At 45.3% G+C, this 143,885-nt stretch overlaps 3 protein-coding genes across 5 annotated transcripts; 2 read left to right on the forward strand and 1 right to left on the reverse strand.

Annotated features, from left to right (window-relative positions):
* Nucleotides 1-2,581: 2,581 nt before the first annotated feature.
* FAM47E (family with sequence similarity 47 member E) lies at nt 2,582-19,373 on the forward strand. Its single transcript, XM_048847573.2, has 8 exons — nt 2,582-2,706; nt 4,080-4,449; nt 5,585-5,742; nt 7,322-7,475; nt 12,454-12,633; nt 14,804-14,956; nt 16,233-16,310; nt 19,223-19,373. Exons 1-8 carry the CDS (start codon nt 2,690-2,692, stop codon nt 19,334-19,336), a joined length of 1,224 nt encoding a protein of 407 aa, XP_048703530.1. The 5' UTR covers nt 2,582-2,689; the 3' UTR covers nt 19,337-19,373.
* Nucleotides 19,374-25,628: 6,255 nt separating this feature from the next.
* On the forward strand, nt 25,629-28,778 carry STBD1 (starch binding domain 1). The gene is made up of 2 exons (XM_048846904.2): nt 25,629-26,010; nt 27,416-28,778. Exons 1-2 carry the CDS (start codon nt 25,740-25,742, stop codon nt 28,276-28,278), a joined length of 1,134 nt encoding a protein of 377 aa, XP_048702861.2. The 5' UTR covers nt 25,629-25,739; the 3' UTR covers nt 28,279-28,778.
* Nucleotides 28,779-43,597: 14,819 nt separating this feature from the next.
* CCDC158 (coiled-coil domain containing 158) lies at nt 43,598-106,421 on the reverse strand. Of its 3 annotated transcripts, XM_048847222.2 has the most exons (27): nt 106,160-106,421; nt 105,955-106,019; nt 99,367-99,403; nt 96,926-97,056; nt 94,948-95,192; nt 94,498-94,607; nt 93,838-94,165; nt 92,190-92,266; nt 91,110-91,220; nt 89,289-89,403; nt 82,244-82,363; nt 78,982-79,179; nt 75,833-76,315; nt 73,222-73,411; nt 71,461-71,613; nt 70,878-70,990; nt 69,259-69,417; nt 66,782-66,874; nt 64,995-65,120; nt 60,044-60,207; nt 58,263-58,322; nt 54,036-54,095; nt 50,928-50,995; nt 49,792-49,998; nt 48,701-48,724; nt 45,100-45,201; nt 43,598-43,763 (listed from the first exon to the last, which is right to left on the reverse strand). In XM_048847222.2, the coding sequence occupies exons 3-27, from the start codon at nt 99,390-99,392 to the stop codon at nt 43,687-43,689; spliced, it is 3,540 nt and encodes a 1,179-aa protein (XP_048703179.1). In that variant the 5' UTR covers nt 99,393-99,403; nt 105,955-106,019; nt 106,160-106,421; the 3' UTR covers nt 43,598-43,686. The 3 variants fall into 3 exon arrangements, with proteins under 3 accessions (XP_048703179.1, XP_048703178.1, XP_048703177.2); XM_048847221.2 differs by lacking the exon at nt 105,955-106,019; XM_048847220.2 differs by lacking the exons at nt 99,367-99,403; nt 105,955-106,019 and having other exon boundaries at nt 106,160-106,352.
* Nucleotides 106,422-143,885: the final 37,464 nt, after the last annotated feature.

Genomic DNA, 143,885 nt, shown 5'->3' on the forward strand with positions numbered 1-143,885 from the left:
AGGACTAGCTTCTCCAGACACCCCGCCTCTGGGGACTGGGGTTCAGTGTGTTTCCCAGTAGTCCCTGTGTCTCTCTCCCTTGTATCCCAGGGGCTCAGTGACCATTTTTATCCATTCCCAAGCTCTTTGTTTTAGTTTTCTACCTGGATTCCTCCCTCCTATGTACCAAACAAGAGCTGTTGAACTCAAAGGGATTGACACCTGTATTATTCTTTTCAGTATTGGTGAATGATGCTGTCTGAGCTTATGGTCTCCCTTCCTCTATACGTGCAAGACAACTCCTGTTAAAATGAACCCCTTTGTAATCATCTAGCAAACTGCACAACTACAATCAAAACCTCAGACGGAACATGTAATAGTCATAAAATATTACAGCATCTTCTGAGTCCTTCACAGGCCAGTCTCCCAATGACTTAACAAATCCACCATCGCAAAGTGCTCTAACTGGCTTCCTTGCTGGAAGTCTCAAGTCCCGTGGCCAAGGTCTGAATGGGCCACAGAGAATACAAACATACAGACCTATGAACTATCCTCCCAGTCCAAGAGGTGGCATCTCCAGATAAAGGTCAAGGCATATTGGTGCAACTCTGTGGGGATGTTTTCAGGAGTGTTATTCCGGCACGTTTCATGAGTATGAAATGTACTCCAAATCATTAGTAAACTTGAATATATAAAATGAGTATAAGTTAAAAAAAAGTCAACATTTGTCTGATCCTGCAAACACTGATATTTTATACCATCTTTGTACAAGTATTTGCACTGGTATTTTATACCTTCTTTGCACAAGTATCAATGACTGCACAAGTCTGGAAGGTTAAACAGCTTCTAGGAAGCAAGTTTCACTTTAATATTTTTATTCTCATTTATTATCCACATACACTACAAATTAGCAGCTGGCATATAGGAAAGGAACTCACTGTAATACTACAGAATAGTAGATAAACCAACTATTCTTGAAAGAATTAAAGTTAACATGCATGTGAATAGATGCTAAGCTGTATTCTACATATGGAATAACAGTTCCCCTCTTGGCTGAGCTACAAGTTATGGAGGCATCAGTAGTAGCGAGGCCGTAGTTAAGGCTGAGTTATGGTTTGCATTTAGAACAGGGCTAAAATTGCTCTGTTTCATATCCTAATGACTGAATTTAACCTCCACGTTTCACACAATAACTTTTCAAGGGACAATGGAATTTTCTATGTATCTTTTTGGTGAAATCTTTACTAACTTATGCAGGGGAAACATTTAACAATTCTCTCTTGTGAAATTTGCTACACACACACACATTCTAACAACTGGGACATAGGTCACATTAGAAACTTTAAAATTAAACACAGAGCATTTCGATTGCTCATCACATCTAATTGAGTGATGCCAAGATTAGCCAACACAACCACGTACATCCACCAGCTACTTCCGTTTTCATTTGCTGCCTCCCTGACTCACCAACTGCCTCTGTACATAGTTCAGTGAGCCTGGGCAGTGGGTTGGGCAGCGTGGGATATGAGGGTTCAGCAGGAATGCAGAAAAAGCAGATGGATTTAGCAGGGATGGATGGAGACTGGGGGAAAGCGATGTTGTGTGTGCATGTGTGTGCAAGCGACTTGGGGGAGAGCGTGGAAGGTGGAGTGGTAGGGGGAAGATCTCATTGTCTCCGAACCAACTCATCAGCCCTTGAATCATTCCCTTGGTGCTGCCGCTTCAGCTCCCCAGTGTACCCGGCAGTGCTGTAGGAAGCTGACTGTCTCTGTACCAAGACATCGGTGCATCAAAGACTCTTCAGAGCAGTGCCACCCCAAATGCAGGCGCACCAAGATATGAAAAGCTTCACCAACTTAAACCAGTTTAATGTTGCTCGACTGCACATCCCCGCCACTGGAGACAACAAGCAAGGAAATAAACAGTGAAGCCGCTCAATACCCTAGCTACACTCCATTCATCAGGTCCCATTCTCAACTTGATTTCCCTGTGGGGGTAGTTTCTACTCTTGAGAGGGCACCTGTGTAAGAACCCAGGCAGACAGAACCACCTCAGCCCATGGCTCTTCACCCTCAACCTGAACAACCACAGCGTGGCCTTAACTCTCCCCGTGTTTCCTGGTTACGTGGCTGAGCTACTTCTGTGGTTACGTCAGGGCGGGTGTGGCATTCGGCAGTGACACTGTGTGTAGTGGGTGCCCAAGGGGGAGTGAGGATGCTGGCCCTGTGGGTGCAGTGTGTGAGGGGGAGTGAACAGGCCTGACTGAGCACCACCCATTGGAGGTGCTGTGCCCAGGTGGGAGGCAGGCCGTGAAGACACAAGAAGTGGCAGGCCCTGTGGCCACACTGCTCTTGGGGGAGGGCCAGGCCTGGCAGCCACGGTGTGGAGAGGAAGCCTGGCCAACAGTTGTGGTGCACTGGATAGACGTGATGGGAGTGGGTAAGAGAGAGAGAGTGTGGGGGGCAGATACACTAGGAGAGGGGTCAATCAAAGCCTATGTGACCGTTACTCTGCTCAATAGCCTCTCCCGCTCTTGCATGAACACCATGGCCACCATCTCCTAGCAACCAGTGTTCTCAGCCTGGGTGGTTGGAGCCGGTGCTTGGAACAAAGACAGCCCTAATGTTCTGCCTTGTGGCGGGGAGCAGGAGAGGAGCACCTTGTCCCTCCAACGGTCCGCAGCAGCAGCAGCTGCCTCCTACCTGCAGGGATGGGCTCAGCCCGGTGGTGAGTGGGGTTGGTGGGGAGGCTGTACGTCATTGGCTATTTGTGCCCATCCTTCTGGCAAATTCACATTGGGTGTGTAGCGTGCAGCCCACCTTCCAGAAGCTCACCCTCATGGCCCCAGGCAGACAGCAGAGTGCACCATCCTGATTTGAGTGCATAACAAACAACGGGGCTGACATGTCAAACCCTGGGCCGCGTGCTGTTAGCAACACTCATCCCATTCCCTCTTGCTTGGTAAAGGGTCTTGTCCATGTGGCATGCCGTGTTTTCAGCACAGGACTGAAATAATCCTCTGCCTACTCTTACGTCATTACAGAGGGGCCATGGTAGGATCATGCATGGAATATGCAAGACTGTCCTCAACTAGGCATGAGCCTTGCATGAGTCTTGCACTTTTGTTGGAATGGGCTTATTCAATACGTAAATCTGCTTTTAAATTTATAAATAGGGAAGAGTTTTTCTCTTTTCTTTAAAATATTTTGTGACCACTTAAGAAGGCAGGGGTTGAGCACATCTAACCAGCTATTAACATATATGAAGTGCATGAGTTTCAGTCACTATGTATGTAATGAGTGACTTTTGTGGTAGGAAACGTACCAGACTGAGAGACCTATAGGATTGACATGCTCTTTGGATCCATCTATCAGCCATAATAACCCAGGCAGTGGCAGTGGAAGTCTCCTCGGTTGTTCAGTGTTTGGCCTCTCTGATGAAAATGCCCATACGGATGCCAAATTAATGTCCATTGAGATGTGGACACTTGGATCGAAACCAGTAACTCAAATCCCACAGGCCACTCAAAATATGGGGAGGACATGAGATCACTGCATTCTTTGGCCTGTTTTTTTTTTATCAATGCTAAAACAATTACACATGTGCTTGTTGTTTAATGATACAACATGAACCAAATTCACAGCTGGCCTAAGTGGCTGTGGCTCCAGGGACTTTAGTGGAATCACACCCATTCATACCCACGGTGACTTTGGTTCAAAGTCTTCATTTTTTTTAAATCAGAGGTTTTAATGAATGAATATTTGGGCTTGATTTTCGGAGCTGTTGAACAGCTGCAGCTCTCCTGGTCTTCAGCTGGAGTCCTGGCTGCCCATCGTCTCTGAAAATCAGGCCAACTTTATTGACAATGCCAGGTCTGCATTTTAGGACAGACCATTTGAACACAAGCACCTGGCTCTGATCTGGGATTATAAAGAGACTGCACCACCCAGTGTATTTTGCAGAGTTTCAGTCTGGCAAGGGAATGGAATGGAAGGGTGAGTTCATATTTGAGCTGGACAGGTGGTGGCAGAGACATTACTGTGCTTTGTTAAAACTCATCCCCCTGACTTTAAGCACTGACCAGCAGCATTTGGTCTCAGGTACAAGGAGAAATTGCCTTCTAAGAGCTTTCGAGAGCACAGCAACAAAGCGAGGTTCTCAGATTCTCTTAACAGCCAGCGCTGGAGATTCTTGAAAAGTGGCCTGGATGATTTCAGAAGTGGTGTCCCTGCTCCATCTGACAACATCATCATTCGTGGCACAAAGGGGCTTTTACCTATTGTGCTACCTAATAATGCATCTGATGCTTCCTGCCGGGCCCAGCAGAAGGTGGGGAAAACGTTTACAAGACAGTCCAGGCTCAGTCCTTTGCAGAAAGCCAGGCAGGATCACATTGCACAGACAGAACACTGCCTAAACCAACACCCCCTTGCACTCTACCCTCATCTGGAAGAAAGCATCCCTCCAGAGGTAAAGACCCCAGGGTTGCTGCTGTTCTTCCTCAAGACTGCGCATCCTTTTAGCATGTTTTAAATATAAAAGTAATCCAAAACCCAGCTTTTCTCACTGGGTGTTTTAAAACCATATTATTTCCTACAGATTGAACGTCTACTAAATCTGACTTGTCATGGGAAGGTGACTCTAAAGACAGGCAGAGATTTGAACTGATAGCAGTCACTGGCAGGCTTCTGAGACACCCTGCTAATATTCTGAGATTTGTCACACTATTTGTGTTCAGTCAGTGAGCCTGCTCCCACTCACCCATCAACATGGGCCACTATACAAAAATGGGCTCATTTAATAATCATTTAATTCCATATCTGGTAGATTATACAGCGATCAGTTGGTTTACATTGCTGTATCACGGAGCACACCTCCAGATATAACTGGCTGTTCCAGGGCAATGAATGGATTATCTCTCTATTGTATTAAAATTGAAAGATACCCTGGAGTCTTGGCCAAAGTGTGGGTCCTGACGTGATCTGGACCCTGGCCTGACTCTAGAATAATTATTTCTCCCCCAGAATACTTCCTCTGCTGTGGGGTCCCTCCCAACCTCTCTTCTGTTGGGAAATAACAGGGCCTAGTCAGTGCACACCTGCGCTTATGATTTGGGGCAGGTGGGTTGACACTGAAGGACTCCGTGCAAGCAAGCTGGGGGCAGGGAGTAAAAGTGGGTGGGAAGCATTAGGCTTTCCACTCTCAGGTGGAATAGGGGAAGGTTATGATGGTCTTTTGGAGAGAGAGGGGCCAGCAGCAGGGAGATGGCAGGCCTTGTACTGGGGGCCACAGCGAACTCAGGGTGAATATATTATTCCTCAGTGGTACAGTGCAGAATGCTGAGGAGGATCACACTGCTCAAAGGTTAAGAAGCAGTAAGACAATGAAGGTGATTGTATTCATTGTGCCATGAGAGCCCTTTGAATTTGAGGATAAATAAGGAGTCTTGGCTCCGGTTCGTGGTGAGATCAGGTCACAAAATGATTCATCACATGCTGATGGGGGAGCTAAGGTAGGGTGCATGATCTGTAATGGGGTCTCCTATGCAGTCTCCATGGGTGTGAGGTGTTTTTGGACATGTGCTCTGTTCTTGTTTGGCTCTCAGCTTTTCGAAGAGGTTGTGGCCATCCTGGACCCGGAGTTGTGCTTGCATAGTAAAGCTGGATACAAGGATCGTGACCAGGCAAGCCATACCCCTCAGCAAGAGCTGTTTCAGCTGGAGGATGGGAAAAGTAAAGAAATAAGCCCCAGGCCATCAGCACTGTGAGTACTGGACAGGACAGAGCGAGCAGCACCCAGGGCTGCCTGAATCCACCTTCTGCTGCTGGGCCTGGGTTCAGTTCAGTCTCTCTCCTCTGAAATGAAATGTATTGAAAGAGAGGAGCTGAATGTTTCTGCGGGTGGATGTTTTCCATATCCCACCCCAGTTCAGCTTTTAGTACCGTTATACAAGGCACTGGTGAGACCTCACCTGGAATACTGTGTGCAGTTCTGGTCTCCCATGTTTAAGAAGGATGAATTCAAACTGGAACAGGTACAGAGAAGGGCTACTAGGATGATCCGAGGAATGGAAAACTTGTCTTATGAAAGGAGACTCAAGGGGCTTGGCTTGTTTAGCCTAACTAAAAGAAGGTTGAGGGGAGATATGATTGCTATCTATAAATATATCAGAGGGATAAATACCGGAGAGGGAGAGGAATTATTTAAGCTCAGTACCAATGTGGACACAAGAACAAATGGATATAAACTGGCCACCAGGAAGTTTAGACTAGAAATTAGACGAAGGTTTCTAACCATCAGAGGAGTGAAGTTCTGGAACAGCCTTCCAAGGGAAGCAGTGGGGGCAAAAGATCTATCTGGCTTTAAGATTAAACTCGATAAGTTTATGGAGGAGATGGTATGATGGGATCACATGGTTTTGGTAATTAAATATTCATGGTAAATAGGCCCAATGGCCTGTGATGGGATATTAGATGGGGTGGGATTTGAGTTACCCAGGAAAGAATTTTCTGTAGTATCTGGCTGATGAATCTTGCCCATATGCTCAGGGTTTAGCTGATCGCCATATTTGAGGTCGGGAAGGAATTTTCCTCCAGGGCAGATTGGAAGAGGCCTGGAGGTTTTTCACCTTCCTCTGTAGCATGGGGCACGGGTCACTTGCTGGAGGATTCTCTGCTCCTTGGAGTCTTTAAACCACGATTTGAGGACTTCAATAGCACAGACATTAAGTGAGAGGTTTTTTGCAGGAGTGGTGGGTGAAATTCTGTGGCCTGCGTTGTGCAGGAGGTCAGACTAGATGATCATAATGATCCCTTCTGACCTAAATATCTATGAATCTAGAAGGCCTTGGGGACACCCTTTCTAGTAACTGGGCTCTGGCTAAACGGGAGAGCCAGCTCAGTCGATATTGAAGTCTTCTGTCTGGTTCCTCTGATTAGACACACCCAGGAGGCTTCCCAGGGCTGGCTGGCTTAGATGGGCTTCAGCACATAAGCCTTTATGGGCCTGATCCAAAGCCATTGACGCCCATGGAAAGATTCCCGTAGACTCCAGTGGGCTTTGTCTCAGAACCTAGCCGCTGGTCTCCCTGCAGACCGTAAAGATCTGCACATAAATCTCTGTGTGCTGTAGGCCTGGTGAGGACAGCCAGCTCTATAACAAGGGGACTCTGCAGAAGAAGCAGCAGCAAGGAAAGTATGAAGGAAGTATGAATTGCAAGCTGGAAGCAGCAGGCACAGAGATAATTATTCAAACCCTACTGATCTGAAACCACAGGAACGCATTTGTGCTGATGAGAGGCACTTACAGACTGCTCATGACTGTATCATATCCATCTCTTCAGCCTCAAGCAGTCTAAAAGCAAGAGTCCATACACATTGTTTTCCAAGAAAGAGGTAGCAGCAAGGGAAAAGGCAGCCAGACGGAGCTACATTCCTCCCCTGGATGAGAATGTAAAGCGAGTGACTAAGGAGTTTTGTGACTGGGTTGCTTCTTGGGTAAGTTGAAAACCAAAACCCTCCTATCTCAGCAGTCCAGTAATGACTTGGGCCAATGTTTTCCGACTTGGGTACCCGAAGGGCATCTACATCCTAAGTGCATCCCTCAGCTAACATGCCCTGAGCACTACTGCTTCCACAGACGGCAATGGGAGATAGGGATGCTCAGCACCTCTTGAAAGATATAGGCCACTTATGCCCAATGTCTATTGACATTCACTGGGAGTTTGGAGCCTCCATCCCTTCGTCACTTTTGAAAATCCCAGCCTAAATATGGCTGTAGGTGCCTAACCTGAGGCACCCAAGTCTGACAATGTTAACCCTTACAATTCTGCTTGTACAGAAGTTTAATTACATAGCCCAAATGCAAAGCAAACCGCAAATCAGTTCATTCTGTAAACTTGCCAAGTCCATCGGCTTACTCAAGCATTTGCCTGAGAGAGGTGTGGAGGGGGAGTTATTGGTTAGATTTAACTGCTTCATTTTGGAGTCAGAGCCAATTTTTTTGATTGACAGTGACTCAGCAATTCAGGCATTGATTTTAGTGAACACAGAATGATGGATGCAGTTTAAAAATGTGCAAATAAGTAGTGGCACATTCCCTTTCTCTAGGAGCCAAATTCTAACTTGAGTGATACTGCAGCACCACAAATGTCAGTGGGATTAGGTGGGCTAAAGACAGGGCAGAGTTTGGGGAGTGCATCGGACATGTATTATACATGCCATGCCTGGGATTTTAAATAGCACTCTGCATTGGCCTAACTCGGCTTCCACTGAAGTCAATGGTAAAGATTCCATTGACTGCCACGGGAACAGAGTTAGGACAATGGTGAGTGCTTTTGAAAATCCCATCCCAAGCGCTTTCAGTCCTGGGGGTACTTGGTTATGCTTTCACTGAAGTCAGAGGACAAAGTCCCATGGACTTCAATGGGAGCAAGAGCAGGCCCCTGGATCCTGAATATTTACATAGCAGTGCTCAGACATACTCTTATAGTGTGCCACTTAGTACAGAGAGGTCTTGGATAACCAGGGATTTCACAGCATCTTCTCACTGTGGCTATCTATATCTGTGGATCTAAGTCAGACTATAGTCTCCAGACCAGACCAGTGCCTGCTTTATCTCAAGAGTCCATCTTCTGTCAAAGACCAAACTCTCTCCTTTGAGTCTGACATATGTCATGGGAATTGAAGGCTTTAAGTAGAGTCATTTGCTAGCCTAGTTTATGTTATCGTTTGCTCAGTCATTCAAATAGCTCAATAGAAATACATTTGTTTTGCAGAAAACAATGTCAGTGGTGTTTCTCTGGATTCACGCTCGTAGCTTTAATATGTACAAATAGTAAAATACCAGCTTCAATCCTTGACTGCACTGAGCGAGACAAAGGTGGCTCAAAGCTCTCCTGATTCTGGGGCTGGCGGCCTCTGGCTCAAAAATAGAGCAGGCTAAGAGTTGTTCGAATATGGGCCAGTTTGAAATGGCTCCTGAGAAGCCATTTTGCTGGGGAGGATTGGCGGGAGCACAGCATGTTACAGTCCTGCCCCTCCTACCCTTGACACAACCCTCTACACCAGGCAGGAGGCTGGGAATTCCCCGGTGCCAGGTAAAGGTATCTGTCTGTTTTATGATGGCCGAGGGACCGAAGATCTGACCCACTGTGTCAACAAATCCTTAGAAAATCATGTATGTCAATAGCCTTGTGAAGGGTCTCAGCACAGAGACCGCAAAGGGAAATACGGTTACCTTATGAGGCCCACTGGACCTACTGTAAGATAACAAACAATCTGGTGGGGTGTGTCTTCCCTTCAATTCCAAATGCTGATTATGTTTAAAGGCCCTCATGGTGAGTCTGAAAAAGGAATTCCCTAGAAATGAGACTGTAAGGACTGAATTCCCACTGCATTGCAGCAGCCATTAGCTAAAAATACCTTTGCTTTTCTGCAATGGAGCTCATGTCTACCTGCTTATATAATGAGGCTCTGTTTGCAAAATAACCCTCGACTCCTATCACCGGAGGTTAGCAAAGCTTGAGAAGGGGACAAAAGGCCACCGTGTTGGCACCTGCTGCACTGGAAACACAGCAAAATCTCTATGTGAGCAGTGCTGGAGGAAGACACGGCCACTGGAGACAGACGGACCCTTTGTTTTCGGGCTGCTAAGTGGTGGATTACAAACAAGGGAGGGTAAAATACAAGGTTGCAAGGAGTGGGCCCTGTTCCCCAGTCCTGCCTCATGGAAAGCACTGAGCTACTGAGTGCCCACAGATCCTGTTATTATTATTTACTTGTATTATTGTAGCGCTAAGGAGCTCCAGTCATGGACTAGGCCAAACACAGATTTCACTGGGAGCTGTGAGTGCTCAATGCCTCTGAAAATCAGGTCATGGGTGTTTTGTCATTGACTTCAAAGGGAGCAGGAGCAGGCCCAAAGCCTGGAGCAGAACATGCCCCTGAAATGTGTGCATGAAGGGCTGTCCGTACCCAGATTCATCCTGCTCTGCTTGAAAGGGGGGCAGAGGAATGGGATAAGCCATCTCTTCAGCACTGTCCCCACCCTCCTTATGGGATCCTCAAAGGGCTCCCCATGGGGTTATGAGTGGGTCCTCATGGGGACACATTTGGGAGTTTGAGCTGGGGGTGGGGCTAGGGAAGCTGGTTTGTGATTACAGCAGTGCAGATTACTAGGAAGAGGTAATGCAGCTCCATCTTGTATTACTGTTAACAGAGAGCCCCTCTTTGCTGGAGGACCCCTTTAAGGAGGATCGTTGGGGCAGCTGTGTCCAGGGGAGGTCTTGGGAGTATAGACCCATTTGGGGCTCCAGGAACCCCTGAGATCTCGAGTCAGCCCTGGCCTCCTGTGGATCTTGGGATCTGCTGAGTGCTGGGTGCAGATCCATCCCTGTGTCCTGTGGAGCCCAGCCCAGTCATGGAATCATCAGTCTTACTAGGTGCCCCATTAGTGCCACATCTGAACAGGAATTAAGATTTCCTCATGATGCCCCTGTGATTTTGGGAGCCTCCCCAAGGGGATCATAGCCAAGTTTTCCCTCCCTGAGGCCTATGTGCGCAGGTCTTTCCATGGAATGGGAAGCTCTGGCCCCCCCAAGCACCTGCATTTCCCAGTGATTTCAACTCAGCACTTCCCAGGATTTAGCCCAGTATGGAAACCAGATGTTCCAGTAGCTGTTCAGAAGGACAGATGTCCAGGATCCCTGTAACTGTGCGGCTGCTTATCCCAGCAACGGTATCTTCAGTTATCCGTATTGGCTCTTTGCTCCAGCTCCTCTAAGAAGCAGCGTAAGAGTGTGATAAAGCGATGCAGTCACTTTCCTAGAACACTGAGCTATTGTTTCTTGTGACAGAGACTCTCACATGATCTGATGTTTTCTGTGTTCATTGTGGCCAAGTGCTATTGCTTTAAAATTGGGACTGAAATGGACAGGATAGCATTAGGGAGCAGGATTGGGAAATGCTATATGAGAAATGTGGGCTGCATTGCCATTCTACCTCTGTCCTCACCCCTGACATTGGAGTGTGCCAAGGAGTGCTCAGAGGCTAGCCATTCTCTGCCTTCCCCACTGTGCCCGGTCCCTGGACTTTAAGAGAACGCCACGGTAGGTGCTAGACCTGTCAATCTCAGGGGACTGTATGCCTAGCACCGCCCTCGTATCCCCCTCAGAGCACAAATGGCCTTCAGTGACCTGTTTAAAAATAAAAACCAGACCAGGAGTAACAGAATCTCTGACCCCTGTGCTGCACTGTGTCATGTGCTCATGTCTTGTTTTACTTTATAGCTAATCTGACTGGGCGGAAAAAGACTTTATGCTTTTTCTGATCAGAGCAGCACATGGTAAAGGGACCTTTGAAATGGTTCTTCTTAGTTCCTCTTTGCTTCCCTGGTGTAGGAATTCAAGAAGTATGTCAAAGAGGGGCATGGTGACTTAGCATCAGCAAGAAGTTGTGTACCAAGGTGTGTGGTGCAAGACTTGGTTTCAGTCTCTGTAAGCCCCTGCTCTTCTAGTCTCGTGTGGATCTGTCTCCAGGAAACAGCATTAGTTCTTGGGGGGAAAAAATCACTTTCTGCCTCTTTGCTGGCTGTTTAGGAATCTAGGCTGTGATTTTCACAAGCACGTAAGGGAGTTTGGCACCCAGATCACACGGAATGGCAGTGGGAGTTGGGCACCTCTAAGGAGACCTGGTTCTTAGTCACCTGCTCCCTCATCAAATGACCCACCTGCTCTGAAATAAACCAGTCATAGGTGAGGCTGACCCCAGACTCCCTTTAAGTCAGTGGTTTTCAGCACGTAGACATACCCCTGAGGGTACTTGGAGGTCTTCCAGGGGGTACATCAGCTCATCTAGCTATTTGCCTAGCTTTACAACAGGCTCTATAAAAGCACTAGCGATGTCAGTACAAACTAAAATTTCATACAGACAATGACTTGCTTATACTGCTCTGTATACCATACACTGAAATGTAAGTACAAGATTCATATTCGAATTGATTTACTTTATAATTGTATGAAATGAGAAAGTCAGCCATTTTTCAGTGACAGTGTGCTGTGACACTTTTGCATTTTGATGTCTGATTTTGTAAGCAAGTCGTTTTTAGATAAAGTGAAGCTTGGGGGTACCCAAGACACATCAGCCTCCTGAAAGGGGCACAGAGGTCTGGAAAGGTTGAGGGCCACTGCCTTAAAGGGCCAGCTCACAACATGTAACAGGATTCAACCCTACTGAGCAGGGCAGATAGGAGATTTGTAATGATCTGCATAAATAAATAACAGCGGTTGGTAACCACTGTCCTGGGCTAGGCTGGAACTGGTGCTGGGAAATGGTGCCTATCCCCAATCTGGTGAACATCTAGCTCTCTACCAGTATGTTGTAAATATTCCCCCCACCCCGCAAGTGTGGTGTGTTTGACAATGTCAGAAACTGCCTCCTGCTACCTCCTAACGGTGCACTTGGCTTATTATTGCAGGGAGGAGAAAATTATAACATCAGTGAAGATACCATCATGAGGCTGTTTGATACCGGTTATGAAACCAAGCCCACACCGGCTATGCCTGTCGAAGTTGTGGAGATAAACAATGTGCCACCAGAGCTGAGAAAGCGTCTGGGGGTTTCATCCTCCCTGAAAGCTGTAAAGAGTCTTCCTAAGGTAAGCAGGCCAGGGAAAACTAAACAAGCTGCACCTGCAGCTCCTATTAACTTCCATGGGAGTTCAAGATGCTCAGCACCTCTCAGGATCTGGCCCTATAACTGTGTTACGTTATCTTAGTCTTAGCGGTTTATACTGCCACCCATTACCATAGTATCTGAGCGCCTTCCACATAAAATCAATGGCAAAGTCCATAATTCTATACTCTGTCTATTATCAGCAATAAAATCTGTGTAACAATATATTACTTCTAGTATGTATTAGCTAGTATTTCGTTCCACTTCTCTGCTATATGCTATCACAGTTGGGACTGCATTCTACTGCATGCAAAACTACCATTGTCCTCAGTGGAACAAAACTGGGTTTGGGACCACTCTCATTATGTCTCTAAAACAAGTGGCAAGAGATGACCCATAAAATGATATTTACTGTTGTGCCTAGGAAGAGAAATATCTGAGTCAGCAGAAACTGCAGGGCGCATAGATTAGATTTGATCGCTCTTATTTTGAGCTGTTTCTACTGGGCTTCAACAGGGAATTATCACTGTCATAATAAATTACTTTTATCTTGCAGTGTCTCATATTCCTCCTTTCAAGCCTCCTAGGTCCCCAGTCATTGAAAGGAAGCCCACTAGCCCTGTGGAAGGGCATGGCTTGTGCTTTACTTACCCCTTCATCAGAGTCACCTTGAGAAACAACTCAGCTTTCCAGCGGTTGCCTCCCAGCTTTTAAGGGCAGAAAACGTAAAGAATATATAGCCCCCAGGAGATAATTCCGAGAGCTTGTGCTGATCACAGTGCTCTGACACTAGTGCCAGATTTGCAAGTTTTGTTTCCATGTGTTCCTCTCCTTTGCATTGGGTCATCATTAGAAATTCTCTCCTTGGACCAGAATTGGGGTCAGAGGGAAGGGAGACTACTGATCCTCAAAAGCCCATTTTGCAAAAACCAAAGGAAATATTCTCTCCACTTTTCAGAGTAACAGCCGTGTTAGTCTGTATTCGCAAAAAGAAAAGGAGTACCTGTGGCACCTTAGAGACTAACCAATTTATTTGAGCATGAGCTTTCGTGAGCTACAGCTCACTTCACCGGGTGGGGAGCTTTTTATTCAGAATAATGCTCTTGAAATGCCACCTGCTGGCCATTCTGTAATATTGCATACAACGAAGGATGACATCTGTACTCACATTCATAATCCTTGAAAACAGTCTGATTTTTAAAGTAGTACAATAAGGAAATATGTTAATTCTGCAAGGTGATGCTTTGTCAGCCTACTATAGCGTGTATAAGGGTGTCCCCATCCTGCCCTTGCTATGTCATTAAATGGGCAGCAGGTCCTGGTATGAAAAGGTTGCAAACCACAGCTTTAATCAGTGGTCAGACAACCTCAGGGCGCAGACAATGTTAATTCCCAATGGCTCTATCAGGATCTGAGTGCAAGTGTTTTGCACAGGCTGACTAGTGTTTGAGATAAAGAGTTTTGCTGTTAGGCGTTGGGGTATTTCGTGTTACTCCATTTTTGGCTGCACCTTTGGGCAGCCCTTCTGCTCAGTGTAGATGAGTACAGGAGAGTGAATGGAAGAGGATAACTTTCTTCCTTGCTAATTCATTTCAGCTGAAGCCTCTCCCACAGCTCTGTGCTCTTCTTCCTTTCCACTCTATTCCCCCACCTAGATTTTGCCCCTCTGTTTCACTTTCTATTTTATTAGTGAGGAGTATTTCCAAGGGAAACTAACAGCTTCTAGTTAAACCCAAATTCCTGTCTATTTCCTTGTCTATGAGAAAGAACAACTCACTAGTATAGAGATGTAAGTAGGAGAATGTGGAGACAATGATTTCTACTATCTGAAGTCTAATGAATAGTAGAAGAATCAATGGTGATGAAAATTAGTCCTTTTTATTGTACTGCTATTGCTAGGGGTAGTTAGTGAAACACCTCACACTTATGTAGCATTAATAGGACTTACACCTGCTATAGGCACCAGAAAGAGACACAATTGACTCCATCTTGCACTCACCACTATGGTATCTAAGCATCTGATCACATCCATTGACCAGGGCGGACACTCCCTCTTGTAGAGGGCAGTAGTTCGCCTACACATTGTGGGAGGTGAGTCAGACCTACCAACATGATTAGAGGATGTTCCTAATTATTATGAATTTATTGTGCAGGGTCTCTACCAGCCCAAATGGGAGAAGATCAGGTATGGAGCCTGGTACCTGGACCCAAAAATGTGGATAAAACAAAAAGTAAATGAGCCTTTAGAGGATCCAAAAGAAGCAGCTGATACCATTCAGAATTTAAGGAAGCGGTTTAGTGAAAAGGTACTGTAAGCATCTCTGGGATCTTTGTGGTGAAATTCTCATTGTAGTTCAAGGCCACGGAGCATACGTTGTTGCTGGAACATGCCTGCACACCATCTGCTATCTGACTCAGTTACAGTGGAGGGGAATGGTTCATATTACCCATCCTACTGACTTTAATTATTATTACTGATTATTTGTATTCTGTGACAGTTGGAGACCCCAGTTGTGGATCACGGCCTCACGGCTCAGCACCTTAGAAGCGCAACAAAAAGACAATTGTACGAACGTCCTAACTCCCATGACCTTTTACAGCTCATCCCAGGTGGTGGCACAACAGCGCCTTGTCTAGGGGCTGAGTTCAAAAGAAGACCTAAAAGCCAGTCACAATATTTACTTCAAAGGGTTTGAGTTTCATGTCCATTTAACGCTGATGAAAAATAGTTTTCTCTCTGCTTCCATGCATCTCAAGACCAGATTAACCGCCTTTCAAATTTGGCAGTAAAAATTCACTCCCAGTCTGAGACTAAGCATGCACAATTCCAGCTCAGAAGGAATTATTGTTGGTCATGGTCTCGACCCCTGTAAACAAAGGATCAGGTTCATCACTGTTGTAAGAAGGCCCAAGTCTGTGGCCTTGTTGACACTAGAGAATCGTATAGTTGCAGGATCTGGCTGTAAGACTTATCCACTTGTAGTCTTAACTATCCCAGGAAGACCATACATGTTAACCTGCTGTCTGGTCAAATTCCATCTACCAGCTCTAACCCAGCAGTCTGAAAAGGTTTAAGTATCTGGCAGGGGCAGGAGAGCTTGTGGGGGGAAAGCCCAAGGAACAACAGAGTTCAGAAGAAAGCTTTGTCTTTTTGTTATTATTTCAGTTAACAATAAATGTAGGAGTAATTTTGGGCCGTGTCTCATGTGTGTATGTTGTGATAAGAGCTGGGTGGGAATTCCAGCTGGTTAGAACAGCTTTACAAAATAATCCCTAGTAATTAGTGACTTGCTACAACACTCACTGAAAAATGACATACTGTCTCATCGCAATTCAGTGCTTATGAAACACCTGGATTGCCATAAAAATAGCAAATCAGAAATTATCTCTTGAATGAACTACAATGCATGAGATTAATTAGATATGGAATTTACCATATTTGTGAGACTTTCACAGAAATAACTTTCCTTGTCCCTTTCTTGCTTTGTTCACTATTGTATGAATGAGGGCATGAAAAAAACAAATAAATCTGTGAGATTTATTCTTGAGTGTTCCCTTAATTTGGATTGGAAATTCTCCTAGGAGACAGAGGTCATGCAGCTCCATGGAACACACGCTTTTAAGGAATTCCTCGAAAGGAAGGGCTACAGGAAGCCTGAGGTAAGGCAGTGAGAGTGTAACAAGTCCGTTGATGTGATCAGTAGCAACGACAGACCAGGATGCCTCTGGCCCTATGCACTCTGGGAAAAGAGATGTGCTTAAGGCAGCTTGGTTTAAGCATCATTGTTTCTAGCACTGTGTAACTGACCAGGGTCGACAAGGATGGGCAGTCTTAGCACCCTGTGAGAACCATGTTATAAAACCATGCTGTACACAACCTAGCGAGGAGCCCAATCTGCACTACAGTCCTTGCCATGTCAGGGTACCATGCTACAGCTGTTACTGAACTGTGCTCTTAGCCCTGGGGCCAAATTCAGACCTGATTATGGCAAGGGATGGAAGTTCACCAAAGCCAAACACCAGCCCTGCTGGGCCTGAATTTGGCCTCAAAGCTGTAAAATAGCTTCGGGTCGACCAGTTCTTGTTCAAAGCAACTCACACTGGTCAGGGAAACGAGGCTTGAACCCTGCTGGCAACGACGGCATTGAAACATGGTAGCAGCTAGCACAGTTTGGACAGGGCTGGTGAAGGTTGCACAAGCCACCTCAGCAGGACGAGCAGCAAGATATTGTTTCGTCATGGCCACGAAACTCAACCCAACAAGGAGCCCTCCTCTTAGGCCATTCATTCAGAGCTCAACACGGAAGGCCAGTCCTTAGAATGCCCCTTGGCTCATTGCATCTAATGCTGCACCCATCGCTTGCCAGGGTGATCACATGTCGTGCAGCCTATTCTAGGTCTTTTGACCTATTAAGAAGGAACCATTGTCTTTTCCACTTAACCCTTTGGCTGCAGCATCCTCCACAGTTTCCACACTGTGGCTGAAAGCAGAATCATTCCTAAATGCTGGATTTCCACTGGAGGACATCGGTTCACAGGGATGGGCCTGGTACATGGGTGAGGCAGTACTGGAAGTGTTTTGCTCAGTAGAAACTGGTGACGTCAGGCAGTCAGTAGGCAAAGATGGCACATCCCCTTTACAGGTGTCTGGGACTCTCCAGGACACGTTGGGATTTTGGATGTCATCTGGTGCCAGGGACTCATTTTGACCATATTATACACATTTATATATGTTAGGTTAGGTCTGGCCCCTGGGCCAAACAGTGTGACAGGCTGGGACTGAATGTCTCCAAATCAGTCACCTTCAAAGAAAAATGGAGAGATGGAGACAAAAAGAAGTGCGTGACAGACCAGACAGGAAGAAGCAAAGCTAGAAAAGTTGCAGGTGGAAATGGAAAGAAGGCTGCAGAACAGAGATGGTCCCTCCCCTATATCTGTCAATAAAAACCCTTCTTATCACCTACACAAATAAATGATATTCACAGCGTCCTGGATTCAGATAGTTTGGCTTGCACATTTTTGCCCCCACCGCAATTCTGGGCAGTGTTCCTCTGGTCTCCCCTCTCTGTGTTGTGTTCCTCTTCTTGGCCTTACCATCTGTTCACTCATCCTCTTTCTGCTCACCTTCCCATTCTGAGTCAGCTCCTTTCTTCCCGGGTCTTGTCTCCCCTAGCCTAGGCTCTCTGCTTCCGGATGAGTTTCTCTTCACCCTCAGTCTGAAGTCAGTCTCCCTATTCCCCCTTCATCCTCTAAACCCAAGGCAGAGTTTCCCTTTCACCCCTTCCTGCACCACAGTAGGTTCCATTAGCTACCTCATGCAGAAAATCCACGTCTTCATGCCCCCTCATTCCAATCAGCCCCAGAGTCCCTCCCTACACCCAATCAGCTAGAACTGGGTGTTGTGCTTCTTGTTCCCGGTGGACTGGGGAAGTGAAGACCCAGGAGGCTTTGTGGTGCTGGCAGACGGGAAGAGGGAGATGCGAGCAGCTAGGTGTGGGGATGGGAAGACAGCACAAAGTGACAGGAGAAGGTGGGCTGAAGTTAGGGCAGTAAGATGGCAGGTGGGGTTCTCATTAGACTCAGCAGATCAGGCATGGCTGCACTGCCACACTGCTTTGTGGGTTCAGCAGGAGGAGAGCCAGATTATGTTGACTAAGCCACCAAGAGCAAGGCCGGAGAAAGGGAAAAGCAAGAGGAGAAAGGGGACCACAAACACCAGAGAAAACAGCATGATTCCTGAGAAATCAGACTGTGACCTGGTGGTGGGTCCTTTTCTCCTTAATTCTTGTGCTCTTTCACCTCTCCCTTTGCTCTCAGTGGTTGTGTCTCATTGAACCAAAACAGGGCAAACAACATGGTGTCCTTTGCCTGCCCTGGACCAGCAGCCATTGGCTTTGTTCCATCTGCCAGGTAAGTAAGGCAGCATTTCAGCAGTTAAGCCATGCTGTCTCCTCCTCCCACAGCTCCTACCCCTCCCCAAAGATGCAATGACCTCTGAGGAAACTCTGTGTGTGTGTGTGTGTTTTGCTAGGACACTGTCATGGACAGAGAGATCTGAGGCACTGACTCCCTGTAAAAAGCAGCAGGAAGTAAGGCTGGATCTGGGCCAAAGGCTATTGGAGCTGCATATTCTCAGCCCAGTGCCCAATGGTCCACATCACAGAAGCCACCCCCACAGCTGCACTAATTGGCTTCCCCATTCAGGGGATCTCAGTGGAGAGAGCAAAGAGTGGATGAGCTATGGGAACTGAGCTGTGCTCTCACCTATCAAGATGCTCTGGCTCGGTCAGGATGGGGTTGGTGCATGACTGCATAGGAAGCTTCCATCACCATTGCCAATGTGTTACCTATGGAGACAAAGAAGTTTGCTAGCCCCAGAGACTGCATTCATGCACCTTCCAACAGTTCTGTGTCTCATGCCATTAAAAAAAAAGTTCTGTATTAAAGCACTAAGCTTTAAGCTTTAAGGTATCTTGATCCTCTGTGACTTGTTCTTTTATATCTTATAGTCAGTAGCTGGCCATTTAAATGCGTTCCTAATAACTGTGCTTTATGGCTATGTTTTCTTTTAGTTTCTTCTGCAGATGCTGGCTGCGAAGGATGGCAAAGGAGCAAAAGAGGAGACGTGGAAGGGCCTTAAAGAGACACAAGAAGCCCAGGGCAGGTTTTCCCTCCACACTCGTTAATTAATGCAGAGCTCTGACTTTGTTAACTCACTTTTGTTTCCACTAAATAAACCATTCTGAAGGCTCCCGTGATGGTCATTTCTAAGCCGTGTTGATCTGGTTTCTTTTCCCCTTCCTTCCTCAGAAATTGCTCATCAAATAGATTTGAAACAGAAAACACTTGGGGTAGTGGGTCCGAGACGCAGGGTAGCTGGCCCAGCTGCACTGTCCCTACGAGTTGGCTCGGAGGCACTGTTACGTTCTAAAGATTTCAGCTCATCTCTGCTGCGCGGCAATGACTAGGAGTGTTAACCAGCATGCCGCGGTTATGTATAATGTGTATGAAAGGAGTGCTGCAAGGCTCCAGTCAAGACTGAGGGGTCCGATTGTGCTAGGGTAGGTGCTATACAAATGTGGAATAAGAGACATTCTCTGCCCCCAAGGAGCTCACTGTCACCTCGACAAGGGAAGTATTATCCCTCTCTCACTGATGGGAGAACCCGACTCTGTGTATGGGCTGCTGACTTCATCATCCAACTGCGCTAGGTTTGCTCTGACCTAGCCCCACTGAATACCCCAGGAGGGACACTAAGGCACCTTGGCTGGGACTCTGTGCTGTGTTTTCCAGGAGGTGCAGCACAGAGGCTGCAGCCAAGGGGAGAAGGGGCAAAGGTGTCTCTAAGATGGATTTTCTGTGTGCCCCGCAGTGTAAATTAGAGCAACCAAGAGCTGCTCTGTTTTAAGCTTCCACCTCAAGGGTGCCTACATGCAGCTCCACAGCAACTTGTAGCATGTAGACTGTGGGGACTCCCTCCCCACCCTGGGGTCAGGTTTTCAAGGAAGCCCGCGTAGGCGACTGCCTGTGGGAGCGCTGTGCAGTAAGAACTCTGCTGGCTGGCTGCAGGGCTTTTACAGAGCGGTGTGCGGAGGCAGTAGCAGGAGTCAGACTCCCACCAGTGAAATCAGTGGAGTTTCACTGGCTTAAAATGTAATGCAGGGGTGAACCAGTCCCTTGGCTTCAGGCCCAGCACTAGCACGGGTCAGAGGTTGCAGGAATAAATATGTTGAAGAGTGCTTCCCAGAACACAGAGAGCTAATCCTGGAGCAGTTCCTGAAGTCATCCCCAGCTGTGAAGGAGACTTTATCTGCAGGATCTCACTCAGGGGCAGGCTGCGATTTCAGGAGAGAGCAGGAGACTCAACCTTACAGTGATGAATAGGTGGTTGTGTCATTTAAAGTCTTGTTTAAAAGAAAAACGAATGGCGATGGAGTACATTCTCATGCAGACACAGGGCACTTACGAATCTGAAGCACTTATTAGTAACGGTACCTGCAAGCTAAAGAGCTGCTTTAAACCAAAGGTTTCTGTTAAAGTATCAACAAACTATTCTCCCTCAATAACACCAGTGTTGCGTCCACCATTTCAGCTGCACTGATGTTAGCAAGGGGGAGAAATTATTGAGAACTGTCCCTAGTGTAGACCAAGTCTACAAGACAAACCTGAAAGAATCAGCTTTCCCACTGGAGTCAGGGAGTTTGAAAGATGTTACATGATAAGCTCAATTATTTAAACACAAATAAACAAGCAAAAACAACAATGCGTAGTGTGTAGTTTAACAACTGCTTTAATAAACTATATATATTTATGTTAGCATTGACCTTATAATAACTCGGACACACGATTTCTAATGTTTTGTTAATTTCTAATGTTTTTTTCCCCCCCAGTCTTACTTTTCACCAGCAAAATGTCTAGATGGCTGCTTTCTGTGCAGAGCTATTCAGAAAAGTGATTCTGTAAACCCAGCATTATGGGTTTCCATGTTTATTGCTTCTCAGTGACACCAGAGCAGATTTGCTCAGTGTACAAAGAAAGTATTTTTTTCCTTCCAGTTGCTCGCCCACCAAACTAAGCCTGAGTCAGCCTAGTTCTTTTCAACTTATCCTCAATAGCAGCCTTGCCACTTCGACAACTGCACATAAAGTATACCAGTAATATACTTTATGGTATATTAAATTTATGGTATTTATGGTATAGCTCCATTTGACCCATTCGTTTTTCCTTTTTCCTTCATATTCTTTTTCCCCCACAAGGTATTAAATATACATTATTCAGCAGTGAAAGGCCCCTGACTATGCGATGTTTCCATAACTATCAGGGATAGACGATGGCAGAACAATGCTCTCTTTTAATTCACTTACTTTATTTTAACAAAAGGACTTGCACCCTCCAGATTCGGTTCCAAGAAAAACTACAAGGATAATGGAAATATTAAAAGAAGTCTAAAAGGGAAGTGGCAACCAACTACAGGAAAGGATTAATTGCACATACTTTATATACGGGGCCATGGCAAGTTAACAGAGCTCCTCATATTGCAATTTGGAGGAACATGTTTTAAATAGCAAGGCAAAGCTGCATATACACATCTCTCCTCTGAGCACACACAGTGATAACAAAGACAATGTACAAAAGGAAAATCTTGGAGAGGATGTCCAGTTGGCCCCAGGCTCCGCTGCTCTTCTCATCCAGGGCCTAATTCAGCATGTGTTTAACTTTAAGCATGTGCTTAAGTTCACCCCATTCAGCAAAGCACTTACGTACATGCTTAAAATTAGGCATGTGCATACGTGCTTTGCTGGACTAGATTCTCAGTGAAGTTGTCCAAGGTAGTAAGCACAGATCATATGTATAGAAGGGAAACTTGTTTTAGATTATGAACTCACTGTATTTATGCAACCATCCAAGGAACTTCAGCCATTGTGAAGACTGTATACTTGTGCGTCTATAAATTTAAATGACATTTTATGTCCTCTTAAGCTGACACAGCGTTGCTCTCAATGACGCTAAAAGATTAAGAATGCCACATACTGGAAATAGATTCTCTCCAACATCCAATTAGCCATTCTCTTTTCTAACAAGATAGCTGATAATAAGATCTCATTAATGGATTTTAGAATTCAAATCACAGCAATTAGGTAAGGATAAAAAGAATGGATTCCCAAGACTGAATGGAGATATCTTTCCAAATTCTTTGTCTGGTGCTAATCCAAGGGTGCGTGAACTTTTTGGCCCGAGGGCCACATCTGGGTACAGAAATTGTATGGCGGGCCATGAATGCTCATGACATTGGGGTTGAGGTGTGGGAAGGGGTGAGGGCTCTGGCTGGGGGTGCGGGCTCCGGGGTGGGAACAGAAATGAAGAGTTTAGGGTGGGGGAGTGGGCTCCGGGCTGGGGCGGGTGGGTGGGGTGAGGGGGGTAAGGGCTCTGGCTGGGGGTGCATGCTCTGGGGTGGGGCTGAGGATGAGGAGTTTGGGGTGCAGGCAGGTGCTCCCAGATGGGACTGAGGGATTCGGAGGGTGGGAGGGGGATCTGGGCTGGGGCAGGGGGTTGAGGTGTGTGGGGGTGCCTCGGGGTGCAGGCTTTGGGTGGCGCTTACCTCAAGCAGCTCCTGGAAGCAGCGGCATGGCCGCGGTTCCCAGCCAATGGGAGCTACTGGGGTGGTGCTTGGGGCGGGGGCAGTGTGCAAAGAGGACCCCCTGGCTGCCCCTATGCATAGGAGCCGGAGGAGGGACATGTTGCTGCTTCTGGGAGCTGCGCGGTGTGGCCCCCGACTGTGTTCCCCAGCTGGAGTGCCGGAGCGGGGCAAGCCCCGGACCCCACTCCCTAGCGGGAGCTCGAGGGCCAAATTAAAATGGCTGGCAGGCCAGATGCAGCCCATGGGCCATAGTTTGCCCACCCCTGCGCTAATCAATAGGCTAAGCCATATAGTGTTATTACCAGTTTTTAATGACTGCCGAACTAGGATCAAGGATCTACAATATAAAGCCACAACTCTTAGACTGAGTTACCTGAGTTGCTAGTTTAATCTTTACCAGTATAATCCTTTAATCCAGCATTAAAATCTATCCTCGCCACTTTAAGAGGCCCTAAACTGGGTAATAAAATTAAATTAAATCAAAATAATTGTCAAATCTAACCTGTGCTAATGGGATCTGAAATCCCTACCAAGCCAAAAAAAGCCTCCAAAGCAGAACTCAAAAGAAGGAAGGGCAGTACAATGTTAAGAAATCCAATTGTAAGCATTAGCATACAATGCGGAAGTTCCAAAAGGAGTAATACATTTATCTGACTTCTAAAAGAAGAAACAAGAAAACAAAACTAACCAGTATTCAACAGTACTAGCAAGTAGAAAAACAAACTCATCTGCCTTAACTCTGCCCTGCTAAGAAGTATCTATATAAATCATACTGCTCCAGGAGTTACTGCAAATAACCTTCAGGAAATATGGTGCTGACCATCAATCGTAAGAGTGTATGATCCTTCACTGCAGAAACAATTCAAGTCCTCAGCATATAGTTCTGACATGGCATAGCTCTCCATGTTAGAATTATCCCCTGTATTAAAAACCACCTTGTAACCTGCCACTGGTGACGTCTCTAGCTACTGCCTTATTGCGCAGAACGGAACATTTGGTACCAGCCTTCACCTGACCGTGACAAGAAAATAAACGGTGAGAAGAAAAAACAGGAAAGGAAAAAATGATAGGAAGAGGAAAAGGAAGGGAGCGAGAAAGTCTTAAACTGAGCTAGACTTTTGCATTTCTATTTTAAACCTTTTTTGTTTACATTCCAAGGGCCCACTTCAGCCCTGGTGTAAGTAGGTGGAGGCTGCACTTACTGACTCCAGGGCCGAAGGCACAAACCCTATAGCACTATTCAGATAACTGAAGTGTGGGGGATTTAGAGAAGCAAGGGAGCAGCACTGTATTTGGGAAATTCCTAGAGACAATTCTGAGTGCCACATAAAGATCCTGAAGCTGCAAACTGAAGGCTGACGGAGTGCCACAACACATATTCAGGAATATGAGAATGCAGGATCAGAACTAAGTACAGAGGAGCTGATGTAAAATGCGTTCCCAAGCTGGATAGTTATTGTGTGTTTAGAACCAGGGAAAAGGTAATCGAATGTGGTAGGGCTGAAAATAGAGGTGGGGTCCATTCCCTGGCTTTCCATACTAATACATCTTGGAGTGGGGCAGGAGAAAGCAACATCAACAAACAGTGTAGAGATGGGCTCATGTTGCAAAGGCTGGATCTACATCTGGATCCAAATTTCTTCCGAGACTGAGGAGAGTAGCATCTGGTGCTCCAGTTCAAATTCCTCCTGCAGAGGAATGCCCAAACAGAGAAATGCTAAACTGGATCTGAGCTTCCCAAAGATTTGAGGGTTTCTGATTCAGGGTGCAACCTGGACCTACCTCTAGTTTAACAATATAAAACACTTCCCTCGTTTCTTATTTTTCTACATCCCTGCTCTAACCCTTCTGGATGATAAAACAATCCCTGACACGGGAATCAGAGTTGGGGCCCAAGCTGCAAAATTCTGGATCCAAATCCAGCTCTGATCTTTCCCAAAGTTCAAGAGGGGAGGTGATTTGAGATGCTGGGGTTCTGGTTCACCCAGTGCAGAGGCAGTAGCTAGTCATCAAACATGGATCCAGAGTGGACTTGGGCAGTGCGGCCAAACCAGCAGCCAGAAGGAGACGATCGGTCTTGGGAGCTTCACCAGTGCTAACAGGACGTTAACTGGTCATGCCTGAGGGTAGCCTGCAGCAGAAGCTGCTTTGTGCTGAGTGACTGAATCTGTGGTGAAAATCAGGATGTCTCCATTTCACCACACAGACCTGGCTGTGGAACATCACGGTTCACCCCACTCCATCACTGTTTAACAGGAAAGCTCCATCATCATTCCCCCAAGTCCTTACCCCCTCTAGTTCTAGACACATCAGCCCTGACTGGACAAATCTTAGGCTCCTAGATTCACATTTGGGCATCTAATCAAGCAGTCTGATTGTCAAACTGTGGAGACCCAGCAGCTCCTACGGAAGACAGCCACTTCCAAGAGCTTGGCCTTGACCTCTTTCCCCCCAGGGGCTGTCCCCCTCCAGCTGGCCTGGCCTGGGAAGGGCGTCACCCTCTGAGCCACCCTCACAGCGGCCCCAGCCCTGGGATCCGACCTCCCCGGCAGGACTCCGGAGTGTTTTAGGGGCAGCCTTTCGGTGGGGAGCCGGCTGCAAAGGGAATAATGTGCTTGGCCCAAACTTGGCTCAAGAAGAAGTCAAAACTAAAAGCAAGGGCCCGATCCCGCCCATCCCAGCCCAGAGGCTTTCCTGGGACCAGCTGAACATGTATAAAAGCCAGCCACGCTGGCAGGGGCTCAGAGGAGGGCAGGAGCTGCCCGGCCATCGAGCTCCGGCCGGCCGGGGGTGCTCTGCCCCCGCTGGCGGGCGGCTCCGAGCGATCGGGTCGGGGCGGCTCCGCCCCGCGGCCCGGGCGGGGCAGGCGAGCCCCAGGCGGGATCCGAGCGAGCCCCGGGAGCAGATATAAGGCGGCTCGAGGGGCAGCTGGGCTTCCGCATCCCCCAGCCATGGCGCAAGGCGACTCCCCGCTGCCCCAGCAGCCTTCCCCGCGGCTGGAGGCGGCCTCCCCGGCGCAGCCGGCGGGCGAGCCGCTGGTGGGGCTGTGGCCGGCGCTGCTGGTGGGGCTGGTGGCCGCGCTCCTCGCCTGGCTCTGGTACGGCCGGGGCGGGGAGGAGCCGCCCGCGGCCCCCGAGCGGCGGGGCAGCAGCAGCAGCGCGGCCGCCTGCCCGGAGCCGCCCGCGGGCGCCGAGCAATGCGGAGCTGCGCCACAAGCAACAGGTACCGGCCCGGGGCCAGCCGGGGCTCCCCCTCCCCGGGGGGCGCTGCAGCGCGCGGGGTGGAGGCCGCGGGCGCCGCCCCATGGGCCGGGCAGGCAAAGCGGCGGCGCTGGCTCCCCGGGCCAGGGTCCCTGTCCCCCGTGCCCGGCGCTGCGGGCACCTTCCCCGGCGGCGGCGGCGGCTGCTGCAGTGCGGCGCGGGGAGCCGTGGTGCAGAGCGCGGCCCCGCCCCGCCGGGAGCTCCGGGGATCTTGCGGGGGTGTGACACCGCTTCCCCCTGCCCTTCCCCGCTCTGGTCCGGGGGAGTACCGGGGGCGGCAGAGCCCCGCCGGCTGCCCCGGCGCCCGGCCGGAGAGCTCCGAGAGACCGCGGGGGGTGAGGTCCTGTCTCGCTGCCAGCGTTGGACTGCTGGCCCCCTGGCTGCGCGCAGCCTCCCGCGGAAAGGCCGGGCCGCCGCGAACTTTGCCGTCTCCCCCCCACCCCGCAGAGCTGGTGCGGGAGGCAGGCACGTGGGCTGGGAATTGTTTTCGTCTCCTGGTTACAAATGCGCCCCCCCCCTTCCCAAAGCAGCAGTAGAGCTGCTGTAACCCAGAGGATCACTGGGCCCCCTAGTGTTGGGGTGAATAAAATAGTAGCTTGCCTCAGGCCTCAGCCAAATAGAGCCGCTCCACCTTGGAGGTGGGAAACGTAGCTCACCAACTTAACTGTGGGCCTCAAAATCCTCTAGAAGGCTTGTAGCTTGCAGCTAAGCAGCCCCAAAACCCATCTGAAGCTACTGGAAACCGGAGGTGCCTGGCATTAATAGCTAGAGACTATTTCAGGGACAATCTATGTGGCTAGAAAACTGAAAGCATAGCGGGGTGGGAAGAGGACAAACTATGCTACTTCTAACTCCCGCATGTGGAAGGAGAATGTTCTAGGGTTTTGTAAAGTGAATATAAATATCCAGCACTTCTGGAGCTGCATGTCAAACAAGAGTTGAGTTGTCTAACTCGTTGTGAATACATGATCCTTGAAAGTCAAAAAAAGGAGGGGGGACTCCCACAGGTATAGTGGATGCTTTGAATGTTCTGAAGTTAGGACTGTCTAGTAAATATACAGATTTGTAGAGATAGGGTTTATGAGGTCTTGGCATGGAGTACTGATCAGTAATCAAGCCTTAAAGAGCAAGGACAAACTTTGAGCATGTCTTGTAAGAATCTTTGCCTAATGTAACTGTAGTACAGGGGTATATAATTTGCTTCCATTATTTAAAAAAACAAAAAACTTGCCTAGTAAATTGTAACTGCAATGTCTAGAAAGTAACTTTAGTCTGGTGAGTTATGAACACTTTCAGTTGTCTAATGCTGAAACCAAGAGGCTGTCAGTTTCTGGTTAACTAAGTATTTTAATATTGTGTTTAATTAGAGCCTCTCCTGGAAAACCGTGAGTGTACCCTGTTGGAAACCACTGCCAGTGTCCTGTCCAGCCCTCCAGAGCCTGGCAACTACCTAGCAACAGAGAGTCTGGTAACTACCCCAAGAGAAGATGTCCCAGCTCTAAGTGATGATGGTGTTCCTGGAGAATCTCCTGAAATGGAGTCACTGGTCGAAGAACCTGCCACCCCGCTAATGAATTACCATGAATACTTAAGCAATGAAACCCTTGGTTCCCCTACAGCAGAATCAGAACTATTAAAGGGACAGGAGAGTGAGGCACAGTGTGGGGACACTTTGGCAGAAGCATCTCCTTCTAGTGATGTGCATGAGAACAAAACTGAAGAACAGTCAGGTCAGACGCTTGAGTATCAGGACTTGGTTGATCATGAGGAATGGGAAGTTGTTCCTGAACACTCAGCCTGGGGAGATGCTAGTAAAAACAGTAGTGCAGATGACTCCGACGCCAATTTGGGCCAAGGCAACAAGGAATTGGAACAGGTAGACTTCCTTGAGGCTGATTCAAAAGCAAAGAGGGTTGCAGCTGTGCCCCCAATGCCTCAGAATATCCATGTGAACTTCCGTGTGCACTACATCACTCACACTGATGCTCAGCTGATTGCTGTCACTGGTGACCATGAGTGTCTTGGTCAGTGGCACAACTATGTACCACTCAAGTGTGACAAGGATGGTTTCTGGTCTGATGCTGTTCTCTTACCAGCAGATTCCAAAATAGAGTGGAAGTTCATATTGGTGGAGAATGGAAAGGTCACACGCTGGGAAGAATGTAACAACAGAATCTTAATGACGGAACATGAAGATAGAATGGCCCATCAGTGGTGGGGATATCATTGAATAGGATCTCAGTGGAAGCTACTGACGCAGCAAAGAAAATGGTTAGACTAAGCATGGGGGCCTCTAATTTTATTCCGGTTTCCGTCAGAACCTTCTCTGGATAGTAGACCTTAATGTATATCATATACCAATCCCTGCTAGAACTGTCTGATCCACCAATTTCTCCTCTGCTAGAGTTAGCTATGGCTCTAGGAAGAGATCCTCCATGTGAGGAGACTCCTCAGTTGAAGTCAAACCAAAATCTGCCTAATGATATCAAGACAGATAGGAAAGCAAGAGCAGCACTTGAGACAGCCCTCGTGGGAAGTTAAAACTTGATGCTAAATTTGACTTTGTATGAGTGGGGCAGTGGATGAATTTTTTGTACGACTGGCTTAAGGTTTAATAGCGGACTGAATGCAAGAGGAGGTGTAGCTAACTACACAGCACTTGTGGCTTGCTATACAATGTTTTTAATTTATTGTACTGTACAATTAAGCAATAAACGTAATATATTTTCAGATTGATAGTCCTTCATGTTTGACCCTTAGACATAACCTAAATTGTCTTAAAAGGTTAATTCAGAGTAACTGGACCTGCTTCCTTTGAGGTGCCAGGTGTTCCCTGACAGTTGCTCTGCACCTTTATGGAGGAAAGAGGGCCTGATCCCCAAAGTCTCCCCCTTCTTCCTCAGTCCCACTCTGCTACCTGAAAAGGGAATAGTTGGCCAGCCTGAAAGCTCAGATTAGCAGGGTGGCCTCCAGAAGGCTGAAGTTCAGGAGTGACCACCTGACATGTTTAATATGTGACTTTCCTCTCACTGGGAACAGGTTGGGGTTTCCAAATGAACTTTGTAATTGTTACCTTGGGTAGTGGGAGGGGAAAATCAATCTGCAGTGTTTGCACTTGAAACAAGAGAGGGAGTACTCTGCTGCTCTAGAAGCTAACCAGTGCAGGGATTTCACTCCTAAACACCAGTGTCATTTAGTTATACTTGGGTTAAAAAGATTTTTCTTATCTTGTAAATGAGCTTTCTGCATGGAAGGGACCATCTGGGCTTCTCATGAGAAGCCCAGCTACTGCTAATGTTTTGGCACTTCAACTCCTCTGTGCAGTTGGCATGTGTTCTCCAGTCAACTGATTCACTAGCATAAAAAGTGATTCTAGGTTGGCTGTTAATCCAGTTAGAACAAAGCCAGGGTGGGCTTCCAGTATGGGAGATGGGAGCTGCTACCTTGCCAATTGACTCTTTCCTGTGTAAAAGTAAAATGTTTCTATCTAGTGCCTAGAATTACCTGTACTATGCAGAGGACTGTGGCTTGCAGAGTATACTCTTCTACAGCTGAAGTAAGACCCACCCACCCCCACCCCCAGACCCCCCACTTCAGAATAACATGCAAAGGTGTTGAAAGTTCTAGGTTACTACCTGGGAAGATCTCTACCAAAGCAGACTTTCTTGATTCATGAGTAGGGCCCTACCAAATTCACGGCCATGGAAAAAGTGTCAAGGACTGTGAAATCTGTTTTGTTTTTTTTGTGTGCTTTTACCCAATACTATATAGATTTCACAGGGGGAGACCAGCATTTCTCAAATTTGAGGGTCCTGACCCAAAAGGGAGTTCCAGAGGGGTTGCAGCACCGTTCCCTGTTGCCTTCAGAACTGGGTGACTGGATAGCAGTGGCTGTTGGCCGGGCGCGCAGCTCTGAAGGCAGCGACCCGCCAAGAGCAGTGCAGAAGTAAGGGTGGCAGTACCATACCATACCATGCCATCCTTATTTCTGGGTTGCTGCCTTCAAATCTGGGATCCCGGCCAGCAGCTGCCACTCTCCAGCTGCCCAGCTCTGAAGGCAGTACCGCCTGCAGAAGTAAGGGTAGAAGTACCACAATCCCACCCTACAATAACCGTGCAACCTCCCACCCACAACTCCTTTTTGGGTCAGGACCCCTACAATTACAACACCATGAAATTTCAGATTTAAATAGCAGAAATTATGATTTTTAAAATCCTATGTTTGTGAAATTGACTAAAATGGACTGTGAATTTGGTAGGGCCCTACTCATGAGCTTTATGAGAGGAGAAAGGAGACACTCTAGCTAGCTAATCAAGTCAAAGGTATTTTTTTTCACCCGATCCAGCTCCTTTGAAGAGCACTACTTCAAAATATCTCTGGTCCTAGGCAAATAGAACAATACTGTCATACCCTGGATATAGTTAGGGCAAAGGACCTCCCTGGGAGAAATAAGGTTGCAGCGGAAAGAGGGGGGGCGGGGATTTTCTGGTTCCCATGGAAGTTGGGCTGAACCATGCATTTTTTGTTTATGTGAACTCAGAAAGGCTTGAATGTATGTTGTCTTAACCTAGGTGGAATATATGGGCCCAAAGAGTCAGAGGTGTTGACATGATCCTGTCATTGTCCAACACTGAAAAAGGTTTGGTTTGTTACCATGGTAACACCCGGTTAATTTTTTTTACTGTTTCTTTTCCCTTTAGCTGTAGAGGTGGTTTGTTTGTTTTTTACACTGAGAAATGGCTTGTTTTGACTCTTTTAGAGAGTGGTAAAGAGTAATAACTGCCCTTTTGGGGGGGGGGGGGGGAAGAGAAATTAGTTGAAATGGGCTGTTAAAGTCCAACCCTGTTTCCTACAAGACCAAACAAGATAAACACCCACGAGCAGGGAAAGAGAAGAACAGCAAAGATAGAAAATGCAGTTTCTGCCCCTGGTGTGGACTCACTTGCAACCTCACTGCTGGAAAAACCCAGGTATAGTGTGTGATATCAGCCACTCCGAGACCTGGCACACTTGTACTAGCATCAGGTTGTTTAGGGCATTGCTTTTAGCTGCCTTTCTGATCACAGGCTTGCTTACAGTAGTGTTGCAAAACAGCCTTGGCTGGCTAAGCCAGACTCGTGTTAGAGAGATAGGAAAGAGAAGAAATAAGGTGGGGAAGGAAAAGATACAAAAATGAGGCAGGGGATGAGAGTTATGCCCCAGGTGGTGGTTGGAATTGCACTGCAGCCAGTAGAGGCGGCTGTGATCATAGAATCATAGAATATAAGGGTTGGAAGGGACCCCAGAAGGTCATCTAGTCCAACCCCCTGCTCGGAGCAGGACCAATTCCCAGTTAAATCATCCCAGCCAGGGCTTTGTCAAGCCTGACCTTAAAAACCTCTAAGGAAGGAGATTCTACCACCTCCCTAGGTAACGCATTCCAGTGTTTCACCACCCTCTTAGTGAAAAAGTTTTTCCTAATATCCAATCTAAACCTCCCCCACTGCAACTTGAGACCATTACTCCTCGTTCTGTCATCTGATACCATTGAGAACAGTCTAGAGCCATCCTCTTTGGAACCCCCTTTCAGGTAGTTGAAAGCAGCTATCAAATCCCCCCTCATTCTTCTCTTCTGCAGGCTAAACAATCCCAGCTCCCTCAGCCTCTCCTCATAACTCATGTGTTCCAGCCCCCTAATCATTTTTGTTGTCCTTCGCTGGACTCTCTCCAATTTATCCACATCCTTCTTGAAGTGTGGGGCCCAAAACTGGACACAGTACTCCAGATGAGGCCTCACCAATGTCGAATAGAGGGGAACGATCACGTCCCTCGATCTGCTCGCTATGCCCCTACTTATACATCCCAAAATGCCATTGGCCTTCTTGGCAACAAGGGCACACTGCTGACTCATATCCAGCTTCTCGTCCACTGTCACCCCTAGGTCCTTTTCTGCAGAACTGCTGCCTAGCCATTCGGCCCCTAGTCTGTAGCTGTGCATTGGGTTCTTCCGTCCTAAGTGCAGGACCCTGCATTTATCCTTATTGAACCTCATCAGATTTCTTTTGGCCCAATCCTCCAATTTGTCTAGGTCCTTCTGTATCCTATCCCTCCCCTCCAGCGTATCTACCACTCCTCCCAGTTTAGTATCATCCGCAAATTTGCTGAGAGTGCAATCCACACCATCCTCCAGATCATTTATGAAGATATTGAACAAAACCGGCCCCAGGACCGACCCTTGGGGCACTCCACTTGATACCAGCTGCCAACTAGACATGGAGCCATTGATAACTACCCGTTGAGCCCGACAATCTAGCCAGCTTTCTACCCACCTTGTAGTGCATTCATCCAGCCCATACTTCCTTAACTTGCTGACAAGAATACTGTGGGAGACCGTGTCAAAAGCTTTGCTAAAGTCAAGAAACAATACATCCACTGCTTTCCCTTCATCCACAGAACCAGTAATCTCATCATAGAAGGCGATTAGATTAGTCAGGCATGACCTTCCCTTGGTGAATCCATGCTGGCTGTTCCTGATCACTTTCCTCTCATGAAAGTGCTTCAGGATTGATTCTTTGAGGACCTGCTCCATGATTTTTCCAGGGACTGAAGTGAGGCTGACTGGCCTGTAGTTCCCAGGATCCTCCTTCTTCCCTTTTTTAAAGATTGGCACTACATTAGCCTTTTTCCAGTCATCCGGGACTTCCCCGGTTCGCCACGAGTTTTCAAAGATAATGGCCAATGGCTCTGCAATCACAGCCGCCAGTTCCTTCAGCACTCTCGGATGCAACTCGTCCGGCCCCATGGACTTGTGCACGTCCAGCTTTTCTAAATAGTCCCTAACCACCCCTATCTCCACAGAGGGCTGTCCATCTCTTCCCCATTTTGTGATGCCCAGCGTAGCAGTCTGGGAGCTGACCTTGTTAGTGAAAACAGAGGCAAAAAAAGCATTGAGTACATTAGCTTTTTCCACATCCTCTGTCACTAGTTTGCCTCCCTCATTCAGTAAGGGGCCCACACATTCCTTGGCTTTCTTCTTGTTGCCAACATACCTGAAGAAACCCTTCTTGTTACTCTTGACATCTCTGGCTAGCTGCAGCTCCAGGTGCGATTTGGCCCTCCTGATATCATTCCTACATGCCCGAGCAATATTTTTATACTCTTCCCTGGTCATATGTCCAACCTTCCACTTCTTGTAAGCTTCTTTTTTATGTTTAAGATCCGCTAAGATTTCACCATTAAGCCAAGCTGGTCGCCTGCCATATTTACTATTCTTTCGACTCATTGGGATGGTTTGTCCCTGTAACCTCAACAGGGATTCCTTGAAATACAGCCAGCTCTCCTGGACTCCTTTCCCCTTCAAGTTAGTCCCCCAGGGGATCCTGGCCATCCGTTCCCTGAGGGAGTTGAAGTCTGCTTTCCTGAAGTCCAGGGTACGTATCGTGCTGCTTACCTTTCTTCCCTGTGTCAGGATCCTGAACTCAACCAACTCATGGTCACTGCCTCCCAGATTCCCATCCACTTTTGCTTCCCCCACTAATTCTACCCGGTTTGTGAGCAGCAGGTCAAGAAAAGCGCCCCCCCTAGTTGGCTCCTCTAGCACTTGCGCCAGGAAATTGTCCCCTGCGCTTTCCAAAAACTTCCTGGATTGTCTATGCACCGCTGTATTGCTCTCCCAGCAGATATCAGGAAAATTAAAGTCACCCATGAGAATCAGGGCATGCGATCCAGTAGCTTCCGTGAGCTGCCGGAGGAAAGCCTCATCTACCTCATCCCCCTGGTCCGGTGGTCTATAGCAGACTCCCACCACTACATCACTCTTGTTGCACACACTTCTAAACTTAATCCAGAGACACTCAGGTTTTTCTGCAGTTTCGTACCGGAGCTCTGAGCAGTCATACTGCTCCTTACATACAGTGCTACTCCCCCACCTTTTCTGCCCTGCCTGTCCTTCCTGAACAGTTTATAACCATCCATGACAGTACTCCAGTCATGTGAGTTATCCCACCAAGTCTCTGTTATTCCGATCACGTCATAGTTCCTTGACATCACCAGGACCTCCAGTTCTCCCTGCTTGTTTCCAAGGCTTTGTGCATTTGTATATAAGCACTTGAGATAACCTGTTGATCGCCCCTCATTCCCAGTATGAGGCAGGAGCCCTCCCCTCACAGACATTCCTGCCTGTGCTTCCTCCCGGTATCCCGCTTTCCCACTTACCTCAGGGCTTTGGTCTCCTTCCCCCGGTGAACCTAGTTTAAAGCCCTCCTCACTAGGTTAGCCAGCCTGCTCGCGAAGATGCTCTTCCCTCTCTTCGTTAAGTGGAGCCCGTCTCTGCCTAGCACTCCTTCTTGGAACACCATCCCATGGTCGAAGAATCCAAAGCCTTCTCTCCGACACCACCTGCGTAGCCAATCGTTGACTTCCACGATTCGACGCTCCCTACCTAGGCCTTTTCCTTCCACGGGGAGGATGGACGAGAACACCACTTGCGCCTCCAACTCCTTTATCCTTCTTCCTAGAGCCACATAGTCCGCAGTGATCCGCTCAAGGTCATTCTTGGCAGTATCATTGGTGCCCACGTGGAGAAGCAGGAAGGGGTAGCGATCCGAGGGCTTGATGAGTCTCGGCAGTCTCTCCGTCACATCGCGAATCTTAGCCCCCGGCAAGCAGCAGACTTCTCGGTTTTCCCGGTCAGGGCGGCAGATAGATGACCCTGGGTCCCTCTCTTGGCTCAGTGTGGGGTCAGGATGTCTCAGGATTGGGATGACGGCCCAATTGTTACAGTAGATTCCATGGTCGCAGGAGATGGTCGTGGGAGTTGCAGCAGTAATGGTAAAGCTCACTGCAGCACTTGTTGGCTGGCAGCTGCTTCTGCTAAAATTCTTCTCCCACCTCCAAAAATAGTCTTCCCTTTTTAAGAACCCTTAAAAGGAAGTGATGGGTGGAATAGCTCAACCTTATTATTTTGTTCACCCATTAGATCTAATTTCCAGTACCAATTTTGGTTCCCTGATTTCCAGTCCCATGCTTCTCGTTTACTAGGCATGGTCTTAACCCACTTCTTGAGTTTGGACTAATTCAGTCTGTCTCCTTTAGTGCCTTTTCCTATCAACATTTATTGTTCTATGGGATTGGAACCTTTTCTAGGCTCTCTCCACTTTCCCACAGTGAGCTCACAATGGGGTAAATTTGTAAGCTCAATTATTAAAACAGGTACCATTACCATGTAGTCTGACCTAAATAGTGAGGTACTTCAAGTGGCTCCATTCCACCCCGACTAAGCTTTCTGGCTGAAGTAATAGCTGCCAACTGACACTTCTGCAAGGGGGAGCCAGAAGGAGGAGACTTCTGCCATAAGGTCAAACTCTCACACGGGGGTGACTGGCTGAGGCATGGCAACCAGCTTCTTTACTACCCTTGTGAGTCTTGAGACATGAAGAATCGGATTCGAAGAGGGACTTTTAATAGCTGTAGGCATTTGATCCTTTAGCGTCCAAAAGACTGTCCTGGGAAAAGCTCTAAGATCTAAAATGAGGCAGTGCTTGGCTTGCCATTGGTAACTCTACCTTCTCTTAGGTATGCTCTGAAAATGTTGTTCTGGTCTTCGATGGAGTGCTAATTACTTTCACAGGCAAAACCTGTTGTCTGGGCTGAAGGAGGAGAATCCTTGTAGTGTTTCTCTGGTATTTTTAAGAGAGGGATAGGGCTGCTTTTAGGGCTAGCTGAGGATGGACTGACAAGTATAGGCTGGAGCACAAGTAGGATATCTGCTATTTGTCTTCACCTTTTGGAGGACCTGTGGGGAGGACAGCTGGTTACTTCACCTGCTGGGAAGGCCTGAGGCTGCCTATTCCAGCTGAAGAATGTTGGAGATCTGGCACTTTGTTGCCAGTGCCTATCACGGGATGCCCAAAGGGATGTAGTTGGAAGATTGCTGAATATGGGGACCATTTGCCAGGTGGGAGCCTCTGGTGAGTCAGCCAGTCACCTCAGCATGTGCAGGATCCTGCCCAGTGGGTGACTGAAAATGACACTTTGCCTAATGCTGTAAAATAGCTGCTTCCTGTAGCTGTTTCAGGTACCTCCTTGCTAGTTGATGTAGGAGATCATTGCTGGGGTGTTGGTCCAGATCATCACTGCTTTTCCCAGCAAGGCTAGTACCCCCATATATTTTTTCACCACTGATGTAACTGCCTGGAGCCACAGTGGAATTGCATGTGTGGGAACCTCTTCATGAGGGCCAGGACCCCTGTGCCAAATGGTTTTGTAGGGTTACTGTCCGACTTTTTAGGTTGGAATCTGTTCTCAGTCCAGAGAAGGCCTTGAGGTGGGAGGTGGTCTCCCCTCCAGAAGTACATGGTGTCTTCTCTGCACTTGGAGCCTTGTCTGGCTGTCAGGGGAAGCTGGAGCCTCGCCTATGGCTTCCATTTTCTTTCTTTCTACAAAGAAGACCTGACCCCCAGCATCTGAGACCTCTTATTGGTCCAGAGGACATGTGACACCAAGCTATGCCATCAACATCAGTGCTGTCTGCCCCTCTGCTGAGATGGTTGTCCTCAGCTGACCCAGAAGTTGGGCAGTGGGCAGCTCTCCCTTCCTGTCGCTGGCTGCAAAGCCCAACCCTGCAAAGAGGCATGCCAGTTTGTAGGTGGAATCCTTGACTCTGGGTGGATGTGGGGCTTTCATTAGTTTTCTGGACATAGAGTCCTCTAACATCTTCTTTGCCAAAGAGCTCCTGCTACTACCCATGTCCTTTGTGAAGGCCCTGGGAAGTGATGGTGGGTAGAAAGGAAGCGTACCAAACTGAAAGTGTTCTGGAGTCAGGGTGAAGTACAGGAACTTGTGATGCTGCTCAGCAACGGGGACATGTGAGTATGTGCCCTTCATGGGAGATAAGGAAGTCCATGAGTTCTATGGAGCAGTGCTGGGCTGAACTGTTGACTACTGATCTGCAAGCACTGAGAGCAAATACCCCGTGGGTGGATGAGCAGCGATGGGTTGACCCTTTTCAGAAAGGGAGCTGAAGTCCTAAAACCACCTGAAGAAATCAAAGCACATAACAATCCTCTTGCACCACCTTTTTTTGTTGCAAATGCCTTCAGGGACCCCTTCTGTGGGAGATAAGACTTCTTAACTGAAGATGGGAGAGCAGAGCTGATTGGGGTAGCGACCCCTGCCACCCTCCAGTCACTCTTGTCATATCTTGGGAAGCTGGTCAAATTGTCCTGGTGTCTTAGAAAATTTCTGCTAGGGCCTGGGATGGGCAGACAGATATGGGTCCCAGACCTGATGTCCCAGGGCAGGAGAAGGGAGGGAGAAGGGAACCTAATTTTTGCTAAGAGAGGTGGAGGAGGAGGAGGAGGAGCACCTGCTACCTCTTTCCTTCTCTCCTCCCTCAACCCCTTGCACCTAGGCCACAGGTTGAGAACCACTGTTCTATGTGCCATTTGGGGCCCAATCAGTACACCGCTGCAGCCCATGTGACATCCTCAGAGCCATACAGGTAGAATATACATATTGTGTGGATGCAGCCCCCACACAGCTGCATATGCAGTCCATAATGGTAAATATGTTGAGAACCACTGACGTAGAGACTTTGGATGGGAGGGTAAAGAACAGATGGTGGAAGAAAGTGGGTGTGGAAGGGGAAGTGGTACTGGGGAATAGGGCCCATCCCTTAAATCTGTGGCTGCAATGCATATATATTTTTTTCCTATGACCACATTGAGGAACAGTTCTCAGCCTCTATCATTTTTTGTGTGAGTGTTGCAGGATTTGGGTCGCTGGATGACATTTGGTTATTTTGCAAGTTGTGGATCCAAAAAGTGTGGGGACTGCAGAGGAGGTGGGGTTTCAAAAAGGCAACCAAAGGGGATATTTTTAATACCATAGTATTCTCTTTCGGACCCCAAACTTCCCAGAGATCATCTACACGGGGATGAGGTGTGGCATATCCAGTTTCAAGGGATTGGCTTCTTTTTGGATAAGCTGTGGGTAGGAGGCTTGAGAATCAGGCTAATCATGGGAAGCTCACTTTTCAACTATTGAGCAGCTCTGGTGCATCATAATAATGTCCCTGTTTATTGATGACCTTGCTTTCTCTAGTGTATAAATAGAAGTCTCCAAAGCCTGCTAATCTGGCACCTTTCACCAGTCCTAAATGCGTTTACATAGTCTGGGTTTCTTTCTTGGGGTTAAAGCAATAATTGATGTACCTAACTGATTCAAGGCAGAAGAAACTTTTGCAATGATGTAACAAGTTAATGGAGTCTGCATTAGTTGTTGCTTTCATAATGAAAGTGACCAACACTCCCAAAAGAGACAGTTGCAGGGGAAAAGTAATCCTTAACCCATCATTTGCAGGTCAGTGCATATTATGTCAAGTTGCCTTGCAATTTTTAACACATCACTAACTGGTAAAAAGGTGACATACTGTGAATTTTAAAAAGCATATATAGAGTACAGCCTTCAGTTTGTAAATGGATTTATAGATACATTGGAAGCCTGTCTGAGAGGATTAAACTAATCTAAAACTGCAGTATTAGATTAAGATGTTCACCATAAAGCCACTTAACCTCCACTAGAATAGACCGCTTAATGCAATGATGAACATCTTTCAAGTAGACTGTAACCCTGGCAAGGAGTAAGGTCTCCTCAAATGACAAGAGCGTTCAGAAGACATGCATTTTTAATGATAAAGCAAGAATTCTGCAGATGTAAGCGTGAAGGCTGTATCCTACAGCTGTGAGACCAAAGACCTGCAATGTAGCAGGAAGAGAAATTCTCAATGGATATTACTCTTTAACTAACAGCCCAGCACTAGGTAAACAAAGTAACATCAGGTGGTATGATGAAGTGAATTACATTAGATTTCATTATCCTAAAGTCTGGTAGATGCCCAATTTGTGTCCCTGTATTGGTTGGGGATGTGATTCTTATAGTGATATGGTTATACTAGTTTAAACCCTACTGCAGTTACACCAGTATACTAGTTCCTTATACTGGTTAGCTTATTCCTCATCCTTTATGGAATTCATACTGGGGTAAGTGCATCCATGCTGTGGAAGTTGTGCCATATTGGTATAGTTAATGTGCTGCAACTTTGGTATGAAAGCACAAGGCCCAACACTCAGCTGCTCAGAACTTTCTTAAAAGCAATCATGCTTAATGGCTCTGCAAATTTGGGCTAGAAGGCTTTTGACCTCTAGGTTCCTGGTTCAAATCCTGCCCAGGTTAATAATGTCTGGAAGCTGTTACTATCTGACTGTTTTGGGGGGGGGGGCCTATATGAAATTAATTTAGCCTTGTTCATGAATCAGGTTACTGGCTCACCAACACTGTAATAGGCACCCCTTTTTGGCAATCTCCCAGCCCAGACCTGGCTTCTCTCTCTGCCAGCTGAGGGGTGGATTGGTAGAGTAGTCCATAGAGGCTTGCATTGCCACTTCCTGCTCTGCATCTGTTCTGTAGTTAACCCATTCAAACGGAAATCCAGTTATGAAAATTTACTTCCTCCCTTGCATAAAGGCTTGGTTTAGGTCATTCCAGCTCTTTGGAAGGGGAGTGTTAAAATCTTAAGTTGTATAGGTTTTTCTAAAACTTTTTTGTTTAAAATTCTTGAGAATTAAATGAAATATAAAAGAACAGACTAAAGTTACACCTAGCTCCTTGTTATATCACTTAAGCTTTGACCTTAAGGTTACCACAATGTCAGGGTGGCTTAATGGGGTGGGTTGCATCTAGATTATGAACAAAGCCTGTGCAACTGATACAAGATATTACCAAGTCACAAGCCTCAACTAGCGAGGAACTGAAACTAGGCGAGACTTAGTGTGTGACATTACTGTGGACGATGATGAAAAACCAAGTCTTTGAAAAGCATAAAGGAACAGTAATCTCATCACCCGCAAACCCAATCCAGTGAAATTGGGACTGGGCTGAGCAAGTTTGGATGATTGGTCTGTCCTGAGTATTGTATCATGGTAGCTTAAAACCAACAGAAGTTTTAAAGTAAGTTAGATGTTTTGTGGTAACCAAGTGACCTTTGCAGAGTCTCTCCTCCAAATGATACAGCTTTTAAAAAAGTGATGGGTTCATCATGCTCGAGTGGGTAACTAGCTTTATTCCTCTTCTACTTCCTCCCCCTATGTAACCTTCTGGGCTGACCCCCGGTGAAATCTGCAGAAGAATCCAAGGGTATATCTAGGCTATGGACACTCTACTGGTGTAGGCCGCAACTACAGTGACCGAAGGGGTTTTTTTGTAGGTGCAGAAACACCAGCTCCCCGAATGACATTCGCTACGTCAATGGAAGTGCTCTTCTGTCCGCATAGCTGTGTCTCTGCTGGGGGTTAGGTTGGGGGGGGGGGGGGGGGAGGCGGAGTGTTTTTCACATCCCTGACTGATGTAACTTAAGTGTAGACCAAGCCTCTGTCCCACTTTCCACAGGGACTTGAGAGCCTGTTTTATTGAAAATCAATGAAACTTAGGCCTGGTCTACACTTAACTTATACTGGCATAGCTATGGTAGTCAGGGATGTGTAAAAACCAACCCCCCCCCACCACCACCAAACACTCCCCAGTGCCGTAGCTAGGCCAACAGAACCCCCACTCTAGACACAGCTGTGCTGACAGAAGAAGGCGGGGAGGTGGTGGCAGAACAGTGGCAGGAAAAACTCCTCCTGTGGGCGTATACTCCATCTACGCCGGGGGGCTCTGCCTTAGCCTTCACCTCTACTAAGTCACTGGAGAGGAGATGTAGGCTCCTAAATCACAGGCACTTTTGAAAACGTTACCTCCAGGCTTCTTTGTACAGAGGTTGCCTTAAAGTTTCAAATGCCTCTTTCTTCCTCTTTTATGATCACCCTGCCCGTGTGGTCTTGTCTCCTTCTACGGGATCTACACACATTAGCCTGGCTAGGGGTGTCACTGCTGTTTTCACTAACTCCTCTGCAGCACTCTGTTTATTCTTTTATGATTAAATTAGCAGGTGTTTACCTGCTCTGTCATCTGCCCACTCACTCATGCAAAAATCCTCAACTGTCAAAAGTTAGATTAAGAATAAGTTGCTGAGTGTGACAGACGTGCCTCACGCTCATCTGTGCTTCTTGCTCAGTCAGGTCAGTAGTAGTTTTCACGCACAGGTTGCTAGATACTGATGATAATGCAATATTGTGTTTCAGTGAATTAATTAAGCAACATGCTGGGGGTGGGAGTTGGGAACAATATTTAAAGATTATCGTTCATCCTTTAAAAGAAAAGGGAGTAGTCCTATGTTTATGCATCTGAATCGATAACCTGATACGCAGAAGGGAAGGCAACGGTAGTTTCAAATCAAGTTTTTGCCATTTCATTTTCTCCTTTTATAACTCTTAAGGGAAGACCAACATGCATAAGCAGAAACCAAAGTCAGTGTAAGACAAAATAGGGGTATTATGATATCAGAACTAAGCTATGGGGAGGACTACCCCGTCCCTGTTGGTACTCTAATTTGAGGATGTTCTGGGTTTGGTGTGTAATCTGTGCAAAAAATGTCAAGTCTGTAAGCATCATTCCACCTGTGGGGAAAACCCCACGCATGAAATCACAGGGGCAGTCATTGCTATGTAAAATAGTTAAAGCACACTACAACTTTCTGAGATGCCACTTGCAAATGGGCACTCATATTTTTAGGTATTTCTATTTCTTTCACAGGTGTATAAAAGCGGGGGCCCTGCCTTTTATACTCTCTACTCTGAATCTAAAACTCAGTTTCCCTCTCCCTGTCCCCAGGTCATTCCTTTCTGTGGTCTTGTCCTCAGGCATATGAACATTCTCCCTCTCCCCCCTCCCTCAGCTACAGTCTCAAAATGTTGCTTATCAAAGTTATTTGCGGGTTATAATAGTCTTGATTTTTAATTTCTACTTCTATAAGATTCTTTTCTTGTGATTGGGTGTGTCAGCAGTTGTATTACACTGGTGCTGGGTCACACATCTGCTGTAAGGCAGTTTATTGCCATTGGAATCCAGTACAGTACACTTTGGGTCTGGCTAGAGGTAATGGATATGCTACCGTGTGAGAGATCAAAGTCCGCATCCTATCTTGCCTTTTGATCTCTGGGGCAGGTGCAAGTACCGCTGATGTGCCGTTTTGGAAGGAGGGGGATAATGTTCCATGCAACTACTATAGTGTGTAGTATTGGAAGATGTGGGATAGGCAATGCTCTAGAGGGCTGTTAATTATTTCCCTAGGCTGGAAGGTGCTGCATGGTACAGGTCATGACCGAAAGAGGAACAGGACTGTTCTTGGGCGGAGTGCTGTACCTTACTCTGAAGTGTCTCATGACCATCTATTCCAACCCTCTGCTTATGATTAAAGAAACACTGTCAGTGTCTCTAGACCCAAAAATATAACTAATGAGAATAAATCTCACGTTGCCTGCCTACCTACTTTATATATCAGATACAGCCAATCCAGTAACCTGCTTCAATGTGGAAGCAGTTCTCCACGATGATCAGGAAGGCTATTTCCCCCTTCTATGCAGCACTATGCAATTGGTTATGTGAATTATGGTTTTTCCCCCTTCATCTTTCTCTGAAGTGTGAGATATTGGCTTACAATGTTGGATCTAAACATCTCACGTTCATATGCAGCGTGGTAGGAAGACCCCATTTCTTCCACTTCAAACACTGAATGAACTCTGAATGAGAGCTCCCCTTGGAGGAAGTGACAGGAGGAAAGGAGTCTGGGGGAAGAGCAACTGGTGATCCTTTTTGTTTTGTGCACCATTCAGCCAATGCGCTGCATTGTAGATACACTCCCTAGTCTGAGAAATGTGTATAGAGGGTGGTAGTATCCATATGCTAAATTACATTTATCATGCATCTCTGGCTACTTTACCTGCACGCTGCTCCTTAATCCATCTCCACTGGGACTACTGCTAATATCCCAGTGCATGGCAACTTCAAATACCTACTGTATTAAAAACAAATCCTACCAGCTATTGAACTTTTTTTCTACTGAGATAGGACCCCTTCCCTGCTCCATGCCACTCCCCGCCCCAAAGTCACACTGGAATGAGGTGCAGGATGAGATGCATTTAGTCCTGCCCCAGTGTCAGGTATAGGGTCCAAGAGTGGGTGAGGGACTAAAAGGGCTAGTTTATACAAGTGGAAAGGGGAAGTTCCCAGTTTGCCTATGAGGTGGGCAGCACTATTTGTCTCTAGCTCTGAAATATGGAATATCATGACCTAGCAGAACTTCTTAAAATAACGTTATGTATAGAAAAATTTACTTTAGGTTGTTTTCCCCAAGATGGACGGTTAACAAAAGGAGTCTCTCTACAGTATTTAAAACTAACAATAGGTGTGTGGGCTCTGTTGGGCCTTATTTGGGATGACCAGCATGACTCTCTCTTGGCTGTCTCCCTTGGCGTATGTGGCTATTCCCACTGTATGCCAATAAAAGATACAATACCTCTCTCTCTATGTCTTGTGTTTACTTCTCTACATCCTGCTCTTTTAGAACTCCAGATTGCGGCTAGTATTCTAGTCCAAGACACAGATTACAAAACTATGAGAACCTTTATTATGAATCTTTAACAGTATCATATATTTTAAGCATCACATTTAATGGGGCCAAATCTACATATATTAGAATGATCACAACCATACAGAGTTTCTTTATTTTGTTAGCTTTTTCTCCTTGTCCTTCACTTTCTCAATCTTCTTTTCCTGACAGCGGATCATTGAAGACATTGCTGAAAATAGCATTGAGAATAGATCACTTGAATGCTGTGTATTGCTAGATCACATTGAGCAGAAAACAACTCAAGCATCAGGTATTGACACCTGCAGCTTATACAGCCAGCCAGCATATTACACAGGCAATGCTCTGTGTTTGCTGTGCCCTAAAGAAAACAAATGTGGCTTCCACTTTAGTAGGCTGATGTTTTAGTACACAAAATAGGCCTAATAATAAATGGATATTCCCTCAGCTTGGCTATACAGCTGTTTCATTTGGACCCAATGGCCCGAATTCATTACTGTAAGAAAGTAAATGGGGAAAACTCTATTGATTTCAAAGTTACTTTTTATGGGTTGTATTGAAATTGATTGAATTTTAAGTGACTCTGGGCCAATGTTTGTAAGGTGGCGTTTGTTCTAATGCACATATGAGGGGTTATTTTAGTTCTGTATCTTTTATACAGCTGAGGTATAATACGTTACTGTTACAGAAAACTTGCTGGTGTATCAAGTGGAAGTTAAATTAGAGCAAATACTGAAGGGAGATATGACCATTTACACGAGCTGGCCCAAACTTTTCCCTGCTCGGTTTTTGTTTTATATAAATAATTTCATTAGAGTTTTATCAAACAAATTCCCATCATTCATGACTTTCACATAATTATATGATGAGTGGAAGCATTCATTTTCCAGGTCCATAAGCACAGAAGTGAAGGGGAAAGGGAAGATAATCAGAATATGGAGTAAGGAAAAAATGCTGATGACAAAAGGAATTTCAGCACCCAGTGGTCTGCAGTCACTGAAGTTGATAGGAGTTTAGCTGGTTTCAGTGCGAGTGGGAGCAGGATCAGGGCCTAATATGTCAGCTCTGATCAGTGGGCTGGCTGAGACTGCAGGATTTCCCTGTTTTAGAAAAAGGAATAACTGTGGAGGATCAGCTATGGTTGTGTGGTCACTGCTGGTAAACGGTGATTTTGTTTTTAAATGAAGACTTCTATAAACAGAATAGCTTTCAATTTCCCTGAAGGGTCAACAGCTCCATAAAAATCCCATTTAATTGGTTACAGCAGCACATTACCGCACCCCTCAACAGCTGCCATGTTTGAAAGATTTAGGATCTCAGAGCTCATTAGAGTTAAAGGGCTGAGTACAGTACATTGTGGAGTTAATCTGTTTATTCTCCTAGGAGCTGGATAATGTGGAAGTGGCTATTAGTAAATCAGACGCATCTAAACTGACAGGAATGGACAACTGTGGCCAGAGCTACGGCATGTACCACAGAGATACAGTGGAGACTCCAGTACATTTCAAAATAAATACCAGTGATTTCAATAGAATAAATTCCAGTACCTTGGTTTTTCATCTGTAACGTTTCCACCAGGTTTTGTAGGTTTTCCATCTTGTTCTGTAGCTTCCTGCATGTGCTCCCACTGGTTTCCACAGGCTGAGAAGCTATTGAGAAAATGATTAGTCACTATACTATTAGAAGTACAAAAATACATTATCAAACTAGTTGCTTTATATAGGAACCTTAAATTACACTTAGTTCTAAAATAAAGATTTCAAACAAATAGGATTACTTTGAATATCAAAGAGAAAATAAATGAGATGACAATGATTAACATCAGTTTTTGTAATGAATCATATTTCTATTTCAAGCAAGTCAAATTTTTTTAAATGCTATGTGGTTGTGTGAAGGGGGAAGGAGGAAAAAGTACTTTGTTAATAATAATACTTGTGCATAGAACTTTTCGTTAGTAGATCTCAGAGCTCTTTTCACAAGAGGTCAGTATTATCCCCGTTTTATAGATGGGGAAACTGAGGCACAGAACTGAAGTGACCTGTCCAAAGTCATCTAAGAGGCCAATAGCAGATATGGGGACAGAAGCCAGGTCTTCTCAGTTCCTGTACAGTGTTCCATCCACTGGGCCACACTGCCTCTGTTTGACTTTGACTGAACACTGATGTTCAGAAATAGACTTGAAACGTAAGGATGTAACAGCAGTAAACAAATTAGTAGTTGGCTACTGTGGGATTCAGGTTGATCAGGAGGTGAACTATGGACTAGCCCAATTTAGCAGGTATGCACATGCAAATCAATGCTTTACAACTACACAATCATAGTCCGTTTCACTCTGCGAATGTGGCACCGGGGTAAACCACTTCTGGTCAGGAGCTGCACCATTCAGACCTGCTGCTCATTCTAAAATGAGGAGGGAAAGGGACAGGTAGATGGGGGCGGGGCAGAGATGCAGGCACACAGCTACATAGAAAAAGCATGGAATGTGGAACTTTTCATCTCTAGGTTACAGGTTTGAACTGAGCCAGGGCTGGCAGTGACTGAAAGTCATCCATGTCAGCTGGCTGGCTCACGGTCTGTGTGAAATAAATTGGTGGGTTATGTGCAATTGCAACTGCAGAGATGTCCACCCCACAAAATTCATCATTACACATGCAACTAATTACTTCCTAAGCAGAGAAGCCCCTTCAGGGTCAAGGCACATTGGTGGCGGAAGCTGTGCGGTTCTGTGGATAAATGGACTTGCATTTGTCCGACTGGCCCCTGGCAATGAGTGTGGAAGTGTCATGTGCTTATGTGCACCCGCCTCCTAGTTTTTAAATAAACATGCAAAGTCTTGCAGGGTTAGCCTACTAGTGTGTTTCGTTGCTGCAGAGCCAGTCAGCCCCCCAGCAGGAGCACAGCAATGTGAGCATTCAGCGCAAGGAGCATTCAGCATGGCTATTTTTGCTAGGGCTCCTTTGAAAACAGAGGAAAAAGCTGGAGGATTGCCACATGTACAAGAGAAAAACAACTGAGTGGGAAGTGTATTGTCAGGCTCCTAGGGGGAACTACAAATAGAGTAAGAAGAAAATGTAATAACTAACATATAGCTGGGGATCACTCCAAAGAGTAGTTTCGATCTGTTTTTTCACTGATGGCCCATTTATTTAGGGACTTTTTGATACGAGATTAATAAAGCACTCCAGGCAACCTGAGCCATTGGCAGGTGGCTGGTACACTAGTGTTAAAATACACACTCTTCTACCAGTGTAGTGGTGGGATGAAAAGTTTGTTACTTTTACTGAAGATTTTACACATATATAAAAATGAGAGAGCGAGAGAGAGAGATGTGGTTACATCAGTATTTCCACTAGGCCTTGGTATTTCTCAATACTTACCATAGGAAATCCCCTGACTATTGCAAATACCGAGACTAGTTAACTGCACATTTTATTTAATCAGATAAGGCAACTGACAAGTTTCTGGTTTAACTAGTAGGGGGTTCCATGGTTGAACTACCTATGCTTTTCCAAACTAGTTAGGGTCATTTCTGGGCAGGTGGATTTAGCTCTGTTCTACAAGGCATTCGTTTGGCTAAATCCTGAAAGCCTTTTTCCTCAGTCCTTAGGTAGGCAAAATTCCCACTGACTTCAATGGGATTGTGAAGGGATGAATGTATCCTTATTGCCAGATGGTAGAGGGATTAAATCCCTTCATCACATAGGATAAAAGAACCTGCTTTGTCTCATAGCTTCCAGGCCTAGAGAAAAGAATCCTCCAGTTCTGGCCATTAAGATGTAGCCATAAAGGACCTAGCTAGACATCAGTTTTGGTGGTGGTTGATCTGTAAGGAGGCTATGTCCCTTTGGGATTTGCCTTGATGACAATTGATGATAAAGATGTGGAGATGTTTTGGGCTGGTTGGAAGATGCTGCGCTTTCTCCATGGACTAGGAAGAATAGAAAGGACTTGCAGTGAAGAGGAAGGTGAGGGTGGCTGGGTGGTGTTGGTGGCTTGAGGTCAGATGAGATGAACTGGTGGTCTCTTCTTGCCTTAAACTCTATGACTTTGACTTGGAACTGGTTGTCCTGCAACCAAGGAGTCAACATTTTTGTGTGTTTGCTCCTGATGAAAGAAGAATCATTTGCTTTTATCTCATTGCCAAAAGGGAGAACCAGGACTGCTTTCAAAAACAACCCCCCCACCCCCAAATAGCCCAACAACAACACACTTACCAAAGGAGACCCCTTCTTTTCCCCCCATCCCTGCAAGGAAGAGCTGTTTGCTTATCTCCTACTGAGGAAGGAATAGGACCGTCTACCTGCCACAACAGGAATTTGCCAAAACTGTTCCCTGGCCAATGGAGAGAAGGAACGTGTTCATTTGAATTACCTTTTTGGTCATTTTTTTTCCCTCTTCAAGTGATCAGTGACTCCTTTCTTCCCAGGAATGTGGCAGCAAATTTCTTGTATGGAGTTTTGATTGGGTAATGACTTCACACTCTAGCCCTTCGTAAATTGTATATTGTTCTGACTTAATAAGGGAAGGTCGAGCCTTCCAGAATTTTTAATGCTGTATTTCATTTTCAAATACATTTATCTCCCTTTTTCTATGTTCTGCATTGTCAAGTACTAGTTTAGTTTTAGAAGCACTTTACAGTTTAATGTATATACTGCCAGAGTGGCATTTTTACAAGCACTCAATGTTGGTCTAACTCTGCTGCCATTGAAGTCAATGAGAGTTGACTTGAATGGTTAGGCCAACACTGAACACTTTTGAAAATCTCACCCTAATTGTTTTCTTTCAGTTTTGTTAATGTTCTGGTAACTTCTCATGCAGCTTTAATGGGATATAGTATTTTTCTTCACTTTCCATCCTAAACTGGTACATAGTGTTAAGCATAGTCCCTGTTAAACAGCAGCTGTGATACATGTCAGAGCTTATACAATACAGGAGGAGAAATATGTCTTAATATGGATTGTCACAAGGTGGCCCTCCCTAAATGTGAAAGCATTTTGTCTTTTAAATGTATGCAATGTGAAGTGAGAAAATCAGTAATAACTGAGATGGATTTCAGTAAGCTGAGCAGGGTTGCAAACTCTAGAACACAGCTTTAAAATGGAACATCAAATACATTGGAACAAATGTGCATAATGGAATTATACTTACAAGAACTGGGAATGAAGGAGACATCTGTGTAAAAAGAAAAGGTCAACAATGTAATTTTGAGAATCACCCCTACTTTTATTGAGCGAAAGGGGAGGATTTAAATCGGGGGCGGGGGTGGAGGTGGAGGGGGAAACTACGGCTCATGGGGCGGATCCGGCTTGCCAGCCATTTTGAGCTGGCCCTCGAGTTCCTGCTGGGGAGATGGGTCTGGGGCTTGCCCTGCTGGGGCTGGCCTGCCCTCTGGCGGTCCAGCCGGGGAGCAGGGTCGGGGGCTGCTCCATGCGGCTCCCAGAAGCTGCGGAATGGTCGCCCTCTGGCTTCTACACGCTCCAATGGCCCCCTCAGGCTCTCCAATGGGAGCTGCAGGGGCGGTGCTTGCAGAGGGAGCAGTGTGCAGAACTGCCTGGCCATGCCTCCATGTAGGAGATGGAGAAGGGACATGCCGCTGCTTCTGGAAGCTGCTTGAGGTAAGCGCCGCTTGACGCCTACACCCCTGAGCCTCTCCCCATGCCCCATCCCTCTGCCCCAGCCCTGATCCCCCTCCCACCCTTTGAACTCCTTGGTCCCAGCCCAGAGCACCCTCCTGCACCCCCAAACTCCTCATCCCCAGCCCCACACCAGAGCCCGCACCCCCAGCCGGAGCCCGCACCCCACTTCCCTGCCCTAGCTCGGAGCCCCCTTCCGCACCCTGAACTCCTAATTTCTGGCCCCACCCCGGGGCCCGCACCCCCAACCAGAGCCCTCACCCTCCACCCATACCCCAACTCCAATTTTCTGACATTCATGGCCCGCCATACAATTTTTATTCCCAGATGTGGCCCTTGGGCCAAAAAGTTTGACCACCCCTGATTTAAATAGTTAAATATTAAAAAGGCAAGTATGAAAATAAATGTATTTCTGAACATTTAAAAACGTTACCCTCATGGACTATATAACATAACATCTGTGTATGGTGGTGTAACTTCACTGGTCTCTGTAGAAATACAGTTGGGATGAATTTAGCCTATTGTTTGTAATTCACTACCGTAGTGATTAGGGGAGAGAAAAAAGCCAGCAGAGTCCTCTTGATTGGAAGAAGGGGCCATACTTACTTTTCCGGGCAGTTGTAGCTTCTGGTGAGCTACTCTTCCTCAAAGATGGTCTATGGTCTGCTGAGGTACTAGGGACAGCCTTCAGGTCATCTAGCGGAGCAGTTAACAGTGAGTGCACTGGAGACCTATCTTTATATCTCTCCTCCTGGGAGAACTTCTTTGGGGAAGAGGCATAACGAGGAGCAGCAGTGAAGATGGATGGACTGGCTAGAAAATCGACAAAGTGTCATTTGAATAAGCGCTCATCTTCTACGCTTAATGTGAGTTCTGCTATGCAATCATTTCATAATTCTGTTCTCTTCATTGCATTTTTTAATTCTTCCCATTTTCCATCAGAAGTCAACATAGCAGCACCTACCCTCTATCTAAGAGAACAGAGGGTATAACTTCTTTGCAAGTCACATACAGTATTGATGCATGGATTGTCAACTGGAAGATGGCTTGTACCTTTTCCCTAGAAGAGTATGGCCAAGTGTATTTCTGCTGACTACTTGTGTCTGGCACCCTTGGAGAACACCTGATTTTCAACAATTCAGACAGGAGTTTCAAGGTTGCTCACCAACCCAGTTCTTGCTTTACCTTCTACCTAGCTACTTAGGAGAAGGCTTAGGACAATATTTTCAACATTGGGTGCCCAAAATTTATATGGAGGCATCTAAATAAAAATGACCTGATTGTAAGAGGTGCCGAGTAACCCTTACTCCAAATGAAGTCAATGGGAGGTGCCATTACTCAGCACCTCTGAAAATCTGGTCCCTTATTTAGTTGCCTAAATATGGAATTAGAAGCCTAAATGTAGGCACCCAAGATTGAAAATGTTGCTTTGTAACTATGTAAGACCACTACTGTTAACAAACACCTTTTATGGAATTATATTTTGTCAAGTGGAAGATATTCATGGAGAAAACCATAATAAACACAGTAATTTGCTGAAATCACTCTAAACTGGGAAAACAGCTAACTGGAAAGCCCTCCTCATCTTTTCAATTCTTAGTACATGTGCTGATGTCACTCTCAATAGAACTGACCTATTAACATGAAAATACACTTATTTCCTGCCTCTATACAATTCTGCTCTGTCCCAAGCCATGCCTACTTGAAACATGCATTCTTTAGTGCAGCCCGGGAAAACTCACCAGGGGGTGTGAAAGACAGGGTAACGGTTTGGTCCTCAAGATCCGAAACATGTAAAGTTAAAGGCTCCCTGCAAGCAAAACAAGGGCAAGACTAGCATTCTATTCTGAAAGTGCCAGGCTGAGATTTCATTAGAGTAGCTAATCTCCACAATGAGAAAGTGAAGAGTTAGCATGCATTCTAGAAGTCTCATACACATACATGAAGGTAAATGGTGTATATAGGGTTCAAATGGGTTTACTTGGAAGAATGAAAGAACCATTATGGCCTTCTCATGCATTTAATTCTCATGCAATTTTTAGCATAATGTTAAAGCTAATGGTTCAGCCTCACACCTGGGTGTAGGTCAGTCCGTCACTGGGGAAAACTGTACAGGTGCAATGTGACCACAACCTCTCTCCCCACAGAGGAACGCTGGGGGGTGAGAAAGTGTAGCCCAGCAGAGGGTGATGTTGGCTGGAGAGGAGGAGATGCTTACATTGCTGAGAGATGTCAAAATGTACCACATTTAGTGAGCTGCCCCATATAGATATTTACGTGCCCTCCATAAACATAGTATCCAAGAGTCTCTACTGATGACTTGACTGCAACTTAAAGCTGCATGCCCCCAGCTATGTTAGTACCACAATTTGAGTGCTTCGGGCTTGATTCGATGTCAGCTGAGGTCAATTTAAGTTTTTTCCCACTGACTTCAGTGGGCTCTGAATCAGGCTCTTGTACAATATGGAGATTTCTGACTTTCGTATAGGTCCATATATTTAGAATACTGGGTGTAGTATGTTATATAAAAGGGTTAACATATATAATTGCAGTCAGCCCACAGAGCAGAAACAAAACAAATAGAATAGTAAGGAAAACACACCACACAAGCTCTACCAGGAGAGTAACCAGTGGCCCAAACCCTGAAGTCCTTGCTGAGGTTTTACTCCAGTCTTAATTCCCAGGGAGAGTTTTGCCTGCATAAGGATGGAGTAAAGACTAAGGTGCTGATCTTGCAGCGGGTTCCATGTGGACTGACTTCTGTGCCCAGGAGGGCCCTGCCGAAGTCAGTGTGGCACCAGGCAAAGATACGGGTCAGTCTACAATGGAGCTTCATTAGATTGGATGGAGCTTTGCCTGGGTACAGGGAGTCTGTCCACACAAAACAAATTGCAGGAGCAGGGTCTTACTGTGGACTTTAGGGTTAAACCCAGTCAGAAATACAATTGCCAGAGCTGTGCAGTAATCTTGCTGTAGAATTCACACTGTAAGTGGGGAGAACTGTACAGAGGCTAAATGAGTATAACTCCAGCATAGTGACATAAACAGGTGATGATGCTAACACAACAAAACATTGACATGAAAAGCTTATTTCAACGTTTATGCACCAGCTACTTCAGTGCTTTGGATATTGGCAGCATTTGAGTGGTAATCCTTTTCCATTTAACAGTGCTACTGTATAAATAGTACATGCAATAGTTGTTTTAATTAGGGCATACATTTTATGAAATGACAACGTAACAACACTGGTAGTTGTTCCATACATATGTCATAATGTTCTATGTAAGCAGTAATGACAAGCATTCTGTTTAAGATAAATTTACTATACACAGTGGGCTACATGCATTCCTGGTGTAACAGTCATAGATTTACTCCTGGCTGTCTGTGGCACAGTGTATTTGACATAGAACTGTTCAGGTTCACATCTAGGTATGCTTTCCTGCTTTTGAGTTTTCCTTGTTTGAGGACTCTTATCTTACTAATAATAAGGCAGGTAGCATGCTATGAGACAGTGAGATCAACATGCATGCTCTGATGTCGGGGTTACATGAAGTATAGATATGTAGAAATTCAACTGCAATACACCCATTAAAACAACAAAGTGGCTGTTTTTTTTGTACTCATGCATATTTATATTCATCGATCATTTTATCAAATAATAACCTACTGCTAATTATTTTCTCTTGACCTTTTGACAAAGACTGGTTATTTTATGGCAGCAAAAAAGGAAAAATTGAGGAAAAACTACTGCTTTGTCACAGAAAATAGATTGATGAATCTGGCCGGAAGGCTTTAAAAGATAAAAACATAGCCTATAAACCAGCACTGAGATTTTTAATTCGGTAGCAATGCATGGTGAATACTAGAACAGAGAAAGCAGATGATTGCATCAGTCATTTCATAGGATGATTCAGTGTATAGATTGAGAACTGATTTACTGTATTACTATTGTCAACTGAAAAATAAGGGGTTTGTTTTGCAAATGGTGTGGCAAGAAGGACTGGTACATGCCTTCCAACCAGTGTCTGGAAAACTAGATGAGATAACCTTGCTTTCTGATATTATTATCCTAGTGTTTTATTTGAAAGGAAAGTTCCTTTATTGTTTTTTCTCTCGACTATGATTTAGGGCTAGATTCCAATGTCCTAAGTCATGCTGAATAGTACCTTACTCTGCAAACAGTCCCATTTTTAATCAACAGGACCACTTGTCGAGTAAGGTGTCACCTAACATGAGGAGGGGTATCAGAATCTGGCTCTAAATGGATTTCTGGAAATATGAAATTGGTTCATGATTTCTGGATTCCCCTGGTTTTCTGGCTTTCTGTGTCTTGGTGCTAACATACTAATACTCTGATTTTCAGAGATGCAGAGCTCCTGCTGATTTAAATGGGATTTGTAGCATATCTGAAATTCAGGTCATTAGTACCTGGCATTCTAAGTCTACAACAAGCACTTTTGGGGCCTATTTCTGAAGCAGAATCACCATGAGGAGCCACTAGTCCACACTAACAACAATCATTTAGATATCATTGCAGCAACTTCATAATGCCACACAGGTTTTAATGGAACTAATTTATTCCTGGTGTGGTGGCACTGATTTTAGTGGGGTTGAACCAGGTGTAAATCAGCACTCATTTGGCCTGATCATATTTGTTATGCTCTTTCTAAGAAGCATCCTGACAGTGCTTCACATATAATACAGCATTGAAAAGCACAGGAATAACTCAACTTAACAAATCCTTCCCATTCTAGAAAATAAATAACAAAGATATAGTGATATCAACATGCATGCTCTAATTGTGTTGGGGTGACACACACGGAACTCAGTTAGGTGACATCACTTCTCACCTGCTGAAAGTATCCTGCCCCAAGCCGCCTTCAGGAGCGGAGTCCCTCACGGAAGTATCTCTGTATGAAAAGACATAGGCCAGTTAGAATCCCTTGAAGCATTACCATCAGGACTGCTAGATTTCCCAGGATTCCCAAGATGCAGCAGTATACATCCTAATATGAAGAAAAAATTGCTAATGTTATATGCATTCATCAAGATGTTTACACATTATAACGGAAGTTGGGGGACTGTCACAGGTTGGCTGCCCTTTGTGGCTCGGTCTACACTGCCACTGGGATGAGCTTCCCAATGGGGATAGACAGACAAGCTAGCTCCGCTCGAGCTAGCATGCTAAAAACAGCAGTGTGGCCACTGCAGCATGGACAGCAGCTCAAGCTAGGCACCCAAGTCCAAACCTACCGGACCTTCTGGACCCATACTTGGGTAGATAGCCCAAACCATCACCTGTATCACTCTGGCCACGCTGCCATTTTTAGTATGCTAGTTTGAGCTGCACTTCCACATCTACCCATCCGTAGCATGCTCCCTACTGCAGTGTAGACATACCCTTAAGTGGGGGTTGGGCTCAACTATGCCAGTGACCTAGCAGCTGTCTGTGAGCTGGTCCTGATTTGGCAACTTAATTATACTAGTGGCCCCAGCTGTGAAAGAGTCAGGAAGAGACTAGATAAGGAGGAAGGAGAACTCAGTTAGGGAGGACCTAGGACAGAGGTGGTAGGAAGTACCCATTGCCTGGGAGGAGTCAGGGGAAGCAGACTGAAGAAGGCAGCAGGGACAGAATTAATCCCTGTGGTGGGGCCTAGAAAAGGGACAAGGTACAGAGAGGCAGTCCTGGCGGCGATTGGCATTCTGGCAGAGCAAACAGGAACTGGGAGGACCTAGGGAGAAGCCAGAAGCCTGGGAACCAGCAGAGAGGCTGTGTTAAGCACAGGCCACAGGGAAGCAGCACCAGGGGCTTTGAGGTTGGAAGTGCCCCAGGGAAACTGGCGGGTAGGGTTAGCTCAGTGGTTTGAGGATTGCCCTACTAAACCCAAGATTGTGAGTTCAATCCTTGAGGGAGCCATTTAGGGATCTGGGGCAAAAATTGGGGATTGGCCCTGCTTTGAGCAGGGGGTGGGACTAGATGACCTCCTGAGGTCCCTTCCAATCCTGATATTCTATGAAACAGCTGCCCATCGGAAGAAGCAGACCTAGTTGTTTAATACAGGGTCCCTGGGCTGGAGCCCACCTTCAAGACCTGAGGAAGAGGTGTGCAACTCCAACATAAAGACTACTGAGCCCAGGCTGAGGACTGAGCCTAAAGCGTGGGATGAGGAATAGCACAAGTGAGGGCAGAAATATCTCTGATGTTGGGACATTTTTGGACTTTAGTTGTACTTCTGTCATCCTGGAAGGGGTCTGGACTAGAAAGGACTCAGAGAGCTGACTCACTGACAGAATCAGGCCACTGCAGGGCCAAAGTGGTGACCAACGGGGGCACAAGGGGTGAAGACCCCGCAGGGCCTTGACCTGATGCCAGAGGTGCTATGGTGGTGAGTTCAACTGCTCACAGGCCCCCTTAACATTTCCTCTTTGCACCTGTAGCAGCTGCCTCTCAGGGCTTGGTGGGTGTATCATGACAGAGTATGGAACCCACTGTCCTTCCCACCTTCAGCAAGCTTACAGCACAGGCTTGTTTTTCACAATAGCTGCTTTGGAAACTATTAATAGGTTCCATCCTGGAACTTGGTATTTCCCAGCGCTTCCTTCCCTGGCTACAGCCTCACAAATCTGCCTGCAGCCCAGGTTTTCCACGGGGAATGGGGGCATGCGGCGTCTGGGCCCTCTGTGCCAGGGCAGGGCACAGCCCAGAGAGCATGCATGGAAAGATACTATGCAGTGGAATCTACTGTATTAAACTCCTATTTCATCCAATGATATCCAATAACTCCCATGGATCACAACTCCCATAGTATGAATTCCTGCCTTTTCCCAATCTGGTCTCACTTATCAGCCACTGTAAAGTTCTTATTGCACAGAAGTGTTAGGTTAGATTGTGGACCACGCATCTGGGTCAATTTCCAGAACCTACCAAGGACACGGATTGATTTAAAGTGTCAGGTTTGGGAGGTTTCTTGGCTGTGACCTAGAGAAGCAAAATGTTGATTAAATTTTGGAGCTTCACAGAAACACTCCCTTTCCATCACCAGCCCGGCTACCATGATTGCATCCAGGCCGAAAGCCCATTCTATCAGGTATTTTACTCATAAAGCACCACCTCTTCTCCATCAAGGCACTGGAGGAGAAAACTATTCACATAAATAAATGCTTTACTGCAATCCAAATCTTCAAAAAGTCAGTTCTATCCCAGCTGGAGAGAAGCATATTGTTCCATCTGTCCATATGCCCTTTTTCTTTCTTTTAGCAAAAGATCTGTATTCAATTAATGTAACTTCCCTAAAAAAGGAGCCATGTTCACTCCCAGGGATTTCTGTAACATCCTGAGGATGACACCTTCAGATTCTTTATTGGGGTTTGAAACAAGCAAAAAAGAGATTGCCCTTGGCTAATCCTTACCAGGCTTTGCACTGAGCCTGGAGCGTATTGGAAAAGAGTTTTGGGGTTTAATCAGGATTGTATGAATACCTATGAGGTGCAGACCTGATCAACAGAGCTCACAGATATGTGCCACACTAATGTATCTCACTGCTTTGATATTAAAAGAACTTCCAGTCACCTGGAACACAATACCAGGGATTTTCTTCACTATCTTTAAACCTATCTTGCTAATCAACTCTACTGCCCATTGTTTCCCAAAAGCTAGTCCCTCTGGTTTTACTGCATTGAGGGATTCCCAGGCCAGAAGAGACCTCTGTGAACCTCTAGGTAAAATACAGGCCACAGACTTTGCCAAAATAATTTCTAGAACATATCTTTTAAAAAACATCCAATCTTGAGTTTAAAATTGTCAGTAATAGAGAATTCACCATGACCCTTGGTAAATTGTCCCAATGGTTAATTACTCTCATAATTAAACATTTACACCTTATTTCCAGTCTGAATTTGTCTAGCTTCAGCTTCCAGCCATTGGATCCTATTGTACCTTTCTCTGCTAGATTGAAAAGCCCATTATTAAATATTTGCTCCCCATGTAGGTACTAAATTGAGTCACCCCTTAACCTTCTCTTTGTTAAGCTAAATAGATTGAGTTCCTTGAGTCTATCACTATAAGGCATGTCTAAGCCTTTAATGATTCTTTTGGCTCTTTTCTGAACCCTCTCCAATTTATCAACATCCTTCTTGAACTGTGGGCACCAGAACTTGACACAGCATTCCAGCAGTGGTTGGACCTGTGCCATACACAGAAGTATACTTTAGCTGTATTAAAACACACATTGTTTGTGCTGTTTTCCAAGCGATCCAGATCACTGTGAATCAGTGCCCTGTACTCTTCATTATTTATCACTCCTCCAATTTTTGTTTCATTTGCAAAATTTATCAGTGATGATTTTTATGTTTTCTTCCAGGTCATTGATAAAAACGTTAAATACCATAGGGCCAAGAACTGATCCCTCTGAGACCCCACAGGAAACACACCTGCTTGATGACAATTCCCCATTTACAGTTACATTCTGAGACCTATCAGTTATCCAGTTTAATACATTTAATGTGTGCCATGTTAATCTTATATGGTTCTGTTTTTTTACTAAAACTATAATGTGGTACCAAGTCAAACATCTTAGAGAAGTCTATGAGGTTAACACTATTACCTTTATCAACCAATTTATATTCTCATAAATAAATCAAGCTAGTCTGACAGGTTCTATTTTCTATAAAACCATATTCATTGGCATAAATTACATTACGCTCTCATTTTTTTAAATTGAGTCCCATGTCAGCCATTCCATTATCTTGCCCAGGATTGATGTCAGGCTAACAAGCCGATAATTACCTGGGTCATCCCATTTACCCTTTTTAAAAATTGGCACAACATTAGCTTTCCTCTAGTCTTCTGGAACTTCCTCATTGTTCCAAGACTTATTGAAAATCAATATGAATGGTTCAGTGAGCTTAACAGCCAGCTCTTTTAAACTTCTTGGAAGCAAGTTATCTGGACCTGCTGATGTAAAAATGTTTAGCGTTAGTAGCTTCTATTTAACATCCTCCAGAGAAACAAGTAGACTAATTCCCGGATTATTGGTCAAAGTCTGGGACATTCTCGGTCAAATGACAATGTTTCTTACTTGCTGTATATATCCTGTCGCAAGCTGCATGTAACAGCAGGTTCTCTACTTGCAGCATCCCTGTATGGGGGAAAATGTACCACAGTTAACAATATCAAGAAAAGCACTACTTTGAGGATTGGCAGATATAGTCATTTTCTGAGGGATAATTAGTTCTGGAAAAGATTCTCCAGTCCTCATGTCAACTCACATGGGGAACACAGTATCACAAAGGAGAGAGAAAACGGTGAACAAATCTTTCCAAAGAAACTGTTCCTTACAAAATGTCAAAGATTCACTGGTCTTTTTGCTAGATGTTGAAAACCATTTCTTGAACTCATGGCTGAATTAGCAACAAAAAGAAAACAATGGCTTATCTCACTTCCACTATAAAAATATAACACAGACACTCATTATAAGCCAGACATTGGCAATTCAGCACTGTTGATTGCCCTGTGTTCTGAAACATTCTTCTCTTATGATTAAGGCCCTGTCAAATTCACGGCCATGAAAAACACATCATGGACCGTGAAATCTGGTCATCCCCCCCAGTGAAATCTCGTCTTCTAATGATTCTACCCTATACTATACAGATTTCAGGGGGGAGACCAACGTTTCTCAAACTGGGGGTTCTGACCCAAAAGGGAGTTGCTGGGGGGGTCGCTGTATTGTCACCCTTTCTTCTACGCTGACTTCAGAGTTGGGCGGGCAGAGAGCAGCAGCTGTTGGCCAGGTGCCCAGCTACCAAGGCAGCGCCCCGCCAGCAGCAGCATAAAAGTAAGGGTGGCAACACCATAGCATGCCATCATTACTTCTGCGCTGGTGGTGACTCTGCCTTTAGAGCTGGGCCCCCGGCCAGCAGCCGCCGCTGCCCCGCTCTGAAAGCGGCACCGCTGTCAGCAGCAGCACAGAAGTAAGGGTAGCAGTACTGCCCCCCCCCCCATAATAACCTTGCAACTCCCCCACCCCCACCCAACTCCTTTTTGGCTCAAGACCCCTACAATTACAACACTGTGAAATTTCAGATTTAATGCTTGATGCTGACGACGCTGATTTCTGGTTCAATAAAAAACAACTGCTCTACCCAAACAGTAAAAAAGCGTGAGAATGGGATGTTTGGCATATGAGACTGATCTGACAAAGCCCCAGTTTTACATACAATGGGAGAAAAATAATTCTTGAAATAAGGAATATATTCTAATGCAAAATCATGAATGATGATCATCTTTACAAACTCTCTCTATTTCTGGATCCAGAGCATCAGGCTTTTACAAGTGATGCTGGTTTTGATTTTTTGTTTAACGTGATCTATGAAGTCATGGTAGTATGTTAAGAGAAACCACTTGCCTGTCTCCCACATGACAGGATACTTCCATAATACAGAAGAAGGGAGTTCACAAATGATCATAAAATCTGAAATGCTTACACGAAAAGTAAATAAACAAGACATCACAGGGCTGCAAATGATGCAGTCATTTTCTAGTTCCACTACCATCATAGCCATATATCATCCTTAGCCTGTGATGTGGATTCATTAGACCATGGCGCAGATACCTTGCCTATCTTTTTAATTTGGGTCACCATTCTCCTTCTGCACTCTTATAAGCAACCACTACTCCAGCAGCTTTTGAATAAGGGCTGTTGCATGAGCAATATGGCTAATTTCTCTGGATACCTTGAGTTCACTTCTAAACCCAGGTTTCCTGTACAACAGCATCCTGCACTGCCCCCAAAGCACTTGAGTGGCCAGATTTTCGTTTCAGAAGGCTATATACATCCAGAGTAATTTACACTTTTCTTACATTGTGTTTCTCAAGGTGGCTAAAGATAACTCTCTCCTGCCATCGCTGTCATTCTTACTGAGAACCATGGAGGGGATCTCATCAATCGTATTTCTTAATTCCTGGAGAAGCCGCTTTAAATCTCGCAGTGGGTCCTCCTTCACAATGGCTGGCTTGGGTGGCATCTGAATTAAATATTCATTTATAAAATAAATGTTTAAAATGGCATTTTGCTGTCCAGAACCTATATATATCCAGCTAAAGACAGACATTTCTTTTTTGTTCTCAATTATTAGACTTTTAAACTCTATTTTAGAGGAAGCTATCTAGAGGTTTGATCATGAAAATTTGATAATTATCAAAATACTTTATAAGAGGTGACTATACTATGTAAGTTAATAAGCTGTCTCTCAGAATATTGTAAAGAAAATCATAACATGTTTATATACACAGTACTGGATGTAGATGTAAATTTTTATATACATACACAAATACTATGTTCAAAAAACATTATTAAGGTTGCAAAGTTAAGCACTCAAAAGTTAGGAAATGCAACCTTAATTCAGCCCCCTGATGCATATGCATTGTAAAGCAGTCTTTAATGACATGATCACAAACTATATTTTCCACAGAACCTCCATCTCATTCAGTGTACATGATGCACAGGCAAATAATGTCTGGGTGCAGGAAAGCACAAAATGACCGGGAGGAGAGGTGGCGGGCAGACGAGAGTAAGTGGCGGGCTGAAGACAGGGCTGAAGTTCAAATGTGGCGGCAGCATGAAGAGCGGAGGCAGGATTCAATGCTGAAGCTGCTGGAGGACCAAACCAGTATGCTCCAGTGTATGGTTGAGCTGCAGCAAAGGCAGCTGGAGCACAGACTGCCACTACAGCCCCTGTGTAACCAACCGTCCTCCTCCCCAGAGTTCCATAGCCTCCACACCCAGACGCCCAAGAACGTGGTGGGGGGGGCCACCAGCCAACCAGCCACTCCACCACAGAGGATTGCCCAAAAAAAAGAAGGCTGGCATTCAATAAATTTTAAAGTTGTAAACTTTTAAAGTGCTGTGCGGCATTTTCCTTCCCTCCTCCACCACCCCTCCTGGGATACCTGGGTAGTCATCCCCCTATTTGTGTGATGAATGAATAAAGAATGCATGAATGTGAAGCAACAATGACTTTATTGCCTCTGCAAGCAATGATTAAAGGGAGGAGGGGAGGGTGGTTAGCTTGCAGGGAAGTAGAGTGAACCAAGGGGCAGGGGGTTTCATCAAGGAGAAACAAACAGAACTTTCACACCGTAGCCTGGCCAGTCATGAAACTGGTTTTCAAAGCTTCTCTGATGCGTACTGCGCCCTCCTGTGCTCTTCTAACTGCCCTGGTGTCTGGCTGCGCGTAACCAGCAGCCAGGCGATTTGCCTCAACCTTCCACCCCGCCATAAACGTCTCGCCCTTACTCTCGCAGATATTGTGGAGCACACAGCAAGCAGTAATAACAGTGGGAATATTGGTTTCGCTGAGATCTAAGTGAGTCAGCAAACTGCGCCAGCGCGCCTTTAAACATCCAAATGCACATTCTACCACCATTCTGCACTTGCTCAGCCTGTAATTGAACAGCTCCTGACTACTGTTCAGGCTGCCTGTGTACGGCTTCATGAGCCATGGCATTAAGGGGTAGGCTGGGTCGCCAAGGATACATATAGGCATTTCAACGTCCCCAACAGTTATTTTCTGGTCTGGGAATAAAGTCCCTTCCTGCAGCTTTTGAAACAGACCAGAGTTCCTGAAGATGCGAGCGTCATGTACCTTTCCCGGTCATCCCACGTTGATGTTGGTGAAACGTCCCTTGTGATCCACCAGTGCTTGCAGCACTATTGAAAAGTACCTCTTGCGGTTTATGTACTCGCCGGCTTGGTGCTCCGGTGCCCACTCCAAATTGATTCCCAACTGACCGGTAGCTGTCTGGCGTTGCAAGCTTCCACAGGGCTATCGCCACTTGCTTCTCAACTGTGAGGGCTGCTCTCATCTTGGTATTCATGTGCTTCAGGGCAGGGGAAAGCAAGTCACAAAGTTCCATAAAGTGCCCTTACGCATGCGAAAGTTTCGCAGCCACTGGGAATCGTCCCAGACCTGCAACACTATGCGGTCCCACCAGTCTGTGCTTGTTTCCCGAGCCCAGAATCGGCGTTCCACAGCATGAACCTGCCCCATTAGCACCATGATGCATGCACTGGCAGGGCCCATGCTTTCAGAGAAATCTGTGTCCATGTCCTGATCACTCACGTGACCGCGCTGATGTCGCCTCCTCGCCCGGTATCGCTTTGCCAGGTTCTGGTGCTGCATATACTGCTGGATAATGCATGTGGTGTTTAATGTGCTCCTAATTGCCAAAGTGAGCTGAGCGGCCTCCATGCTTGCCTTGGTATGGCGTCCGCACAGAAAAAAGGCGCGGAACGATTGTCTGCCGTTGCTCTGACGGAGGGAGGGGCGACTGACGACATGGCTTACTGGGTTGGCTTCAGGGAGCTAAAATCAACAAAGGGGATGGCTTTACATCAAGGAGTATTTCAGGCAGGACTTCACGGAGGGTTCCAATAAGAAATGGTGCACCTAAGTTATTGTTCTTATTGGAACAAGGAGGTTAGCCTGGCCTCTGATTGATACATGGCTAGATTTACCTCACTGCACCTTCTCTGTGAGTGACTGCAGTGTGACCTAGAGGAATGAGTCCCCTAGATGGGGGAGTCGGGGGGAAGCAAATGAGTACAAAACAAATCTGGTCTATTTCTTGTTTTGATCCACTCCATCTATCTTTTACATCTTTGGCTGGCAGCAGATGGTGCAGAAGGACTGATGCCATCCACATCTCATGGCTGCTTGGCAGAAGATGGTACAGTACGACTGCTAGCAATCCGTATCACCTGCCTGCTCACCATAAGACAGTTCAATAGGACTGACTGCAGGACTAAAGAGAATGACCTGGTCAAGTCACTCCAAATTTAGTCCCTGCGCCCATGTCTGCCCAAGCACTCCTGGCCGACGTGGCCAGGGGCACCTCGGACATGACGATGATGGCTACCAGTCATATTGCACCGTCTGCTGCCAGAAGGCAATGGGTTGCTGCTACTGCGTAGCAATGCAGTACCGCGTCTGCCAGCACCCAGGAGACATAGGGTGATGGTTACCTGAGCGGGCTACATGCTTGCCGTGGTATGGCGTCTGCACAGGTAACTCAGGAAAAAAGGCGCGAAACGATTGTCTGCCCTTGCTTTCACGGAGGGAGGGAGGGAAAGGGGGCCTGACGATATGTACCCAGAACCACCCGTGACAATGTTTTAGCCCCATCAGGCATTGGGATCTCAACCCAGAATTCCAATGGGCAGCGGAGACTGCGGGAACTGTGGGATAGCTACCCACAGTGCAACACTCCGGAAGTCGACGCTTGCCTCGGTACTGTGGAAGCACTCCGCCGAGTTAATACACTTAATGCACTTAGAGCATTTTCTATGGGGACACACACACTTGAATATATAAAACCGATTTCAAAAAAACCGACTTCTATAAATTCGACCTTATTCTGTAGTGTAGACATGCCCTGAGAAAGCAATAAAAACCTTTTGCACTGGAGTTACTAAAGTTCTCTCAATGGTGCATTAGTATTCTCAAGTTAAATGTCAGCATTTGTTTTACACTGGAGCCAGCGAAGATAAAGCTAAACATACTGTAAATATACAAGGTCCAGTTCTGTCTTCACCTGGCCACACTCTCTAGGCAGGTTATTCTCACACAAGGGAAGAGAAAGGCTGTGCACATGGCCCTTTCCACAGCACTGCTGCCTGCTACCCACTCCCATAAATCTGTGGACACTAGTGTAGCTCCTGCAGGAGCTCTGCTATTTGGGACTCCCCCGAGCCACAGCTGTCTCTATAGGAAATGTGAATTTCCAAAACACAAAGAGTAAAGAAGAAAAAATTACTATAGATTTTATCTGCAGTATCTTATATTTCCCCATGGGATTGGTGGGGACAGTCTGCAACTTTTGGCCCTGTACCCCTCCCTACATGTGGAGCCTGTAGGGGCATGGAGGGGGCATGCCATGAGCACATGCAGAGGGCTGATGGGGCCTTAATTAGGTGCAATTCCTACTGAGATCAGTGGATCTGTGTGAGGACAGAATTGGTCCCACAGTACATATTTACTGATAAAAAATAAGGTGTGTGCATAGTGACTGACGCACCCACACTCTGTTGTGTGTTAATGATCATGGGCTTGATCCAATTGCTACCAAAGGTAATGGAGACTCCCATTTACTTTGGTGGGAGCTGGGTCATGTCCTATATGGAGAATCATATAAAAACTATAGAGAAAATAATGAAGAATTATTTTCTGAATAAGACTTCAGTTAAATCTATAATTTAGGTGTATTTAAAAAGAAGGGAGGAAGGTTACATAATCTAATATTAATACAAAAGCTGTCATAAACTAAAAGGGAAAAAAATCAGAGAAGGCAGTATGGGAAGGAACTTTTAAAACATTCTCCTGCAGAATCTGTAACCCAAACATTGCAGGATTGTACTAGTACATGAGAACCAGAAAAGGAAATTGGCTGGAAACTGGAAATCTGACTAGTCTTTTCTCACTGTCTATGCTGAGTGAGTTTCAGAAAACGCACATCATAAATGGTGAAAAGTAAAATGTATTTCAGTGTAGTCTTTGTTTCAATATTTTAAAGTGTTATTAGCGACACAGGTAAGGAAATTTGTTTTGAAAAGCTAATTTTCATTCTCCAACTGCTAAGACAGTTTTAGCTAAATAAAAAGAAAAGAAGTAAGTCCATAATATGAGAAGTTATAGGAAATGAATTAATCCTGGTAGGTAAGAATCCTTTTGAAAAACCCCAACTGGACATCTGTTTTTGAACTTCGGAACTGCTCTGCGTCATGCTGACTTCACAGTCTAGAGCAGATACTCACGTGAGGAATGAAGCCTGGAGAGGCTTGGGAAGATGGTACATTAGAGTGGGGATGAGTAAGTGGCAATGATATGTGGCGTGGCTTTCCAGAAGTAGAACCTGATGTATATCCTGGGCCCTGCAGTTCCTGCCGAAGAACAGTAGTCAGGTGTAAGCAGACAAAATGGTGTACAGACTAAAGACTTTTGGACAGGGACCATCTTTGTTATGTGTTTTTTACAGTGTGTAGCACAATGGGGCCTTGGTCCAAGATTCTCAAAAGTGAATAATGACTTTGAGTGCCTCAACTGAGACCCCTTTAGGGTTGTCTCAGGTTGGGAACACAAAAATGGAGGCACCCAAAATCTATAGTCACTTCTGAAAATCTTGGCTGGTCCATGACTGGGGTTCCTATGCAGAATAAAAAACAATAGGATCATACTGACTGCAAGGAATCCTGAATGGCAGCAGGCAGTTTGATGCTATAAAATATGATCCCCAGTGTAGTCCTATAATCTACTTTACAAGGTACACACAAGTTAACCCTTTTAAACCATTAGTCACACACACTTCCAGCAGTTTGCTTTGTGCTCAGAATTCCATGTATTGCTGTGGTGGTTACAACTGTTTTCTATCTGGGAACCACTCAGGGATAATGATTCTTGGGAGCTGCCACAGGGTGGCTCACCCCTTAAAGGTTGGGGTGAGCAAGGCCTGATTATAGAAAGAGTCACACATGAAAGAGAACAGGGTGATTGTCCTATAAAGAGCACCAGGAGGCTGCAGTGGTGGGAGCATAGCATAGTGAAGAGAAACTGCAGAGTGTGCAAAGACCTCATGTGGGGAAGGCCCTGAGACCAAGGGAGCTGTGACAGACAGCAGCCCAGGGACCAGGCAGCTTCTGTGGAGAAACATGGATGGAGTCTGGGCCTAAAGGCAAGAGCTGGAAGGCTTAGCCCCAGCTAGGAAGAGCTGGGAGGATGGGCTGTGAGAACAAGCTAGGACAGAATAAGAGCTCTGGCTATGAGAGAAGACACCAGAGCTTAGTATGGACTCTGATGTGGTGATGGGCTTTATTTTGGGACCCAGCAATGGTTGAGAACTATTTCTGTTATTGAAGTGGCTCTAGGCAGGGGTGATAATACAGTAAGGAATTGTTTCTGCTATTAAATCAGCCCCAGGCAGGGGTGATGTTATCCTAGAAAAGAATTATCCTATTATTAAGCCAGCCACAGGCAAAGGGTGGTGACATCCATGTGAAAGTTGTGTGCGGTTCTTACAGGTCCTACAAATGGGGCTAAAGGGATCAGTGTGCCTGTAAAGTGACCCATGACCAAGACGGGGTGCTTAGTAGATGGCCATCCTGCTATAGGAGCCACTACAAAACAAAAGTGTCCCAAATTTTAATGTCAAGTTAAATAACTTATTACTGTTCTTGGTGCATTATTCATTTTCATATATAATTCAATAAAACTCTCAAATTCTAATTCACCTGAAACTGCCAGAAAATTTCAGGAGTATCACAGAAGTCTTAGTACTTGTCACAGAAGCATGGTGCCAACGCATTCTCATTATAACTTTAATTCATTTTAAATCATACCCTGATACCCTTACTCACATGGAATAGTATTTTACAAGTAAGTGATATCAGAGGCACCACTTGTGCAGGGGTGATACTGAACCTGAGTTAAGGGTAACAGATGAGAACCCTTGGGCATATGCTGAAGTAAAAGGAGGGTAGTATTAAAACTAGAACCAAGAGTAAATGCCTACACTTTTCAGTCCACATATTAGCTATAAAGAACTTACTTTTACATCCAAAGTGTGTTGTAGTTTGAAGCGCATAGCTTCTTGCTCCTGACACTGGATTATGCACTGACATTCTGCAAATTGCATAGATGCCTGCAAGAGAGAATGAGATTTAATTAACCTTTTCTTTGTTTTCTATTAAATGTTTTTAATCCTTTCTCTCTAATAAGAACAAGGGGCCCTACAAAGAGACATTTTATTTGTATAGTGCCAGCAGTGTGGTAAGTGCTTTCTAGAAATATAAGACCAGATGCCAGCCCTGCAGAACTTCCAAAGGGCAGCTGAATTGCCATATGACCCTAGTAGCAATGATACCCACATAACAACCTTAAGGAAAGGAGATATTCCTATTGGAAAGAATCCTGAACACCTATGGGATTTGTTAATCCAAGCGTATTAACTGGGCAAAGCCTCTTCAAGGCTTTAAAATGGATGAGGGGGTGAAGTTGGTGACTCGTCTGGAATCTAAACTCTGTTAAATAATACAACTTGTTATATAGTGGAAAAATGTGATATATGCAGATATGATAATACGTATTCTTGTTCTTTATTTCTGTAGCAGGAAACTAAGCAACAGGAGCTGGGGAAGTTTCTGAGCCCAAGCTCTACAGTGAGGCAGAGAGAGACAGGGACATTTTAAGGAGGGTGTTTTCATAATTCTAATAAAGTTCCTTGTTCAGTGTTAGAAGAAACGGAGTTTCTGTCATTCTTTACCATTGTCACATGACAAAAAGGCAGTTGACTCTCTATGCTCACTGAAGCATGGTCAATACAGTGTTCATACACATAATTAGCTGTCTCTTGTTTGCACAGTAGTTTCCATTTCAACATTCAACTCAGAAATAATTTATGAGCAGCAGGTTGATCAATTACATTTAATGATGTCTACACAGCGGAGGCTCTCCAGGGCAGGTAAGATAGGCACTATCTGTTATGATCTTTACCCACGGCTTTAAATGGGCTCTGACTGTATTTTTACAGTTAGTTTTCACCCACTCACTTTCAGACAGCACCAGCCTTCATTTTGCCTATGCCTTTGTTAGTTGGCTGTATTATTCCTGTATGTCCTGTTACACACAACAAAGCTGTGCTAACAACATGATTAAGGTTGCAGAGTCAAGCACTCAACCTTAGGAAAAGGCCAGAATTAAGGATGCCTGTGGTGCCGGCTCCGCATCTGATCTGTCTTCCCCCCTCTCGCAGGCTGAGTGTCCCTCCCTCGGCTTCTCATCCCAGTCACCCCAACAGCTACCTTGTCTCAGTCTCCTTGCCCAACCAGTCTCTGTCCACCCCACAGGCTCCTAGCTCTAATCTACTCCTTCTCCGCACCCCACCAGGACTAGCTCTCTTCCCCTCTGTATATGAGTCAAGCACATTCCTCTCGTATGCTGCCTGTATGCCTGGGGGGAGGCGGACGTTGTGGCACACGAGGGAGAGTCCCCCTTCTCTGAGTTCCTGTGCCCAGTGTCCCCTGGTGGCCCATGCAGTCCCAAGATGGAGTTTGCTCTGTGGGGATGGCACATAGGAGCTGTGAGGGGTTAAGCATGGCCAGTGCAGATGGAATTTAGCTGCGAAACTCTAACAAGTCTAGACTGAAGATATGCAAATGGAGATTTTTTTCAAAAGTTTATAGCTTGGTGAAGTTTGGGTGTTTTTCACAGGGATAGGAAAAGGCACATCTGGGGCCCCAAGGCAACCCCCTTGCTCTACAGAATGGGGGCACTTGAGCTCCTCCATGAAATGGTTGTAAAAAAAGAAAAGCACATTATTTTTCCACAATATCTTTTTCAGAAAGGGATGGACGGTTCTCGCTGAAACTCTCCTGAAAGCTTCAGCCTGAGGCAAAACCCAGCATGGAAACTTTCAGCCTGAATGGTTAAAGTATGGCAAAGTTGTAAGCAGCAGAAAACCATGTTATCATGGGAAGTGTTAGGCCATTTTAAGTTTGGCGTCACTACCAGCTCCCCCTCTAACAACAGTTAGTTTTACATGGCTCTTTGGGTCCTCACCTGGAGTGCTGCCTAGACCCAGGGGGCAGGATCTGCCATGATCAGCTCAACCAGACAACAACTGCAACAGCACATGGTGCTTACAATCCTCCCTGCACTGGGAGGCCTGCAGCCTCCATAAATGGGCAATACTGGCCAGGGTGACTACCAGGCACATACAGATTCAGTGTCTCTCTGGCAGGGCTCCTACAGAGTCCCGACCACAGAACACCCAGTGGCAGGTAGCAGTGCAAGCAACACCTGCCCTTCCCTAGGGGTGAATTCTTCCCTTCTGGCTCAAGGAGGTGCAACTTGTATCTCCCAAGCGCTGGGGCTAAATTAAGGCTTCTGTTAAAGAAACCAGAAATGTATTAATGTGAGGTCCAGGTCAAGGTTTTAACAGATGTCCTCTCTTAAGGTCCCTTCTCTTCACAGGAAATAGTACAGAAAAGTTTGGGGAATGAAAAATGTGACTGAACTAAGAGCTACCTTATCAAGAGCTGCCTCCATGTTAGCAATTTTTTCTTTCAGACGTCGATCTTGTGACCTTAGGATCTCCAGCTCTCCAGTCATCTTGTTGTTTTCTGTTGCAATACAACTCAGTTCTTGGCTTAGTTTATTTTTCTCTTCTTTCAGATAATGCTTCTCCTGCATTTGTAGAGATAAAGACCAAAGTGAATATGAGATAACAGTTTAGGATTGCTAACATCATACACAGCTGTTGTCTATGAGCTTTATGACTTGAAGTAGTTTATATTCTTTTAAAAATTTTCAGTGAACCTTTCCAGAAGCTCAGCTATCATACTAAGCAGAAACAGGAATTTTCACAATTAAAAGTGTAGAGTTATAGAGTTAGGCTGTCACCTCACAGAGCCTTGAACCATTTCAAATCTGAAATTTGAAGCTTTGAGAGTATATGAGCATACTCATGCTCCACACTTTTATAAGCTCTTCCATTGCCCAATATCAAAGAAACAACTGTCATACTCCATGCAAGTGACTAGATCCAAAGCTAGCAGAGGAGGATGAATTGCTGTGAACACATGTAGGTGACAATCCAGTCAACTCTACTGGTAACTAAACCATTTATCTGTCTTGGAATCCACTAGACAGACCTTCTTTGTTAAGAAACTGACAAGCAGTATCCACCAAAACTTGAACTGCTGAGAATCTGAATTAAGATTTCTGCTAATCTCTCCTCCAAAGCAAGCACCCACTGTGGCATGATAGTATGAACAATAATGTTTACAGAAAATATGAAAATAAGTTATTTTTGACAATTTTTGTCAATCAGGATATGTTAGCTAATAAATATAATCGTTTCCTGCTATTGAGCAGAATGAACCAAAATCACCTCTGGATGGATTTTTCAGTTAGGAAATAGTATCTCAAATCCAGCAGCAAACAAAACTGAGAGGTAAAACTGAGGGGAAGCACTGAGGGCCAGATTCAGAAGGATGTGCAAGAAAGGGGAGTTGGTTGGTAAGAGGGCGTGAGTCTAAATGAGTTTGTAAGTAATTAAGGGCCTGATTCTCATTTACACTAAGGTCACTTTCATCTGAGCTGGCAGTAAATTATATTTACACCCAGTTTAGGGCTCCTTTACATCACTAGAGCAGTGTAAAGTGACTTAGGGCTTGGCTACACTTACATTTTGTAGCGCTCTAACTTGCTGGCTCAGGGGTGTGAAAAATCACACACAGAGTCAGAGCGCTTTAAAGCGTTAGTGTAAACAGGCTCCCAGCGCTGGGAGCTAATCCCCTCGTGGAGGTGGATGACCAGGAGCACTGGGAGAACTCTCTCCCAGCGCTCGCGGGCGACCACACTCGCACTTCAAAGCGCTGCCGCAGAAGCGCTCCCGCAACAGCGCTTTGAAGTTACCAGTGTAGCCATGCCCTAAGTGTATATGAAAATTAGGCCCTAAGTCTGAGGGAATTTAAGTCAGGAGAGAGACTAATTGATGTAACATTCAACTGGAGGAAGCCAGATGAAGGTGTAAGTTATGCTAGCTAATACTCCCTTTGGTCTCTCTTGGACGAACCCTCAATCTCTACTTGAAACTATTTATCTAAATATAGTTAAATACTTTTACTTGGAGCTCTTGTGACCTTAGTTGCATTTGTCATTGCCTCCTCCAAGAATTTAATCTTGCTCTGCAATGCATCTATCTGTCCTCTCTTGGCTGTGATTTGCTTCTGCATTCCCATTGCAACTTTCATAGCTGTAAAAGACAAGGTTCCCAACTGATTAGTCCTTTATGAACAAAATGGATCAGGCATGATGCTTTCTGTGTTCTTATTTGGAAATCAATTGTCAATAATACACTAAAAACAGACTGAGGGTTGGGATCCTGCAGTCCTTATGTGAGCAAACTTCCCATTAGAGCCAATGGGAGTTTTGCCTAGATGGTGACTGTGATATCAGTATAAACAGAAGAACCTAACCTGGAAAATTTAATATAAACCACCTCATACTCTGAGGAAATTCAATTCCAAATTTCCTGGCTTAATCTGATTCCTAGTAAACCATAAAACAACAAGGTGTCTGCATATGTCACTGTTTTTTTATTCCTTTTATAAAATATTTGAATTACCACTAATAACAACTACTGAAGGAATAAATATATTTACAAATTCCACTTGTTAAAAAGACAAACAAATATGACATAAAAAAATCAACTTCCAAAGTTACCATGGCCGTCGGAACCTTCCATAGTCTTTAAAGTGGCTCTGGTTTGTTCCAGTTCAGCTTGGGCAGATTTCAATTGCTTTCTGAGTTTGCTTGTGATACCTTCCATCTCTTCACTTTTGTCTCGATAATTCCTCTTTAATTTTTCATATTCCTCTGTTCAATGTAAGCACATTGAATTGAATGAAAGTGTAAAGTGATTCATAAAATCATCCACCTGTTACTAAAAGGTTATACAGATGTACTGTTTAATCCCTTAAAAGGAATATTATATTTATGTAACTAACATAGAAAAAAACAAATTAAATTTGCTAACAAATTAAAACACGTCATATTCCATTGCATTGCTACAATGTCATCAAAAGGCAGTGTTTCCCTGGAACAAAATGAGATGCATTTCCTAACTGTTCTCTAAAGCTACCATTCTACAACGTGACAGTAAAGCTATACTTCTTAATTGTGCGCTGCTCAGGGATCAGACTGCCCATTGCTACCTGGTGTGGCATAGCTACTAGTGAGATAAAATATTTGACCTGTGCCCATTCTCTCAGGCTCTTTTTCAGAACTCCAACCTGCTCTATGTCCTGACAAAGCTATAAGCACCCCCTCGCCACACAATCCCACCTTGAAATCTCTTTGGCACAGCTCCAACTCAAATGCCTCCCTCAGACAGCTCTGACCACCTCAAAGTCCCCCAATCGTCCTGCACAATGCTATGATCCCCACCCAACTCCCTCTCCCTACCAGCACAGCTCTGGCTCCCAAACAGTGTGCCCCCTCCAGCTCTGGACCCTCCATTTCAGACCCCCCCCCCATGCCCTCACACACTTTAACTGTTATTACCTTTCACAAAATCTGAGGACAGACTTTCCAAGTAAAAGTATGTATATGGTTATCATCTACTAATCTTGCTGAGGTCAGAGTTAAGGTTGTGCATTGGAGCATGACTGTGGGGAGCTGGGCATCTGTATTGTGGGTGTGTCTATGCTGAAAATGAATGGGGGAATCTGTGAATGTGTGTGGCTGGTATAATGTCTGCATAGTACAGCATGTGAACTGTGGTTGGTCTGGTTGCCTTAATGGGTGACTTCCTTGAGTTCTGGAGACTGTGGTGAAAGGAAATACACTTGTACAACCTCACCTTGTAGTTATGAGTTTCTGAGCAGGCTATTATTGGCAGTGATAGGGCTCAGACGCTTTCTGCCAATATCACATACTGTATGTCCCTGGCATCTTGATCTCCTTTCATGCACAGTATTTAAGGAATGCATTTGCTAATGTCCTCTTTCTGATAGGTTAAGATACAAGATTTTACAGAATGCCCATAACAAAACAAATTAAAACATATTTCACTACAGTTTGATAATAAACAGTTAATAGGATTTGCCAGATCAGTTTATTTAAATTATGGAACATTGCACCATCTACTTCCCTGTATAATACCTGGGGAAGAAGGAAGGCTCTTGGTGAAGTTTATATTCTGTGACCTACTAGGGTTTTTATTCTGGGCCCCACCGAAGGTCAGGCTGTGCTAAGTATTTTTGCACAAGGCCCTGGGAGTTATGCCTCTAGATTACACCATCTTCACTGTATACTAGAAATCCAAATCATGAATTATCGCTCTGAGGCAGTCTGACCATCAGTGTACTCTATCTGGGAACCTCTTACTTGACTTTACTAGTAGCCATATTTGGATTGAGCAGGCAGCTCTTCTATTTTTAACATCAGCCTGATTTAGGAGATATCTGATCTGAGGCTCCCTACCTGCGAGGCCGGCGAGCTCAGTGCGACTGGCTTTCAGCTCATTCATTAGTTGGTCTCTTTCCAGTTTCATATCCTTTACTGCACAGAGTCTCTCAGTGCAGGTATTTATCAGTTTAACTTTTTCCAGCTCCAGCTCACTCAATCTGGCCTCCATTTCACGGATTCTGTCTTCTTTCTTGTCCATCACAATCTATTTATGTAAATAAATAAATTATAATAAATCTATTAATTAACAATTAAGACACATACACAACAGGATTATTTGAAATCTGATTTTTGTCATGAAATAACTTGGTGCAAAGATGAAAACTAGAATGGAAAAGACACATTCTTAAAAATGGGGGGATAAATGCATAAACAGATTATTTCAGCATATATATCTATCTCTCCTAACCCAAGTGATTACTGTTTTTAACAAAAGGTGCTTTGGTCTTAAGCACTATCAGAGTTCAGCTAGTGGCTAAATCAGTTTATAAGATCTCTAACTCACAGATGTTTTGTGTTTTGATTTCTATAGTTACTCACAAGATTTTTAAAAAGACTGATTTGCACCTGTTCACCTGTGAATGAACTGGGATTTGAAATGATTTCTTACCAAGTTGATGGAAACTAGGTTGAGCCTTTGGGAAGGTGCTCAGTATACCATCTACATGAGGTGACCATGAGAAGATCCAGGGTAAAATGGTACTTGAAACCAGAAAAGTCACATGCTCCAAAGGTTGTAGGGGCCACAGCTCAGCTGTGGCACCCCATACACATCACACAACAGCAAAAGTACAAGGAGGCAAGGATGGCTTCATACTAAACCAGCACTGAGAGAAGACGGAGCTGATGAAGAGGTAGATCAGAATATTTTAGTAATAAGGTCCTTCGGCTTTGAAGGCTGCTGTACATGAGGTGGGAGACTTCCGTATATGAGTCTCTGAAGTGAGAGCCCTGCTAAGTTTAGGGTCAGATACAGCACTTGCAAAGTCTCTAGTGGATTCAGCCCAAGAAACTTAGAACCATGCTTGTAATAGAACCAGGGAGTCAGCTCTGGATCTGATGATGCACTGCAAATCTCCTTAGCCTGCACACAAAACTCTGGGTGCTGAACTGACATCAGACCAGAACCAATGGAGATCATTGGAGAGGGCTCAAATGTTCCTCCAGTGCTGAACTGATCAAATTATTTCTATATGAACCAACAAATCTGAACCTCTTGGAATTGAGTAAGCTCTAAGAACCAACCTTTCCTTTTCTAAGGAGTCTTGTCAGCACGTGGATATGGCTAGCTTAGAATGCCTCTTCTTTAAAGAAGATGTCTGGTCTAAAGGGTATGCTCTAGATGAGGAATGTTTAATCAGTCTCAATGAAGAGTGCCACAAAGGTTGAGAGTGCTTCTCCTTCTGTAACTGAACACTCATAATTACCACTACTCAGTAACAATACGATTCTTTCTGTTTTGTTGAAGGTGTGGTCTGACACCTTCAGATCTGACATCTCCAAGGCCTTCAAGATTGAGTGCTGAGTGGACAAAATTTCTTCCTAAACGTTTGTCTACTTCTCCCACTCGCCTCTTGCCTGAGGTGGTGGGGGTGGTGAAGCCTGTATGGTAAGGGGTGCCTCACAGGTTGGTCTGTCATGCACTTCTCGTTGTCATCAACCTTTGAAGCCTAAACACTTCTCTGAATCTGTCTATGAAAGAACAAACTAGTTCTGGATCTAACACTACTGTTGTTATAGTAACAATTAACATCAGTTATAATGGCTAATTCTTATACTAACATCCACTGTTATTCTAAAACTAATTCACTGTGTAATCGAGAGCAATGAAGCAATGGTTCTATGACTTCTATCACCATTAGAAAAGAAGCTGAAAATGGTAGGCTGGCTTTTTATAACCACAGTTCAAAATGTTTAGGTCTGCAGATCAATGCATTCACACCACCACCTGCTGCTCAACTGCCTTAGAGTGGGACACACAATGGCTGGAGCACTATTCTGACAGTGGGGATCCACAGTGGTAATTTTGTGATGAAGAACACTCTTTTGCCACCTCCTTCTAGTCCTTGTTTGTTCTTTGGTAAAATGATGGAGCAGATGAATTGGCCTATAGATTATAAAAATAAGAGGCTAAGCTATTCACACAGACACACATTTGGTTGTGCATAATTGGGTAATTGCACACATTGTTAAATTTGCATTTGTTCAGGCAATTATCCCTTTGGTATATGCAAAAGTATGCTTTTACGTGTGCAACTCAGGTGCACATTTTTGAATAATTAGTCCAGTTTAGTTACTACTCTGACTCATGGCCACAGAGTGAAATCCTGGCCCCGCTGAACTCAATGGCAAAACTCCCATTGACTTCAGTGGGGCCAGGATTTCACCCATAATGTGTTAACTTCAGACCTAGAAATATTTATTTTTTCATACAAACTGATCAAAATAATAATGATAACATAATGATAATCTTCCCAGCCATGATAGGTCTTCTAAATGTTTATAGATTCCTAGGCCCATTTTCTGACCTGCTTGAAAACACACAGTGAACATATCGACATATGGATTTTAAAATAGAACGAACATACTGTCTTGCAGAGACGTAAACACGGTGAAATGTACAGACCTTAAGTTCTTGTACTTCCAGTTTCCTGTCACTGATTTCTTTCACAAGCTGAGATTTCTCCACCTCCATTGCACCAGCAGTTCGGCCATGCTGGCCCACAATCTGGGTCATGGTATCAATTTGCTTTTGAAAGATCTCAATAACTCTTTCCTTTTCCATCACCTGCAGTTTCAGTGTCTCACGCTCCGACTGCACATTTTGTAAGTAGTCCCCTTCATTCTTTAAGTGCTGGAGTTCCTGCAACTTACTATCTACCCGTGACCGGAGCTTCTTGATTTCCTCATTGGTAATTTCAATGGCTCTCTCCTTCTCTTGCAGGCAGGCTGTCAAGTCAGACACGGTTCTCTCAGAAGCCTCCAGATTTATCTTCTTGGCTGTCAGATCTTCAACTACTTTACGGAGCATCTCTTTGGTTGATTCTAGCTGGGCAGTCAAGGAGGAGACTCTTTCAATGCTTTCATTCTTTTCCTTAATTGCAGCCATCTGAATGGTAACAATAAAATGGTCAGTTTTGACAACCGTATTTTCTATCTACCGATCTATGAATTTTCTATAGCATCCATCATAATAGTATCTAAGAGCTTCATTGGTAAATTAGGTTTGCATGACAAGGACCCTAGTGGATTTCATGATTCTTCTGCTTTTCGTCCTTCCTTGATAAAGGAAACACAGGGTGAAATATAGAAAAAAAATAAGTAGGACTGATGTGAAAAATAGAATAAACATATTAACTGTCTCTAAACTATTTAGAGGAGACAGGTCTAAATCACTCAATATATTAAAGCCTGGACAATTGAACTTTACAGCAAACATATCCTGGAAAAAGTATGTGTGCGTCAATAGTACATAGATTTATTGCTGTAGTCAGCAAAGTGCATAGACTTTAATGGGACAACCTCCAACAGGAAGCATCGTCACCCAAGTGCCGATAATAGTGCAGTACAGATGCAGAAGACAAGAATGGACCCAGAAATATCAGGAATTGAAGGTAGAATTTCATGGGGTGGGAGGTTGCAGGAAGTAGTTGTCGTGAAAGCCTGGCTGGTTGGTGGCAAATAAAGGAATCAAGTTATAGACAAATTAATTTGACGTAAAGTGGAGAGCAGCAGCTGACAGGATTAACACTGGATTACATATTTGGAGTTTGAAGATTTTTTAAGAGGATGCAGCAGCTTGAAGGAAGGAGCTGACTCTAGAGCTTGATGTCCAGGAGCCTACTCCATTGAAAGCAACAGAACAGTCCTTTTGGACGCAGGGCTCAACTCAGCCCAGTAATTAGACTGTGGACATAAACACCACTATGTCCCAATGAAATACTGTATAGAGTGGATCAATTATGACGGCCTTTAGTTCACTAGTCCTTCTTGCAGAAGTGATTGCCACCAGAAAGATCATCTTGAAAGAAAAGTGAAATAGAGAACAGTCCACAAGAGCTTCATAGGGTGCTGCTATTGGTCCTGTGCACATTACATTTACTGTACATGCACAAAATGCGATTTCTGGAGGCTTATAACTGATATTTCTAAATGAGAATGTGCTAATAAAATTTGCAGATGACACAAAGCTGGGAGGTATTGCCAATACAGAGAAGGACCAGGATATCATACGGGAAGATCTGGATGACCTTGTAAACTGGAGTAATAGTAATAGGATGAAATTTAATAGTGAAAAGTGCAAGGTTATGTATTTAGGGATTAATAACAAGAATTTCTGTTATAAACTGGGGAAACATCACTTGGAAGTAACAGAGGAGGAGAAGGACCTCGGAGTATTGGTTGATCACAGGTGACTGGAGCTATGAGCCGCCAATGCGATATGGCCGTGAAAAAGCTAATGCGATCTTGGGATACATCAGGCAAGGTATTTCCAGTAGAGATAAGGAGGTGTTAGTACCGTTATACAAGGCACTGGTGAGACCTCACCTGGAATACTGTGTGCAGTTCTGGTCTCCCATGTTTAAGAAGGATGAATTCAAACTGGAACAGGTACAGAGAAGGGCTACTAGGATGATCCAAGGAATAGAAAACCTGTCTTATGAAAGGACACTCAAAGAGCTTGGCTTGTTTAGCCTAACTAAAAGAAGGCTGAGGGGAGATATGATTGCTATCTATAAATATATCAGAGGGATAAATACCACAGTGGAGAAGAATTATTTAAGATCAGTACCAATGTGGACACAAGAACAAATGAATATAAACTGGCTATCAGGAAGTTTAGACTTGAAATTAGATGAAGGTTTCTAACCATCAGAGGAGTGAAGTTCTGGAACAGCCTTCCAAGGGAAGCAGTAGGGGCAAAAGACATATCTAGCTTCAAGACTAAGTTTGACAAGTTTATGGAAGGGATGATATGATGGGATAGTCTAATTTTGGCAATTAATTGATCTTCGACCATTAGTGGTAGATATGCCCAATGGCCTGTGATGGGATGTTAGATGGGGTGGGATCTGAGTTACTACAGAGAATTCTTTCCTGGGTGTCTGGCTGGTGAGTCTTTCCCACATGGTCAGGGTTTAGCTGATCACCATATTTGGCGTTGGGAAGGAATTTTCCTCCGGGGCAGATTGGCAGAGGCCCTGGGGGTTTTTCGCCTTCCTCTGCAGCGTGGGGCATGGGTCACTTGCTGGAGGATTCTCTGCACCTTGAAGTCTTTAAACCACGATTTGAGGACATCAGTAGCTCAGACATAAGTTAGGGGTTTGTTACAGTAGTTGGTGGGTGAGATTCTGTGGCCTGCGTTGTGCAGGAGGTCAGACTAGATGATCATAATGGTCCCTTCTGACCTTAAAGTCTATGATTCTATGATTCTGTAACTTGGCCAAAACCAAACCAAGTTTCACCAGACACGCAAAGTCACTTCTCCATCAAGTGTGTTAATGTGCCAAATTTCAAATTCTGGCTGTTTTGGTATAAAATCACCTTAGGCCAGAGACTAGGACTGAAAATTTCTGACTGACAGATGAAAGTTCCAAAAGTTATGAGTGATCAAAACCGGGGCATTAGAATGAAAACCTCTGGCACCTTATGTATAGATGCTGCTCATGTTCCAACTAAGATAACAAAAACAGTGCTATTTTTAGTATATACCTAGTGTATGGGCATGGGAAACCTCTCAGTGGTAATAACACCACTCAGCAGTTCCTTCCTGACCTGACGTTCCATTTGTCCCTGACACTCGGTCTTCATTGTCTTCACTATGTTCTCCATGCGCTGCAATTCCATGTTTTTGTTGTCCAGTTCTCTCCGTAGGTGGTCAATGGTGATGCTGTTGCCAGTGTCCCGATCCCAAAGCCGCTTGTTCTGCTCCTTTTCCAGACTCAGTTCCATCTCTTTTTTATGTAGATCAGCCTACAAGAAATTACAGCAGCCATTTCCCTCTTTAAATCATAAAGCCATCCTGTCTTTTGTTTTCCTTAATTTTAGCAACAATCAGTTATAAAGTTAAATCATTCTTACTATATCTTTACCACTAATAAAAGCCAGGATTTCTGGTGAACAGCTAGTTTGATGCTTCTGAGGCACCATCCTTCAACACAGCAATAGCTTTAAACTAACCCTCTTCTAAGTACTACTGCTATCACTATCTTATTTAACATTTCAAGACTTGAAGCCTTTGATGCCATTTCTTTGCCAACATACCCTAGCCAAAAAAATCAGCAAAATGAAAAACGCAGCATTGTATCAAAATTAAAAGTGAACCAAATACAAATACTACAGTGCATGCCAAGGAAGGAAATCATCCGCCTTTAACAATAATGAAACCTGTAATTTCATGGCTTGATTTACTCTGTTTGCAGACAGCAATTTGTTGTACGTTGTTTCAATCATTTTTAGCTCAGAAACAAATGCAAAGTTTCAAAAACTGATGCCACAATCCAGAATGGTTAGGCAATTTGGAACATGTTAGTTTAAAAAAAGGGGGTAGCAGAATTCTCAGTAGAACACGAAGAGGCTGAAATTTGGGAAGTGGAGGCAGCATGTAGAATATTGAGTAAAGCCAAAGAAAAGGGGAACGAAACGAGAGGCTCCGAGAATGAAAGAATGAACATACACAGTAAAGGCATTGAAACAAATTTAACTTTTCCCCCAATGCCTTGGAGAATATTAGAAACTGAGACTACCTTATTCATCTATTACAGTTTCATTTAATCAGTGACCATAAAACTAAGATGCTTTACGCTTAATTGTATAGTGACTGTCCTGACTCTAGCCTTTGCTACAGCTATAAAGAAGAACAGCCATAGTGGGTCAGACCAAAGGTCCATCCAGCCCAGTATCCTGTCTTCTGTCAGTGGCCAATGCCAGGTGCCCCAGAGGGAATGAACAGAACAGGTAATCATCAAGGGATCCATCCCCCATCACACATTCCCAGCTTCTGGGAAACAGAGACTAGGGACACCATCCTTGCCAGTCCTGGCTAATAGCCATTGATGGACTTACACTCCATGAACTTATCCATTTCTTTTTTGAATGCTGTCATAGTCTTGGCCTTCACAATATCCTCTGGCAAAAAGTTCCACAGACTGACTGTGCATTGTGTGAAAAAACACCTTCTGTTTGTTTTAAACAGTATACCAGAATGCAATCATGCAAAACTCTTCTTCAGATTTCATGTGTCACCTATTGTACAAGTGACACTAGACAGAGAGTTGGTATACTAATCTCCCAAAACCCAATCATGAAATTACAGAACTCATACACAGAGCAAAAGATGAGTATGATGATGAACTATTACACTTAGCATTGGAAATAGGGTGTATGTATGAAACCAATGATCTGTGATGCACAATTTTGCTACTATCTGTGCAAGCTGTACAGGTACAGTTTTGCTTTTATTTTGTTTTTTTAATTTAAGATGTTTTCAGTCTATTGCTAGGGACTATTTAGAGCAGTTAGAAAAGTCCTGGACCAAAAAAAAATCTTACAAAGTAGATATGAAAGGAAAAAAGAAGGGAAGATGGGATGCTAACCTAACTTAGCTATGAAGTCGGAGTTAAGGATGGGAACGGGCCATAGAGGATGGATCACTCAATGATTACCTGTTCTGTTCATTCCTTCTGAAGCACCTGGCATTGGCCACTGTCAGAAGACAGGATACTGGACTAGCTGGACCTTTGGTCTGACCCAGTATGCCAGCTCTTCTTATATTAGGGAGCCTTAACTGTGATTTTCAGTTTCAGATGTTTGCATTTCTTTTCATGTTAACCTTAGCTCTGAATTTCCTGGGTTTCTAACGGAAATGAACCTGTGATGAGGTATGTGCCCCACAAGTAATGAAAGAATTAACTGGAGTGGAGAGCTCAATTAAGGCACCTGGTTGCACCTGAAGGGTGGGCCAGGCCCAATTAAAGATGAATCCCAGCTGGGATGAGGCTGGGTTGTTAGTATGAAGAGAGGAAGCCCAGTCTAGAGGATGGTTGTGGGGAGAAAGTTTGGCAATGCCTCTCTTAGTAGTAAGGGGAGAGACTGGCAGTGTCAAGGAGAAAGCTTCCCTGGGATCCTCTCCTGAATAGAGGAGGCTAGTAAGAGTCTAGGAGAGACATGGAGCAAGTACTGAGGTGGAGTAAGCTGATTAAAAAGGCAGAATTGGAACTTCCAGAAAGAGCAAGCATCCTGGTAGATGGTCAATTGAGGAACAGAGCAGGGAAAACCTGAGAGATTAAATGAGAACCTGAGGAGGGCAGAAGTTTGTACTTCTAGTTTGGGATTTTGTTGGGGGACCGAGGGAGGAGCCCTGGCCACTAAAAGAAGGGTGAAACTAGAGAATTTGTGGAAAGAAGGCCTGGAAAAAGGCCATGGAAGGAGGATGTCCAGAGAGACAGCAGCAAGGAGTCTAATGGAGCAGAGCTGCTGGCTATAGGGGCCCAGTGTAAAGGAGGGGTCCGGGTTCCCCTGTCCTTCACTATGGAAGATTGTGTGAAACCTCTAGGAAGGGGTTATGGCTGAATGAAGGCTGTAGGGACCAGAGTTGAGGGCCAAAGTAAGGACTAGAACTATTATTTGTAAGATTTCTTGCTACCCTAGAAGGGGTGGGACTAAATATGACCTGACCAGGGGGCTAAGGTCATAAGAACAGGCAGACCTCTTCCAGGCAGCAGTTGGTGTTAGCAGGCTCTCCTTCATGCCTAGCTACAAGGGGTATACCTGCATTGAGTGTGCTCTTTGCAGACCTTTTTGAGGATTTCTGGGGCAGCAAGATTAAATTTATAATAAGTCTCAATCTTAATTATAAAGAGGCTGCCAGCTTTTCATAATAGGCAAGGTGCCAACACAACAGGAACAATAAAAACAAAAGCTCTTAGAAGGTAAGATTAAATTAATGTATTCAATTGATTATGAGACAAACTGATTACTAAAATGGAACTCCCCTATAAATTGTTCTTTAATAGGTTTATTAATCTCAAATTCCTACCAGCAGCTGCTGAAGCTGATCATCCAGATTTCCAGATTCTTGACTATATTGATCCCGTTCAGTTTGAGCCTCTGCCATCTCAGAATGAGCCAGGTGCAATTGCTTTTCCAGATCTTCTATCTAAAGTATGCATGCAAATAAAAAGACTGCAACAGCTGGGGATAATTATCTTATGGGGCAGTTCCACTCTGAAAAGTACCTATGTACAAAAGGTGCTGCTGTACTCTGAAGATCTGCTCCCTATGTGTATTCAGAAAGATCTACTTGCTTTAGTGATTTTAAAATTACTATAATTTTTCTTGTTAGCCCTGGAGAGACAACACACCTAGGGGAGAATGAGCTGGCTTCTATTCCCATTCAGACCTCATCAAGAGAATTGTTAACTACAGTCTAAATGCAGAATCTTTATGTTGGTGATGTCTGAGCTAGGAAAAAACCCAGTTTGATTTGCAGATTCCAAGTTGAGATTGCAGGGTTGGCAATTTGGCAATTTGAAAATTGAGCACATAAACATAGTACCACCCACAATGCTATTACAACACTTTTCAAAGAACTACACTTAAATTTTAAAATCTTTCTTGGCCCTACTAAGATCTTGAAGTTACCTTTTTGCAGTCTTTAAAAAACAGCCAACCAACCTTTACTGGTTCTGTCCTATGCCAATGAAACTGATCTCTCTATAATGCAATTATAATTACAGGGGAATAGCACATGTTCTGATTATTAATACCAGTTTATTCAGGAGTGACCCTAAAACTCCTGCCTTTTAGACTAGGGGAGAGTGGGAACATCATGCCAATGATGCTGTTGTTATCCAACAGGAGAGTACAGGACAGATCCATAAGGATCTCCTCGACAAGTCTTATCCCAAAGCCTGGTAGAGGCAGGATTTGCCCTCCCTGTCACTGAGCTGCAATTCTGATTCTAAGGCCTACAGTGCTCTTGGCATAGAGAGAAGGTGAGGGTTGGCTGTGGGGCCCCTGGTAACTGCTGTGCTTGCTAGAAGTACAACACTAAAGGACCATTCCCAGGGCCTTATCTGTCTGCAGTTGCCCACAGGGCCATTCCTAAAGCCCCCTGTGGTGGGGCTCCATGGGAAAGGACATATTACTTATTGCACATAATATCTGTGGGGGGGAAGGAAATGATGGTCCACACACTCTCACCCACTCCCTACCTCTTGTGAGAACCCAATCCAGGGGAGAGCCCTCTGTAGGCTCCAGAGGTGTGGGAAGGTACTACCAATGGGGCTAGCCCCCTCGCTTCCATGTGGAACAGATCTGTTAATGGAGAAAGCCCTTCGTGCACAGATCTCCCGAGGAAAATCTGAGCCAGGATTTGGCAGAGTGTGGAGAGTCCCTTGCCAAACACAGCGTGGGAACGATGTCCAGATGGAGTAGTACAAAAATGATAGCTTACCCTATACTACCCACTTTCCTCTAAAAATGCTTGTGTCTGGTCATATTCACTTTGTTCTTAAAGATGAAGTGAAATCCTTCAGACAAGCCATGGCCTGAGTGTAAGGTTTTGCGTGTCTGTAGCAATAACTGATGAAGTCAATAATACCTACAACACAGCAGGGAGCTTCATTCCTTCATCATAAATACATTATCAAATCTATGTGCAAACAAATGGGTTAGCTCCACCTGGAGGTGGTAAACTTTCTCTAATGCAGCAGTCTCCAAACTCTTGAGGGTCATGCCCCCACTAATTCCTGTCCACACATCCCTCCGGAATGAGGTTGTATCTCAGGGGAGAGGGACGCAGACAGGGGTAAAGGGGCCAAGGCTGGGGCTGCGGTTGGAGGTGGGCCTGGGGCTGGGAGCAGGGCTGATGCCAGGGGCCAAAGCTGGGGGCAGAGCCACAGCTGGGCTGCAGTGGGGGCCAGCAGCCAGGTGTGGCTCCGTTCCCAGCCTTGCCCCCAGCCTTGGCCCAGGGCTGGGAATGGAGCCAAGACCAGCAGCCAAGGCTAGGGGCTGGTCCAGGGCCAGGACTTGATCCATGCCAAGACTGGTGACAGGGCCAGGTGCAGGGCTGGGAGTCGGAGACATGGCTGGCAGTGGGACCAGAGCAGAGCTGGGGGCAGGGAGGGACAGGGTGGTGCTCCCTCTCCACTCCCGAGGGGCTGGCCTAGTTCCCGCTTCTAGGGTTGCCAATTTTGATTGCATGTATTCCTGGAGATTTCATCACATGACATTAGCTTTAATTTCTGGAGACTCCAGGCCAATCCTGAAGGGTTGGCAACCCTACTTGTTGTGCCCTGCCAGACATTCCTCTGCATCCCCCTAGGGCGTGGCTCCACACTTTGGGTACCTCTCCTCTAATGTGACACACTTAGAGACAGTGTAGGAGACCTATAGAAAAGATTGTTAAACAAGGTTGGGGACTAGCTCACAATCAGATGATAAAAAGGCTAAAATTTTCAAATGTGGGTGGGTGCTTATCCTTAGATACTTAAATTAATATTCTGGAACTGAAATAAGTGGCCTGATTTTTCACAAGTCCTAAAAGTACTCCGTACTTGCATCTCACAGTAACTTAATTGGGGAATCAGCCACTTTTCAGAACTCAAGTTTGAAAATTTCAGCTACTTTTCAGTTTACTAAGGTATTTTCCTACCAGAGAGGCTCGAGAGCAGTGTTTGAATATACATAGTTGTAACAGTTTATTTTGATGCCATACGTAATACACCCCTTCTCATCCACAGGAATAATTCTACAGCCAAGCCTGAGATCAGATGCTCTCCAATTTTCAACTTGTCTCTCACTGAAAACTTTGTGTTACTTATACAGTATATGTGGAAGTCAGCATGGATACATATGGACTAAAGAGCAGTCCATTTTGTAGGTATCTGAAAGTGATATTTGCTGCAGCTAGTAACATTCGGAGAAGTACTGCACATAAAATTCTGGGCTTCTATTTTTGTTAATAATTCCAAAAGGGAAAAATGCCCAAAGATTGTGTTCTGCAATCATAGATACAGGTGTGGCATCTTCCAGACAAACATCTGTCAGGGATGGTCTAGAGCTGAGGTTGTGTTGGTCCCAGGCTATTAGAGAGACAAGGTGGATGAGGTAATATCTCTTATTGGACCAAATTCTATTGGTCTGGGAGACAAGCTTACACAGAGCTCTTTTTCAGGTCTGGAAAATGTACTCAATGTCACAGCTAAATGCAAGGTGGAACAGATTGTTTAGCATAAGTCGGTAACACATATTTCAAGGGACCATTCAAGTGGAAATGGCCCATAAACACCTCCCCAGTCGTGGGTGGGTGGGAAATATGATTGCACACCCCTAGTTGTCGCCTACTACCCAACACTGGAACTCATATTGGGTATCATAAAACAATTACAACCTATATTTGATGGGGACCACATCCTGAAATAAATCTTTCCTAAACCCTTTTTTCTGGCCTTCAAACAACTTCTCAACTTCTCTAAGCTCATCATCAGAAGCAAACTCCCCACAGACCGGGACTCGCTAACTCAAAGTGGCACTGGACCCTGCCAGAACAACAGAGGCAAAACTGTATACGTACCTCCACAGCTACAATGATCAACACCCTCCCACCCCAACACACACACTTTTCAAGATCCATGGGTCCTACCTATGCCTGTCACAACATATGGTGTACCTCATCCAGTGTACTAAATGGCCTGATCACAGCTATGTGGGTGAAGCGAGACAATTACTGTGCTCTCGAATGAACTCATGCAGAAAAATTATAAAAGACAAAAACACCATCCATTTCACCTACGGGTGAACACTTTTCACAAAGCGATCACTCCATATCTGATCTCTCAGTTCTCATCCTCAAAGGAAACCTGTACAATATCTTCAAAAGATGAGTCTGGGAGCTTAAATTTGTATCTTTGCTGGATGCTAAAAACCAAGGACTGAATAGTGACACTGGATTTATGGCTTATATACAATCTATAACCCATTAAATCCCACCCCCAGCTTTTTTCCCCTCCTTTTCCCCCATATGACTGGAAAGGTGTTAACGGCCACTTCACCTTGAGTGGTCCTTGAAATCTGTTAACCACTTACACTAAACAATCTGTTCTACCTTGTATTTAGCTGTGACCCTCTGAGTACATTTCCCCGACCTCAAGAAGAGTTCTGGATAAGCTTGAAAGCTTGTCTCTCTCAACAGCAGAAATTGGTCCAATAAAAGATATTACCTCACCCACATTGTCTCTCTCAGATGGTGTAGGTTTACTTGGTCCTGCCTCAGTGCAGGGGGCTGGACTTGATGACCTCTCGAGGTCCCTTCCAGCCCGACATTACTATGATTCTAGTTTAGTGTGCTGCTCTGTTTATCCCAAACAGAATTTGTTAAAATCATCTACATTAAAAAGTACATGGCAAACTGCATTGCTGTTACAGCTGGAACATAACAGAGATTAATTTACAAGCCCAACAAAAAATGTGTTTGGTTTGAGATCTGCTGTGCTTGTTTGGAAACAGTAGAATGAATTTTGATGCACGTGAAACAGAGCAGTAAGTGGAGCCAGACAGAAGGCAGGTTGGCCTGCTTTCAAATGCCCAACATATCTGTTCCACGCTACCTCAAACTTGACCTACCACATCCCTGCTATTCCCTTTCTGGGCCTTTCTTGAACAGAAAATAACAACCATGTCAAATCATACAGCATCTCTACAATGGGAGCAACTTTCCACTAATAAGTAGGAAAAGGCTGCCAAAGTTAACATGATGTGTAGCATAAGCAGGATTTGACTCCAGAAGTCAAATGTTACTGCATAAGTTGTCAGCTCTAATTTTACAGAGAGTGGAGAGCAACAATTTTCAGGTCAGCCTCTGAGGAAAAGGGGGAATTATCCTCAGATAATAATTATGAGATGTCAGAATCACAGCAGAATTATCTATGAAACCAAAAGGCCTAGGTCCAGGGAAGGGAATAAGGAAATGGAAATTCTAAAGAAAGGGCACACAAAATATTGTGGTTAGTGACTCAGAGTTATCTACTGCTGTGCAGGGAAAATCTCTTTGTGGATTTCCTCTGAGTGTTCCCCTGGCCAGTGAGCCATAGTCCCATCACCAGAGACCAGTAGATGCTGGGGGATGCAGAAGAGACAAGGATCATCTCCACAGAGGCCCACTACTTACTCTGGGATTCTGGACTCCCACAGCTCCCTGACAATGGAGCTCCAATGGAGAGGTGTTATCAGGACTTCCCCGGGCCAATTAATACCTCTCCAGTCATGAGGGGGAGGGAAATGATTACACAGCTCTAATTGTCAGCTACCACCTCACACCTGAACCCATATGGGGTATCATCAAACAGTTACAACCCATATTTGATGGGGACCACATCCTGAAAGAAATCTGTCATTCTGTGGCCTTCACTTGTGCAACGCCTCAAGTATTTTTGATGAGAGAGCATGAGATATTTATATTGAAATAGGCATTCTTTAGGGGAACAGTCTCAAACCAACCTTGTGAACTCAGAGAAAGAATTATACTGTAGAGGCTACTGTGATCACCACACAGAAACGGAACTTTGATGTACGTGTTCCGTTTTCGTAGCTCTCGTGTATTTGGGAATGAGGAAATAATGGTAATACAACCCCTCTCCCAATTACTGCTGAAGTAACTCTTCCATTCCCATTTGGGGAAGGGCACTGACTTCAGTCTTTGTATTTTCTTGTAAGAGGGATCCCAGAAAGGGATGTGGAATTGGGGTGGGGAGGTGACATGAAATAAATTCTCTGAAAAGTGAATGGATGCAGTGAACTGCTGGAGTGAACTTCTCTCCATTTGTCTAAGGTAATTGATCACCAAAAGGTAGAGGTGTAGGAAAACGATTTGCTGCCCATATTCTGAGTCGGGGATTTTCAGTGTGCTATCAAACTTGCTGCTATGAAGAAGAAAAGCAGCTTAAACCTGCAGGTGCTGACAAACGCTGTCTTTCCACCTGGGTCACTTCAAAATACTTATACTAACACTATTTTCCTACACAAGCAATTGCTGTAGTAGCCACGGGGGTTTTATGTGATTCCAAATGGTTCATGATTTGGCAGGTGCCTGAAACCACACACTCTGTTGAGGTATGATCCGCCCTATGAAAACCTTTGAGAGAACTCCTGAGAGAAGGCATGTTCATGAAACAGCCAAACGAAATAGTATTGGGACTGTGGAAAGGTAGATGGGAGAGGAGATTGGTAAACAGAATAAAGGATTTGTGAGGAAGTTTGTTGATTGGGTCAAATGAAGCTGCTGTAATTGGTGATTCAAGACCAAAGTGCCTCGGCCTGTACTTGTGGTTGTGGCTATGGTTCTCTCTCTTTCTCTGGCCAAAGCATTCTGGTCTGAACTGCCAATTACAGCAGCTTTATTTGATCTAATCAAGTTTCCTTTAACTAATGGATAAAAAATTAACATTCCAAATGCCAATTAGGGCTCTTGATCTGTTTACAACAGATTAGTTTCCCCTTTGATTTCCCAAGATAGAAGGTTATTGGAGAACACTTCTGGGTGCTATGGCTCATGCAAGAAGCTCTTTTTATTTGCCTAATTGTGTCTTCTTGACACATTCTCTACCATTTTAGGAGACATAATGCCTTTGATCCACATATTCAACTGCTATTTAAAGTCTATGGTCCTCTGCGTTGATATCCAGATGGAATCATTTGCCACTAATTTTGATTTGTGTGCTCCTCTAATTTGTTTGTTAGAGAACAATGTTATTTGTTCTTAAACACAGGGGTGCTGGAACAGTTTTTATAGTGGGGGTGCTGAGAGCCATTGAACCAAACTGCAAACCCTATATATAATGGAAACCACTTCAAGCCAGCTCCTATGCTTAAACGTGGTATATAATACAATAGTTTGGAAAGAACAACAGTGCCGTGGATAAAAGAATAGTGATCTATCTGATCAGCCATTGAATTTCTCTGAAACAACACCTTTTCAAATGAGAGTGTGATTGTCTTTTTCTGAACTATACAGTGCATTTCAGGAGAAAGCCCATGTACCAAGTTCAGCTGGAGCTATTACGAACACTACAGTCCACACACACCTTGTCTTCATACATCCTTTTAGCTTCCCGTAATTCAGAACGCAGCTGAGAAACAGTGGATTCCAGTTGACTGACCTGACGCATGTACATTGAATTCTGGTTTCGTGTTTGTTCCCTAAGAAAAATTTTGAAAGGAAGGGAAAAAAAGGTGTGAGCGCTGCCAAAGCATGATACGTACACAGCTATGCTAAAGATGTGATCCCTAGGCTTCACAGTATTAAGTGTACTTGCAGTCTGAAATGTGACAATATGAAAATGTCTTACCTTCTTACCTAACAGATCTGCTCCTTCTGTATTCAGCCACATTTAGTTAATTTAATGACAAAAATAAGGTGTTACTGCTTTTATTTCGGTTTACAATTCTGGCTCATGTATCATCAACACACATGTTAATTAAGTTTTAATTGGGGAGCCAGAGTCTGCCTTTAGTTGCACCAGAGGACTGCACAAGTGGAACTCTGGGCAGAATTCAGCTCACAGAATCTTTATCACGGGTGATTATGTGCAAGTCACCCATGGCCCAATTTGACTTCCAAACCCCAGCTTGAGTTTGCAGGGTTGGCAGATAGAAAACTAATCTTTTAACACGTAAACTGAGCACATCTGACCTAAAGTCATCAAGAGACCATCAACAGGGAACCACCATGCCATTTTCCAGTCACTCAATCATCAGCAATGCCAACATTGGCCATATATGTGGCTTTTCCACAGGATCTTCTATAAGATTCATCACTATTTATTTCTGCCAGTAAACATCACAAGAATTCATCCATTTTTGTTTATGATACAGATGACAAGAAATATATTGTCGGGAATGAATTTTGGACCAGAATCTGACCAACTCTTGATGGTTAAGGCTTCCAGTCATTTCTGCACAGCCCCACTTCTGCTTAATTTATATAAGGCTGGTGCAGAAAGCTCCCCGCAGCAATCTTTTCCGCTCTGTGGGTGGGTATAGAGATGGAGCAGGGCCATGGTCCCACTTTTTCCTAGTTCTGCTTCCCAAAGAGGGGAGGAAGAGAAGCAGTCCCTGTGATAGAGAGTGCAGGGAATGCTATTGTGAGCATTCCCCATCCAGATGTGCAAGTGGGGAATGTTCTTGTTCACTACACTACTTTGCAGTGTTGCAGGAGCTGCTCATAACTCAGGACTCAGAGATTTGCTCAAAGGCACAAAAATAAATTTATGTCAGTCAGGAAAAGAGCCCAGGACTGATTCTCCTCTCACCTGCACCAGAGTAACTCCAATGACTCATTTGACTTACCTTGTTTCTGACTGAGACCTGGTCTACACTAGGGCAAGGGATCGATCTAAATTACGCAACTTCAGCTACGTGAATAACATAGCCAAAGTCGACATACTTAGAGCTACTCACCGCCGTGTCTTCACTACGGTGAGTCGACTGCTGCCGCTCCTCCGCCAACTCTGCCTGCGCCTCTTGTGGCGGTGGAGTACAGGAGTCGACGGGAGAGCGCTCAGGGACCAATTTATTGCGTCTAGACTAGATGCGATAAATCGTCCCCCGCTGGATTGATCGCTGCCCGCCGATCCGGCAGGTCGTGTAGACATACCCTCAGAGTCAGTTCCCATGTCTCCTGATTCTCAGAGCTTTGCCTTACGCACAAGACTATGTTCCCCTCTATCTACTTTGTACCTTTTTTAGATTTCGCCTCCCACGATTTCTGCAGTGGTTGATTAACTCTGAAGCAAAGTTACTAAGAAATCTTATCATGCTAGCAGAGAGTGTATGCTAGCAGAAGGAGACCTCTCTAGAAGCAAGGTTACTTTTTATGTGTTCTACAGTATAACTGAGAAACATACTGAATGATCTCCATCTGGCTTTGGATACTATTTGCATGGCTGCGTGCGCTATTGGTTTTATCAGTCAGTGCTGCCACCTCCTGTTCATGTTCATTGATTAGTTGCTCAATCCTATTTGAAAAAAAAAGAAGAAGAATGGTTACAATTGTAGACAAAGTATTACCCACTGCATAAACTGTAGAAAAGAATATTTCCCCAGTAGTCACAAGTTTAAAGATTTGGGGGATTTGTCATGAATGTAATCAATTGTATAAAAATTAATTCACAGTTTATTTTGATGACATAACTAGATAATTCAATTAGAAAGTTGGAGAAGTTGCAATTTATTGAACCAAGGAAGGCCAAAGTTCTGAACAAAAAAACCAAACACAAGAAAGAGATGAGGGGAAAAACCAGGAAAATAAAAGATGAAAAATAAAAGACATGTCATCCACACATTGTTATTTACATTAAAGCACTACCATGTACTAGACAAGGTGTACAACAATCTGCACTGGCTACATAAATCGCAAGCTCAGTTGCTTATTTTAATCAGAGAGAGGGGAAGAGCCATGATTTGAAAAAAGCAAAAAGCACTGTAAGGATTTTTTGCAGTGTTACTTAAAATACCTCTGGTCATTTCTTCTATTTTCCATCTTTCTTTAGAAAGCTATTGATTTTATCCTAACCAGCTTTAACAATAGTGCTGCTCTCCACACAAGAATGATTTAAACTGTTTTAGTTCTAGTCATTAACAAACATGCCTATATTAGGAAAATATTAACATGACATGGTAAAGAACATGAAAGTCAGAGAATCCTCCTACTACAACCCAATGGAAATGGTTTTGCTCAGACGCTTCCAAAATATTGACCTTTCAGCAGAGATCATGTCTGGAAATTGTTAGATGTGTCAGAAAGTTATGAGCATTTAAAAATACAAAGCTAGAATAGAAGCAGATAAACCCTCAATAATAGTGACTGCTACTGCACCCCACACTTATTACAGTACCAGCATCTGGTACAAAAAATAATTCATCCTGGAAAAGTGAGGAAGTGTTGGTACCTGAACTATAATAGTGATTAAATAGGGAAAAGGTACCTATCTTGATGTTGCTGAAGCAGAAGTTCTGTTTTGGCCTGTGATTCTTTTTTCAGTGATTCAAGTTGTTCCTCCAACTGTTGTAAGTAAATTACAGTGTTGTTTATAGTGAGTAATCACTCTCACCCACCAGTAAATGAAAACACAATCTAAATCAATAGAAACCAAGGTTCATTTCTTGAACAGTTTCCATAATTTACACAAGCAAGGTTAAATTCTGGCTGTAAGCTACAGAGCTGAGTTGGGGACAGTACAGAGACAAATCACCCTAGTGTGAGTTCAGCCAGTGTGCTCCTCCTTAAAGATGTTACAGCATGTGCTTCTCTGTGCCTGGCCTGCTGCCCATGGGGAATATGGTCACAGTTGGACTCCTGCCTTCCCCTTTCCATGGGCTAGTGTAGAAAGCAGTGCTAGCCCTGCCATCTTTGCACTCCCTGAGCTCAAAGACTCCTGTGTAGCTGGCCACTGAATGGGATGTGTACAGGGCGTGAGGCTCTTTGCGCCCTCTGTCTGTCTTCACTAGGATTTGACCCGAAGTAAAGGCATTTGTAGTTTTTACACAAGTTAGCAGGTTGAGTTAAAAACTATAGGGGACCTTGGGGTTTACCTTGAGTTGCTAACTAATTATTATTTGTATTGTCGTAGTGTCCAGCAGTCCCAGTCATGGACCAGGGCTCCACTGCGCTAGTGCTGTACAGATAGAATAAAGGAAGTCCCTGCCTCAAAGAGCTTACTTGTGTGAAAGCTACACAATTCCTCGTTGTCTTCACTAGGATTTCACCTCGAGTTAGCAGACAAGTTAAGAACACACCTTTTTTGTCCTAATAAAGACAAGACCATCACTTGCTTGTCCACCAGCACAGTGGCCAAGGCGCAATCTGGCCCTAAGCCAATGACATTGCGTCAACAAAGGAATCTTCGATAGCCAGCACTGATTTCTGCAGGGCTTCATCTCACAAAAGGCTGAGTGCTCTTAACGTCTATCTAAATCAATAGAAGTTGAGGGCCCTTGACACATCACAAGATGTGCTCAGCACTGTACAGATTCAGGCCATTATTGATTAATATTGTTGCCCTTTGGCCAATATTTGGGGCATCGCTGCATTGTTTCCATTAGGAGGCGAAACTGATGATGGAGCCAGGCATTTCTTTGATACCATTAACAAAGAATGTATACAAAAACCCGTTTCCCTGAACATAGTAGGAACACACAACAGCAGCCAGTTTCCTTGCTCACAAGCATGTTTAGAAGATAACCAAAAGAGACTCAGCTTAGGAGCCAGGGAACTGCTGAAATCACAAGCCCTTGCATCTTTATAGGAAGGCAAATTGATATATTGACCTAAAATATCTTCCCCAGGGCTCCCAAGAGTGCGGAGTGGACAGGGCCAGAGGATCCACCACTACACGGATTGTCCGGAGCTCTCTTGTGCAGGAGGTGGGAGTGGTGTGCCTGGGGATCATGCAGCACCCCGAAGCAGCCTTTGTGAATTGACTCCACAGCTGCTCCGAGGCCGGGAAAGGATTCAGCTACTTGAGCCAGGCACTGCATTGTGAATTTGGCTCTCAGAGTGTTTTTACATAACAAATAGTCATCTGGAAGCTTACACCACTAACTGTCAGGAAAAGTAGTGTTCTCCCCACTCACCGGGAAAATCCTCCCTTTGAAATACGACACATCTGAGTCTAAATCTCGCAGGACTTTACTAAAAGCTGTGCCCAGGTTGCGGATATGGAGACCGCTGATGTTCTCGTGCTCATATACCCTCTTGCCTGTGCTGTCTTCATAGTCCACTAGGACGCCCCGCAGTTCATGGAGCACTTCCTCATGGCCATGTACCATCTTTTTCAGATGCTCAGTTTGGCTATTGGCCTCCCTCAGCATCTCCTCCTGAAGGTGGTTGGCTGTTTCCAATTCATGAACTGTAGCCTGTAGCTGTATTTTGATGTCCTCCTGGCTCTGGGATTCTCTTCGTCTGTATTTCAGAAAGGAAGACATCCAAGAAATATTGAAAGTGGTAATGGTGTACAATGTTTGTCTTTATCCTGTCTGATATGGGGGGAGGTTTATAATCACTGTTTCTGCAAATTATGGAATCTGGTATGTTTTCTGAAACTACGGGCCAGACCTTGCACGCTGCCATGACTACTGCTGCCTAAGGCTCCTTCCAGGAGAACCCTCCTTGCACTTGGGGACCAGTTCAATCGCCTGCTGCAGTCCTTCTCTTTCTCGCAAGCCCACATGGGAGCTGTGTAACATTTACCAGATACACGACAATGGGCTAGTCTCTGATGTAAGCATGCATACCGGATATCCACAAGAGCATCTCTCTCCGTTTGCACCTCCTGAAGTTTGGTCTGCAAATCAACGATTGTCTGTCTTAAATTGAACTTCTGTTGTTCATGCAGTTCAGTGTTCTGGACAAACAGAACAGGCAAATTATTGAATATTTGAGCAAAAATAAATGTAATTAAGGGTCATATGATAATTCATAATAAGATACATTTTTAAGTGTTCTCAGATACCCAGTTGTTGCTCTGTGCTGTGGTGCAGGTGTATTGGGGGCGCTATTGGAGGGGGCATGGCAAGAGAGCTGCTGTTCTGAGGCACACTGGGAGCTACGGCAGCTGAGAACAGGTAAGAGGCTGCTCTAAATGTGCTGTTGGCCAAACTCTCCCCTGGCCAGTCCAGGAATCCAGTATGTAAGAAAGCCATGGCAGCCACACCCAGGAATCTGTCCCAAAGTCTTCAACTCACATCATTTAGCCTCTTCTGCAGATCTCTGACTTGCTGGGAGTACTCTTCCAAGATGCTCTCAATGTGCTCTTTTCCAGGATAACTAGTGTTTCTCTTCTGGGTATCAATGTCCACTTCATATTTAGAGTACAGGACAGTTTTGGGTGGACTACTGCCAGCACTAGCAGAGGTAGAGGTTTCCATCACTGTGCTGCGAATGGAAGATGCTAATACATTCTGATTGCCGAAAAGTGGGCTAGCAGCACCTGAAATTAGAGAATATTATATATTTAAAATGGAATCCTTATGTGAAAATAAAATAATTCTTTACACCTGTGCAAACTAAGAGCCAAATAAGTGTTCTGCCCATTCTATTCAAGACAGTGGAGAATCAAGCCCATATACTTTAGAAGTCAGCTTTTTCTAAGGATTATATAGGCCCCATACATTCTTGCAATGCATCTTGTCATGTACACCAGTGCAGAGTGGGTGTGAGATACTGCAAGATCAGATTCGTAACATTTTAAACCCACTATGCTCTCACTTTGCACTGGTGAAAATGGTGCCACAAGGTGCAGGGCAATGGTAAGTCAGGCCCTTTGGCCTCAGTCCTTAGACTACAGGATGATCACTGCCAAGTAAGGGAATCCTCTGATGGTGTTCAGCTTGTGGTAGCTCCTATGCCACCCACCCTTGTAGCTGGTGAAAGTGGCATGGCCAGGGCATCCTTGCACCCCAGTGATCCCTGGCTGGCTTAACCGCACGTTGGGACCATTGGCAATCTGGGAGCCACCCTAATTTACACTGTGGGGGACCCAGTTTATAGCAATCTAGGAATCAGGAGAGTGCAAAAGCAGATTAAAGCCACCTTTGCACACATGTCCAACCCCCATCCACTATCATAACACATCTGCACCTCTTTGTTAATTCACTAAAATCAGATTAGGAAAGGGATAGATAATAAAAGAGAAAATATCATAATGCCACTATATAAATCCTTAGTATGCCCACACCTTGAATATCACATAGGGCTCTGGTCCCTCATCTCCAAAATGATATATTAGAACTGGAAAAAGTACAGAGAAGGGCAACAAAAATTATTAGGGGTATGGAACAGCTTCCATATAGGAGAGATGAAAAAGACTGGGACTGTTCATTTTAGAAAAGAGACAGCTAAGGTGGGGATATGACAGAGGCCTATAAAAATCATGACTGGTGTGGAGAAAGTGAAGAAGGAAGTGTTATTTACCCCTTCGTGTAACACAAGAACCAGAGGTCACCCAATGAAATTAATAGGCAGTAGGTTTAAAACAAATATAAGGAAGTACTTCGTCTTCATATAATGCACAGTCAACCTATAGAACTCATTGCCAAGGGACGTTGTGAAGACCTAAACTATAACTGGGTTAAAAAAAGAATTAGATACGTTCACAGAGGATAGGTCCATCAATGGCTATTAGCCAAGATGGGCAGGGATATAACCCCATGCTCTGGGCGTCCATAAACCGCTGACTGCCAGAAGCTACAACTGGATGACAGGGGATGGACCAATCGATAATTGCCCTGTTCTGTTCTTTACCTGTTAAACATCTGGCACTGGTCACTGTTGAAAGACAGAATACTGGGCTAAATGGAGCATTGGTCTGACCCAATATGGCCATTCTTTTGTTCTTATGTAGATATTTTTAGATTATTCAGAATTCAAGACACCAATTTTAAAACAACAGTTTTGAAACACCAGTTTTGTTAAAAGGTGCTTCAACCTTAAGTGTAAAATTTTAACCCTTATGCACCCTTTTTTTCACAAAAAGAAAAGGAGTACTAGTGACACCTTAGAGACTGCCACAAGTACTCCTTTTCTTTTTGCGAATACAGACTAACACGGCTGCTACTCTGAAACCTTTTTTAACAATAACGCTTGAGTGGGACAGTTTGCACAACTGAGATAACTTGATGTTAAATGAATTCTCAATATTGTTAAACTGTATTTCCAACTTACCCCCACTGGGAATGTTGCCACTTGATAAAGTCTCTTCATGACTCAGAGAATGTGTGATTGATTCCATCGTAAATTTGGTTGCTTCTTCCTGGAGTTTCAGAGTCTCTTTTGTTTGTCTTTCCAGTGCTTCCCTGCAAAATTATATGTGTGAGTATAGGTTGAGAGTACAATGTATGAATAGAGGAAGGTATCCAATCACACGGTGTCACCACAGATAGTATCTGAAATGAATAACTAATAATGTCATTTTATAGTCTCCATTTAGTGGCATTCTCCACACACAAGGTCTGCGTTCACATTTAGCAAGAAAGTGCCAGATCTTCAACTCTTGTAAATTTGTGTAGCTCCACTGAAATCAGTTGAGCTGTGCTGATATACACCAGCCAAGATTTGTCCCAAAGGGGCTGAACACAAAATACAACAAAACAAAACACTCCATTAAACAAATAAAAACAACCTGTTCGGATCATATCAAAACAAGATTCCTTTTTCCCCCCGCCACTTACTTTTTCTCCTGATTGGCTGGTGAAATACCATCTACTGACAGAACCATAGACATTCTGTTTTACCATGTAAAGTTTGCATGGCTGATTGAGTTGTTAATGCTTTTGTCAACCAACCAATCAAACGGTTAACGAGAAATTTCATATGGAACTCTGACAAGTGCTATGGGACTGTATTTTTCAGACGTTACATGGAGACACTTCAGGGTTGTAAAGAGAAGAAACCCTCTAAAATAAGAGAAAACATTTGATCAATTAAACACACTGATCTCCAGCCCAGAAACAAGGATTCTCCTACCTCACAGCATGACATCACCCATAGTAATGCAGAGTTTCAAATCTTATTTGTCTGAAGTCACTTAGGCAGCACAACATTTCTTAAAAACATACCTAGCCTTTTGAAGAAGGAAGGATGAGGAAGGAAAGGAGAAAATGGGAAGGGCACAGGAAAGGAGATATTTCTAAATGTGGATCTATATCCTATTTTTGAATCCTAGACCGCTCATGAAAATGGACAAAATGCTAGATTTTTAAAAGATGCTAAAGACATCAGGAGGGAAAATCTGCAATCAAGCTTACCTTCTCATGGGTGCAAATGCAGTTAAGTGTGCTGGGTGTGACTGAAGCCTCAGGCAGTAATGGCCAGATTGTTACTGGCACTGTGGGTGTGCAGGGGATGGAAGTAATGAGCCCCCCCCCCGTGAGTTTCAAACAAGGCTCTGTCTCAGTCAAGTCTCTGAACTCAAGACCTGATGGACTACTCCTTCCTTGAGGCCTCAAGGGCACACGTTGCCCCAGCGGGAGAGGTTGGGGTACGGAGGAAGCAAGCCTGTGCACTCTGCATTGCCCCATTGAGCTCGATAGGTGCTGCACAGGAAATTTATAACTTGATCTGAAGTACTTGTTGCACCTTGGAGACTAACCAATTTATTTGAGCATAAGCTTTCGTGGGTTACTGCCCACTTCATCAGAGGCGTAGATTCTATGCATCTTCTTACTATATGTTCCAGTCTAGTTAGTCTCTAAGGTGCCAAAAGTACTCCTTTTCTTTTTTATGGATACAGTCTAACTCAGCTGCTACTCTGAAACCTGAATCTCTATTGTAATTAGAGGGTGCTTCATTCACCGTACGGATATTACTACACAACACCTCAACAGCCTGATATTTGAAGTGCTCAGATGGAGCCCTCTAATTGAAATAAAACAAAAACCAAGTTTATAAACTTGGGGCCAGATTCACTGATACACTCCATGTGCTTTGCATCACCAAATGGGTGCAAAGCAGCCAGAAGCTACTCGTAAATCCAATCCAAAGAGTGTTAAAACTGCCCCATGAATCTCAGTTGTTAGGGCTGAAGCCCAGTGACGATACTTTTCAGGCAAGATTTTCAATTATTTGATGCGTAACTATATGCCTAAAATATGCATCTAACTGGCATAATTGTGAGTGTAAATTAGTTAACTGCAAACATCAAAGGACAAATAAACAAAAGGCAGAAAGAGTCCTAAAAGGGCCTCACATCACTTTTACCCGAGGGACTGATGCACAATGTAACAGTATAAAAATGTAAGTAAAAGAGAATCAGGCCATAAAAGTTTAATTATTACCCCAAGGCCATATTCTACCCTTCATCTTTGTGCAAAAGTCCCGCTGTCATCAGTAAGAATGCCACTGTGGATTGAGGAAGTACCTGGCCCTAACTATTACTCTGGTATCAACAATGCAATTCATCCCTTTCCACAGAATGGCTTTGACATTGGTGCACTTTGTAACACATTTCTTCCTTATCTCTGCTGTCACATTATTGCGAAGAAGACTGTCTTTTAATTTTCTGGTCATGTCGAAGTTCAATAATCAAGGTGTACACTGTAAGGGTAAACAGCAGGGTATTTTAAAAATAACTTCACTAATAAACAAACAAAAAAGACAGACACTACCTTAATTCCTGGATATTCTTGCTCATTGTAACAGTGTCTGCAAAGAATAATAGCAATCTTTATTTTTCTTCACATTTTACAAATCAACTTTCTCTCTTAAATGAATTTTGAACTGAAGCAATGTAACACTGTAGAAATAAGTCCACAAATATTAAACAATTAGTTGTTTATATTTGCTTTGGAAAGTTTTTCTTTGTTTCCTAAGTAATATTGTGAGGCATAAACACAACTATATGTTTTATAAGAGGGGCCAGCTGTGATGGGGTGACTGGCCCCTTTAAGAGGTAATTGGTTCTGCCCCACTTTTGACTCATTCAACCCTCCTCCGCATGTGGGGGAAATCAGTGTAGCACCCCATGACTGTAGCTCATGTGGTTAAATCAGTCCAGGCCTGGTGTTAAAAGTGAAGCCTCCAGAGAGTAAAGAAAAAAAGAGAGCAAGTAGGCAGTTTGAAAAAGGCCTGCTGGATTAGGGAGATTTGGTCCTAGAGAAACCAGCTGGGAAATATTGCTGCCTGCTGAGCTCTCCCAACCCAGAGAGAAATGCAATAAGGTAAAAAGGAACCATGTGGGGAGAAGCTGGTCTAAATTAACAAACTCAGCCTTACAAGCAGGACTGTAGGTCTCTAGTACTAAGGAGAGAGAAGCCTGATGAGAAATCCTCCCAGCCCCCTGAACTTAGAGGAGCTCTTCTGTAGGGAAGCTGATTAAACTAAATAAATTGTTTTTCCAGGAGAAGGTGAATATTATTTAAAAGCTCTGGATAGAAGTCATTTACCTGAATCCCTAAGGAGCTGAAGGCAGGGTGTCTCAGAACTACACTGTGCCACTAGCAGCCATGATCTGGAACGGCATCCTCTTATATGGCCCTGGCATCTCCTATGAAACACCTCTTCCAGTCAAAAAAAGAGGTATGCAAAACTTACCATTCTCACAGCTGATTTCAGGCATCAAACTTTATGCTCCAAATTAACATTAAAGGCCATAGTTTCAACTCTCTGCCTAGACTACACTGCAAAACTGGTAACAGATTTTGAGCACACAAAAGTCCTGTGGACATTTGAACATATAAACTATATGCACTCAGAGGCATGTAGGCACACATTGACCTATTTTGTGCCTCAAGTGCCTATCTGGATAACTCAAATTGAGGCTTTTATGCACAGATTTTTTTGGCATAAATTAGACAGCCAGTTTTGAAAACTTGTCCCTAATCAATCTGAGCTTTATTCAGCTTTGCAAAATTCTTCTCATCCATTCACCTGTGGCAAGTAATTTTTTTTTTTTGGACAGGTGAGAAAAGTGTTTTCACTATGGAGGGCAAGTAGTTTTTGTATCTGGTCTGATAAATTTTCAAGACCGTTTTGCAAGGCCGGATTAATTTCAGAAAGACAGAGGTCCAGATCAGCTCTTGCATAATCCACCTGCAGCAGAGCTGCATTTAGTTCAGAGTTTGTTCCAAGGAATATAAGAGAATGAATAATTTGTAATTATATAATCCTTTCAGCCAAATTATCCAAGTGCTTTCCTATACAAGTGGGCAAGTATTGTTGTCCCAATTTCACTGATACTTACGTTTTCTGTCACTTGCCCAAGGTGCACAAGAAAGCAACAGAAGAGTCAGAAATAGAATCGAGGCGTCCTGGTTCCCAGACCCCACACTAACCCCAAGAGAAGGCTGACACTTTCAAAATTATGATGTGTTGCAATAGTAGTGCCTAGTCATAGACCTGGCCCACTGTGCTAGGTGTTGTACAAGAGGGCCACAAAGTTTTCAAACTTGGGTGCCTCAATACAAAATTACAAGTCACCTGATCTTTAGAGGTGATGAGCACTTGCAGCTCCCTTTGAGTTTCTTCCCTGCAAACTGGACAGAAGGAGTCCACAATGCTGACTTGCAACTTCACCCCTTAGTTGCTAAACTTGCAGGAGTGAATACCTCCTCCTTTGGATTTTTCAAATATGGGAGTGCAGAGCCAGGCCTGTGCTTCCAGAAGGCACATTGGTGCAGAAGACTGCCAAGCTACAGGAAACTGAACTTCTAGGGTAAGTTATTGTCCTGTGAGCTTAAATGTCTGGTAGCACCTGGAGCCTGCTGGCTCTACATGAAGTAAAAAGGATTCTAGACCCGCTTACACTAGGCCCTCAAAAAGCCTGAGTTCAGGCTTGTATAAAATGAACGTACACTGATTTGCATACATGGATGTGGTCATAGCCTGTTGGAAAATAAAGTCTCTCTTAATTTTCACCTCAGCAGGGGCTGATTTTTTCCCCCTTGAGGCAACTTTAGAGGCAGCACCTCTCTTTCCCTGGGGAGCTGAGTTTCCTCTTATGTTCCCTATCTCTGTTTGTGTGTGTCTCCCCATTGTCCCTCCCATTAGGTCTCTGGGCCCAATTCACCACTCTTGTTACTTAAGTTATATGCCACTGTACCACCACTGATTTCAGTGGTGTTACACAGGCATCACCAGTGATGGGCTGGAGCTGGTTTGCACCGGTTCGCGCGAACCGGTTGTTAAATTTTGAAGCCGGTTTAGAACCGGTTGTTAAAGGAGTGGGGAAGCTCAGGCCGGACGGACAGGATGTGGCCCGCGGGACCATCCTGTCCGTCCCCCCTGAGCTCTCAGCTGGGGAGGCTCCTATGTGAATTTTTACTGACCCGGTGGCAGAGTTTCCAAGTTGCCAAGTTTGGGACTGCTCCACTGAATGTTTTCTCTCACAGATGAGAGAATGTCACTGATGTCTGCCTCCCTCCTGGTACTTGGGCTGTCAGAGCAGCCATGGGTGGGAGGCAGGACCTATCCCTCTGCTCTCAAGAAGCAGAGCTGCGAGGGACCCTCCACGCGGACCCTGATCCACCTGGTGGTACCTATGGGGGGCCAGGTGTGGTGTTGGTTCAGTGCCTGGTGGAGAGCTGGGGCAGTTGGGTTAGTGTCAGGCTGGCTGGGTGCCTGGCAGTGTGCAGCTGATTGGGTCAGTGCCTCATGTGGGAGCTGGTGGGGCATGGGGCAAGGGTCTGGGTGGGTACCTGGCAGGGGGCTGGCTGGGGTGCTGGGTGCCTGGCTGGGGGAGGTGGGTGGGTGTCAGGGCAGGGTGGGTGCCTGGTGGTGGTGGTCGGGGGGCTGGCTTGGTGCCTGGCACTCTGTGTGGGGCTGGGTGGTTGTCAGGCAGGGAGGGTGCCTGGTGGGGCTGGCTGGGTCCCTGGTACTGGGCGGGGGGAGGGGGAGGTGGGTGTTAGGCTGGCTTGGTGCTGGGTTGGGGGCCGGGTGGGTGTCAGGCTGGCTGGTCCCTGTTGCTGGGCAGGGGGCTGGGTGGGTGCCTGGTGGGGGCAGTGGCTGGATGGGGGGCTGGGTGGGTGCCAGGCCAGGTGGATCCCTGGCACTGGGCAGGGGGTCAGGCGGGTGCCAGGCTGGCTGGGTGTCTGGGGCTGGGCAGGGGCAGGGGCTGGGCGGGTGTCAGGCTGGGTGGGTGTCGGGTGGTTGTCAGGCTATCTGGGTGCCCAGGGCCAGGTGCAGGTAGGGGCTGGCTGGGTGCCTGGCTGGCTGGGTGCCCAGGGCCAGGTGGGGGCAGGGGCTGGGTGGGGTGAGGGGCTGGCTGGGTGCCCAGGGCCAGCTGGGGGCAGGAGCTGGGTGGGCGTCGAGCTGGGTGGGCGTCAGGCTGGCTGTGTGCCCGGGCCTGGGTGGGGGTAGGGACTGGCTGGGTGGGGGTAGGGGCTGGCTGGGGGCAGGGGCTGGGTGGGATTAGGGGCTGACTGGGTGCCCAGGGCCGGGTGGGGGCAGGGGCTGGGTGGGGTTAGGGGCTGGCTGGGTGCCCAGGGCCGGGTGGGGGCAGGGGCTGGGTGGGGTGAGGGGCTGGCTGGGTGCCCAGGGCCGGCTGGGGGCAGGAGCTGGGTGGGCGTCGAGCTGGGTGGGCGTCAGGCTGGCTGTGTGCCCGGGCCTGGCTGGGGGCAGGGGCTGGGTGGGGTTAGGGACTGGCTGGGGGCAGGGGCTGGGTGGGGGTAGGGGCTGGCTGGGTGCCCGGGCCTGGGTGCCTGGGGCTGGCTGGGGGTAGGGGCTGGCTGGGTGCCCGGGGCCGGGTGGGGGCAGGGGCTGGGTGGGGTTAGGGGCTGGCTGGGTGCCCAGGGCCGGGTGGGGGCAGGGGCTGGGTGGGGTGAGGGGCCGGCTGGGGGCAGGAGCTGGGTGGGTGCCTGGGGCTGGGTGGGGTGAGGGGCTGGCCGGGTGCCCAGGGCCGGGTGGGGGCAGGGGCTGGGTGGGGTTAGGGGCTGGCCGGGTGCCCAGGGCCGGGTGGGGGCAGGGGCTGGGTGGGGTTAGGGGCTGGCTGGGTGCCCAGGGCCGGGTGGGGGCAGGGGCTGGGTGGGGTTAGGGGCTGGCTGGGTGCCCAGGGCCGGGTGGGGGCAGGGGCTGGGTGGGGTGAGGGGCTGGCTGGGTGCCCAGGGCCGGCGGGGGGTAGGAGCTGGGTGGGCGTCGAGCTGAGTGGGGGTAGGGGCTGGCTGGGTGGGGGCAGGGGCTGGGTGGGGGTAGGGGCTGGCTGGGTGCCCGGGCCTGGGTGCCTGGGGCTGGGTGGGGGTAGGGGTTGGCTGGCTGGGTACCCGGGCCTGGGTGCCTGGGGCTGGGTGGGGTGAGGGGTTGGCTGGGTGGGTGCCTGGGGCTGGGTGGGGTGAGGGGCTGGCCGGGTGCCCGGGGCCGGGTGGGTGCCAGGCTGGCTGGGTGGGTGCGAGGCCGGGTGGGGGCTGGCTGTTGGGCTGGGGGGTGCCAGCTGCTGCCGGGCCGGGGGCGCTCTCCCCACCTTGCCCAGCACCTCGTCCCGCTGCCGTCGCCTCCCCGCGCTCTGGCTGGGGCTCCCCAGGGGGAGCAGGGAGCGGGGCGGCGGAGAGGCTGCCCGGCGGCCCCGGGGCAGGCGCCCCTGGTGGCAGGGAGGAGGTACTGCGGCATTCCCTGCTGTCCGGCGGGGCGCCTGACCTCCCCCCCGCCAGGCCGTGTCAGCCCCGCCGCCCTCTGCGGGACCCTTCCGGCTCTCTGCCGCCCCCGGCTCGCACCCTGCCTCTAAGCTGCCTCGCTCGGCCTCCCGCTCGCTGCCTGCGGCCCAGGCCGGCCCAAACACGTCAGACTCTCAGCCCGCCACACCCTCGCCCCCTGCGCAGTGGCAGGGCTGGGAAATCCGGCGGCATCCCCACCTGCCTGGCCGCCAGGGGAGAGAGCCCCTGGAGGGGAGACCGGGGGGGAAAGCACATTAAAACCCCCAGGTACTTCTGTCTGGCTGCCAGGAAAGCTGCAGGCTCAGTGAGGAGGCCGGAGGGCTGGGGGACAAGAGCAGGGAGCTGGAAGCTCTGGCCCAAAGCCACAAATGAGCCTGGCGTTCCTATAAGGACAGCCCCGTTGCCAGGGTCACCGTAGGGGCCATGACGACTGTATTGGTGGGTCTCGTCCCATGGCCCCACAGCCTCTGGAAGCTTGTCTCCTGGCATCCCCATCCTCCATAGTGCCGCTTCGATTGTTACTCACGGTGGGGGAGCATACAGGGTAGCCTCTGAGAGCATCAGTAAGTTGGGGGTGGGGGTGCAGGGAAGAAAGGGGAGGGGGCTGGGAGAACAAGAAAGGAGGCAGGATAGTGATGGGGAGGGAGATGGAAAGGGAAAGAACGGCATGTCCCTCTCCTCAGGGATTAGCAGTGGGCGACTGGAATCTCCCTGGGAGCAGCCAGGGGCAAGGTTTGCATTTTTGTATGTATTTAAGGTTGTACACAAAACAATCACACACAAATTGGGGGTGGGTGGCTTCCCCCAAAGAGTCAAAAATCAAAAAGCAGCCTAAAAATATCCAATGAATGTGGGGTGTGTTTTTTTTTTTCAAAAAAATCCTCGTGATTTTTATGCCAATCCCATACTTTCAGAGGTGTCTGAGTTACTTTTGAATGCCTAAGGTTGGCAGTATTGATAACATGACTTGGATTATGTATTCTCTATTGGAAAGCAATTCTGGCAGTCCTTTTAGTTCCGTGGTTGGAAATATGGTGACCGATTATTCCATCTCATGCCTAGAGTTCAGTCACAAAATATACTGATTGCCAACCCACAATCGTGTATATCAGCCGACTGCTCCTATATCAAATCAAACCAAATAACAGCAACCAGCAATACACCACAGCACCTCTACAGAGTGCTCAAGAAATATATTCATTGACAAGACTTAAATATTAGAAAGTCCTGAAAACTCCTGTCACAAAAACCCGAGAAATAGGTTTTTAAAGAAACTCTGCAGCTCAGCAGCAGCTAACTTCAGCATTGCACAAAAGACTTATATGGAATCCTCAACTAAGTGAGCATCTGTATAACCAGAATGAAAGGACTGCATCTCAGAACGAAAGAAAAATGCAAGCTGCCATTAATTGAGAAAGTGAGGGAATTCTCCAGCTGAAAACAGAGACCTCCACAACACCAACCAGCAAGCTGCTCACTGCACCAGATTGTGGTAGTACATATCAGTACCCCATCAGGAAAAACAAACACGCACAAAGGCAAAATTAGTCTGTCTAGACAGAGAGACACCTTCTACTCCAGTGGTTGAGACTCGAGGAAGCACGAAGATATTACCTCACGATATCAGGACTGATGAAAGGGCTCTTCATCACAAAGCGTTAAGGAAAAATTGTGTCACCCTGAGACAAAGGAGAGAAACAACATCAACCTATATAACAGCCTGACACTGGGTCAGCCCTGGACGCTAATGACAATATGATCTCAGGTGGTACCAATCCTGGCACAGCATGAAGCCTCATCATGGACAAGTTGTACCTACCTCTGACAGGCACCTGAGGGGTCTGTCTGTTTTACTCTTTGGCAGCACTTGTATAGCTCGTCATGCAAATAAAGAACTATTAAATTGAGCGATGTCTTTGTCTCCTCCTGCAGTGGGGCCGCTGTCCCTGGTAATGGGACCTCCCTGCCCTGAGCATATGTGTTGTGATTTTGCTTCTCCTTATGGAGGAACGGGGGGGCAGCTCATACTCCGCTCTTTCGTTTGCACATTGCACTGATAATTAAAAGCTGGTCTGGGCCTCTTAAACTCCAGGAACCGTTGAAAGCCACCTGCCCCCCCCTTCACCCACACCCCCAGCCTTTGGCTGGCTCGGTAGCCTAGGAAACAAACCCCACCTCTTGGACTTGTCCTGTGTGTGGGAACCAATGAAAGCCGTATGTGGTGTTTGGTTTCTCTGTAAAGTTTCATTCAAAGGATCCCAGCTGCTGCTGCAGGAAGAAATTCAATACCTGCTCCCCATTAATTCTGCAGCCCTGTGCCTCATATGGTGTGTCCCTGCCCCCCTCTTCCCGATACCAGTGCAGGTACCTAATGCCCATGGGGGGGAATCTTGCAATAGCCCCCTGGCATTTTCTGGAAACCCTATCCCTGGGCACTCCACTTCCTGACTCTTCTGGTACCCCAAGCCCTCCTGGCTCGCAACACACAAAACTCTCATTGATCATGTATTAAGGACACTATAGAACTTTGGATAAGTTCTTACTGAAAACTTTGCCTCCTATTCTTGGAGCGTATCTGGCAAGGAAGCACCTATAAGTCTCTGCACCTTGGATGGAAATATTAAATGCTTGTCTATCAACATACTTGTCTTTTCCCTCAGGGCCAGATCCGCAGCTGGTATAAACTGGCATCACTTCATGGAGGGCAGTGGAGCTATGCTGATTACCCCAACTGAGGTTCTGGCCCATGATATGTTTTCATATGGATTTGGGGACCTGGGATCCAATCCTGCTCCCTTGAAATAAATGATAAAACGTCACTTACTTCACAGGAGCAGAATTAGACCATGTTGCTGGATACAACACAGCATCACATGGCTCGACAACAATAAATGGGCATGTCTAGCTTTTGTTGAGGGCATGACTCTTTTAAGCGACAGCTCAATCAACACGCAAGCAAAGACCAAAAAACTGTCCAGAATTTCAAAAAAGACGATAAATAATCAGTTATGAGAAAACAAATCCAAAGAGCGCCCCAGCAACCCATAATTCACACGTTATATCAGAAGGCAAAGGAATATAAGAAATGAGTCAGCTTACATACCTGAGCAATACTGTGCAAGCGAATGGGGATATGCAAAAGGAAATAGCATCACAAATTGGCAGTGAGGCAGCTGCCTTCACCAGCTTAAATAAGAGTGGGTCATCAAAAATCTGCAACTTAAAGGCTAAGCTATGAATCTATATCTCAAACATTATTTACCCTTTAACATATGGATGTGCAAGCTGGAAATCAGACAGACGTCTCAGTGTCTTTGAAAACCAAAGCCCTAGGAAAGTACTAGGTATTCACTGGAATTAATTTATAACAAATGCTGAGATTCATCAGAGAGTTCAAAACTCCTTATCTTTAAATTATCCAGAGAGGAAGATGTAAATATTTGGGATGTGTTAAGAACGAAGCCAGAGTGTCTGCCATGGCAAGCGTGTCCTTGGGCAGCCAGAGGAACATGCAAAAGGGGCTAGTTGAAAGAATCCCTCCTTTGAACAGTAGAAAGGGAAAGCTTCAGGGACTTAACCACAGAGAGGACATGCAAAGAGCAGCCCAGGATAGACAGGGATGGCGGAGCCTCGTTTATGCCCTAAGTGACATCTAACAGTGCAGGAAGGATTCAGATTCAGAGAGAGGTGTCAGTGTCCTAATGAGTCAGTGGGTTTGGTGCATATCTTCTGACACTGGCCAGCTGCAGACAAGACCAAGGATCATCTTTTTGTTCTGTGTTTGTACAGCGCCTAGCACAAGGTCCATGCCTGGGGCTCCTAGGTGCTATTGAAATTCAAATAATAAAAAAAGGATTAATTTCTTACAAATTTGGGCTTATTTTTTGCATTCTGAAACTGCAGCATGGTTTAGCATATAGGATTTCCAAGTATGGGGCATGTCCCTTTGGAGGGCGCAAAGAGGTTATGAGGGGAGTGCAAGAACCTGATGTGAAGCAGAACACTCCTGCATCCTTGCTACTTTCCGAGGAGAAGGAGCCGCAGAGGCAGCACCTCTGCAGGCAGCAGCTGTTGCACAAGGGAAGGCCACAGGGAAAGGGGTTGGAGAGCCAGCCTGCTCCTGTGATGCCAGTTACTGTCCTACCCTGCACTTGCCCTGGATGCTGCTAGGGCCAGTGGCATCAGGCAATGGTACGGGAGCAGGGTCCGGGCAACAGAGGCAGCATGGAGGAAGTGGCTGAAGCCAGCAAGTGGAGTCTGCAGCCGTAGCCTGGTAGGGAGAATGACCCGGCTCTGGGGAAAGAAGGGTTGGCTGGGGCTGTAGGTGGGGCAGTAAGCTGGGAGAGTGAGAGGAAGGGAGTCGGGGGGCACAGAGCCAGGCAGGAGAGGAAAGGGGAGGGGATGAAGAGGGAGGACGTGTCTGCGACATGATTCTCTGAAGATGGATGCAGAAATTTTGTTTTTGAACCCCTGGTTTAGATCCTGGGCTGGGGTCATGACCCTTAGGTAGGCTGCAGCAAGTGTTAGACGGTCACAATGACCTTCGTTTTGTTCATCGCTAGATGGGAGAAGAAGGGTTCTCAAACTTTTTTTCTGTTGCAACATAGGGTCACAGTATGGAAAAAGATTGAGAATCACTGGTCTAGGGGTTAGATCAGGGACTGGTAGTCAGAAAACCTGGGAGCTAGTCCCAATTATGCTACTGGCACATTGGTGTTGCTTTGTTACTTAGCAAAACAATAATGGTTTCCGAAGGCATGAATATCTCTGCACGAAAAGGGAAGCAAGAGATCTAGAAGGAAACCAGTATGGCTAAGTGGCAAGGTCCAAAAAGTTGTTTGAGCAAAACAGAAATCCTTCAGAGAATGGAAATCTAACCATAGTGAAGCCAATAAAAAGGAACACCATTTCTGCAGGAAATATAAGAAGGGAATTAGGAGGGCTAAGATGGCATTTGAGGAGTAAACAGCTAAAGGTATAACACAAATATAGAATTTATGAAGTATATCATTTGTGAAGTACACCAGACGCAGGAAGCCTGTGGGTCTGCTGGACCACTAAGGGTTAAAAAGAGCAATTAAGAAAGAGAAAGGCATTGCTAAGAAGCTAAAGGATTTTTTTGCATCAGACTTTATCAACAGAGGATGTTGGGGAGATCTCTCCCCTGAACTGGAAGCAGTAATGTGACAAAATTTGCAGAGGACCTAAAATTATTTAGGTTAGTCAAGACCAGAAAAGATTGTCAAGAGCTTCAGAGGGACCTAACCAAGCTAGGTGAATGGAAGAAGAAATTCAGTGTTAACACATGCAAATTCAAGAGATCAGTCTGTAACTTTGAAGTGCTCACTGGCCTGATCTCAGTATATCTAAAAGATTGCCTAAAAAAGCTCCAAGATAAAGACCATGGCTGATCACTTTGCTCTTCAGACACAGTGGAACATTCTACTCTCAGGGTAAAGTCTTGTCTGTGCAGCAGACAGTTTCCTGGACGTTGGTCTTAGATTGTGGACTGAACTCCCACAGGAACTGAGGACCATCACAAACCTCACCACCTTCCGCTCCAAGTGCAAAGTGCACTTCATTAACGTTGCCTTCTCTAACGTAAACACAGAGTAGTATGTACATTTAGAAAACAGAAACCACCCTCGCAAATAAAACAGCCCACGGCCCACACAATTCTCCCTTGAGGGAGAGGATGAGGGGCAGAACGAGCTACAGATGACAGATCTTAGTCATGTTGTTTATTGCACTAAGGGAAGGCGCTCAGATACTAGGGTGAGGAGGGTGGTATAAGAACCTACATAGGGCAGAATTCTTCTAAAGCAGCTGGTATTGCTGGTTTTGTTCACAGTTGCAGGAAATTATGGGGGGAATTAGACAATAATTATTTAATGACAGTAGATGTTGAGATTCAAAATGTTAAAGCTTTATAACCATTAAACCACAAATTATCAACATCATGTGTCAAAATATACAATATCCTTAAATCAAACTCTTAAGTTCTCAAGCAGTTATTTTTCTTACTTTGCCTTTTTGTAAATTTGGACTATTATCAATGAACATAGTTTTTCATTGGTTTGTGTGTGTATTGTGAAATTGACGTTTACTGACAGTTACCGATGATTAAAGTCTAATCTTTCCATGCCTACTTATGTCTGTGTCCAGAACATGGCAGCTGGTCTGCAGCAGCTTCCATACATCACCAGGGCTTGACTTGCAGCAGGTGCATCATTTGCTATGGAACACACCACGTTTTCCTGAAATGCTGCCTCTTGCCAGCAGCACCTCTCCCTCACAAGGGCCTCCTGATTTCATCGAAAGTTGAAAACACTAAACTCTCCATCTCAGCTGCCTCCATCTGGTTCACTACATGGTTCACTATGAAAGCTTATGCTCAAATAAATGTGTTAGTCTCTAAGGTGCCACAAGTCGTCCTGTTCTTTTTACATTTCCTTAGTGCTGCACAGAGTTTTGATCATGGGACAAACCCTGAAGTCAGCCAGAATTTCACAGAGCCCTCACAGAGTTAATTATATCATAATGACAAGTTTCAGAGTAGCAACCCTGTTGGTCTGTATTTGCAAAAAGAAAAGGAGTACTTGTGGCATCTGATGAAGTGGGCTGTAGCTCACGAAAGCTTGTGCTCAAATAAATGTGTTAGTCTCTAAGGTGCCACAAGTCCTCCTTTTCTTTATATCATAATGGTGCACCTCCCATTGATTTCCACAGTGAGGACCTAATATTTTATGCTATTTTCTTCTCCAGTCTGTATGTCCTTTTATATTTATGGAAGTGATATTGCTTTTAGGCTCAATAAAATTGTTCTAGAGTCTGTTTCTTTTTGAAATAAAAATAAATAAAATACAAGGTAAATAAACCTTGTGCTATGGAAGCCAGTTATGACCATTGTGAATTGATAAGATCTGGACTGAGGCGTGATGGAGCTGTCAAAACGCTGCATTAGCTATAGACTACCTGTAGGTGGCACCATGGCTTTGGTTAAACAAATGCGTCTAGTCAAATCAATATAGAGAATATTAGGCTGTTACTTACACTGATTGTTTGGAGAAAAAACTTGGAATGTTAGTCATGGATTTAGACACTGAGTTACAGCAATCAGCAGCCATTCATACACAGGAGGCAGTGGTCTGATTGATTAGAGATTTGGGGTTGATCATTCAGTCCGAACACTGACATCAGTGAAGTTTCCATTGCATTAGGCTTATGAAACTGAACTTTGACACTACTGTACCCAAAACTATGTTCTACACCTCTCAAACCCTGCAAAAATTTAAATCAAATTCATTATTTTACTTTTATCAACATAATTACTGGAGCTAGGTCTTTTGTTTCACAGTCTGACCAAGAACACCCTGGCTCCATTTAGGCAGCAGATTTGACTATTGGAACCTCTTGCTATTAAAGAAGTTTCCTGCTTGGAGTGACAGGTAGAGCCAAGGCACTCCGGCTATTTGAGGATACAGCCATAGGTAAGCTAACAAAAATGGTTACTATTTCAGACTTTGGATTCCCTTTCTGTAACTGAACTGAAAATATTGTTTTAATTGTAATTAGCGGTGAATGTTCCTTTTTAGAAGGATTTGTACTAGACAATAGTCTAGTGATTAGCATAAACATTTTCTGCCATCCTGCATCAAGCAACAGAATTCAGATTGACATTGTCATGGAGCATGGGCCTGATGTGTTCCCTGGCACTGTGGTTTTACAAACTTTAAAAAGACCAAGTCATGTAGAAATTGTGGGCCAGATCCTCAGCAGGTGTAAATCCTTATCACTCCACTGACTTCAATACAGCTATTCCAGATTTACACCCGCTGAAGATGTGGCCCATTCGTTTTAACTGCAGTGGTAATTTTCAATGTGTAAAGTAACATTTTATCTTTCTTTGACCAGGATTATATAAAAAGTGGAGATAACTCGCTGTTTATAGCACATATGCCCTCATCTACACATTGTTGTGGAAATCAGATCTCTGGGTTGCTAGGTATGTCTGCATATCCCAAGGACTGTATGCAGTGTTGTCGTAGCCGTGTTGGTCCCTGGATATTAGAGAGACAAGGTGGGTGAGGTAATACTTTCCGAAGGTGAGAGAGAACAGCTTTTGAGCTTACACAGAGCTCTTCTTCCTGAGAGTCTCTCTCACCAACAGAAGTTGATCCAGTAAAATATATTACTTCACCCACTTTGTCTCTGTAATATCCCAAGAATTGTCATTCTTTTAGAGTGAAATTTTACAGCTTAAATTATACACAGCTGCATTAACAAGGGAGCAAGATCCAAATGTTGATGTGATTCTGGCTGCTCCAAAAGCAACAAACCAACTGCAGGTAACTATTTTATCTTATCTCACTTTTCTACCTGTTTAACAGTAGTTCTCACCATGACTTCAGTGAGGTTACACAGGATTTGCAACTGGTGGAACTAAGTGAGAATTTGGTCCCGATCGTCTGGAGCCATTTTCAGGTTGGTGGGCTGTGCATTTTAATGATGTAATATCCAATCGCTAGCTCCCCGCGAATTCACAGCTGAGGTCTTGTCACATTAATATGTAAATACATCAGAAATCACTCTGGGTCAGACTGTCCCCCTCCTGCATGACAAGCCATAGGGAAACAGTTAAACGCTTACTCTTTCCAGTCCATTTTTACATTATTTTAAAAATATATATATCGGCTTACAAGGCAGGTGTGTGGGGGCGGGACTTGGACCTGTTCTGGGAACCACCAGAACTTATACAAACCTGGCGCCATTGGGAATGGGAGCACCAGGTCCTGCACCCTGCATTCCATAGCTCCATACTTGCTGTGCAGAAATGGGCAGCCTTAATCCAGTTTACTCTCACTTCCCCACTCTCCCTCCGAGCAGCAGTAGCTGCTGTAACACTGGCAGACCATCTGGGAGAGCACGGAAAGTGAAAAGAACTCAGCTATCATCTCCACATTTTTTCAAGGGATTAATTTCACCTGCTTTTCCTGTTTGCCCTGTAGACTCCAGTTCTTTTTAATCCCAGACGTGGGAAGTTATTTCAACTTTAAAACCACACGGAAATGTTTTTTTGGTCTGGGCTTTCTCTCCTCCCCCCCCCCTCGTTTTTTTTTCTTTTTGACAAGTCAGAAAATTGTGAAGTGAGCAGGAGAGAGCGAGTGAGAGGGAGAAGACGCTTTCATTCTTTTCGTGCAATGGACTGAGGCAAAAAGGCCATTATAATGGTAAATCACACACAGAAAGGAAGAAAAGACTGATAATCAATCACAAATGAAGCATTCGTTCGGATTTTGGCAATTTACTGGCCAGTGGTTATAAACCTACATAGTTTTTTCTTTTGTCCAATTTACATAAAACATGCAGGTTTGAAATAGCAAGGGCAGGAAGAATAATTTTCAGAAAGGTATCCTGCCAAGGAATACTTAGGATGGGAAAGACACAATACTGAAATGCCAGCAAGGACTCAGTGAGTTCTGAAGAAAAAGCAACATGCTGAAATGCTGGCGTGAAGACTTTTCAACACAGGACCCTGGACTTCAACTCAGAAGAGAAACTTGCTGTGTCAGAAGCCTCTCCCCAGACAGCCCAGGGTTTCACATGCTTAAGGATGACTCGTAGTGGACTTGGGGGGAGTTCAACTCATTCTTCCGTGATTGCTTCAGTGGGATTTGTGGTTGAATGAGTATGTGATGATAAACATGAGGATGCTAGACAATACTGCCACTGGCATAGCCTCTTCAGAATCCAGCATAACCCAGAAAGAAAGATACATTTATCTGGAGGTGTTGCTTCAAGGAGGAGCTCCATGGGGATTCACTCTGAAAGGCGGACTGGAGCATGGGGAACCATTAATCATCTCCAAGGTACTTTTGTTTGTTTTAAATCAGGATGCAAACAAGTTAGCAGAAATGCCTGGTTTCCAGGACAATAGTTGTAAAATATTGCCTCCTACGGGGTGGAATTGTTCCGGGGTTTGGACTGATCCTGGCAAGTGCTGAGCAGCTCTAGATCCTGTTGAAATCCCTAGGTGCCCAGGACATCCTTTTGTTGATTGTAATGCCTGAAGTCTAAGGACATTGTTTAAGCTATCAAAGTAACTTTCCTGTCCCAAAGGACAGCAACTATTGCTTTCAGAAAGAGGCTGTATTCATTTCATCATAGTTCCTTTTAAAATGAAAGCGGGTGAATCTTCCTTTTGTGTGCTGCACCAGCCATCTTGTACCATGAAATCATGGTGCATCTGAGCATGTTCAGTGAGCCGTTACCTGCTTTTGTGAATTGACTAGCGAGAAAACATTTTAGGTCACATGATATTGTTTCAGCTAATCCGAACTGAAGGGAAAAAAAAGAGAAAAGTGTAGTAAATAGTTCTGGGTATGTATGTGTATATAAATATACATATGCATACATGTGTGTGATTACTCTCACACACACACAGAAAGTATACATATACATAGCAATTTTTAAAAACCCACTCCAGTATTCTCCTATTTACTAAATGCCTATGAAATGTGGTACTTCTGGAACTAAATTACTATTATTCAGGAATGCGATATTAACCTACAGGTATCTGATAGCATAGATGGCAAATATATTTGGGGTAACATTTTCAAAAGCACTTAGGTCCCATTTTCAAAAGGGACTTGAGCACTTAGGAGCCTGAATCGCACTGAAAGTCAGTAGGGCTTGGCTCATAAGGTTTCTAAAGTATTTCTAAAGTATTTCGGCATCTAAAGATTTAGATGGGTACCTCGTGAGATTTTCAAAAGTAAAAATCCCCCTAGGCACCTATCTGAATCTTTATGTGCCTAAATTCCTTTAAAAATCTGTCCCGGAGGGCCTAAGTCCTATTTGCTCTCAATGAGACTGACTTGCAAGTGCCTAAGTCACTTTTGAAAATGGGACTTAAATGCTTTAGAAAAATGTACCCTTAGTGGTTCTCAAATCTCTGCTAGGCTATTGGCAATAGCATGTATACGGGTATATACATAATGTATGGAATGATCCTTTCACGTGTGTGTTTGAGTTTGTATGTATATGTATAATTATTTAATCTAATTTCTTTATATAGGATGGGATTTGTGGGCTCTAGAAACTCAGAGGATCAAAATCAATGGCAGCTAAAAGAAAACTCTGGTACTCTGTATCTATTCCATTTAGGCGAGATCCTGCAGTCCTTACTCAGATGAGTAGTTCCATTGAAATCAGTGAGTTCTCATCAATTCATTTCCCCTTTAGTCACGTAAGCAAGGATTGTGGGATTGGGACTTTCACATAAACGTTCCTAACTTGAACTGGTTCTTAGCTTTAAATGAACGTTCCCCCCCTTTCCTGTAGAGCAACATTAAATAGAGACAACTTGGGACAGACACATAAAACAAAACATCACATCACTGAGTCAGCAGGTTATATTTCATTGTTTGCACATTAGGGACTAATATTGCAGTGTCAAATTTTCAGCTTTGTGCATGAGAATATTTTTACTGTCGTGGTAAAAGCAGGTTTTGCTTTTAATCCTGAAATATCTTCCCACCACATACAAAGTTCAATAACTTTTCTTAAATGAGACAGAGATGGCTCTTGCTGTGGAGCATTAATGAGTCTGTGGGATTTGGTTTCCTCAGTAACCAGCCCCCTGAATGTCAAACATGCCTGGAGTGTGCAGGAGGCCACTGGCAGCTGTATGACTTGTGCCTTCCTTCCCTAAAACAACACTGCAAAAATTTGTATTTTGTTTTTTTAACTTGTAGCTACAGCCTCGCTTGCACTGTCACTAATTTTTGTGCATCTGTTCATGCATCAGTGACATAGATGCTAGCTTGCCAGCTTCCATGTGAGTTTTACTCTCTGGAAATTGTGCAGAGCATGGTTTGGTTTGGTTTTGTTTGCTTCCAGTTTCAGCTGAAAACCAATCTGGTTATATAGATTAATATATTAGAGCTATGTAAATATCTGTGTTCATAATTCACTCTGAATAGCAGATAGTGAATTCATGTTAGTTACCTAGAAAGCTTTTTGACCTAGATAATACATAATTCTTTATTCTTTGACCGATCAAGTTTATACTGTAGAGCTATTAGGAATTGTTGGGAATAATAAATGAAAACATTGTATAGGTCAAATCTTGACCACCTAACTTACTCACAAAAGAAGTCCCATTGAAATGAATGGGACCACTCATGCAAGTACGGTGACAAGATGAGCATAATTTAGTCTAACAGTAGTATTCCTGATCTGTAAAAACTAGAGAAAAGTGGGCATGGAGGCAGGTTAAGAATTTAAATGAATGGTAATTCAGAATTAAGGCCTGATTCTCATTTACACTGTGGCCTCTTTACACTGCTCTGGCAAGTAAGGTACATTTACACCCACATTAAGGTTCCTTGACATTGCCAGAGTGGTGCAAAGTGTAAATGAGAATCTGGACTTCAGTGACCATGTAAACCAGGGGTGGGCAAACTTTTTGGGTCGAGGGCTACATCTGGGTGGGGAAATTGTATGCAGGGCTGGGGCAGGGGTTTGGGGTGCGGGAGGAAGTGCGGGGTGTGGGAGGGGGTGTGGTGTGCAGGAACTGGCTCAGGGCAAGGGATTAGGGCAGAGGTGGGGTGTGGAGTGGATGAGGGGGCTCAGGGAAGGGGGTTGGGGTGCAGGAGGGGTGCGGGGTGCAGCAGGGGGTTTAGGGCAGGGAGTTGGGGGGCAGCGGCGCATACCGGGGCCAGGACAGGCTCCCTGCATGCCTGTCCTGGCCCCACGCTGCGCTGTTCCGGGAAGCGGCCGGCACTACGTCCCTGCATGGCCCTAGGGGTGGGGGGGCCACAGGGCTCCACGTGCTGCCCTTGCTGCGCCTCCAGGTACCTCCCCCGAAGTTCCCATTGGCCACGGTTCCCTGTTCCCGGCCAATGGGAGCTGCGGGGGGCGGTGCCTGGAGGCAAGGGCAATGCGCGGAGCCCTCTGCTCCTCCCCGGAGCCCAGGGACGTGGTGCCAGTTGCTTCTGAGAGTGGCGTGGGGCCTGCAGCACCATGGGGGTAATTCCACGGGCCGGATCCAAAGCCCTGAGGGGCTGGATCCGGCCTGCAGACTGTAGTTTGCCCACGCCCGATGTAACCTGAAGTCTCTGAAAGTTTGCAGCATGATTTTACCATCTATTATTATATGTCCTGTTATCTCCATGTAACACAATTAAGAGGTCATGGAATATTTGATAGTTGGCAAGTCCACTCGCATGTGATACTTGCCTCTGTTTCTCATGCCTCTCTATTCCATGTAGTCTATTTTTTGCCAGTCTCCTGCTGCAGTCTTAGCAGGTCATTTTGATAGCTTTCTATGCTGCTTCTGTTGTGCATTTCCATGCTATCCTTGATCCACCTTGTTGCCACTTGCCCAGGAGGGGTTTCAGTCCAATGCCTGCCTTGTTATAGTATTGGGTCTTTTCTCCATGTGTGTCCTAGCCATCTCCAATTTCGTTCTATAATTTCTGGTCCTATTGGTTTCTCTTTCATCCTCCTGCAGAGTTCTTTGTGATTTTTTTTCTGGCCATCTGATATTGTGGATTTGTCTAAGGCAGCTGTTTATAAAAACTTGGAGTTTAGATAGTAAGATCTTAATAAGTCTCCAAGTGTCAGCGCCATATACTAAGACTGGCTTTGCAATGGTGTTAAATATTCAAAGTTTAGTTTAGAGGGCAAGATTTCTGTTTCTTCCTATTTGGCTTTAGAGTTACAAAGGCTCACTCCCAGTTTATGTCTTCATAAGGTTCATGCTTCAGGGTTTCAACTGGCCATTTCCAGGGGTCAGGAAGGACTTCCCTGCCCCCAGTATATTCTGTTTTCCTTTTTTTAACATCTTCTCCTGAAGCATCAGGGATGGCCATGGCTGGAGATGGGACATTGGATGGGGAGGGCCAGGACTCTGAGGTAGCACCAAGCATTATCTCTCTCAGTTGCTTGGCTGGCTGGTTCTTGCTCACATATTGAGGATCTAACTGATTGCCATAGGTGGGGTGGTCAGGAAGGAATTTTTCCTCCAGTTGAGATTGGCAGTGACATTGGGAGCTTTTCACCTTCCTCTGCAGCATGTAGGTGTGGGTCATTTGCCAGGATTATCTGGGTATGTCTCACTTAATCATTTCCTGCCATTTTGGAGGCCTCGGGCACTGGTACACCTTGATCTTTCCTATTCCCAGCCTGTGGCACATAATAATCTTGTCTCCTGTGGGCTGTAATACCTTGTTTTTATTTTGGTCGTTGGGTTTAGAGTGGGGCCGTTGGTGGCCTGTGGTATACAAGAAGACAGACTAGATGATCTGATGGTCCCTTGTGCCCTTAAGCTCTATGACTCTGTGGCTGGTTTTCAGGTCTTTGTTCCACCTGTTGTACTTACAATGCTGCCAAAATAAGAGAAACATTGGACCTCCTTCTTTGTCAGTCCCAGAAAGTGTTATTGGCGTTTCCTGTTGTGTGTTGATTCTCATGGTTTGTGTTTTCACGGTGTTGATATTCAACCCTACTAATTGTGCATAGGCCTAGAAATCATTTGTTTTGGCTTGCATATCTATCTGAGTATAGAATAGTAAGTTGATATCTGCAAAGGCAAGGTCCTCTAACTTGTGTGTGAAAGCCCATTGTACGCCCCTTCATTATTCTATGGTCTCTCTCATTACCCAATCCACTACCGGTTAAACGATCATGGATGACATAAGACATGTTATATTTGTAGTCATCAGTAACTCATAATTGTTTTGGTTCTGTAAGTATCACTCAGTGGGTGATCTCACCTAAGAGAGCCTTTGAAACTGTAACTGAGGGGAAGGTAGATTGGTGAGTTTAAGAAAGGTCCAGAAGCATAAATACAAGCTCTCTGTCTCTCAATACTGCACACCATGGAAAGGCAGTTCTTTGCACTGGCATGGTGTGTGCCAAGCATTGGCCCAAAGGCAATGGGAATTTTCGATATGCAAGGAATGCAGGATCAGGTCCAAATCTTTTAAGCGAAAACACTGGGGCTAAGGCCCCATCCCCCAGACCTCTCCACATGTCCTACAGACACTGGAAAATACTTTAACTAAACACCTTGGCCTAGATCCTCAAAGCTATTTAGGCTCTAACTTCCACTGAGATCAATATCTTTGAAGATCTGGGTGTTTGAAACTAACCCAGTCAGTTAGTGGATATCCATCTGCAGCCCAGTAATTTATAGATGGCTGTTGGGTGTCTTTTAATTAGGGCTGTTGATTAATCACAGTTAACTCATGCAATTAAAAAAAAATTAATCGCAAATAAAAAAATTAATTGTGATTAATCGCAGTTTTAATTGCACTGTTAAACAATAGAATACCAATTAAAATTTATTAAATATTTTTGGATGTTTTTCTACATTTTCAGATACGTTTACAACACAGAATACAAAGTATACGTGCTCACTTTATATTATTATTCTTGATTACAAATGTTTGCACTGTAAAAATGATAAAAGAAATAGTATTTTTCAATTCACCTCATACAAGTACTGTAGTGCATCTCTTTATCATGAAAGTGCAGCCTACAAATGTAGATTTTTTTTTGTTACATAACTGCACTCAAAAACAAAACAGTGTAAAACTTTAGAGCCTACAAGTCCACTCAGTCCTATGTCTTGTTCAGCAAACTGCTAAGACAAACAAGTTTGTTTATATTTATGGGAGATAATGCTTCTCACTTCTTATATTCAATGTCATCTGTAATCATCTAATTCATGATTAATCACAATTAATTTTAATTGCGCGATTAATTGTGATTAATTTTTAATCGCTTGACAGCCCTAATAAATATTAAATTATTGTTCTCCACTTGTTGCTATTACTGTTCTATCCTTCTGCTTCGTCAAACAAGAAGACTCCATTTCTGAAGACTTGCTGTGTTACACACAGCACCAAAATATATTACTGTGTAACCATCATGGCCTATGCTATGCAGGACGTCAAACTAGATGATCATGACAGTCCCTTCACTGGCTTAAAGTCTATCAATCTAGGAATCAATGACTCACTTACTGGTGCACACTGAAAGATAGAGAAAATTTTTTTAAAGTACTATGTCTAATAACATGGAGAAAAGTTATTCTGTAGTTGGGCAAACAGAATAAAATAAAATAAACCCAAACAAATGGTAGAAGAATGAGAATGCACAAACGTTTCGAGAGTAAAAGTATAGTCAGTGTCCTGGTATCTCTAGCTCTACCATGCCAAGGACAGTATGTCCATCTTAGAATCGTTGAACCATAGGGTTAAAAGGGACCACAAGGATCATCTAGTCTAACCTCGTGCCAAGATGAAGGATATGCAGCTTCTTGAATGTGCCAACTTCAGCTCCTTTAATAGGAGAAGTGATTCCTTCTCTTTAGCAAATCAAGACCTACAAAAAGGTTAACAAACAGTTTTAAAATAATCTTTTGTAGAGAGTCATGGGAGTTTAAAAATAAAATGCCAGGCTTAGCAAAGAATCTTTGCCTCTTGGTGCTTGAGACCATTTAATTTCACTTAGAAGCCATCTGGATGTCAGAGTGGGAAAGACTGATAGACTCCTGGAACTGACCTAATGGGAGAATGCTGACTCTGTGAGTCCTTTGATCAAAATGTTACAGAATTTGGAGCTGGATCAAAGGCGAAGACTTGGAAGAGTCTGTCAGCCGGCCAGCTGAGGTCCAGAATGTCCTTGTGGGTTTGGGTCTGTCAAGGCTGATAGAACGATTCTCATTATGTGTCGCTAAATGCACTATGAGCTCACTCAAGTGAGGACAGAGAGAGGCTTCTTAAACGAAAGTGTTAGAAGCAGCATACGCACAGGAGCCTCATGGCTAAGGGCCCAATCTTGTTTCCATTAAAGTCCGTGGAAAGACACCTATCAGCTTCAACGGGAGTTGGATCAGGCCCTTAATATGGGCTAAAGCTCTTGCTAGTATTCAAGATTATTTCCCATGCTCTCTCGCAGGTTATCCCTATTATTATTAAACTTTTATTGCTTCCTACAACCCTGCTGGGAGGTAAACCTCGGGGTTTGTCTCGTGTTTCTGGCACAAAGACCCTGTCAGTGACCTATGCTTTTGAGCTAAGGGAATGGATGAGCTACAGCACAGCATGTGAAAAATGTTCCCATATAACTACTAGCCAAGAAAAAACATCTCAGATGCCTTAATCCCTAGCAAGAGAAACAGCCCTCTTGTTAATTACATGAACATTGAGTTTAAAATAAATGGGTATTTCAGAGGCCTACAGCACCTTACATTTCTAAAGGTCTGTGTGTACCAAGGAGATTGCAGAAATAGATCACGCTTGGCTCTAGGATTCACCAAACAACATTATTAAATTAAAGGAGTACTTGTGGCACCTTAGAGACTAACCAATTTATTTGAGCATGAGCTTTAAAGCTCATGCTCAAATAAATTGGTTAGTCTCTAAGGTGCCACAAGTACTCCTTTTCTTTTTGCGAATACAGACTAACACGGCTGTTACTCTGAAACCTGTCATTATTAAATTACATTCCATTAAAAATTCTTGCAGCAAACCAAGGGGAAATGAATAAGGCTCCCCACTCCCATCTTGACTATCTTTGCTGCATAGAAATATTCAGGTGCTTTTACTCTTGAGATAGTGGTCTCACAGCTAGAGTGAGACTAAGAAAGTAGTGTGGATCTGGATTGGGGTTAGTGTATTGGTTTGGTCTGGAGACCAAGTCAGGGCAAATAAAGTTCACATTCAAATAGTGAAATCTTGTTTGCTCTTCTTGTGAAATTTTTTAGCCCCAAATGGCAGAAATCATGAACCACTGATTTAGTGAGATTTCCACAACGAGCAAGTCTCATGCGACTTTCAGTCCTCTTGCAACAGCTTTGTTAACAGGATTTGAAATATGACCCAGAAAATAGGAACAGACACCAAAGCACTATTTGGAAGCTGGGGTCATAACTGGGGATTTGAATTCAAACCAACCCCATACCCTAATACAGCAAGGTTTGTTCTGGAGGTACTGATTTTGGCGGCTTTTTATTTATAATCCTTTTACACTATAGCAAATTTTTTTTAAACACTGTTTAAACAGACAGGGTCCAAATAATAATCTTTTGTGAAGTAATTTTATGCCAGAAAACAGATCTGAGTAATGAACAAGGATAAGTAACAAGGAATCTTTGCCACTGGTGAATAGTAAACATTTTCCTTGAGATTTACATTGGATTGTGAGGCCTGAGACCTTGCAAAGTTCACTCAGATTAGAAAGTTCAGCATGAAGTTTGGTTTGCTGTAGAGAGACTTTTTTTCTCTCCCCACCAAGCTCTTTTGCCCCTTCACCTCAAGAGAGTTTTTATGTCTTTGAATAGCTGGGAAGAAATGGTGAATAGATCCAAATTGATCTGAGGTTGATTGACAGAATCATTCTCAAAAAACCCACACAAACAAGAAATATTAACTGCTTCGGGGGGCATGTCAAGACAACTCTTCTACTTCAAAACCCCTCACGTACAGTTTTGATTGACAACGCTGCTCTTTATCTCAAAAACAACACAAAAGGGAGACTAAGTCTCATTGGTTTCTCAACCTTGCTCCAGAGCTTTGGCTGTTGTCCCACTGCTTGCCAAGAAGAATATTATGCCTTGTTTAGAGGACTGGTCTTTGGAAAGAAGCTGCATTGAAATTATCCCTCTTTCAAATAAATTAACACACATATAGATTTTCCCATCTTTTTGTATGTTAACTTTTAACAGGAGAAAACATGTTAGTGTATGTCCAGATTCCTAGATCTGCAGATTTTTGAAACACCTTAACCTATGCAGAAAACTTTACCCACTTAGTCAGCAAATTGATTCTCTCATCTGCTGATTTAGATGAAATACATGGCAGAATGGAGGTAAAACAGAGTAGGAGACATACAATTCTCCCGCAAGGAGTTTAGTCACAAATTTAATTAATGCATTATTTTTTTAATTAACATAAGCATGGAAGCACGTCCTCTGGAATGGTGGCTGAAGCATGAAGGGGCATACGAATGTTTAGCATATCTGGTACGTAAAGACCTTGCAATGTTGGCTACAAAACTGCCATGTAAATGCCTCTTCTCACTTTCAGGTGACATTGTAAACAAAAAGTGGGCGGCATTATCTCCCGTAAATGTAAACAAACTTGTTTGTCTTAGCAGTTTGCTGAACAAGAAGTTGGACTGCGTGGATTTGTAGGCTTGAAAGTTTTACATTGTTTAGTTTTTGAATTCAGTTATGTAACAAAAAAAATCTACATTTGTAAGTTGCACTTACATGACAAAGAGATTGCCCTACAGTACTTGTATGAGGTGAATTGAAAAATACTATTTCATTAGTTTGCATTTTTACAGTGCAAATATTTGTAATAAAAAATAATAATATAAAGTGAGCATTGTCTACTACTTTGTATACTGTGTTGTAATTGAAATCAATATATTTGAAAATGTAGAAAAACATCCAAAAATATTTAATACATTTCAACTGGGATTCTATCGTTCAACAGTGTGATTAAAACTGTGATTAATCAGAATTAATTTTTTAAATCATGATTAATTTTTTTGAGTTAATCGTGTGAGTTAACTGTGATTAATTGACAGCCCTAATGTTTATTCATATGAAATCTGACCTATGCCCACTGAAGTTAATTGAAGCTTTAACTTCAGAGGGGCAGGATCAGGTGCACATACAGTACCAGAGACCTGATCCTGCAAACCCTTATTATGCATGTGGGTAACTTCATGTTTTTGAGTATAGAATCATAGAATCATAGAATATAAGGGTTGGAAGGGACCCCAGTAGCCCTATAGTTTTCAGTGAGACTACTCATATGTAGTTGTGTCATGTGTACCAGTGTTGCAGGACTGGGCCCACATTTGTCTGGTTTTTAAAGTGGATTATATGTACCTGGCTTTTGTGTCATTTTTGAATATAGTCATAATATGACAACAATATAAGGCTTCAGTCATGTGCAAATACACTTAGCTTTATGTGTTGTGAGTAGCCTTATTTGTCATGACTGGGGCTTGGGTGGTCAGACCTAGTGGTTGCAGTCAGGGGCATGCACAAGGAAGTGCAAGCAGGCACCAGCCCCCCCAGTAATCAGCAGGGGCACAGAACTCCTCTGGCCCTGGGGTTGCGGCAGGGAGGGAGAGTGAGCTTCTCTGGCCCCAGAGCTAGAGGAGTTCTGTGCCCAAGCCACAGACCCAGGGCCGAAGGAGCTCTCTGAGGTCCTGGAACTGGAGGAGCTCTGTGAACCCACTGCAGCCAAGTACTTGTAGATGACTATATTCAGATGGCTCCACAGCGCATGGATTTTTGTTGAAATGGTGCGTGTACTGCTGTTTATTTCTGTGAATATATGTGGATCTGTTGATGTTTTAATGTGTGTAATGTGTGCGTTTAATATGCCCCTCCAAAAATGGTCAAATTTAAATTTCTGTGCACGCCCTGGTCGGAGTAGAAGCTATAGTTGGGAGTTAAGCCAAAAGTCAGAACGGGAGTCGGAGGCAGAGACCAAGGGCAGGGATCAAGAACAAGGCAGGACGGCCAGAACCAGAGCAGGTCAGGAAAGCAGGAACCAGGGATGAGTCAGGAAGGCAGGACTCAGGCAAGAAGGTAGGCTCCCGTGTAGCAGCCAGCCAAGAATACATCCAATTGCATGGACAACTTCCTGTGTCTCTTTCTGGCTTAAATTGTGTACCAGGTTCCTCCAGCTGGGTTCAGTGGTCTGTACCTTTAGCAGAGCGTAAAGGAGGGCTCCCAGTTCTCCAGTCACTAGTAGAACTGTTGGTGGTGGTGTGGAGGCAGGAGCGGCCTGCTGGCTTGGGTTTGGGACCCGCAGATCCTCACTTCATTGACTTCAATGGGACTAGTCACAGTGTGTAATGTTAATCATAGGTGTAAAACTTTGCAGGATTGAAGCCTGATATTGTAAGTAGACATCCAGGGACCTGCTTTGGACTGGTATAAGGAAGGCAACAGAGAATATACAGTACTGCCCGGCTGGAGAGTTTCTATTGTTCCTTCATGTATTTTTCATTTTACTCATTGGAAAGGGGAATAATCCTACTGATGGTGTATCGAGGCTCTTAAATGTGTTGTATTTCATGCAATGGTTTCCATCCAGATTCAAGTGGACGGGTGTCCCCATAAATTAAAAAATGTGGCTAATTGGTACTCTTCCTTGCACTCTCAGCAAAGAGGCTAAGAACTGATTGGGCACAGAGTTGGAACCACCCTTCTTCCCTCCAGAGGGGTTTTCTTCAGGTCTGTGTTGAAGCACGTGGGCAAGATACAGAGGGAAGATGTGCTTCTTCTGTTGATGAGCAGAGAACCATATTTTGCAGGGTGATCGATCTGGCACCTTCCACCAGCACTAAATCCACACACAGCTTAAACATAGAATGAAATACGCTAGTCAGCTTCACGGCATTGCCATATGAAAGGGGCATGCCCTAGCCTAGCCCTAAGGACCAGGAATTGCCCAGATCACTAGAAAATGGAAATGAGACAGACATTTACTTACAGGGCAGAGGGAAAAGAAGGGTTTTGATGCTGTGCAGGAAGAGTCCCCGCTGCGCGTTCCCCTCTTTCCGAGGGCTCTGAGTGGGGATTTCTGATGCCAGTTTTGGGGACAGGATCTCCTACCTTCTCTCAAAGGAACAGAATTGCTTAATGAAAAGGCCTCTATTGTCAGCCACCTCCATTAGGCTGCCAATCCCCCCATTCCACAAAAAAGACTTCTGTTTGCTTCCACTACGCTGAATTAGCACTTGCGGACACAGAGCTTCCTTGCTGACTGACTGACGCGAGCGCTTGCTCCCTGGGGTGCCGATGCACCACAAACAGAGGCAGCTGGAGCTTTTGAGCCTGGAGACGGGTTGCCCGATGGTGCAAATAGTCCATCTGCAATTTGTCATGACAAATGTTTCCCCTCTCTGATCCAATAGGAATATCTCAACTTCCCTTATTAACAAAAAACAGGTGAATCCAGAGCTCCTCCACTCCAGACACAAATCACAGAGGTGCCTTTCCTGAGGGTAAATTTGTTAAGATGAGTCCCCAGAAAAATAGCTCCTCCAGATTGAGAGTTGAGGGACTTCCAGGTGCTTCTCTCCAGCTCAGTAGCCATACTTAGAGCTACCTTGCTATTGCAGACAGCCTCTTGCTGCGAAATTAAACTTCCACTCAGCTCAGGAGCATTTGGATCTGGGGGGGCTTAGTCTGAGCCCTTTTTTGCTTCCTGTTCAGTCATTTGGCTTCATGTCACCTCTGCAGTAGGTCACGCACTTAGTGGTGTGTCTCGGAGCAGAGAGAAGGTGGGACTCAGTTGTAATGGACATCAGAGATGTTCTATATTCAGGTTACTGGACACAGACAGGACCTCTCTCCAGCTCTAATATTAAACATGGCCTGTGCTGCCTGATGTCACTACACAGGCTTTGCCTAAGTCCTGACTTGCACTCAGGAGTCACAGAAGGGTCTACCAGACATACATGTCTATAGAAATGTGTATCAATGGGGTATTGTCTCCATACTGGCTCGGAAAGAGTTCAGTGGAACTGGAGAGCTCAATTAACGCACCTGGTTGTGGCTGGAGGATGGCATAGACTGGGGAGGAGCTGGGCATCGGTGAGCGATGCTATAAAGAGAGGATGTCTGGAGGAGAAGGAATCTGCAGGGTTCTTCTCTCGCCCTGCAGTCAGCCTCTTGGCGGTGGAGAGACCACTGGAGAACAGGAAGGTTGCTGCAGGGTGAGGAGAAAGTCTAGGGAGAGAAGACGCTTGGAAGACACAAGACTGGAACAAGTTCCTGTGTTTGACCCTGGCATAAAGGTAGGCCCCAGACTTCCAGGGAGAAGCCCTAGAAGGCACTGCTCATTACAGAGTGCCCGGGAACGAGCTGAGGAAAAGCCCTGAAGAAAGGCTAATAGTTGGAAGTAGTCCAGGGAGGCAGCACCAAGGTGTCTGATGGAGCAGACTTTACCTGCTTGGCCTGGCTTAGACTGCAATCCAGGGTAGTGGGAGGCCCTGGGTTTCTCCACCAGCCAGTAGGAAGGTGAGGTGAAGCCCCCAGACAAAAGGGGATAAGGATGATTTTAAAACCCTGGGTAAGGCCCATGGGGCCAAGAGTTAGGGCCAAGGGCCATATGTAAGGACATTAGAGTCTTTGTTGGAATTTCTGTTACCCTGAAAGGGGTGGAAATAAAACATGACTTGGCCAGAGGACTGGGTCACGGGAAGAAGCAGACCACTGCAGGAATGGAGTGAATGTTGGCCAAGGGCACTGGAGAGGAAAGAGCTGCAATGCTATGCCCAGCCATGAGGGGGACACCTGCAGTGACTAAACCTTTCTGTAGTGTAGTGAACATTTTCCAGATATCGGATTTAAGCTGATCCTGGAGAGTGTGTTGGAGAATAGGTTTGTATAAAATATGCCCCAGTGAGACCCAAAATAAGAGTTTGTGTAGAACTGACAGTTCTTTAGGGAGGACTCTGTCAATCTCTAAAACTCTCCTGCACTTGCAGGGAGCTCAACCCAAGGAGCACAAGGTATCGGAGGAGGCCAATAGAAAACAATGCATTAATTAAAAACTAGAGCTGGAGCTGAGATAATCTGAACTCAGATTTTAGGGCTGTTTGTCTTTGGGATTTTGGATCAGGCCTAACGCTGTGGAACATGCATCTGAACTGTCCAAACCTTGTGAAGGTTTCAGATCTGCTGATTATTAAAGAAGAAAATAATCCTAAAGGATAAGCTAAAACCTGATGATCAGAAAAAATAGCCTGGAATCTTTGGTCTGAATGCATTTGTGAGCTATAAAGATTTTGCTGCTGCAGCTCTTCGGTTTCATATTCTCCAAAGCTTTGGGTAAATCACCATTTGGTGGCAGCAAAGAGCCCGAGTCCAGTACATTGTAGAGCAGAAATCTTTCAGTACAATCACAAAGGCAAATCGCTTACCTTTTATAACTCCATGTCCTTTGAGGAGGGGCGAGGAGAGATTTAGGGCTCGATCCTGCATGATGGAAGCTAATGGCAGTTCTGCCACTATCCTGAAGAATCCCAGTGTGCTCTTTCAGACTGTGTATAGAAGCATTATTTCCCTCCCCATGTGAACTGCAGAATCTCCTGGCTGGAAGACAGCAGCTGTTTAATAGGGCAGGACCATGCAACCAGCAATGGAACAGCTAGCGACTGATAGCTTGTCTTGGGCTGGAACTTAGGCAGCAGAATGGAATGACATGAGGTGGAATTTGGTGTTCCTCTCTACCTAAATCGCAGCACCCTCTAGCTGCCCAGTGCCCACTAACACCAGCACAAGGCACTGGGTTCAGTGCTGACTTAAAGGAAAGATTTCCACCTCTTGCAAACCCCACAGTGCTTCCGATTCGCCTGCCATCCAGTTACTGTCCAAGCCCAACCCTGTCTGGTTTGTATGATGGGAGGAGATCACAGCCCCAGGCGGGACGGCTGCTGCTTGGGCGACAGCTATGTGAAATAAGACGTGTGGAGTTCAGCTAAGCTCTGTCCTCCACGGGAACCAGGCCTGCGGTACTACTGCTGGTGATGTGTGTAGTGTGCCTGGCTGGGTGTGGGTAGCATGGGCCGAAGGCTGCCCCTGCCAGTGCTATATCGGAAGTGCACTAAATATGCTTCACCTTTGCTTTCTAACATACTCCTCTAAACTCACACATCTGGGTTTCCCTCTTCTCCAACCCCCAACGGGTCCCCTATGTCTCTGGCCGAGACTTTAAGACCCTCCATTTTTCCTTGTGGTCACCATTTTTCAAGCAGAAGAGATCTGGACCGAACCCTTTGAGGGAGGCCTGTCAAAACCCTGCTAGTTAATCAAGAGTTGCTAAGTGCTATGAAGCATTCGTCCCCACCCCCAATCAGTGAAGTGTTAGGGATCTTCCACAAGAACTTCTTCCCTAGCTTGTGATAAACTGTGTGGGCCACGGGGTATATGTGGTATAGGTAGGGGCTGGGGCATCTCTTCATTTGTGTGCCCATTTCAACACAAGCAGCACAAGGAGGGAAGTGGCACCACCTGGCAAACCAGCTCCCGTGACGGGCCCTTGCTGGGAATGTTTGCACGTTGTTCCTGGTAAATAGCTTGCGTGTGGTTATACAATGGGGAATTGTTCAGCCGGTGCCATTGTGAGAAGGGACAGGCCTGGGGTGGGGAATATTGTGTACAGGACACTTGAGCTCTTTCCCTACTGGGAAAATGCTGTCAATATGACCTGGCACCCTATGTCATCTGGCCCATTCCATAGTCAACACATCCCACTTCAGATGTGGGCTACTTCAGCAGTATCCACAGTAGGGGAGTCTCAGTCAGAGGTAGGGAAGTCACCTCAGCTTTCCTTTCAGTGTGGTGGTAGAACTTTAACAAGGTGCTTCCGGAAGCCTCTTCCAGCACATCACTGGGGGTATGTCTACACTACGGAATAAGGTCGAATTTATAGAAGTCGGTTTTTTAGAAATCGGTTTTATATATTCGAGTGTGTGTGTCCCCACAGAAAATGCTCTAAGTGCATTAAGTGCATTAACTCGGCGGAGCGCTTCCACAGTACTGAGGCAAGCGTCGACTTCCGGAGCGTTGCACTGTGGGTAGCTATCCCACAGTTCCCGCAGTCTCCGCTGCCCATTGGAATTCTGGGTTGAGATCCCAATGCCTGATGGGGCTAAAACATTGTCGCGGGTGGTTCTGGGTACATATCGTCAGCCCCCCGTTCCCTCCCTCCCCCCGTGAAAGCAAGGGCAGACAATCATTTCGCGCCTTTTTTCCTGAGTTACCTGTGCAGACGCCATACCATGGCAAGCATGGAGCCCGCTCAGGTAACCGTCACCCTATGTCTCCTGGGTGCTGGCAGACGCGGTACGGCATTGCTACACAGTAGCAGCAACCCCTTGCCTTCTGGCAGCAGACGGTACAGTACGACTGGTAGCCGTCATCGTCATGTCTGAGGTGCTCCTGGTCGCCTCTGTGAGGTCGATCAGGAGCGCCTGGGCAGACATGGGCACAGGGACTAAATTTGGAGTGACTTGACCAGGTCATTCTCTTTAGTCCTGCAGTCAGTCCTATTGAACCGTCTTATGGTGAGCGGGCAGGCGATATGGACTGCTTGCAGTCGTACTGTACCATCTTCTGCCGAGCAGCCATGAGATGTGGATGGCATGCAGTCCTTCTGCACCGTCTGCTGCCAGCCAAAGATGTAAAAGATAGATGGAGTGGATCAAAACAAGAAATAGACCAGATTTGTTTTGTACTCATTTGCTTCCCCCCCTCCCCTGTCTAGGGGACTCATTCTTCTAGATCACACTGCAGTCACTTACAGAGAAGGTGCAGCGAGGTAAATCTAGCCATGTGTCAATCAGAGGCCAGGCTAACCTTCTTGCTCCAATAAGGACAATAACTTAGGTGCACCATTTCTTATTGGAACCCTCCGTGAAGTCCTGCCTGAAATACTCCTTGATGTAAAGCCACCCCCTTTGTTGATTTTAGCTCCCTGAAGCCAACCCTGTAAGCGCCCCTCCCAGCGTCAGAGCAATGGCAAACAATCGGGCATCTGAGAGTGCTGTCCAGAGCAGTCACAATGGAGCACTCTGATGGGGCTAAAACATTGTCGCGGGTGGTTCTGGGTACGTGTCGTCAGGCCCCCGTTCCCTCCCTCCCTCCGTGAAAGCAAGGGCAGACAATCATTTCGCGCCTTTTTTCCTGAGTTACCTGTGCAGACGCCATACCACAGCAAGCATGGAGCCCGCTCAGGTAACCGTCACCCTATGTCTCCTGGGTGCTGGCAGACGCGGTACGGCTTTGCTGCACAGTAGCAGCAACCCATTGCCTTCTGGCAGCAGACGGTGCAATACGATTGGTAGTCGTCCTCGTCGTATCCGAGGTGCTCCTGGCCGCGTCGGCTGGGAGCGCCTGGGCAGACATGGGCGCAGGGACTAAATTTGGAGTGACTTGACCAGGTCATTCTCTTTAGTCCTGCAGTCAGTCCTATTGAACCGTCTTATGGTGAGCGGGCAGGCGATACGGACTGCTAGCAGTCGTACTGTACCATCTTCTGCCAGGCAGGCAAGAGATGAGGATTGCTAGCAGTCGTATTGCACCATCTTCTGCCAGGCAGGCAAGAGATGGGGATGGCTAGCAGTCGTACTGTACCATCTTCTGCCGAGCAGCCATGCGATGTGGATGGCATGCAGTCCTTCTGCACCGTCTGCTGCCAGCCAAAGATGTAAAAGATAGATGGAGTGGGTCAAAACAAGAAATAGACCAGATTTGTTTTGTACTCATTTGCCTCCTCCCCTGTCTAGGGGACTCATTCCTCTAGGTCACACTGCAGTCACTCACAGAGAAGGTGCAGCGAGGTAAATCTAGCCATGTATCAATCAGAGGCCAGGCTAACCTCCTTGTTCCAATAACAACGATAACTTAGGTGCACCATTTCTTATTGGAACCCTCCGTGCAGTCCTGCCTGAAATACTCCTTGATGTACAGGCACCCCCTTTGTTGATTTTAGCTCCCTGAAGCCAACCCTGTAAGCCGTGTCGTCAGTCGCCCCTCCCTCCGTCAGAGCAACGGCAGACAATCGTTCCGCGCCTTTTTTCTGTGCGGACGCCATACCACGGCAAGCATGGAGCCCGCTCAGCTCACTTTGGCAATTAGGAGCACATTAACCACCACACGCATTATTCAGCAGTATATGCAGCACCAGAACATGGCAACGCGATACCGGGCGAGGAGGCGACGTCAGCGCGGTCCCGTGAGTGATCAGGACATGGACACAGATTTCTCTGAAAGCATGGGCCCTGACAATGCATGCATCATGATGCTAATGGGGCAGGTTCATGCTGTGGAACGCCGATTCTGGGCTCGGGAAACAAGCACAGACTGGTGGGACCGCATAGTGTTGCAGGTCTGGGACGATTCCCAGTGGCTGCGAAACTTTCGCATGCGTAGGGGCACTTTCATGGAACTTTGTGACTTGCTTTCCCCTGCCCTGAAGCGCATGAATACCAAGATGAGAGCAGCCCTCACAGTTGAGAAGCGAGTGGCGATAGCCCTGTGGAAGCTTGCAACGCCAGACAGCTACCGGTCAGTTGGGAATCAATTTGGAGTGGGCAAATCTACTGTGGGGGCTGCTGTGATGCAAGTAGCCCACACAATCAAAGATCTGCTGATATCAAGGGTAGTGACCCTGGGAAATGTGCAGGTCATAGTGGATGGCTTTGCTGCAATGGGATTCCCTAACTGTGGTGGGGCTATAGACGGAACCCATATCCCTATATTGGCACCGGAGCACCAAGCCGCCGAGTACATAAACCGCAAGGGGTACTTTTCGATAGTGCTGCAAGCTCTGGTGGATCACAAGGGACGTTTCACCAACATCAACGTGGGATGGCCAGGAAAGGTGCATGATGCTCGCATCTTCAGGAACTCTGGTCTGTTTCAAAAGCTGCAGGAAGGGACTTTATTCCCAGACCAGAAAATAACTGTTGGGGATGTTGAAATGCCTATATGTATCCTTGGGGACCCAGCCTACCCCTTAATGCCATGGCTCATGAAGCCATACACAGGCAGCCTGGACAGTGGTCAGGAGCTGTTCAACTACAGGCTGAGCAAGTGCAGAATTGTGGTAGAATGTGCATTTGGACGTTTAAAGGTGCGCTGGCGCAGTTTACTGACTCGCTTAGACCTCAGCGAAACCAATATTCCCACTGTTATTACTGCTTGCTGTGTGCTCCACAATATCTGTGAGAGTAAGGGGGAGACGTTTATGGCAGGGTGGGAGGTTGAGGCAAATCGCCTAGCTGCTGGTTACGCGCAGCCAGACACCAGGGCGGTTAGAAGAGCACAGGAGGGCGCGGTACGCATCAGAGAAGCTTTGAAAACCAGTTTCATGACTGGCCAGGCTACGGTGTGAAAGTTCTGTTTGTTTCTCCTTGATGAACCCCCCCGCCCCTTGGTTCACTCTACTTCCCTGTAAGCTAACCACCCTCCCCTCCTCCCTTTAATCATTGCTTGCAGAGGCAATAGAGTCATTGCTGCTTCACAGTCATGCATTCGTTATTCATTCATCACACAAATAGGGGGATGACTACCAAGGTATCCCAGGAGGGGTGGTGGAGGAGGGAAGGAAAATGCCACACAGCACTTTAAGCACAGCACTTTAAAAGTTTACAACTTTAAAATTTATTGAATGACAGCCTTCTTTTTTTTGGGCAATCCTCTGTGGTGGAGTGGCTGGTTGGCCGGAGGCCCCCCCACCGCGTTCTTGGGCGTCTGGGTGTGGAGGCTATGGAACTTGGGGAGGAGGGCGGTTGGTTACAGAGGGGCTGCAGTGGCAGTCTGTGCTCCAGCTGCCTTTGCTGCAGCTCAACCATACACTGGAGCATACTGGTTTGGTCCTGCAGCAGCCTCAGCATTGAATCCTGCCTCCTCTCATCACGCTGCCGCCACCTTTGAGCTTCAGCCCTGTCTTCAGCCCGCCACTTACTCTCTTCAGCCCTCCACCTCTCCTCCCGGTCATTTTGTGCTTTCCTGCACTCTGACATTATTTGCCTCCACGCATTCGTCTGTGCTCTGTCAGTGTGGGAGGACAGCATGAGCTCGGAGAACATTTCATCGCGAGTGCGTTTTTTTTTCTTTCTAAGCTTCACTAGCCTCTGGGAAGGAGAAGATCCTGTGATCATTGAAACACATGCAGCTGGTGGAGAAAAAAAAGGGACAGCGGTATTTAAAAAGACACATTTTATAAAACAGTCGCTACACTCTTTCAGGGTAAACCTTGCTGTTAACATTACATACATAGCACATGTGCTTTCGTTACAAGGTCGCATTTTGCCTCCTCCCACCGCGTGAACGGATTTTGGTTGAATGCCAGCAAACATACACTGCAATGCTTTGTTCTACAGTGATTCCCGAGTACGTGTTACTGGCCTGGAGTGGTAAAGTGTCCTATCATGAAGGATGAAATAAGGCTGCCTTCCCCAGAAACCTTTTGCAAAGGCAGAACCGCAAATGCCAGGGCAAAGTAATCCTTTCACATGCTTGCTTTTAAACCATGTATAGCATTTTAAAAGGTACACTCACCAGAGGTCCCTTCTCCGCCTGCTGAGTCCAGGAGGCAGCCTTGGGTGGGTTCGGGGGGTACTGGCTCCAGGTCTAGGGTGAGAAACAGTTCCTGGCTGTCGGGAAAACTGGTTTCTCCGCTTGCTTGCTGTGAGCTATCTACAACCTCCTCATCATCATCTTCTTCGTCCCCAAAACCTACTTCCGTATTGCCTCCATCTCCATTGAAGGAGTCAAACAACACGGCTGGGGTAGTGGTGGCTGAACCCCCTAAAATGGCATGCAGCTCATCATAGAAGCGGCATGTTTGGGGCTCTGACCCAGAGCGGCTGTTCGCCTCTCTGGTTTTCTGGTAGGCTTGCCTCAGCTCCTTCAGTTTCACGCGGCACTGCTTCGGGTCCCTGTTATGGCCTCTGTCCTTCATGCCCTGGGAGATTTTCAGAAAGGTTTTGGCATTTCGAAAACTGGAACGGAGTTCTGATAGCACGGATTCCTCTCCCCAAACAGCGATCAGATCCCGTACCTCCCGTTCAGTCCATGCTGGAGCTCTTTTGCGATTCTGGGACTCCATCATGGTCACCTGTGCTGATGAGCTCTGCATGGTCACCTGCAGCTTGCCACGCTGGCCAAACAGGAAATGAGATTCAAAAGTTCGCGGTTCTTTTCCTGTCTACCTGGCCAGTGCATCTGAGTTGAGAGTGCTGTCCAGAGCGGTCATAATGGAGCACTCTGGGATAGCTCCCGGAGGCCAATACCATCGAATTGTGTCCACAGTACCCCAAATTCGAGCCGGCAACGTCGATTTAAGCGCTAATCCACTTGTCAGGGGTGGAGTAAGGAAATCGATTTTAAGAGCCCTTTAAGTCGAAATAAAGGGCTTCATTGTGTGGACGGGTGCAGGTTTAAATCGATTTAACGCTGCTAAATTCGACCTAAAGTCCTAGTGTAGACCAGGGCTGGGAGAGGCTGAGCAGGCCGCCTCTGCAGTACAGAAAAAACAAGTACATAAGCCTGTTTATTTTTTGGAGGAGGTTGCATTGATTGTGTACTGTCCTACTACTCTTATGCAGTCTAATTATCCATCCCAGGTATGGTATAACATTGTCACATTGCACCATCAGGCAGCTTGTCCTGCGTTTTCGTTAATGATGTATTATGGTAACACCCAGAGGCCACAGTATTTCTTTAATGCAATCCTGTTTATTTACAAAAAATGTACAAAAGCTAGTTTGCCCGAATACAATGGGAATCAAACAACAGGAGACCATTTCTTTGCTCACAGTTCAAGGCCTCTTCAAGCCAGCACTCGACCCAAAAGCGCGCGCTCTCTCTCTCGGGGTCACACCACAGTCTCCGGCTTCTAATTTTCCCTGGGGGTGCTCAAGCCCTGCTCAGCCCCAGGCCCTGCCTGCACTCCACCCCTTCTTCCAAAGCCCTGCCCCACCATAAAGGAGATTAATTGCTTTTTACATTTATCCTGAATGAAGGTTGGCTGTTAAAGGAGGGGGGAAAGGGAATCCGGAAGAGATGAACCCAGCTTACTCAGGTCACAGCGCTTGTTAACATTCTAACCAACATCCAAGCACAGTGTTCATTTTTTATACTAATGTAAAAAAAAAAAAAAGGTAACCGTTAAGAATGATTCCCGCTGATAAGAAAATCACTGTGCTTAATTTCATTAATAGAGCAGGCTGTGGGATACATTTCAAAGCACTGGGTGAGAAGTAAGCTCCCAAATCCCATTAAGAAATAACAGGATTTATGTGCATTCCTCCCATCTATTAACTTTCCCCTCTGGAAACGCCTTGTGCTGAGTTGGTACCATTTTACAGGCAGGTGCAGCATTTTTCAGTTCCCACAGCCCCCTCCAGATAATCTGCTGGCCTGAAAGCCCTTCTCTATTCTCACTGGAGAATGGGGATTTTCAGAATGATGGACAAGTGACGTGTTTGGCTGACAACCGTCATGGCTCCATGTTCCACCAGGTCTCAAACACACATTCTGTAGCAGTGCTGAAAGCAGTTTTCTCCTGACTACACCAACAGTTCAAATGTTTCCAACACCAGTTGAGAGGGAGAGAATTTCTAAACAGCCATTGTCAACTACGGGTCATTTGCCTTCTGTTGATTGATGTTCAGATGAACACCTTCAGCATCTGAAATCTCAGATACTTGGCTAATATTGTCATTGTTGTCTCTCATTATTAGAGCTGACCGAACTTTTTCAGACAAAGTATTTCCAGTGAAAAGTGGCCTATTTTTGAAAATGGTACTTTTTGCAAAAAATCGTCAACCTCTCCAAAAACTTTCACTTTTTTGCAGACGTTTCATGGACATTTTTTATTTGTTTTTAATCAACATTTGTGTTGCTAAATGAAAAATGTTTATTCACTATTTCAAGCACCACTTTAATAAAAATGTTGATTAAAAATATTGTGGAAACTTTTGCCAAAAGTTGAAAATGGGACCATTTTGAACCCTGCAAAGTGGAAAGTTTTGAAGTTTCCTGGGAAGGTGCTTTTCTCTGGTTTTTGATCAGCTCTATGTATTATTTATTTTTTATTACTGAATTGCTAAGAGGCCTCACTCAGGGATCAGAGCCCCATTGCGCTAGGCATTGTACACAAACAGAATAAAAATACAGTATGGCTTCAAGGAGCTCACAATCTCTACGTGTGATGTAACAATAGGTGGATAAACCAAGCAAATGGGGTGATGGGTAAATAGTGAAACATAGGCCCTTAATCTGCAAAGACTGCACGTGCTTAACTTTATGCACTACGAATAGACTCATTGAATCATTGCTTTACATAATAATTCTACGGCTTTTAGGAATTCAGAATTATGCAACTTGACGTTTCTATATCATTTAAAGATGGAATCAAATGTCTATAGCTGCACATATTTATGGTTGGAACAATCTTCTCCTGGAAGATTTTTGATAGTGCTAGAGCCATGCATTTATCTTTTCTTGAAAAAAGTCTAGGAATGTATCCTTTCACTCTTTTTATTAAAATTATTATTTTTTAAGTGAGTGGCTGTTTTAGAAAACCAGATTGGTCCCCAGTGCCAGACGACTCATTTTTATGTGTTCATTGCAGAACAATCCTGCAAGTGGACTGAAAGAGATACACATTTCTCAAAAGCAGTCTCATAGAAACTGGGAAATGAACTGCTGGAATTCAGACCAAAGATCTGGCTGTTTTCCAAGAGCAAATACATGGCAAGACACATTTCTACTTTCAAGAGAGTGAGAGCCTTAAAACGCAGGAAGAAATGTAAAACATTCAGAGAGAAGGAAACAGACGGATCTTCATATTATCAAAGATTTTTCCCCCTTCATTTCATGTTTGCTTAAAAGCAGTTGCCCTTATTTCTTGTATAGTGTCAGTTCAGAAGGGATGCAGCCGCTGACCTGACTATAAGGCAACAGCAAAAGGTTAGAAGAATTAGTCGTGTAGTGCAGACTTTTATTAATCGTTGTATTGTGATCCTCTTGGCACCAAGTCTGCAATTAAATAAGTTGCTGGCACTTGTCCCTTGGTTAAATGACTACCACTGTTCACCCTGCTTGCAAGTCAATGAATGCAACGCTCTTGGGGAGGCAAGTTCAAACACGTTTGTTCCTTGGGGATACCGCACAGTGATGATTCCAGGCTAAGAGGTTTCCACAGGCTTTCCATGTAAATCTCTATTGTTGTTAGGTCTCTATAAATAGCCCATGCAAACTAAAGCTGGGATAATGGGGGCGGGGAGGGGGAAAACGAGGGAGAAAGGCACCACGAAAGACTGATGTAGAAACAATGTTCTTTGAAGGGATCCTCCCATTCTCTTATGCTAGGGGCTAGAGGTGTTCTTTAGGATTGCAGCTTTTGTTGAAGCGGATTAAGTTTCCATCACAGCTTCATCAGGGGTGATTTAGCCTTTTTATCCATCCAGCAAGTCAGCCACACACAGGGTGGTTTCCGCCCCACCCTGCCCAAAAGGGGAAAGGAGCCAATTTCTCCAGACATAGGGCCCTGTCTCTTTCCCACTTAAATCAATAGTAGGAGGTATGGGCCCATGGGCCAGCACTGCTCTGTGAGTCAGTCAGCAGCGGCTACTTTCAGAACAGTGTGGCCAACCTCTGCTTGCCAGAAAACATCATGCCCGTGATTTATTAAGGCTCCATACGCCCTGGGAGAGAGAGTCCCTGTGTGCCCCCCCGCCCCCAATACCTACATCTCTAACCTAGCAACCCCACCTGGCCAACCAAAACAGTCTGTTTTACTTAAGGAATGTGAGAGGACAAGGTAAATTCATTAACATTGTACTTCACAGTCCAGTGCTGTTAGTAAATATAGATGGCATTTTTGTGGTAATTCTAGTCTGTTCTGCATGTATTTGTTACACCGCTGTCAGGTCAGGTACACAATAGTTACTGTAGAAAGAAGATAGGGCTATATTTGAGTTCACATTTCTTTTGTCTGAGAAACAGAGGATTTTCCCAATGTGAATAGTAATTGTAGGTGCTTCAAGCTTTGGTCCCCGACTTGAGACATCTTAGAGGGGGTCTGATTTTTTTAGAGGGTGGGTACTCAGCACTTTCTGAAAAAACTCAGTTTATTTATGGTTAATTACCACCGGTGATTATTTGTTATTTAGTGATTATTTAGACCCTAAGTTCTTCAATATTCTCATGCTGTGTGTGTACAGTGCCTAGCACGATGGGTCCTGACCCTTGTTTGGGACTTTTAGGCAGTACAGCAGCTGCCTGACGTCACTCTGGAACTGATGAACAGGAAGGGCTAGATTGTCATTGAAAAACTAGCCCCATGTGAGGGGAGGAGTGGGGGTTCGCTCAGAGAGCCACAATTCTTTCGCTTGTGTCCAGAGGGTCCTAGTAATCTGCTAGGGTCCCTGACCAGTAGTACATTATTGCCCTTCCCTTGCTAGTTCAGCTGTGCTGGCCAGTATGAAGCGAGGTGGAGACAAAACTCCATTGAGTCCTTGTCCCTCTTTCCCCACCTGCACAGGGGGTGGAAGTACCCTGTGCACAGCAGCGGGGAAGCCATGCAGCCGTGTGGAGGGTGTTTGACTTCCTGTTTTGCCCCCCTGCCCCTATGTAGAAGTGCAGGGCCAATCTGTGACCTGGCCCTTAGGGAGAGTTACAGTGCAAGTTAGAGAATGAAACCGTCTAAGTGCAAGCAAATCCCAGATGACAGTAGTGCAAGGAATCAGTGTGCTGTGTGCACAGGTTCCCAGTGGCAGCTGTAGTGAGGATACATAAGGGCTTCTTAGGAGGAAGAGCTGATCGCACCATGTAGTCTCCATCCAGTTTGATGTTCCTCTTGCACTCTATAGCCCCCGCTAGAATAAGAAAAGTTGAGGCTGGTTACTTGGCCCGCATTCACGACAGATAGAAACGGGAGCTGACATCTTTGTCAGGCAACGAACGATGGAAATGAACGCTGTCTTCCTGCCAGTGTGCTCACCACACAGAAAAGCAGCTGTATGTCCTAGGGCGGGCTCTGATTACATAACGCTGCTTTAGGACTGTTCCATGAGCTGCCTTTCGCAGCAAGGGGTGTAAGAATTTGTTATGCCAACACGCGACCCAGCAGCAGCCTGCCAAAGCCCTGCTTCTTACCCAAGGGGCAAAACCGCTTGACCAGCAATACGCTTTTGAGGACGATTTCTAGTCTTTCCTTGCTCATATGCAGCACAGCAGACTTCCCACCCGCAAGCCTGAGCTATTCCGACTGACTACCATCTCTGTTTCCTCACAGAGGGTGTTACTGAAGAAAATGTCTCTCTGTCTTTAGTTGGGGGCTTAGAGAGAGTGAATGACTGGGGAATTTTACCTCCCAGGAAGTCTGAGGGGTTGGATTGCTCTTGTGTGACGCTGGCATGTTGTACTTTCAGAAAAGGTTCAGAGCTGAATATTCCCCTGTTTTGTGACTATTAATAGCATGAGAAAGAAGAGCCAGGCCTCCAGCTGAGGGACTTTTCTGTATAATGGCTTGCAAAGAAGGGCTGGGCAGGCAGGGTGTGGACAAAATGCTGGCGGAGTCTTAACCCATATTTTATTTTAGACTGGCTATGGGGTTTGGTATCTCCCACTGCAGAAATCAGGCTTGTGGGGGACATTTTCTCTCCAGCTCATCTCTGTTTGACTCTGTTACTAAGACCTGGGGAAGGAAGTCACTGCGGTGAAGGCACTGGATTCAAACCCAGGAGCAGGGTCCCATTCCTGACTCTGCCACAGACTTTCTAGGTGATTTTTGGGCAGGTCACTTTATCCCTCTGTGCCTTTGTTCCCCAGCTGTAAAACAAGAATAAAAACACTTCTTTTTGTCTATGTCTTTTCTGTCTTCTCTACTTAGATTCTAACAAATTTATTTGAGCATAAGCTTTTGTGAGCTACAGCTCACTTCATCGGATGCATCCGATGAAGTGAGCTGTAGCTCACGAAAGCTTATGCTCAAATAAATTTGTTAGTCTCTAAGGTGCCACAAGTACTCCTTTTCCTTTTGCAGATACAGACTAACACGGCTGCTACTCTGAAATCTACTTAGATTGTAAACCCCTGGGGTTAGACTCTGAATTGCTGAAAGAGCCAAAATACACCAGCTCCAAACCTGATCCTGTCTGTCTGGAATGGCTGTCTCTTACTGTGTGTTTATAATACGTAACAAAGGTTTTCTGAGCATAGGTGACAAAAGATGCAAATGCCTATGGCTCTGTTATCTCAAATGTTATTCAAAATAAGGCAATTGATTTCTCATTATTGTTCTGTAGTCAGTAGCATCTGTGAGTAGATGCACAGTTCGGTTTATTACGGACAGTATTTCACCAGCAAAATTCCTTACTGGGAGCTTCTAAATGTAAGCATGCTTGAGTGACTGCATCTTTAGGATGTCTTTTGCATCTCATCAGCTCCTCAAACAAAGGGTTCTTCTGCTGATCAGGTTTTAAGAGAACCCAGGGTGAGTGGCTGTTGTTCACTGCAGAGAATGTTTGATTATTCTCAGGCTGTGATCTTGTCAGATCTCATTAGCTAAGCAGGTTGGACTGGGCCAGTACTCGGGTGGAGACTTGGAAATGCTACACGAAGGGGCCTTGGGGATTCAGTATGTGCCTTTATTCCCTCTGAGTCCATACTGACCCAGTGCCCCCAGAGGGTTCTGGGGCGTGGAGTGGACACTGTGCTGCTGGAGGTTCTGGCTTTCTGAGCACTAGCAGTCATTACGGATCATCCTGTGGACCATTCTGCTAGATCAGTCGGGTGAACCCTGGGTCCTGGCCAAATTTCATCGAGAGTAATTACGTTCTGTCAACTTAAGATCCATCTCACTACTTCTCTTCTTGACCTGACGCAGTTACATGGCATTGATTGTGCTATTATACCAGCTGCTCTGTGCTGTTGTAGAGATGGCTGCATTTTGGCAGTGGGGGCAGTAAAATGATCGCTCTGTAGACATAGTTTGTAATTCTTTAAAATATAGTGATGTGTGAAAAGTGCACTATAAACAAATGAATGATCACAATCATCATATTTGACTATATTTTGTATTTTTGGTAGTAAAAGAAACCATAATGCACAGCACAGTGAGACAGAATGGTGCACTGAACTGAATGGCAATGACCGCATTTAGGCAACAACCAAGGAAAATAGCTTTGTGTGCACACCAATGACAGGATCTTTGGCTGACTTCATACCAGTGTTAATAGAGTGATTTTTTTTTTTTTTTGGTAACCCGTGTAAACAGGGAAAGGAACAGGCAAATCGTGCAGAAGATACAGGTGGGAAAACTGGGAGAACGACTGAGCAACTAGCTGGAAAATCTGTGTGCACTTATAATATGGTCATAAAATGTGTGTTGCATTTCCTGCTAGTGGCTAGTCCACCTGGAGGATAACAGCCTACCATTGCTGCCAGCTGGCAACTGCGTCTTTAGCTCAACTGGTAGAGTTCCGTGCTATGGATTCTCCTGTCGCTGTAGTTAATCCAGCTCCCTCGGAGGCGGTATCTGTGTCAATAGAAGAATTCTTCCGTTGACCTAGCACTGTCTATACCAGGGGTTGGGTTGGCATAGCTACGTCTCTCGGAGTGGGGATTTAGCTATGCTGATTGTAAGTTCTGAGTGTAGACCAGCCTTACATTTGAATGTCCTTGGTCAGTTGTTGGCTCATCAGGACTTGGTAGTATAGTCTGGCTCTAAGGAGCCATTGCAGCAGAAAAGGTTGAAATTCATGGCTGATGTCTGCTCTGTCCAATAAAAGTATTTAGTTCCATCACATGTGTGAATTGTGGCCAAGACTTTCAAAAGGGACTATTGACTTTGGGTGCCTCATTGTTTTGGTGCCCAACTTGAGACACCTGTAAGGGGTCCCCTTTCCAGATTGTGCTCACCACCTTCCTCTGAAAATCAGACCCCTTTGAGATGTCTCAAGTTGAGAACCCAATAGTCAAGAATTGCTTTTGAAAGTCTTGGACATTATGTCTCTCTATTTTTAACATGACCAGAAAATAAAGGCAAGGATGTTGAAAAGAAGTTAGACTTAATTATACACCAAACTTTGCAGTCTTGAGCTAGAAGGACTACTTCTTTGGTGAATAGGTCAGGTCATATCTGGCTCTTCATTGAGGAGAAGGGAAGAGGGTTCAAGGAGCCCTTACATCTGCTTAAGGGGCAGCCATTATTCCAGTTCTGTTCCTTGAGTGCATCGGTGGAAGTTGTTTAGGATCACCAGTGTATCATAACACCCCACAGGAGACAAGGATGGATTGGGCTGAGGAAGGACCATTGCCTCTCTCCCTTCCATACCGGTCAGCAGAAACTGGTTGACTCTGGGAGAAACATGTTGTCTCTCCAAAAATACGTGGTTGCCATGGCTACGTGTGCTCTCTTCTCACCCCCATTAGACATACTACTTGCTTTAGGCAGGATATCTCCAAACACTCCTCACTGCAGCAGTGGTTGGAAAGGTAAAATACAGCTCTAAGTCGGAGTGACTGATTTTGGCAGCTGAAGAACTTGTTGATTACAGCAGTGATTTCTCTCAGTAACAGCTTGCACACTGTGGCTGGGCAATGAAATCAGAGCCCACCCAAACCAGCTGCATTCTTGGCTGCTGAAGCAGCCCTTCTCGGTTTTCATTCAGTTTTGCAGGTGTCGGAACAGTTTAGCAGGTTTCTGTCTCAGAAACATTGGGAAGAGCTTGGTGAAATGTATGACTAACCTAAATCTAAACTTCTATGGATTTGCTCATCCCTGTCACACACAATAGTCCCTTACAAAGATATGTGCTAGCATTTGCCTGTAGGTTAATCCAGTCTATTTTGGCCTAGATATGCTATTGTGATCACCTGTTATTTTGGCTGATTGAACCAGGGACCTCCAGAGCTAACAGCATGAACCTTTACAGTTTGAGCTAACGGGGCAGACCTCTGTAGCTGGCGGCGG

Source organism: Caretta caretta, chromosome 4, assembly GCF_965140235.1.
Source record: "Caretta caretta isolate rCarCar2 chromosome 4, rCarCar1.hap1, whole genome shotgun sequence".
Taxonomy (NCBI): Eukaryota; Metazoa; Chordata; order Testudines; family Cheloniidae; genus Caretta; species Caretta caretta.

Excerpts from the sequence above, each read along its gene's own strand:
- CCDC158 (XM_048847221.2), bottom strand. The coding sequence starts at position 99,392 with ATGAGCAAGAATATCCAGGAATTAAG. Across the intron at positions 94,166-94,497 it reads GATGCTCTTGTGGATATCCG|ACGAAGAGAATCCCAGAGCC; the intron begins GTATGCATGCTT and ends TCTGAAATACAG. Across the intron at positions 48,725-49,791 it reads AGCTACAACTGCCCGGAAAA|ATGTCTCCTTCATTCCCAGT; the intron begins GTAAGTATGGCC and ends CTTTTTACACAG.
- STBD1 (XM_048846904.2), top strand. The coding sequence starts at position 25,740 with ATGGCGCAAGGCGACTCCCCGCTGCCCCAGCAGCCTTCCCCGCGGCTG. Across the intron at positions 26,011-27,415 it reads AGCTGCGCCACAAGCAACAG|AGCCTCTCCTGGAAAACCGT; the intron begins GTACCGGCCCGG and ends GTGTTTAATTAG.
- FAM47E (XM_048847573.2), top strand. Across the intron at positions 14,957-16,232 it reads GGAAGCGGTTTAGTGAAAAG|GAGACAGAGGTCATGCAGCT; the intron begins GTACTGTAAGCA and ends AAATTCTCCTAG. Across the intron at positions 16,311-19,222 it reads AGGGCTACAGGAAGCCTGAG|TTTCTTCTGCAGATGCTGGC; the intron begins GTAAGGCAGTGA and ends GTTTTCTTTTAG.